This window comes from Helianthus annuus, chromosome 7, assembly GCF_002127325.2.
Source record: "Helianthus annuus cultivar XRQ/B chromosome 7, HanXRQr2.0-SUNRISE, whole genome shotgun sequence".
NCBI lineage: Eukaryota > Viridiplantae > Streptophyta > Magnoliopsida > Asterales > Asteraceae > Helianthus > Helianthus annuus.
In genome coordinates this window covers 129796933-129941111 of record NC_035439.2, presented here as the reverse complement: position 1 = coordinate 129941111, position 144179 = coordinate 129796933, and the positions used below count along the sequence as shown (strand labels likewise).

At 37.1% G+C, this 144179-nt stretch overlaps 5 protein-coding genes, 2 long non-coding RNA genes and 1 other non-coding gene across 9 annotated transcripts; 3 read left to right on the top strand and 5 right to left on the bottom strand.

The window, feature by feature from the left end:
- Window positions 1–47807: 47807 nt before the first annotated feature.
- LOC118480271 (dynamin-related protein 4C-like) lies at window positions 47808–49978 on the bottom strand. Its single transcript, XM_035975032.1, has 2 exons — window positions 49513–49978; window positions 47808–49425 (listed from the first exon to the last, which is right to left on the bottom strand). The coding sequence occupies exons 1-2, from the start codon at window positions 49976–49978 to the stop codon at window positions 47840–47842; spliced, it is 2052 nt and encodes a 683-aa protein (XP_035830925.1). The 3' UTR covers window positions 47808–47839.
- Window positions 49979–51229: 1251 nt separating this feature from the next.
- Window positions 51230–53411, bottom strand: LOC118480432. Its single transcript, XR_004862690.1, has 3 exons — window positions 53207–53411; window positions 52746–52812; window positions 51230–51484 (listed from the first exon to the last, which is right to left on the bottom strand). It is a non-coding gene; the product is annotated as an uncharacterized LOC118480432 (long non-coding RNA).
- A 1993-nt stretch (window positions 53412–55404) lies between these two features.
- On the bottom strand, window positions 55405–57164 carry LOC118480431 (putative H/ACA ribonucleoprotein complex subunit 1-like protein 1). Its single transcript, XM_035975276.1, has 3 exons — window positions 56888–57164; window positions 56681–56808; window positions 55405–55604 (listed from the first exon to the last, which is right to left on the bottom strand). Exons 1-3 carry the CDS (start codon window positions 56967–56969, stop codon window positions 55503–55505), a joined length of 312 nt encoding a protein of 103 aa, XP_035831169.1. The 5' UTR covers window positions 56970–57164; the 3' UTR covers window positions 55405–55502.
- Window positions 57165–63681: 6517 nt separating this feature from the next.
- On the bottom strand, window positions 63682–64294 carry LOC110874677. Its single transcript, XM_022123182.2, has one exon. It carries the CDS (start codon window positions 64245–64247, stop codon window positions 63810–63812), a length of 438 nt encoding a protein of 145 aa, XP_021978874.1. The 5' UTR covers window positions 64248–64294; the 3' UTR covers window positions 63682–63809.
- A 19677-nt stretch (window positions 64295–83971) lies between these two features.
- On the top strand, window positions 83972–88388 carry LOC110878699 (serine carboxypeptidase-like). The gene is made up of 9 exons (XM_022127052.2): window positions 83972–84294; window positions 84377–84545; window positions 85029–85148; window positions 85230–85373; window positions 85937–86087; window positions 87035–87120; window positions 87208–87463; window positions 87982–88115; window positions 88223–88388. Exons 1-9 carry the CDS (start codon window positions 83972–83974, stop codon window positions 88310–88312), a joined length of 1473 nt encoding a protein of 490 aa, XP_021982744.2. The 3' UTR covers window positions 88313–88388.
- Window positions 88336–89245, bottom strand: LOC110878700. Its single transcript, XM_022127053.2, has 2 exons — window positions 88928–89245; window positions 88336–88648 (listed from the first exon to the last, which is right to left on the bottom strand). Exons 1-2 carry the CDS (start codon window positions 89211–89213, stop codon window positions 88476–88478), a joined length of 459 nt encoding a protein of 152 aa, XP_021982745.1. The 5' UTR covers window positions 89214–89245; the 3' UTR covers window positions 88336–88475.
- Window positions 89246–89334: 89 nt separating this feature from the next.
- Window positions 89335–89407, top strand: TRNAF-GAA. The gene has a single exon. It is a non-coding gene; the product is annotated as a tRNA-Phe (tRNA).
- A 14603-nt stretch (window positions 89408–104010) lies between these two features.
- LOC110878698 lies at window positions 104011–107265 on the top strand. Of its 2 annotated transcripts, XR_002558159.2 has the most exons (7): window positions 104011–104444; window positions 104573–104655; window positions 105121–105393; window positions 105733–106001; window positions 106250–106351; window positions 106688–106859; window positions 106931–107265. It is a non-coding gene; the product is annotated as an uncharacterized LOC110878698 (long non-coding RNA). The 2 variants fall into 2 exon arrangements; XR_002558160.2 differs by lacking the exon at window positions 104573–104655.
- Window positions 107266–144179: the final 36914 nt, after the last annotated feature.

Here is a 144179-nt window from a genome sequence, read left to right as displayed (position 1 = left end):
AAGGATCAACCGAAAAATCACACGAAAGACAAACACCAAACCGGTCTCGAAAAATTATCTTTCGTAATTTGATACAAACGAAAGATGAACGTTTGTAGATTTTGGACTATTGATATCAAAAGCCCATGACGGTGCTCAATCAAAATTTCAAACTTTTATAATTCTTTATATTTATTTTCTTGTGGGCCGATTCCTTGGGCTGAGAACACCGACAACACACAACCAACCAATTTGTTTCACTTAAATGGTGCACACCAATCAACAAAAGCCCATGTGTTAACTTTATCCTCTTAGTGGACGGTGCCTTTGGCCTTGAATACCAACAGCAAACAAGTGAGTTTATTGGGTCGGTGGTCAACAGCCAACAAAAGCAAACAAGTGAGACTTGAGTGGTGACTTGGGCGGTGGTCAACAGCCAACAAAAGCAATTGTATTGGTCAAATGGGGCGGCACACACAAACCAACAAAATGTCTTTTAATTTCTTGATGGGCGGTGATAACTAATAACAAACAACCAAAAATTAGTGGATGTCTTGGGCGGTTGCACCTGATCAACAATTTTTTTTTTTAATTTAATTTGTTGGTCACTTGTACCGAGAACCACTCAACAAACAGGCAAAAGCTTAGTGGTCAATTGGGCGGTTGAAAACAAGAACCAACAAAAAAATAATTAATCACTTGGCGGTTCCTTGGGAGGTGATCACAACCAAAAGTCAACAAAGTTTATTTGTTTTCTTGGGCAGTGGAATGGTCAGTGAACCTTGGAAGGTGATAACTAATAACAAACAAGCAAACAATTATGAATGGTCACTTGGGGAGGTGACATGGGCCGAGACTACCAACAGCAAACAACAAGTGTCTTGGGCGGTGCACTTTAATTAATAAAGTATCCTTCGAAGTTGTTGGGGGTTTCGAGCACAGATCTTTCGGTCTCGAAAGATGATTCACAGATCAGTTTCTGTCTTTCGAACAGATTTGATCTTTCGAGGTTGTTGGATAATCCTTCGAGAAAAGAATGATCTTTCGAAGGTTGTGAAGTTGACTTTTCTGGCACATGTCAGATCTGGATCTGACACACATCAGCTGCTGTCAGAACTGATCTTTCAAAAATTTGACCCTTCGAAACAAGAATGATCTTTCGAATAATCAAAGGATGACCCTTCGAATTTCAGCCTGATCTTTCGAAATATGAAGATATCTTTCGAAGTATGAAGATATCAAGAACTTTATGAACACAGCAAGAACACGGTGACTGGTAGTTTTCCAGATCTGACGAAAACTAACCCAAAACTTGAACAAAAACCCGGTTTTAAACAAGGAAAAGAGCCTTAGCTCTGATACCACTTGTAGGTCCCTTTCCGGAGGATGACGAACCTCAAACCTTGTTATACAAACCCACTAGCGAGTGCGGAATCCAAGCTAGCAAGCAAACCGGGTTGAGACAAGCACAAACACAAACACACAAGGATTCACCGATTAACACCACTGTATTAATACGAATGAAGGTTCCGGTTACAAGCACAATGTTTACAAATCTAACTTGCAAACTCTCTAGTGTGTGTGTGTGTGTTTGGATAGATGCTCTCAAGCTCTCTCTATGTGTGCATCTATCTCACAAGTCTCTCAAGTCTCTATTTAAAACAACACACTACATGGGTATTTATACCCACACACAGCAGGTCTGGTCAAAGGATTAGACAGACTGTCCGAAGGACTATCTGTCGACCACAATTGCCATCGAAGGATCCATATATACTTCGAAGGATAGCATATCCTTCGAAGTCCATCAGTATCCTTCGTGGTTTATCTTTCGAGCCAATCGAAGGATAGACATAATCCTTCGATTGCTCATCCTTCGACTCAGACACTTCACATAATATATTTCTAACTGTTGAGCCAAGTCAAACCAGGAGGACGGTTGACTTGGTCAACTTACAGGACTGACAAAGACATCGTTTACATATAGACCGAATACAGACAAAGTACAGACACAAGTGCATCAACAAACTCCCCCTTGGCTGTAGCTTTGTCTTTATCTTCTATAGTTGTGAACTCATTTCGAACTTCGATGGTCTTTGGTCTTCGAGTTCTCGTTCCGTGAGTCGTGTCCACAAATATGTATCAACATTTTTGTTATTTTTTGATTTATGTTTTTTTGTGTTTGAGTCTTGCTGGAGGGATATGTATCCGATGAGTGGAGAACATGAAGAAACAAGGTTCCAAGTTAGTTATAGTTGAAAATTTGGCTTGATCTGGGTTTTGGAGGAAGTTGGAAGTGAATCAAGAAAAATTTCTAGGGCATGAAGAGTTGAAAAACCTGAAAACATGTCTCTCGCGTTGCGCGAGAGGTAGAGGTTTTTTATGTTGCGCAGCGCGACGTTCATTCAGTCAACAGAAGTCCAACCTTCTGTCGCATCATGTGAGAAGTAAAGAAGATCCCTGTCGCACGACGTAATGGGGGTGGTTTTTCAGGCAAGTTTTGTTGCCTTTTGGATGGTTTGGTCAGTCTCTAGCCCTTAGAACGATTACGGTATGTGTTTCCTTGTAATTGGAGTCATGTATTTTCTGTACCTTGAGTCTAAGTCATTAGTTTTGAATCAGCTTTTGTTTAGAGTCAGTATTGTTTGGGTTTTTGCTTTGCTTTGTTTATTAAGGTTTGGTTATTACCGTCCGTACTAAATCTCCATTCGGATGGGAATTTTCGAGCCAATATCTTGATGTAACCCAGTTTATTAGTCAACGATCGCGAATGGAATGTTATACGATCGCGTTGGATTAAAGACACGTACAGCTGGCACTGATGCGTATCCTAACCAGCTAAGTCTTTTCCAACTCTCTATGTTTATTAGTTTTAGATTTTTATTTCTTATTTATTTTTAGTTATTTTTCCATCCACATTGAGAACAATGTGTGATTTAAGTGTGGGGGTGGGAACTACGTTTTCTTTAGGTTAGTCTGAGTTAAAAATTAGAAAATCTTAAAAATCCAAATAAAAAAGATAAAATGTCCCTGCTTTTGAAGTTTACATAATAAAAATATGGAAAATGATAGGTGAAGTCAGGTGTCTGGTTTTCAGATATTATATATATTAGAAGATAATTGGTCGAAAATGTGTCTGACTTGAGATTGGTGAGTAGGCCCAGCCATTTAATAGGTTTCCTTTGAGCTATACGCTTAATAATGTTAGGATACCCTGTGGGTTCCCATCTAGGAGAATTTCCCTTGGAGATGGTGACTCTGATCGAAAATCTCACCAGGTTAAATTAGAAAAAAAAATGAGAATCTCATGTTGTCACCTCGGGGATGGTGACTGGGTTAGGTATAAATATGCCTAGTTGCTCATGAAAGAAAAAAAAAGGAAAAAAATTTGACGTTAAATTCTTTTTGATAGGTTTCCTTTGAGCTAATATGCTTAATAATGTTAGGATACCCTGTGGGTTCTCATCTAGGAGAAATAGGGAAACCGAAACCGTCAATAATATTTTAAGAAATGTCGTTATAAGTTAAAATGTTAGAAATTTTGACCAGGAAAGAAAAATTTTAAAATGAGCTAGATTGAATAAAAAGGAGGCCTACATAATTTCCCTTGGGGATGGTGACTCTGATCGAAAATCCCTCTTGGTTAAGTTAGAAAAAAATAAGAAAATTCCGAAGCTCATGTTGTTACTCTCGGGGATGGTGACTCTAGTTGAGACAACCTCTAGTTATGTATAAATATGTCTAGTTGCTGATGAAAGAAAAAAAAAGGAAAAAATTGATGTTAAATTCTTTTTGTTTTGATATAAAATGGTTAGGAAGAATCAATTGACTGTTCCTTTTGTATCATAAGCTTGAGGCGTGATTGTGATTAGGTTGAATTGTGGCTTCCTTAGTATGAGACCCTTGGTTGACTGGCCCATTTGAACTTAAATTAACATGATAAGGGGCTTGTAAAACTGGTGTTTGTGTTAAGTGGAAACGTATACCTACAATCGCAGTTAACATGTTATTCGATTTTAAAGTTAAGTAACGTCAATTTTGATACCAGATTTTAAGATTTTAACCTGACTATAATTCCATTGTAGAATTCTTTTTCAGTGACGAAAAAAAGGATATTTGATGTGGTGTGAAAAACACATCTATTCCCTTGAATTTTGTACATTATTTTAGTTCATTTGTATTCGTTTTTGTATGTTTTTTGCTAGTATGGTTTAACAGGTGTCCGTGTGCAAATGGAGTAAAAACGAGCTAAAACGTTAAAGAAACGAGCACACAAGGGGAATGTTTGGGCTTAGTGAAGGATTCTCATGTGATGGAAATAGATATTTAAGAATATGTGATGATAGAGAATTGAATTACGAAGACATAGGCGAAAACGGTGAAGAAAACAGAATTGAAATGAAGAAGTTATGACGTAAACAATTTTTTCAGAATCTTATGCGCGTCACGTCATGCGAGAAATTCACCTAAACCCTCTCGTACGACGCGAGGGGATGCCAGTTTAGTGTGAAAATAACCATATGTAAGCCCCCAAAAAACTCTAATACAAAAATAACTAATCCCAGACGAACCAAAGCATACTAGAGATGAATTTTGGAACATATGAAGGCTAAGGTTAAAGATTTGAAGCAACGGATTGAGATTTCTCGGGTGTTCATCATTCGGGTTTCAAGTTTCTTTGTTTTCCTTGATTCAAACTATGTGTGTTAAATTCGTTATGACTTGTGATTGTGTTTTAAAGATGATTATAGGCTAAATACTTTGCTACTACCTAGGTTTAGGATGAATATTTGTTGATACATGGTTTTCTTTTGGTTTAGGGTAAAAATTAGATGGATTAATACTTTATTACGTGTCTTGATCATGAAGTCGGATGTATCACATGCTTATTATTGATTCAAACTCTTTCATATGTTCTACTTGCGTTTTTGTTAATGTCTTTCATGTATGAATGCTAGTTAGGTCTCGCACTATGTGTTAGTGATTAGTTTACGATTATTTTCCGGAGATTTCCATAGGAACTATGATTGAGGTTTTAGAGGTTTAAAGTGTTCTTCCTAGTCCAATAGCTGTGAGGTGATGATTAGTTAAGTTTGTCTTCGTCTTTTGACGGTTTAGGGTTTGATTTCGTGTGAGCGGGTCTTCCTTCACTGTCTCTTGATTGGTGCATGCCTGAATCTAATGAATTGATTATAGATTACCACTTTACACTTTAGGGTGTATTGAGATTATCGCGCTGTGAGGTAGACCATCTTTTAGGGTAATTTAGTATTGCCGGATTCGCTGTGAGGCTATCTGATAAACCAGTGTGTTTATCAGCTTTTGGGGTTCTTTTAGTTGACATCTTTGAGAAGGGTTGAGGATACTCTAGGGTTCCTTATTAGTTTAGTATCATAGATCTCGGTCCCATCTAATTACCAATTCCGTTAGAAAGCCATGAGCCATGAATAGGTTTCCAAACTTAGGTAGTGCTTTCCATCATCTAATATCTTCTTTAGTAAAGTTTGTGTCTTAGTCAGGTTTAGTTAATTTTTTATTAACTGCACGTAGGTTGTTAGAAAACCCCCTCATAACATAAAAACAATTAAATTGAGTCAGTTTAGATAAGTAATCGAGTGTAGTGTACGTTTTCAATAGAGTCTCGTAGGTTCGATACTCGGACTTTTTAAGTTGGACTACATTGATCGGTACATTAGTCGGCTATGTAGTTTAGATTTAGAGAGTCTTAGATTATACATTTAAAACTTAAAGTATCTAAATTAGAGTTAATTTAGTTAATTTTAATTAAGGGGTAGGGGTCCCCTACATCTCACTCTTTCAAACATTTCTGATATTCTTGATATTAGTGAGAGTTACATAGTTCGATTATGTTGTTATAATATTGTTCAAAATTGAAAAATATTATTATAAATTTTGTCAAATTTAGAGTTGATCGCATGTGCCCTTTCATTGTCGTTATTGACTAGAAGGCACAACCTACACGTAGAGACAAATATTCCAAAAGAAATGGATTTCTCATCGAAGACCTTTTACTCATTTTTATACTGTTTTAGAATATTTGTCACAAAAAAAAAAAAAAAAAAAAAAAAAAAAAAATCACGAAAAACTGTAATTCAGATTTATATCTTAAAAATTGATATAATCACAATGATATCGTTTTGGTTAACATTTTTTCCCTCATATTTTATCATCCTCGGATAGCAAATTATATGCTTGATTTTCAGACAAATACTTACTAACCATGGAAGGAAATTGAAGGAAGGGTGGATTTAAGCATTGTAAGAATCGCTAGACGCTAGTCGGGCGGTGGGGTACCGACTAGCGATTAATCGAGATTAACAGGGATTACTCGGAATTAAGATTGAATTTTTCATATGTAGTTTTTAGTTGTATATATACACACACATGTAGTTTTTTAAAGTAGACATGCTTTAACCCCTCATTGACCCATTTTTTTAAGTTATTGGAAGAAATTTATATGGTTTGGCAGAAATTTGGCCGACGTCTGGCCAAAATTTGCCCAGAATAGGACTGCCATTGACTGCCTAGTGATTAATCGGCCTTTAATCGGTGAACCTCCTATTAGTGATTAATCGGCAATTAATCGGAGACTAGTCGGGATTTTTACAATCATGGATTTAAGATTATACGACCCATCAAATTTTCTAATAACCAAGGTCAACGTTTTAAAAAACGGTTCAAATCGGCCGGTTGTATCGGTTGAACCGTTCGGTAGAACCGGTTAAACCGCCCGATACACCCAGTTGAATCACCCGATACATCCGGTTAAACCGTTTCTAAGCCAAATCCAATACGGTATAAAAACCAGATTTTAAAACATTGATAACGTTATCACCATTTGTTTTAATTAATCGACACAAATTCTAATTTCATAATCAAGGGCGTAGCTTAAGAGGGGCCGGGAGGGGGCGCCCGACCCCCCGAACTTTTCGTTCGGTAGTGTTATTTATGTAGTTTTCGTATAGAAATTTTTGGGTATATACGTTTTCGACCCCTCGGTTCTATAGAAATTTTTGGGTTTATACGTTTTCGACCCCTCTATCTTTATTGTCAAGCTTCGCCACTGTTTATAATTGCTATTAAACATCCGTTTTTTATTTGGGGTAGGGGGGTGGGTTTGTTTCTATTTATATATTTATACAAGGATTATATTTGAACCTGATTAACACCTAGTTAAGCTTGCTTGAATAATTATAAATGATGAGCTCTTAAGTTAAAATATAAATATATAAATAACAACCAGTAGACTAACAATATAGTCAAATTCTGTCTACATGAGACAACTAAAAAAAATCACATCCCTATATTACAAGAAATGTTCTAGAGCATGTGACGAAAATAATTTTGTAAATCGATTTTGGTGTGTTAAAATTAAGATGTTGACATTAAGATATTATGTCCTGGATGTTTTTATTCGGTAAAAACATATTAGTGTCAGCATAGGATCTCAATAAGCATAATCTTGATGCAAAATCATGATCCATTTGAGCTTAATTGACTTCAGTTGTTGAATTAAAAAGTTATAAGTTGGTTAAGTATGTTTAAAATAAAATAAAAAAGGTACAAGAACCAAGTAAGTGGCCCTTATGAGTAACTATCATATAATATTTAACTTTAAAATGTTAGTGCTCTAAAATTTTAATGTAAAAATATTATTTAGTAGTTTAAATCCTTGTGAGTTGTATTGTAATGAGATGTATTGTACCATTCTACTATTTTTACACTAAACATTTTATAAGTAACTAGTGTTTTATATGAATTATAAAATATATAAAAAGTTGAAGAAAAACGATATTTGAGTATGTTATCTGTTTTTATTTTATCTTGAATATATAAAAATAAAAATGACCCTAAAAGTTCGGTAAAAATGACCCTAAAAGTTCGGTAAAACAAAGATATGGTTATGATGTGAACCTAACTTTTGCATTGATGTTTGGAAGGAATAAAATGGACCCCTCATGAACTACCAAATTATTTGTATGAAAAATAAAATTTTTTTATAACCAATTATAGTGTTGCTCAACCAATCTATATGAATAATATTTTTTTAAAAAAATTCTGTCTGAACTGAATTCAAAATGTAATTTTTTATGGCATCATATTATTTACCGATAATGAGATATTTTTTTTTTTTGAACGACAAATTTGGATCACTGACGAACATAGTGAAAAACAACTCTTAGATCAAGGAGTGAACCTAACTAAGATAAATTTGCTAATATTTTAAACCACTAAACATTGGGTATCATCTTTCTTCCCATAACTCTTTATATACATGCATATTTGAATGTTCTTACAAGTCCATTAAAAACCCCAAGTGATAAAGAAATAATGAAAAAACCTATCAACCCTAGTTTTATGATATGTCTCTTGGTATTGAATACAAGTTAGACATCAATTAAGTTTAGATCAACTTCTCCATTATCAAGGCTGACAGTCATTGGAAGATAGTTAGTTACGATTTTCCATTAAACGACGTTAACCTTTTTAGAAACCAAACAGCTCTATGAAGCATCTAAATCATCTAAAGATAAAAGAACATTATTTTCAATTAGAGCTTCTCCTTACTTTAATCAAGAATAATCTTGAATCATTTAGCATGCAAGCCCAATCAAGTTCAAAATCACAAATTAGAAACGACTCGTCGAGTTGCTCTAAGTTTGGGCAAATTATGTTAGATCTTTTCTAAACCCACTATAGTTTAGTCAATTTGGTGTTGTACACACCACACACATCTTTGATTCTAAGGAATAAAAGACCATGAAATGTTCTAGCTTACAATCAATCGTATCATCATGGTATTTGACGACATTATTAATGCTTGACAGTGAGTTTATTTTTAGGTGCACACGTCTAGTTGTCTACTTGTCTATGATTGTATAATCAACTTATATGTTTTGAGTTCATTTTTATAAAATAAAAATGTTATTCACAAGATGTCGCTAGAGTAATAACATTGGACACAAAGAAGAGATAAAAGAAGAAAAAAGTACCAATTAGTGGACACCAAAGTCAATGACAATATGATTAAAGATTATTTAAAGAGGGGTTAGAAAACTTTATAATGATGATTAACTAGAGTTGAATAAGGCTTTATTGTCACCTTTTTCTTTTAAACAAGACATAACTGTATACCTTCGAAGAAGGTGTCACATTATTCTTAAATATCTTGGTATGTCCATTTAAGTTTACGTTTTAATGTGTTACTGAATGCTTCATGGAATTAGTCACTCAAATTTATTAAAATCTTACTGACAACATATGTTAAAATATATAATATACACTTTATACACTTTATGTTCACTTTTGTTATTATATTAACACTTCTTATATTTTGTCTATACATGTGAGGCAATTGGGCTGGACGGACAGCTGGACGAATACACGAATGGCGAATTGGGCTGATGTATTGGGCTGCTGGACTTATGTGGAGGCTGGACTCGTGGAGGCTACTGGACTCATGTGGGCTCATTTGTTACTGCCGGGCCTCGCTGGAATAATAAAAGAGTTATATAACTCTCAGTTCGGTGACATAAAGAGAGTTAGTTCAGTCACTGTTCTTGATATTTTTCAGTCTTCTCTCTCGAAGTTTCTGTTTACGCTTTCTCTCACATAGGGTTTTGATCTAGTTTGTTCTTTGTGATCTCTAGTTGAGATCTTGTGTTCGTAGTTAGATCAGTGATTACAGATCATCGTGTTGATGATCTATACGTGAGTTGAGTGGTATTCAGTGTGTAAATCGTTGTCATATCTTCGTTTCTGTGTTATATCGAAGAATTCTGTTACAAATCCATGTTTTGACATGGTATCAGAGCAATAATAGCTCGTGGGATATTTGCTTCCGTTGTTCATCGTTCTGGTTGTTCATTATCGAAAACTAGGGTTTCTTGATTTGGGGTTTTCCATCTACTGTGGTTCTTGACGGTGTATATTCAAGAATCGTGTCTGTTCTGGTGAATCGTGACTGTCCTCTTCAGAGACAGTGAAGGAGGTGTGCTTGGAGTGTAGGAAAAGAACAGGAAGCTGCTGTTCTGTATTAGGGTTCAACTTTTAAAAGTTGTAAAATCCTAATCAGAATCGGAGAAACCCTTGCTAGGGTTTGCAATCTTGGTGAGATATTTCCTTGCTTTAATTTCAGTCTTTGTTATTTCTGTTCTTGCATTAGGCATTTTGTTTGCCGGACTAGTCGGGCCGGTGTTGATTGGGACACAGGAATGGTACATCCTGTTGCATTTTAGTTGTTATCTGTTTGTGATTTAATTCTTGAATATTCGTTGGTTGTGTTCTAGTTATCTTGTTGTCTAGGTCACAGTACTTGTGCAAAGGCTTGGGTAAGCACCTTTAGAGTGACGAACTTACCATCTGGTCCCTGGCACTTGTTTACTGTTTAGGTTTTTTTTTATGTGATTGTTTAATCCTTTGCCTGTTAATTGGCTATTTGTGTTGACATGGCTGAGTTTGTTAATGTGTTTGGTGAAACCTTGATTAGTAAGCTTGAACCTGATAATCCGTTGTATTTACATCCGAGTGATTCTGCAAATCTAAGTATAATTAGTGTTAAACTAAAAGGAACGGAAAATTACACAGTTTGGGCTAATGCTATGACACTTGCTTTAAGGGTTAAGAATAAACTTGGGTTTATTGATGGTTCTGTGGTTAAACTTGAAACTAGTGATATATTAGCTACTTAATGGGAAAGATGTAATTCGGTTGTGCTTACTTGGATTCTAAATTCTGTTTCAGAAGAGTTATATCTTGGTCATGTGTATTCTAAAACTGCGTCTGAGGTTTAGAAAGAGTAAAAAGAAACATATGACAAAGTTGATGGGTCTGTTGTGTTCGACTTATATCAGAAAATTAATTGTTTTTCCCAAAATGGTTTGTCTGTGGCTGAATATTATCATAGGTTAAACATTATGTGGAAACAGTTAGATCAAATTTTACAAATACCTGTCTGTACATGTAATGCTTCTAAACAGTATAATGATTTTAGTCACTTAATCAAGTTATTGCAGTTTTTGATGGGTCTTGACAGTGTTTATCAGTCTGTTAGAACTAATTTGTTGATTAAAGATCCTTTGCCTACTGTTAAACAAGCTTTTTCTATTGTATCCAGGGAGGAATCTCACAGAAATTCAAATGTTAGTTTGTCAAAAGAACAAAATGTTGGTTTTTTTGTCAAGACTAATTCCTCGGTTGATAATAGAAAGAAACCTAATAAGAGTCTAAATCAAAACTTAAAATGTTCACATTGTAACAAAATTGGACATAATGTTGACAAATGTTTTGAGATATTGGGTATCCTCCCTGGATGAAGAACAAGTTTGGTCAAGGGAAGAAACAAATTGTTAGTAATAATGTAGTTTGTGATTCATCTGAAGTTGATAAGAATACTGTTTCTAGTTTGACTGTTGATCAGGTGTCAAAGTTGTTGAGTCTGTTGAATCAAAAGTCGGGTGAAGGTTCGGTTAGCTGTAATATGTCAGGTAGGTGGTCTAGTTTGTATGGTTTTGCTAGTACTGTTAAAAATAGATATTGTTTTACGAGTTTAAAAGATTCTTTAAAATATATAAGTTGGATCTGTGATTCTGGTGCTAATCAGCATGTGGTAATGAGTGATAGATGTTTACCAAATCAATTAGACATTTCTGAATATAATGTGAAAGTTAATCATCCAAATGGTACGAGTGCTTTGGTTACAAAAATAGGGGATATTAAATTGAATTATAGGATCACTCTTTATGATGTGTTTGTAGTACCAGATTACTGTGTAAATCTGATTTCTGTGTATAAACTCGCAAAAGATAGCAACGTTTCCGTGTTGTTTGATGAAAATGCATGTTATCTCCAGGATTCGTTAACAAAGAAAATCCTGGTGACTGGTAGTCAACGTGATGGTTTGTATTTTTGTGGTGAGTCATCTGTGAATACTTGTTTTAGCTGTAATAGTGTCGATTTTACTAGTTTGTGGCATGCCAGACTTGGACATCCATCTGAAATTGTTTTAAAGGTCTTGAAGGATGATTTAAAATTGAAACAGTTTGATAAAACCATTCCTTGTGAAACATGTCATAAATCTAAACAACATAGAGATCCTTTTCCATTGAGTGACCATAAAACTAAACGATTAGGTGAAATTATTCATATGGATGTCTGGGGGGCCTTATAAAGTTAAAAGCAGAGAAGGGTACAAGTATTTCTTAACTGTTGTCGATGATTATACTAGGTCGTCTTGGGTCTATATGTTAAGATATAAAGATGAGGTGTTTGAAAATGTTAAATGTTTTGTTGAGATGATTAAAACTCAGTTTGAAAAGTCTGTGAAAATAATTAGAACCGATAATGGGACTGAGTTTACTAATAACATGTTAAAGGTTTTTTTTGCTAACAAGGGAATAATACATCAAACGACTTGTGTTTATACCCCTCAGCAAAATGGCATTGTTGAGAGGAAACACAGGCATTTGTTGAATGTTGCAAGAGCTTTGTTATTTCAAAGTAGTGTCCCTTTAAAGTTCTGGGCTGACTGTATTCTAACTGCTGTATATTTAATCAACAGGACTCCTTCTTCTGTGCTTAATGGTAAAACCCCTTATGAGCTTATGTTTGGTTTCAAACCCTCTTTAGATTAACTTAGAGTGTTTGGGTCACTTTGTTTTAGTACTATACTTAATAATTCAGATAAATTTTCAAGTCATGCTAATAAATGTGTTTTTATTGGTTATTCGGATGAAAAAAAGGGATATAAATTGTGGGATTTGGAACAGAAAATTGTGTTTTATTCCAGAGATGTTAGATTTTACGAAACTATATTTCCTTTTAAAGAAAATAAAAATTTAAACTCATTTGATGTTGGTTTACCTGAAAATATTAATACTTTAAATTTCTTTGACTTACATGAACAAAGTGAATCTCTATACTCTGAGGAAATAGGTAGTCCCGATGATGAGAAGGGGGTTGATCAACCTAAAGAATCTAATGGTCATGAGCCTCAGCAATCTGGTGAGGTTTCTGAGGCTGCTAAAGGAATGGCTGATCATCAGCAACCTAGTGAGTCTGAACCTGAACTAGGTAGGGCTGAGCATGATCAATTAGATGGTGAAGGTAATAACCTGTCTGAGGGAATCCATATGCCTAATGTTCCTACTAGTATTAGAAGGTCCACTAGGTCTTCGGTTTTGCCTAAAAGTCTAAATGATTTTGTAATAGAGGGAAAGGTTAAGTATGGTCTGGAAAGGGTGGTTAATTATTCTAACTTGTCATGTGATAATTTGTGTTTTGTATCTAGTCTAAATAAGTCGATAGAACCTAGGTTTTATTTTGAAGCTTGTAATGAACAGAATTGGATTAATGCTATGAATGATGAAATAGAGGCTTTAAACAGAAATAAGACATGGGATTTAGTTGATTTGCCTGTTGGGCGAAAACCCATTAGTTGTAAATGGGTGTATAAAATTAAATATAAGTCTAATGGTGAAATAGAAAGGTATAAGGCAAGGTTAGTTGCCAAAGGTTATAGTCAGAAAGTAGGCGTAGATTTTTATGAGACTTTCTCGCCTGTTGTAAAAATGATAACTGTTAGGTCTGTGTTGGCACTTGCTGTTAATAATGGTTGGTCCATATATCAACTTGACATCAATAATGCATTTTTATATGGTGATTTAGTTGAGGATGTGTATACGAAACTGCCTGAAGGTTATTTTTTGAAAAATGATACAAGAGTATGTAAGTTGAACAAGTCTTTATATGGGTTAAAACAAGCGCCCAGAATGTGGAATGAAAAACTGTTAAGTGTTTTGTTTGAGTTAGGTTTCACTCAAAGTAAATGTGATCATTCTATGTTTGTTAAAACTTCTGGGTCTGTGTTTGTCGTATTGCTTGTTTATGTTGATGATATAGTAATCACTGGAAACAGTGAACAGGAGATATTACGTGTTAAACTGTTTGTTAAATCCAAGTTTTTAATTAAAGACTTAGGCGTCCTGAAATATTTTTTGGGCATTGAGGTTCTTAAAATTAATAGTGGACTTTGTTTGTCTCAAAGGAAGTATTGCCATGAGTTACTTGCTGAATATGGAATGACTGGGTGTAAACCTGTTAGTAGTCCTATTGAACCAAATCATGTTGTAACAGCCTTATGTGAAAAAGAAAGTGAGAACTTAATAAACGTTATTGGTTATCAAAAGTTGGTGGGAAAATTAATATATTTATCTCATACTCGACCTGATATTGCATATTCGGTTCATGTCTTAAGTCAGTTTATGCATAAACCAACAAAAGCTCACTTTCTTTTAGCTATGAGGGTGTTACGATATCTCAAGGGTTCTCCTGGAAAGGGAATTCTACTTGAGAAAAGTTCTAAGTTTGAGTCATCTGCATATGCTGATTCAGTCTGGGCTAAATGTTTGGTTTCTAGAAAGTCTGTAACTGGTTATTGTATATTTCTAGGAGAGTCTTTAATTGCTTGGAAGAGTAAAAAGCAGTCCACGATATTTCGTTCTACAGCAGAAGCTGAGTATCGAGCGATGTGTACTGCGACATGTGAAATATTATGGCTTGTTAATTTGCTTGGTGAATTAAATGTTAATGTAAATTTACCCGTTTCTTTGTATTGTGACAATACTGCGGCAATATCTATTGCTGCGAATCCGGTTTTTCACGATAGAACAAAACATTCTGAACTGGATCTCTTTTTTTAAGGGAAAAGATTCAAAATGGTAGTATCAAAACTGTTGGTATTAAAACTAATAATCAGCTTGCGGATATATTTACTAAAGGTCTACTAGTTACACAACATAATGTGGTGTGTAACTGGCTTAATATGTGTGACGTGTTCAATAATAAAAGTGGGGGGGGGTGTTAAAATATATAATATACACTTTATATACTTTATGTTCACTTTTATTATTATATTAACACTTCTTATATTTTGTCTATACATGTGAGGCAATTGGGCTGGACGGACAGCTGGACGAATACACGAATGGCGAATTGGGCTGATGTATTGGGCTGCTGGACTTATGTGGAGGCTGCTGGACTCGTGGAGGCTACTGGACTCATGTGGGCTCATTTGTTACTGCTGGGCCTTGCTGGAATAATAAAAGAGTTATATAACCTCAGTTCGGTGACATAAAGAGAGTTAGTTCAGTCACTGTTCTTGATATTTTTCAGTCTTCTCTCTCGAAGTTTCTGTTTACGCTTTCTCTCACATAGGGTTTTGATCTAGTTTGTTCTTTGTGATCTCTAGTTGAGATCTTGTGTTCGTAGTTAGATCAGTGATTACAAATCATCGTGTTGATGATCTGTACGTGAGTTGAGTGGTATTCAGTGTGTAAATCGTTGTCATATCTTCGTTTCTGTGTTATATCGAAGAATTCTGTTACAACTCCATGTTTCGACAACATATATAATATTTAGCAAGTTAATACAATATCCTTCATTATCAAGAAAGCCAGCGACACAAGTGACTAGTGTAAATAAGGGCTTACACTGACCTAAGCTAGTGCAGTTTTGAGATTCATGCAAATAGAGAGCATTTTTAGTGTTTTGATTAAACCAGAACATCCACCTCTTATTTATACCAACAAGGGCCGGCTATATGATGGTGTGCGGGAAGGACTTCCGCACAAGACCCGTGATTTCGAGGGGCACGTGAATTTAAAAAAAATCGATATAACTTTCGCACAAGACCCATGATTTCGAGGGGCACGTGAATTTAAAAAAAAATCGATATATATGTTATTTTTTTTAAATGTAAACACATACCAATTCCAATATAGGCCCATTATCAAATACTTTTTAATGGTTTATAATTTAGCCCACTTTACATTAGGATTATTGGTCCAATACTAATATGATTTTAATAAAAATTATAACACACGACGGCAATTTCCTGGACTCCTGGAATATGAAAGGACGAGACGAACAAACTCATCAAAGTAACAAACAGTCGAACATCATCACTTCATCAGAACTTCGCTGAATCACTGGGCATGGGCTGCTGCGAACAGAAAATTCAGAGAAGCGAACAAGAACAACATCATCAGAGACGCGAACAAGAACAACATCGATCAAAAGATTCAGAACTCAAAAATTACAAGCGAAGGATGTTCATCATGAAATTGCTATTCAATAAATAAAAAATTGAGTAAATTACAAGTTTTGTCCTTTATGTTTACACCAAATTGCAGACGTTGTCCTTTAGCACGAACGTTGACAAGTTTTGTACTTAGTGTTCCAAAATCTTGCACGTTATGTCCTTTAGGCCAAGCCCAATTAGATTTTTTGGTTAAATCTGGTCATGTGCCTTGCACATGAGGGCATTGTTGTCTTTTCATCTCTTTAGGGACTATTATGTACAACAACTAATATTAAGGAGCTATTGTGTACAAAATAAAAACATATAATAAAAGAAGTTTGCACTCTCTCTCTCTCTCTTCCTCCCTCACTCTCTCTCGCTCTCTTCTCTCTCTCCTTTCTCTCTCCATTTGCAGATGGAACAGCTCTATGGCCAATTCTAAAGACTGATAAGTAGTCAATGATTAATGTTTGTCTCATGATCTGAACTAGTCAATGATTAATGTTTGTCTCATGATTCGAAAGAGAGTTCTGCGGAGGAGATGCAGTACTCCGGTGGAAGGGCAGGGGTACTCCGGTGGAGATGCAGTACTCAACAGCGGTACTCCGGTGGAAGGGCAGGGGTAGTGGTGTTCAATGACATTTGGTTGGTGTCAGAGGGGTGGTGGTGTCCGATGGCTTGCGGCGGAGAGGAGTGACAGAGGCAACAGTGCTGCCAACGACAGATCTAGGGTTTCGGTGGACTTTGGTGCTTGCTCCGTCGGATTGGTGGTGACCGCTAGCGGTGGAATTGATTTATAACCGCAAGCAATGGTGGCCAATGGTGGTTGTTGTCGAAGGGTGTTAGTGAACCTGATTTCAGATGATTGAGGATTTGATGATGAATGTAGCACCACCACCACCTGTTAGATCTTCTAATTTTATTTGGGGGGGGGGGGTTGATATTTTTGGTTTTGAGGATTTTGGGCGGTTTTTGATTTGGTATTTAGGTTTTTGATTTTTGAGGATTTCTGATGCAAGTAGCAGTGGAGGTGGAGGTGGAGGTGGAGGGTGGTGGTGGTGGTGAAGGGTGGTGGTGATGGAGGTTATATATATATATAGTTAAAATAATAATAATATTTTAAATTATTTTGTTTTATTTTTTAAATACTATTAAATAAATTGGGTAAAAAGACTAAAATGCCCTTGGGTGTAACATCCCTATTTTTATATAAGAATTATAGGTTTGGTTAAATTTATTAACCACTAGTAACTAGTAACTAGTCTATTTTTATAAATAAATATTCAACCCAAATAGTTTTAAACACTATTTTATATAGTTGGTTGAAATATTATTCTAAATAATTGGCCTGTATATGGTCGACCTTTCTAATAAAATAAAAGTATATGAAAAACTTATATTGTTAGACAAGTATATTACGGGTAAGTTAACTATTAGAAATATGAATTACCTAGTCGGACCCAGGAACTATTTAATAATTATACTATAAAAATACATTATATTTGAACCTACTCTATTTTTAAAGAAACTTGGTTCAAATTGTAGATAAAATTATTCTCATTCTAGTGATATATTCCTTATTTTATAAAACATTATATTTTAGAAGTTATACACATTAAATAAGTGAAGCATACCATCCATCAGGAGCTTTTTCATTCCTTCAAAGTTCCATTTTCTTCCGCCTACTCTCTCAATATATATATATAGATATATTTTTATTATCTACCCTAAATCCTACAGCCCCGTTTTAAGTATTTTAACTCCAGATCACCGTTACCCTTTCCGATTGATCTGAGCCCCATAACGCATGTCAAGGCTCTGCCTGACTAAGTTCGTTTGGGTTATGTCTCGGGACATCGGGACAAGGTTGATTTAGGGGTATTATACTTACCACGAGTGCATTATATATTTTTTTATATAGCTCAGAAGTTATACCAAAAATTTATACCAGGAGGTTTTCTAGTTGAACCGTCAAGTTACAAAGTGGGTCCATTCTCTTTTCTCACCGTTTTATTTCCTTTTTGTGATTTACCCAAAACTATTATTATTTTATTTCGTAAACAACTCTTATAAAAAGTCATATCTATTATTTTTACCCAATAGGAAATCCTAGTTGAAACACCCAAGTAGTTCTGCACAAACTCTAAAATTTTCATAACAATCAGAATCAGGATCAGGGCCCCTAAAACTCAAGGGGGGTATTCCCTACTTGACGGTTATCCATATAACTCGTTGGCAAAATCAAATTTAATTGTTCCATCGACTCAGCTGGGCTAGAAACACACGTGGCCAGCCTATAACCCTTTCGTGTCCCTTACGGACCGTAAGGTATAAGGCTTACGGTCCGTAAGCCAGATCAAATTCGTGTATAAATAGAGGGCAGTGGGACTTGATTTCTGGCTTCAGTTCGACGTTAAAACTCAAGTCATGCGCCAATATATCTTCTGTTTACTATAAACACACACATAGCTCAAATGCTGCTACGATACAGGGTATTAACTCGATCGCTATTACGATTCATTTTCCGACCGATCAATATATCCAATGGATGTTTAAGTGCCACCCACATTAGGGTTATACTTTGTCGTTCGTCGTTAAATCGATGGATGTTAAATTATCGCACTTTGTCGTTCGTTGTGAGAATTTGATCTCGTGAGTTATCGTAATTGTTGTATTAAGTTACCTACCTAGTTCGTGTGCACTAGGTTACAAGGCTAAATCAATAGGCTAAGCTCTGCCTGTATAATCTGCAATATATCAAACTTTGGCCGTATGAATCTGCATGATTATAATGTGAGTCATTCTCTTTTTATCAACTGTTTTACAATACTCCAAATTATTTTCAGAATTATAATTACAGTGATTAAGTTTATGTAATCACCAAATTACAGCCGGTATGTGGGGTATTGTGCACATTACTACTGTTTTAATCACATTAGGTGGGCGAACCTAAAAATAAGTGATATACGTCATTCATTGGGGCAGCCAATGGTGATATGACCACAGTCACAGATCCGGTCGAGTGACAAATACTGTGGGTAGTTGGTAGATATCAGAAACATATGTAAAAACTCTTAATACTGTAAATTATAATAAACGAGTCATTTTAATAAATAGAATGATTCACTCAGTATTTCCCGCTGACAAAACCTTTTTAAAACGCGTTTCAGGTAATTACAGTAGATTGGAGTAAGGATTGGATCCGACACTAAAAGACTTCAAGAAGTGGCTTATTTTATTAATTAAATCAAATTAAGAAATATTGTTTTTATTAAAAGCTACCTTTGTAACAATGGAATTTATTCCATCTATTTAAATAAAATCCGGTGTTTCTAAACTCTGATATTTTTTCTAACTCACAGTCCTGATGAAATTTCCACTACAATATTTTTTAAAAATAATCACCGGTACCACTGGACTGCTCGCGGCTTCCGATTCCGGCCAGGATGGGGTCGGGGGTCGTGACAGAAGGTGGTATCAGAGCCACTGCTTTAAGCCTATAAGTGTTGTGATAATAATACTTAAGCTTAAATAAAAAGAGTTAGGAGATTACTGTTAAATGGTAGCACAGCCGATAGCAGTTAGATTTGAACATAAGAAAAGATGCCTTAGTATAAGCTAAGCTACTTGTTTACGCAATTAGGTGTTATAATAATACCTAAGTTTAAACGGAAAATTAGAAGCTTAATATTATCTGATAGTACTCCGGATGATATTTAGACCTGAACTTAAGAATTTTGCCTTAAATAAACTTTAAAGTAAATTACTTATATAAAGTACAATGTAATGGATATTGGTATTCCATAAAAATGACGATTAGCAGGCAATAGCACGTAATTGCTTCTTGCTTATTGATATTATTTGGTCAAGAATAAGATATGTTATGGAAATACAAATTTCCTTGATTCTGGATAAAAGTCTTAATAAAAGAGGCACTTTTAAAAATCTTGAAAAGATACTATTTATGGGAAATAGAAAATTTTCTCTGGCAAAACTGGGTATAAAGTAGCAAACTCTCCAGCTTATCTGGATAGACTGAAGTTACCTCTCCGGCACGAACCGGATAAGACGGGGTAAATAATATGTCAAATCAGTGACAAGATTTCCCTAAATAAAATCATGACCAGATATTTGACTTGTTTTTGGAAATATGAATATGTTAAATACATTGACCTGATAAATGGTATGTTTATTTCAACATGTGAAATATATGATTATATAGATAGGTATATCTATAAGGAAATCCAAAAACCATAAGGATTAACAATTTGAAATAAAACACAAGCATCTGTGTCTAGATTTTTTTATCAGGAATCTCTTTTCCGATATCAAACATTATTTCGTTTGGTCATTTGTCTCGTAGCTCGTGTGACAAAATAATCAGTGAAAACTCTATAGGTTGGAACACCATCAAAAATATAAGAATTTCCAAATTAACGCAAGTAAGAAACATGTAAAGTTGTGCTAATGCACAAGAAAATACATGAAACTTAAAATTTTACGTCCACAAGACGTCAAAGTATATCACATACGACTTCCAAGGCAAGACCTTTGAAAAATATAAATTAGGCACGATGACACCTATGCTAATTCCGTCAGTAGAAAACTACTAATCAAAAAGAAGCACTTTGCCATATGATCCTACAACCGACATAAATCTCGCTGAGGTACGTTGTAACAAGATTTCACAATTATCGGTGCACAGTATAATCAGAGTCATAATTATCATCACTACAAAAGGAGTCATATACCTTTGCAAATTCCCTATTTTATTTTATTCAACATTCCCTGGTAATGTCACTTAACAACAATTATCACACGAAATTCCAGATAAAGTTTTTATATTTCTTTTCGTTGAAATTCTGACTTCTACACATAATAAGTTGACTTTCGCAAATTCTACTTCCTCTAATAATCATCATATCATGAGGATTTCTTTCATAGCAGCAAATATTGATCTATTTCAATTCTTAGTAAATCCACACGTTACGTATGCTCTGTTTGTTGCGAGTATGATTCGCTTGCTTTATGAAGACCACTGGAGGGCTTCATTCCAATTTATCAAAACTCAAATATCATTTCACTTTTTGCACTATGAATCGCATTATTATAAAACAGTGACTCTTTGATATCGAGTTAATGAATTTTATTAAACCATTGAGGTAAAGAATTTATATTTTATATATATAAAAATTATATTGAGATATACTCTCATTTAAGTTTATATTTAAGTTATTTATTTTTATTATTTAACAGAAGTGTTAGTATTATTTTTAAATACTAGAGTTATTATCAGGGGCATGTATTGAATAGCCTAGCCTTAGTTAGGCATGGACTGGCCACCTATGCTTAAACAAGGCAGCGCTAACCAATATCCGCCATGATAATGACTAGTTAATTAAGTCATCATACTTATGTAGTAAATCTTAATTATATATATAAATATTTTACTTTGTACTAAAAAGAGAAGACATATTTTCATAAAACAATACAAGAATTAGAGGAACGAATAAAATTATATAAATAATTATGTATCATATATTTTGTGGTAACTATGTACTATAACACTCTAGCAAGAAAATAACCATATAAGAATAATATAGTAGTCAGCGATTGCATTGGGTTAGAAGAACATTGTAATATATAAAGAATAGTCCCCGTTTTCACTTATTTACAACATTTGTAAAAACATTCACAACGTTTTATGGTTTCAAAATGAAAATAAGTAATCACATAGAATTAACCCATTAAGTGTTATATATTTACAAAATATTTTACAAATACTTTTGTACAATAAATATTTTACCCCTTTTATTCACAACTTTCATTTAACGTTATAAATAATAGTGATTCTTTTACAAAATCATAAGACTAAAATATTTTGTAAATGTAATAACTTCACTATGGTATTTTGTAATCTATATTACATAGTAAATATAAGTTATTTTACATAGTATAATAAAATACTAAAATAATATTTATTTGAAAGTGGTAACCATTTACATATAGTAAAAATGCGAAACAAATAATATATATATTACATTTGCTTTACAAATATAATATAATGGTTGGTCATGTCAAAACAACTTGTTTTTATTATATTTCCATCTCTAGGACATAGTATGAAAAATATAGTCACTAGTAGTGTACTATCCCATTGTTTCACAAATTAAAACAAGTTGGAACTCTAATACAGTAACTCTATGGTCTTTTTGTGTATCTTTGCAATTCACTCATCTCAGCACATTGATTTTCTCATATCATAAATAATTGACAAATCATTTTTCATGCTTCTATTTCATTTGAACCTGTCGATTCTAAATCTTCCTCAGTTGCCAATCAAAGTAAACTTTCCTTTGACGAAGAATTTTTTTAATTAATTCTAAAAGTCCTTCAAATTCATTTTAAGTATCTATTGGCTTGAACCTAGTCACCTTAGAAATTATATCATTTCATCTCATTCATTTGTCATCAATTTCTTGGACGAATTCATTTGAACCATTGAATCCTACTTATGATACAACCCGTATTCACAAAATTTGATATTTTAACTCTGTGTCATCTACCTTAATATTATTTTTATTAACTAAAATATGACATAGAAAAATCGTAACCCAAATCTCGAGGACGAGATTTAAAACAAGGTGGGGAGGATGTAACATCCCTATTTTTATATAAGAATTATAGGTTTGGTTAAATTTATTAACCACTAGTAACGAGTAACTAGTCTATTTTTATAAATAAATATTCAACCCAAATAGTTTTAAACACTATTTTATATAGTTGGTTGAAATATTATTCTAAATAATTGGCCTGTATATGGTCGACCTTTCTAATAAAATAAAAGTATATGAAAAACTTATATTGTTAGACAAGTATATTACGGGTAAGTTAACTATTAGAAATATGAAGTACCTAGTCGGACCCAGGAACTATTTAATAATTATACTATAAAAATACATTATATTTGAACCTACCCTATTTTTAAAGAAATTTGGTTCAAATCTATACTATATAATAAAAGAAACCTGTTTTGAGACACTTGTCATTCTCTCATTTAATTGATTAAAATTATTAATAATATACTAATAATAATAATATTTAATCTAATCTACTATAATATTTAATCTAATCTACTACAAATTCTTATTATTAATTTAATAACCTATTGTTAAACTAAAATTTCAATAGAATCTTAAATCCTAGCTAAACAAGTTTCGAAATTCATAATAATATTAATATCTAACTTATAATAAAAGACTCCAATTAATGCCACATGGCAATCTCTCCTTAATTTATTAAAAATATTCATAAATAAAAATAAATATCAAATTAATATATGATATCTAATTCTAATCCTTATTTTTTATTCTTAATCTTCCTAAATAAATATAAATATCAAATTAATATATGATACCTTATTCTAATCCTTAATTTTATTTGGTTGATAAATGAAAGGAAGTTACCGTCCGTCCAAATCGATTATGAAACAAAATATTTTAAATTGATAGGCAAAGTGGATAAATGTTTGAAATCTATAGAAGATCAAAATTTGATGATAATACTATAAATATATAAGAATAATATAATTACACTTTTAACTTAAAAGTATTTTGATTTTTTACTTTTAATCCCAAAGCTTTTTATATTTGTCAATTTAACCTAACAACTTTTTTACTTTCAACTTTGGTACTCTATACTTTTCATATTTCGCAAAAAATCGTTTTACGTTTTGTTTTAAATTTTTCGAGTTAACACGACGTAACGTTCATGTGTGGTTCAACGTTTTTACGTTTTGTTTTACGATTCGTTCTAAATTTTGTGAGTTAACATTACGCAACATGCGTGTGTGGTTCAACGTTTTTATGGTCGTCTATTTTTTCCCGTTTGATAGGTTCATCGTGACGCGGATCCTAAATCGACTTAGTTATTATTTTCTATGTTTTATGTTTCGGTCTACTTTCTCTGCATTAACACGTCGCAACTTCAGTGTTGGTGGTCGCTAGCGGTGCTGTGGTCTTAATGCTATTTGTCACGGTTTTACGCCCTCACCGCAACGCGGGGGGCTTAATACTAGTATTAGAATATAATCATATTTACATAACTAAAATACTATTATGACTCAATAAGGGGTTTCAGGCTTTTGAGGTTTGTGTCGGTTTCATTTCTCGTGTTCATATTAAACTTACAATTGAATTATTGAAAAAATTAAAGAATATTAAAAACAAAAAAAACCATAACTAGCACCCATATTAAATCTATCTATATCTATCTATACTATATAATAAAAAAACATGTTTTGAGACACTTGTCATTCTCTTATTTAATTGATTAAAGTTATTAATAATATACTAATAATAATAATAATATTTAATCTAATCTACTATAATATTTAATCTAATCTACTACAAATTCTTATTATTAATTCAATAACATATTCTTAAACTAAAACTTCAATAGAATCTTAAATCCTAGCTAAACAAGTTTGGAAATTCATAATAATATTAATATGTTAGACTAAATATATTATTGATATATATATAAAATATATTATTGATATATATAACTAAAATTATCATCAATAATATTAATAATAGGTTTAGAATCAAATACAAAGATTCAAAAAATAAGAAGTCGTACAAAGGGTATCAAATAAACTTTGATTGACCTCATTCAACCGATATTAAAGCCGTCTTATCGAACTCTACGACATTAATTAATATGTACGAGTGATATATATATATATATAATATATTATTGATATATATAACTAAAATTATTATGAATAATATTAATAATAGGTTTAGAATCAAATACAAAGATTCAAAAAATAAGAAGTCGTACAAAGGGTATCAAATAGACTTTGATTGACCTCATTCAACCGACATTAGAGCCGTCTTATCGAACTCTACGACATTAATTAATATGTACGAGTTGATGGGTTACATTTATATTGCATTTACAGGAAATATCTATACTGTATAATTTAAATTGTTTAACCCGTGTAACACACGGGGAACTAACCTAGTTGTAGATAAAATTATTCTCATTCTAGTGATATATTCCTTATTTTATAAAACGTTATATTTTAAAAGTTATACACGTTAAATAAGTGAAGCATGTAAAATTAATTATAAGAATAAAATAATAATAAAATTAACATTAACACTTGATTTGAGAATTGGGTACTTCTGGTCGAAATATTAAAAAAAAAGGAATAAAATAATATTAAAACTAAATATCAAATAAGATTGTATGCATGTACGTGTATTCAAATGATAACTCCCAATTAAATATTGTATACGTGTATGATTCCAAATCAATTCATGCATTTAGTGCAACTGTGTATGTAAACTATGATAACGTAACCTTCAACTAAATTTAGAGCTATAAATAAAAGAACCATTAGGAGCTTTTTCATTCCTTCAAAGTTCCATTTTCTTTCGCCTACTCTCTCAATATATATATAGATATATTTTTATTATCTACCCTAAATCCTATAGCCCCGTTTTAAGTATTTTAACTCTAGATCACCGCTACCCTTTCCGATTGATCTGAGCCCCATAACGCATGTCAAGGCTCTGCCTGACTAAGTTCGTTTGGGTTCTGTCTCGGGACATCGGGACAAGGTTGATTTAGGGGTATTATACTTACCACGAGTGCATTATATATTTTTTTATATAGCTCAGAAGTTATACCAGGAGGTTTTCTAGTTGAACACTCAAGTTACAAAGTGGGTCCATTCTCTTTTCTCACCGTTTTATTTCCTTTTTGTGATTTACCCAAAACTATTATTATTTTATTTCGTAAACAACTCTTATCAAAAGTCATATCTATTATTTTTACCCAATAGGAAATCCTAGTTGAGACACCCAAGTAGTTCTGCACAAACTCTAAAATTTTCATAACAATCAGAATCAGGATCAGGGCCCCTAAAACTCAAGGGGGGTATTCCCTACTTGATGGTTATCCATATAACTCGTTGGCAAAATCAAATTTAATTGTTCCATCGACTCAGCTGGGCTAGAAACACACGTGGCCAGCCTATAACCCTTTCGTGTCCCTTACGGACCGTAAGGTATAAGGCTTACGGTCCGTAAGCCAGATCAAATTCGTGTATAAATAGAGGGCAGTGGGACTTAATTTCTGGCTTCAGTTCGACGTTAAAACTCAAGTCATGCGCCAATATATCTTCTGTTTACTATAAACACACACATAGCTCAAATGCTGCTACGATACAGGGTATTAACTCGATCGCTATTACGATTCATTTTCCGACCGATCAATATATCCAATGGATGTTTAAGTGCCACCCACATTAGGGTTATACTTTGTCGTTCGTCGTTAAATCGATGGATGTTTAAGTATCGCACTTTGTCGTTCGTTGTGAGAATTTGATCTCGTGAGTTATCGTAATTGTTGTATTAAGTTACCTACCTAGTTCGTGTGCACTAGGTTACAAGGCTAAATCAATAGGCTAAGCTCTGCCTGTATAAATCTGCAATATATCAAACTTTGGCCGTATGAATCTGCATGATTATAATGTGAGTCATTCTCTTTTTATCAACTGTTTTACAATACTCCAAATTATTTTCAGAATTATAATTACAGTGATTAAGTTTATGTAATCACCAAATTACAGCCGGTATGTGGGGTATTGTGCACATTACTACTCCATTAGGTGGGCGAACCTAAAAATAAGTGATATACGTCATTCATTGGGGCAGCCAATGGTGATATGACCACAGTCACAGATCCGGTCGAGTGACAAATACTGTGGGTAGTTGGTAGATATCAGAAACATATGTAAAAACTCTTAATACTGTAAATTATAATAAACGAGTCATTTTAATAAATAGAATGATTCACTCAGTATTTCCCGCTGACAAAACCTTTTTAAAACGCGTTTCAGGTAATTACAGTAGATTGGAGTAAGGATTGGATCCGGCACTAAAAGACTTCAAGAAGTGGCTTATTTTATTAATTAAATCAAATTAAGAAATATTGTTTTTATTAAAAGCTACCTTTGTAACAATGGAATTTATTCCATCTATTTAAATAAAATCCGGTGTTTCTAAACTCTGATATTTTTCCTCACTCACGGTCCTGATGAAATTTCCGCTGCAATATTTTTTTAAAAATAATCACCGGTACCACTGGACTGCTCGCGGCTTCCGATTCCGGCCAGGATGGGGTCGGGGTGTCACACCCCGATTTCCACGTGTCTCACCGGTGGGCCCGGTGGGGGATTACCGTGACGATGTTGGCAACAATATAGTCAAACCACACAATTATATAATGCACAGCGGAAGCATAAAATAAATATATAAACTTCAACCTTTGATCGTAATATCAAAATGTATTACAAGGGTCGAATATATCCACAGCGGATCGTAAATAATTATAAAGTATTGTTCCATCAGATACTGCAATCAAGCTTGCGAGGCTTATCCCGACGCTAGGGAGCTAATACCAGCCAATTACGTTTAGGTACCTGCACTTAATCTTTTTGGGGAAAATACGTCAGTTTACACTGGTAAATACGTTCAACTGACACATTTGAAAATGTTTATTAAAATTGATTTGAATGCACAAGGCACAAACTCTTTTATAACTTGGGAAAATTCATAATGATCTTGTGAACGTTTTACATGTTCTTTTATGCGTTCAGTAGCCCGGGTCGTGCCGGGTTAAAGATTTATAGACACACCACGTTTGCGTAAAACCGTAGTATGAAAACCAACGGCTACGTCTTTTAGTTTTAATGTCGACACTTTATACCGGGTGTACGCCTACACCGGGATGTCGATGGTCGTGGCCATTTCGTAAAATGATGCCGAGGATATCCGGGACAACGGTCATTAAACCCCCCAAAGGCTTATAAGCAACAAAACTGTTTAAATGAGCCAATCATATTTAATCAATTAACCACCTAAGCGATGGAAGTATATAATGCTCAATCAAGCGGTATTAATATACCGTAACCCAAGCCCATATAGGGGAAATAAGTCAAAAGTATTTACCTTTGCAAGTATTAATCCTTAATTTAGATCAAGTCATCGATAGCTTTTACTGGGGCTCCTAATCTGGAACGAAGGTTTTAATTAACCTCTTAGAATCCTAACGGTCCTTAAAGTAGCCGTAGCTTAAACCGGTTGATTCCGATATATAGATATGGTTAATTCGCACGAAAAGGCGAAAACCGAGAATGGAGTATGATTTGGACCCAACAAGTTCAGAGACTTGTTTCATATGGGTTTATAGTTCATACTCTGGATTTTGGGGTTCAAATAGTATAATTTGACCCGTATCGGCTATTGCACGAAAACTAGTTTCATGAGCCGTACCGTGTGCGCAAATAGGCGAAACGGTTAACCATAAGAGTCGTACGCTTATTTCCTAAGTCAATATGCCTTAAAAGTATTCTGGTATCAGTAGGATACCTTCCGTAATGCCCGTAACGAGTTTAAGTTAATATTATGCCCCGTAGGGGCTTTTCGGTCATTTTAAAGACTTTAAAAGGGATTTTCGAGTTCTACAGGAAATCTGAGTTTCCCGAACAGTTTATAAAGCTTAAAATACTTTATTTATTATTTAAAATCAGTAGCAACTGGAATCGGGTCAAAAGACCTTGTAGAACTCCCGTTTTGGCCAAAAAGGGCATATTCGCTATTTACCGAACCGTAGCCATAACCGCAGGTTATGAGCAAGGTAAAAATTATTAAAAATCTTTAAAATTCCCAAAATATTATTTTACCACAGTGGGTAAAAGTTTTGGTGACGAAAACTTGGGTTAGATGGGCGTTATGCTAATTGCGCCGTTAATTACAAAACTTTCTTAAAAGTGCGCCTTTTAGCATAACTCTCATTCTAGGCCTCGGATTGACGTGAAACTTTAAGGACATGCTTATAATTTAACAAGCAAGGTTTTGGTCCGTTCATGTGTCCGAAATACTCGTTTTAATTTTAAAAGGCCGTTACGGTCAACTTTTAGGCGAATGACGGAAATACGTAAAAGACTTGGATAACTCATGAACCGACCACAGAGGCGTATACCAACATGTGACCTGGTCCTAAGAGAGTCCTATGGTATATTTATACCTCACTAAAACGGGTCAGAACTGAAGTCAAAGCAAAAGTCAAACTTTTGCGACATTCGGCTCCGAACCGGTTCTATACAGTAAATGATCGATTCAAACGAGCGCAAACAAGTTTATATACTTATTACCATGATTTATGATTGTCAAAACAGGTTCCATAACATATATATTACAGATTATGCTTAAATCGCTAAAATAGCTTTCTGTTGACTTTTTAACCGCACGTTTGACTCGATAATTGACATAGTTAGAGTGGTGATCAGAGGGAACCCTTTTTGGGGTTTATTACCCACATAAATACCAACTCAAAACTACTTTTGATTCGTCATAAGACTGAACCATTTGCAAGATATTGCAATGACAACCGTTAGTTACGACGGTTGCGTTTATGAGCTATAACTATGGAAATGTGAAACCAAAATGGTTATGAATGACTTACAGAAGCTAACTCTTGATGAGAGAACAGAAAAGAATGCTAGGGAGCTCTTGAATGATCAGATATAAGTGTTTTTGAGTTGTGTGAATTGTTATGCTTAAGGCATGCTATTTATAGCCAATGCCAAGCCTTATTGATCATTGCAAGCACTACTATCAGACCAGGGGTGATGGTAGGTGTCCCCTAAGTGTTATGGGTTGAGAATAGGGTGCCCATGCCCCATAATTATGTGCATGATCGTTCACAAGCTCCAAAAGTCAAGAAAACACAATTTTTCTGCATCTGGGCACTTTACGCGGCCCGCATGGGAGTTCCATGCCATTTTAACGCGTGTCGCCTAAAGTTCAAAAATCAGACGCGAAATAGAGGAGGCTCGCGGCCCGCCTCAACTTACGTTGAAACCTTACGCGGGTCGCCTAAGGTTATATTTTCTGAATTTTTAAATCTTTTTGTAATTATTACAGAATCTGGCCATTAATAACGAAATCTTTCGTAATGATTCGCCTGACCTTTCGGTTTTGAAGGGGTAACTTTGCGGTTTGGCCCTCGGTTATTTACCGATAGGGGCCTCGTGTTAATTACCCGCATTATTAAGTCCCCGGTTTATTTATTAATTATATTGGAAAGCCTTAACTTTCGCTGTTGACGCTTTTAACCCTTCTTCTACGAATTCGATCGTAACTTTCTCGTTTCATATCGAAACTTCGCGAAATTCATATATATTATTTTAGTGAGGGTATAATACCGTTACAAAGTCTTTGGAACGTTAAAGGGTCACTCAGAGGTATTATTAAACATGTTGACACAGTTAACCCCTGTAGTTTGTAATCTCTCACTTTCTTCCGCGTTTTATTTTTGTACGATCTATAATTTATTCGTTTGAAGGTTTAAGCATTATTTAGGGATACTATACAGTATATTTACCCTTGTTGACATTTATAACCCTCGAATTTATATACTTTCAAGGTTTGTCAAAATTAGTCCTTTATTTATTATAGATGCCACGTGTAATCAAATGACACGTGTTAACACATCATTGGACACAAAATTTCGAGGTGTTACATCCTCACCCCCTTAAAATAAATCTCGACCCGAGATTTACTCAAATAAATAGGGGTATTTTTCTTTCATTGTAGCTTCGACTTCCCACGTATATTCGGGACCTCTACGAGCATCCCATTTGACCTTTACAATCGGTACGTGCTTTCTGCGAAGCTTCTTCACCTGTCGATCTTCAATCGACAAGGGTTTTTCTATAAACTTTAAGCTCTCATCTATATGCACATCTGTGTGTGGAATCACCAACGACTCGTCGGCGAAGCACTTTTTGAGATTGCAGATGTGGAACACATTGTGAATTCCATTGAGCTCTTCAGGCAAGTTTAGTTTATAGGCAACTGATCCGACTCGTTCAATGACCTCAAAAGGCCCTATGTATCTCGGACTCAGCTTGCCCTTCTTGCCGAAACGCATCACCCCCTTCCAGGGTGACACCTTAAGTAATACCTTTTCACCTACTTCAAAGTGAAAATCCTTACGCTTTGGATCAGCGTAGCTCTTCTGCCTATCGCGGGCAGCCTTGAGACGTTCCCGGATCTGGACAATCTTGTCCGTCGTCTGGAAAACAATCTCTGGTCCCGATAATTGGACCTCTCCTACTTCCGCCCAACAAACAGGCGATCTGCATTTCCTACCATATAATGCCTCAAAAGGCGCAGCCTTTATGCTGGTGTGGTAGCTATTATTGTAGGAGAATTCGATCAGGGGTAGGTTTTTATCCCAGTTACCACCTAAATCGATCGCACATGCACGAAGCATGTCTTCTAGCGTTTGGATAGTACGCTCACTTTGACCGTCCGTCTGTGGATGGTAAGCCGTACTAAAATTTAAACGCGTGCCCAAAGATTGCTGGAAACTTTTCCAGAAGTGTGACGTGTATCTAGTATCCCTGTCGGAGATAATAGACACAGGTATGCCGTGTAAGGCTACAATCTTATCAACATATAGTTGGGCTAGCATATCGGAGCTATACGTCTCCTTAATGGGTAGAAAATGAGCTGATTTAGTCAGCCTATCGACTATGACCCATATTGTATCGTTTCCTTTCTTGGTTTTGGGTAACTTGGTTATGAAGTCCATAGTTACACATTCCCACTTCCACTCGGGAAGTTCAGGCTGTTGTAGCAAGCCAGACGGCTTTTGGTGCTCGGCTTTGACCTGAGCACAAGTCAAGCACCTTGCTACATGGGTGGCTACAGACTTTTTCAAGCCTATCCACCAATAATTTGCCTTTAAGTCTTGGTACATTTTATCAGCACCAGGATGGACTGAGTATTTGGAACTATGGGCTTCCTGGAGAACAACATCTCGTAGTCCTCCATATATCGGAACCCATATACGTCCGTTCAGTCTAAGAATTCCATCCTTGCTAAGAGTCAACTGCTCTTCAGTTACTCCCAGCTTTTCATTAGGATAATTAGCTTCCAACACAGCCTCACGCTGCGCAGCTAATATCCTTTCTATTAAATTATTCTTAACCTCAATGCTCTTGGCATTGATTCTAATGGGTTTTACCCTTTCTTTCCTGCTCAATGCATCGGCGACTACATTCGCCTTGCCGGGATGGTACCTGATTTCACAGTCATAATCATTCAGGGTTTCCATCCAACGGCGCTGTCTCATGTTCAACTCCTTCTGGTTGAACAGGTGCTGGAGGCTTTTGTGATCAGAATAAATCACAAATTTAATACCATAAAGGTAGTGCCTCCATAACTTCAGTGCAAATACAACGGCACCCAATTCCAAATCATGGGTGGTGTAATTCTTTTCATGCACCTTTAATTGCCTTGAAGCATAGGCAATCACCTTGCCCTTCTGCATAAGCACACACCCCATGCCTGTATGTGATGCATCGCAGTAAACCACGAATTCATCTGTACCTTCCGGTAAGGTTAACACAGGTGCGTTGCTTAGCTTTTGCTTCAGTATTTCAAAGGACTCTTGCTGCTTCGGGCCCCAAATGTACTTTTCTTTCTTCTTGGTCAAGGAAGTCAAGGGCGCAGCAATCCTTGAAAAATTTTCAATAAATCTCCGGTAGTATCCTGCTAATCCCAGGAAGCTACGAATTTCGGTAGGCGTCTTTGGCTCTTGCCAGTTCATGACTGCCTCTACCTTAGCGGGATCCACTTGGATACCACGCTCACTCACAACGTGTCCTAAAAATTGAACTTCTCGTAGCCAGAATTCACATTTCGAGAACTTGGCGTAGAGTTTCTCACGTTGTAGTAATTCGAGAATGCAACGAAGGTGCTTCTCGTGGTCATCTTGATTCTTGGAATAGATAAGGATATCGTCGATGAAGACTATGACGAATTTGTCCAAGTATGGCTTGCAAACGCGATTCATGAGATCCATGAATGCAGCCGGTGCATTTGTGAGCCCAAAAGGCATCACTAGGAACTCGTAATGACCATAGCGAGTCCTAAATGCAGTCTTGTGTATATCTTCATCTCTGACCCTTAGTTGATGATAGCCCGACCTTAAGTCGATCTTGGAGAAGTAGCTCGCTCCTTGCAGCTGATCGAATAAATCATCGATCCTTGGTAAAGGATATCTATTCTTTATGGTAACTTTATTCAGTTCTCTATAGTCGATGCACAACCGCATCGATCCGTCCTTCTTCTTTACAAATAGGACAGGAGCTCCCCAGGGAGATGAACTAGGTCTGATAAAACCTTTCGCCAGCAGTTCATCCAACTGGGTCCTTAGTTCTTTCATTTCCGTCGGAGCCAGCCTGTAGGGTGCTCTTGCTATCGGAGCTGCTCCAGGAATGATGTCAATTCTGAACTCCACTTGTCTATCTGGTGGCAACCCAGGTAGTTCTTCGGGAAAAACCTCGGGGTATTCAGAAATGACAGGAAGATCCTCGATCTTCGGCTTTGGTTCTTCAATTATTACCTGAGCCATGTAAATTACACAGCCTCTGTTCAAACACCTTGAAGCTTTCAGCATAGATACGTCTTCGGGCAATCCGTAGTGCGTATCCCCTCAAATGGTAAGAGATTCACCACTCGGAGTCTTTAAAACTATTTGCCTCTTGCCACAAATGATTTGGGCCTGGTTATGGGATAACCAGTCCATGCCTAGCACGATATCAAAACCCGCCAATTTGAAGGGAAGTAGAGATAAAGGAAAAGAATGGTTCCTAATGGATATTTCACATCCTTCTAGAACGGTAGAGACGGTTTCTATCGTTCCGTCTGCTAACTCTACTTCGTATTTCATGTCTAGGGTTTTGATTGGCATATTTAGTAGTTGGCAAAATTTCTGGTCTACAAAGGACTTGTCAGCGCCAGAATCGAACAGTACTCTTGCAAATATATTATTTACGAGAAAAGTACCTGTAAGCACAGTGTCGTCCTTGACCGCTTCCTTTGCATCCAAGCGAAAAACTCTCGCATTTGTCTTCTTAGTTTCTTCCGCCTTCTTGGCATACTTCGGGCAATTACTCTTTATGTGCCCCTTTTCATTGCAATTAAAGCAGGTTGCGTCCTTTATCTTTTTGCACTCCACTGTCTTATGCTCCTTGGACTTGCATAGCCCACAGGGTGGAGTCCTTTGTTGCGACTGTGAACCAGACGCAAACCTACACTTCCCGGAGTGAGGTTTCTTGCAGACCTTACAGTGAGGTCTTCCATCAGCTTGCCCCTCCTTTCTTGCCTCCGACCCTCTTTTGCCCTCACCGTTTCCACGTTGCTTTTTACCGGACTTTCGTGAGGTTTCATCCTCACGTTTTCGCTTTTCAGCCTCCTTGCTCCTTTGTGCCCTCAGACGGACAGCATCAAGTGTAAGAGACAAGGAGAGGTCAGTAACTGACCTGAAGGTCGTTGGCCTAGAAGCCTTTACGCTGGCCTTGATCGCCGGCTCTAAGCCCCCAATGAATCGGGCAATTCTTCGTGGTTCTGGTGTCACAAGATATGGCACCAGGCGTGACATAGTGTTAAAATTTGTCAGATATGCTTGACAATCCAGGTTTGTCATCACTAGTGAGACAAAATCTGCCTCAATCTTCTCAACCTCGTGCTGAGGGCAGTAGTTTTCTTTTATGAGGGTAATAAACTCCCCCCATGACATTTTGTACAAGGCAGACTTACCTGAAGCCTGCACCAGAGCTCTCCACCACGCCAGGGCCTCGCCCTTGAATGACTGGGACACAAACTTAACCACGTCCCTCTCAGCGCACCCGCTGATGTCCACAATCGTGTCCATCTCGTCCAGCCAGGTGATACAGTCAACCGCACCTTTCTCCCCTGTAAATTCACGGGGCTTACATGATACAAAGTATTTATAGGTGCAACCCTTAGCACTGGACGCATCAGTATATTCTCTCTCGCGATGAACGCTGTGCTTAGTAGACGAATGCTTGTCGTCATCTTTCTTGGGTTCAGAGGGTGGTTTGGAGTGTGTCTTTGGTTTAGAGGGTGGTTTTGACACAGATCTGCCTTGAGACTCAGTATGTTGACGATCAATAGCTGCCTGGACAGCATTGTTGATCAGAGCCTTTAGTTGTGCGCCTGTCAAATGTACTGACGCATTGTCATAGTCATCTTCATTCGTGTGGCTGTTCTCTCCATTGGGATCCGCCATTGTAACTTGAATCTGTTACAGAAGATAACAAAATTTTAATTTAGGAGATTATTATGTGATTGTCTTTTATGACAATTTGTCAACCATGGTACAGAGACCATATTCGGTTAACTTTTTATTTCATTAAATATTAGGATTTGAATATATCCTATTTCAACTATATAAATAGTATTGGCGGCATAAAGCCTAATCACGATGATGTTTTATAATATTAGCCGAGATTCCAGAGAATCAAAGGCATAGAGAGTTGAACCGTAGTCCTTTTATCTCTTTCTGACAGAGAGTCATAGACTACCACTGCCTTTTGTCTTATAAGACAATTATTATGGCCCATAGGCACTACACCTCTAATGGATGTCTTAATATGGTTGGCCCGTAGGCACTACATCACTAATGGATGTTTTGATAATATTGGCCCGTAGGCACTACATCACTAATGGATGTTTTAATAATACTGGCCCGTAGGCACTGCATCACTAATGGATGTTTTTATAATATTGGCCCGTAGGCACTGCATCACTAATGGATGTCTTTATAATACTGGCCCATAGGCATTGCATCACTAAATGGATGTCTTTATAGTACTGGCCCGTAGGCATTGCATCACTAAATGGATGTCTTTATAGTACTGGCCCGTAGGCATTGCATCACTAAATGGATGTCTTTATAGTACTGGCCCGTAGGCATTGCATCACTAAATGGATGTCTTTATAATACTGGCCCATAGGCATTGCATCACTAAATGGATGTCTTTATAGTACTGGCCCGTAGGCATTGCATCACTAAATGGATGTCTTTATAGTACTGGCCCGTAGGCATTGCATCACTAAATGGATGTCTTTATAGTACTGGCCCGTAGGCATTGCATCACTAAATGGATGTCTTTATAATATTGATCACCTTCATTGGTGATTTAACCCACGATTTATAAATCATTTAGTTGGGTTTTGAAATCCTTAAAGGATTATTGTGTAGGAATGACGTGCGTGATTATAACGAATCACATCTGCCATGAATGTTAACATGCGTACAGAGGTTAACAGGGAATCAGAATCCCTTTCAGTTAGGTCGTACCATCTTGACTAGATCTTAACAGACCCCAAGCTAGGTTTCACCTTAATTTAGGCAGATCAATATAAAAGGAATGGTTTTGATTTATTTTATATATATTAAAACAAAACTCATAACATACATTCCAAAATTTCAAACACAATTACATATTGCCCTAAACGGGTCTTTCAAATAGTACATACCTCCAGAGAGGTTTTAAAATAAGTGGCAAGTCCACGCAGGGACTAATACAAGATAGGTGTCCATGCAAGGACTAAATATAAGTCCACGTAGGGACTGAAATACGATAAGTTGTCCACACAGGGACTTATTTCAAAATAGAAATTACATTCGTACTACTATTAAGGGCTAGTGGTCACGTTTCTTCTTTTTGCCCTTTAGTAGATTCGCCAAGCCCTTGAGAAATCCTCGGTGGCTTTTCTTTTCTTCCTCGAACTCTCTCTCCACACGATCTAGTCGATGGAGTATTTCTTCCTGTTCAGGAGGAGAAAAACGTGGTTGCGGCGCTTGATGTGGAACTGGAGGTCTGGGAGGTATTGGATACCCATGAGCTGAGTAATCTGGTGGTCCCATGTTTCCATGTGCTCCGTCAGGGTAGCGCGCATTATATCTAGCCGACACCACATATGGGTCGCGCTCATAGCCGTAGTTGTATTGTGCTTGTGACGGTTCAAACGGGTTGTAAGCCGTTGGACCTGTGCAAGCTGGTATGGGTTGGTCATACCCAAATGGTGGCGAATTTCGTGCAGTAGGTGCGGAGTTCGCTTCCTGTATAGGGCTTGAAGGTCCTTCTTCATGTAGTGGCGGATAGTGGCTACTACTAGAATGTCGAGGAGTGCTGAAGTGGTTACCCCCTCCTCCTCGTGTAGACATACGAGCATTGGTCCTCCTACGCCTCGGCGGATCAGGTATAACTGGTTGTGCCGGTGGCGGAGGTGGTGGCGTAACTGCCTCAAAGCGTGAATCCTCAGAGGGATCCTGTGGATGTCTCGGTTGTTGTGTCTGATGAGATGGTGTGTTGTACCACTCATGTCGGTCAAACAAGGCCATAAAGCTGTCTGGGCCTTGATACTGCGGACCATGATATGAAGATCCATCAGATACTTCTATCGGATGCGTGGGCGTACCACGAGCTGGTTCAGTTGGATCCTCATCTTCCTCCATGGGATCTTCAGAAAAGTGGTCTTGTGGTCCTAGTGGAACAAAACCTGAAGGTTCCTGTATGTAGTCAGCCGGATTAAACTGAGCTACGTAGTATGGACTAGGGTCGTCGTAGTTTCGGTGCGAAACCGAACGTTGTAGAGGTATGAAGGAAGGTTGTGGGTTGTTGGGATTATTTTCTGAATCTGGCCCAAAGGAGTGCCGGTAGGATGGCGTCGAGCTGTGCGAAGTGGAATGCCTCGCGGGTTCGTAAAGATCTCTTCGTCGTTGTGGCTCTTCGCTCCGTGTCATCGAGGGATGTCTTGTACCAGATGGTCCAGCTTCTTGATCGTGATGTGTCACGATTTCTCCTCGGCCTCTACGTCCCCTTCCTCTTCCTCGGAATATAACAGGTGGCATTTTCCTGCTCCAAAACTTATTAAAAATCAAATCGAAAATAAAGACAAAAAGGAGTAATAATCCGAATTTGTCCTAAGTTATTGTCTAGACTCAAGTATGTGCAATTGTGTCACTGAGATTAAACACAATAGGGTAGTGTTTAATTCACTCAATGTTGGCTCTGATACCAACCTGTCACACCCCGATTTCCACGTGTCTCACCGGTGGGCCCGGTGGGGGATTACCGTGACGATGTTGGCAACAATATAGTCAAACCACACAATTATATAATGCACAGCGGAAGCATAAAATAAATATATAAACTTCATCCTTTGATCGTAATATCAAAATGTATTACAAGGGTCGAATATATCCACAGCGGATCGTAAATAATTATAAAGTATTGTTCCATCAGATACTGCAATCAAGCTTGCGAGGCTTATCCCGACGCTAGGGAGCTAATACCAGCCAATTACGTTTAGGTACCTGCACTTAATCTTTTTGGGGAAAATACGTCAGTTTACACTGGTAAATACGTTCAACTGACACATTTGAAAATGTTTATTAAAATTGATTTGAATGCACAAGGCACAAACTCTTTTATAACTTGGGAAAATTCATAATGATCTTGTGAACGTTTTACATGTTCTTTTATGCGTTCAGTAGCCCGGGTCGTGCCGGGTTAAAGATTTATAGACACACCACGTTTGCGTAAAACCGTAGTATGAAAACCAACGGCTACGTCTTTTAGTTTTAATGTCGACACTTTATACCGGGTGTACGCCTACACCGGGATGTCGATGGTCGTGGCCATTTCGTAAAATGATGCCGAGGATATCCGGGACAACGGTCATTAAACCCCCCAAAGGCTTATAAGCAACAAAACTGTTTAAATGAGCCAATCATATTTAATCAATTAACCACCTAAGCGATGGAAGTATATAATGCTCAATCAAGCGGTATTAATATACCGTAACCCAAGCCCATATAGGGGAAATAAGTCAAAAGTATTTACCTTTGCAAGTATTAATCCTTAATTTAGATCAAGTCATCGATAGCTTTTACTGGGGCTCCTAATCTGGAACGAAGGTTTTAATTAACCTCTTAGAATCCTAACGGTCCTTAAAGTAGCCGTAGCTTAAACCGGTTGATTCCGATATATAGATATGGTTAATTCGCACGAAAAGGCGAAAACCGAGAATGGAGTATGATTTGGACCCAACAAGTTCAGAGACTTGTTTCATATGGGTTTATAGTTCATACTCTGGATTTTGGGGTTCAAATAGTATAATTTGACCCGTATCGGCTATTGCACGAAAACTAGTTTCATGAGCCGTACCGTGTGCGCAAATAGGCGAAACGGTTAACCATAAGAGTCGTACGCTTATTTCCTAAGTCAATATGCCTTAAAAGTATTCTGGTATCAGTAGGATACCTTCCGTAATGCCCGTAACGAGTTTAAGTTAATATTATGCCCCGTAGGGGCTTTTCGGTCATTTTAAAGACTTTAAAAGGGATTTTCGAGTTCTACAGGAAATCTGAGTTTCCCGAACAGTTTATAAAGCTTAAAATACTTTATTTATTATTTAAAATCAGTAGCAACTGGAATCGGGTCAAAAGACCTTGTAGAACTCCCGTTTTGGCCAAAAAGGGCATATTCGCTATTTACCGAACCGTAGCCATAACCGCAGGTTATGAGCAAGGTAAAAATTATTAAAAATCTTTAAAATTCCCAAAATATTATTTTACCACAGTGGGTAAAAGTTTTGGTGACGAAAACTTGGGTTAGATGGGCGTTATGCTAATTGCGCCGTTAATTACAAAACTTTCTTAAAAGTGCGCCTTTTAGCATAACTCTCATTCTAGGCCTCGGATTGACGTGAAACTTTAAGGACATGCTTATAATTTAACAAGCAAGGTTTTGGTCCGTTCATGTGTCCGAAATACTCGTTTTAATTTTAAAAGGCCGTTACGGTCAACTTTTAGGCGAATGACGGAAATACGTAAAAGACTTGGATAACTCATGAACCGACCACAGAGGCGTATACCAACATGTGACCTGGTCCTAACAGAGTCCTATGGTATATTTATACCTCACTAAAACGGGTCAGAACTGAAGTCAAAGCAAAAGTCAAACTTTTGCGACATTCGGCTCCGAACCGGTTCTATACAGTAAATGATCGATTCAAACGAGCGCAAACAAGTTTATATACTTATTACCATGATTTATGATTGTCAAAACAGGTTCCATAACATATATATTACAGATTATGCTTAAATCGCTAAAATAGCTTTCTGTTGACTTTTTAACCGCACGTTTGACTCGATAATTGACATAGTTAGAGTGGTGATCAGAGGGAACCCTTTTTGGGGTTTATTACCCACATAAATACCAACTCAAAACTACTTTTGATTCGTCATAAGACTGAACCATTTGCAAGATATTGCAATGACAACCGTTAGTTACGACGGTTGCGTTTATGAGCTATAACTATGGAAATGTGAAACCAAAATGGTTATGAATGACTTACAGAAGCTAACTCTTGATGAGAGAACAGAAAAGAATGCTAGGGAGCTCTTGAATGATCAGATATAAGTGTTTTTGAGTTGTGTGAATTGTTATGCTTAAGGCATGCTATTTATAGCCAATGCCAAGCCTTATTGATCATTGCAAGCACTACTATCAGACCAGGGGTGATGGTAGGTGTCCCCTAAGTGTTATGGGTTGAGCATAGGGTGCCCATGCCCCATAATTATGTGCATGATCGTTCACAAGCTCCAAAAGTCAAGAAAACACAATTTTTCTGCATCTGGGCACTTTACGCGGCCCGCATGGGAGTTCCATGCCATTTTAACGCGGGTCGCCTAAAGTTCAAAAATCAGACGCGAAATAGAGGAGGCTCGCGGCCCGCCTCAACTTACGTTGAAACCTTACGCGGGTCGCCTAAGGTTATATTTTCTGAATTTTTAAATCTTTTTGTAATTATTACAGAATCTGGCCATTAATAACGAAATCTTTCGTAATGATTCGCCTGACCTTTCGGTTTTGAAGGGGTAACTTTGCGGTTTGGCCCTCGGTTATTTACCGATAGGGGCCTCGTGTTAATTACCCGCATTATTAAGTCCCCGGTTTATTTATTAATTATATTGGAAAGCCTTAACTTTCGCTGTTGACGCTTTTAACCCTTCTTCTACGAATTCGATCGTAACTTTCTCGTTTCATATCGAAACTTCGCGAAATTCATATATATTATTTTAGTGAGGGTATAATACCGTTACAAAGTCTTTGGAACGTTAAAGGGTCACTCAGAGGTATTATTAAACATGTTGACACAGTTAACCCCTGTAGTTTGTAATCTCTCACTTTCTTCCGCGTTTTATTTTTGTACGATCTATAATTTATTCGTTTGAAGGTTTAAGCATTATTTAGGGATACTATACAGTATATTTACCCATGTTGACATTTATAACCCTCGAATTTATATATACTTTCAAGGTTTGTCAAAATTAGTCCTTTATTTATTATAGATGCCACGTGTAATCAAATGACACGTGTTAACACATCATTGGACACAAAATTTCGAGGTGTTACACGGGGGTCGTGACATTGGGTGACCAGATTTAACCAAAAAAAATCTAACTGGGTTTGGGCTAAAGGACATAACGTACAAGATTTTAGAATATTAAGTACAAAGCTTGTCAACTTTTGCGCCAAAGGACCGCGGCTGCAATTTAGTATAAACATAAAGAACAAAACTTGTAATTTACTCTAAATAATTTGATTAAGTACTTTAAGGAGTATAGAGAAAAGGTTTTTCAAAAGCGATTGATGAAGCTAGAGAGATTGCAAGTGAAATGGATATTGATCCGTTATTTATACAAAAACGTATAATTAAAAGCAAAAAAAGAAAAGATGAGAGTTCAAGTAGTGAAGAAGTTGCATTTACAGTTGAATAGAATTTCAGAGTAAATTATTTCTTATATATTGTTGATCAAGCTATAGCTTCTTTAGAGAAACGATTTGACCAATTCAAATGGTATGAGGAGTTATTTGGTTTTTGTTTCTACATAAGTTGAGGAATATTAAAGATGAAGATCTTAAGTCGTCTTGTTATCGTCTTGAAGATGCACTCAAGTTTGAAGGGAGCTCATATATTGATGCTGATGCACTATATATGGAGCTTAAGTTATTTCGTGCATCACTAACCAATAAAAATAGCAAACCCTATAGATGTTTTGGAGTATATGAAAGAAGAGGATTATTTCCCAGAATCATGCATTGCATATAGAATATTGTTAACTAATCCAGTCACTGTGGCATTTGCAGAAAGAAGTTTTTCAAAGTTAAAGTTGTTAAAATCTTACTTACGATCTACAATGTCTCAAGATAGACTTAGTGGATTGGTGATGATAGCTATCGAGGACGAAGTCTTAGATAATATAAATTATGAAGAGTTGATCCAATAATTTGCTATGAAGAATGCAAGGAGGGCTGCACGAATCATTGGTTAGCTATTAACTTATTAATTATTACAATATATAACACATTAGAATACTATGATTTTATCATTATCATAATTGCATTGTTTATCAAATACTACAATTTTTGTCATTTTCGTAATTATATTATTGTTAAAGCATAATGACACATTTTTCGAACTCGAACAGGGTACGTAAATTCTCAGAGACGCCATTGATACCAACAGGAAAAAATGGTTTAAGAAAAACAAAAAATGGGTTGATCGAAAAGAGGTAAAATTTAAACACATCAACCCTTATAACCGTCATACCCCTGGGTATTAAAAAGAAACAATTTTATTGTAACCTGTTTCATGTTCAAGGCTAAAATAATATATTGTATGAAAAACCGACGAGTAGGCCCTGTTTTGAACCGGATACTAAGGTGGTGTTTATTTTTCTAAAAAAGATATGCGCAAGCTCTTTTGTCTGCGCCACAAAGACCACGCGCATACACTGCCATCTGCAAACTGTTTGTTTTTCCGAAGACGTTTCAATAAAAAACGTTTGTGCGAGCTCTTCTTGGTGTAGACTTGGCCCAACTACTTCTAAGATCTTCTAAGGTCTGCGGAGGGTTAAACACCACCACCCACAACCATCCATCATCACTACCACCGTCCACCGTTCACCACCCACCACCACCGTCCACGTCTACCACCAACCACCATCGTCCACCACCACAATCGTCCGTACACCACCGCCAGTTTATTTTAAAAGTCTACATGCGTTAAAAAACAAGTAGTCTTCTTCTTACAGACTGTAGAGGTTTGGTCCACCTCTTCTTCTACAGATGTCAGCAGATTCGGTCCGCAACAAACAACACCTAATAATCAGGTTTTTTTGTAAACCCTGGTTTATTATTATTATTTTTTTCAGGTCAAGTTCTATAGCTGATTTTTTGTTTTTTGGTTTCTTTTTTTTTCTATTTGTTTTTTTTTTCTTTTTTAATCCTTAGCTTACAATCTTACATGTTAAAAAAAATATACTTTGGTTAGAAACTAAAGGAACGAAAAGAAACATAGAGTTGCACAAAACACCTGGTTTTGTACCCCCTACTCGACGTATCTGGCCTGGAACCAGTTTCGGTTCCTATATAGTATGAAGAAGAACCGGTCCGGACCCTTTTAAATCGTTTCCTATCCAACCCGAACTGAAAAAACTCGGTTCCTACATTGCTGCTGGCAGGAACCGATTGTAGCCGTTTGGGATCGTTTTCCAACGGTTAGAATTGGGTTTTTACCCCAAAATCATGTATAAATAGTTGTGGGTTGTATTGGTTGAACACCAAACCCAAAAACGCATAAACGAATTCAATAAACGCAAAGAATACTCTCGGTTTGTTTACGTTTCACACTTACAAACTTTTACACTTTTTTTTCATTTCTTATACACTCTATGTGGAAAGCAAACCATCATCATCCGCTGTGTCAGTTCTTTATGTGCCCCGTTCATTGTTAGAATGTTAGGGTTCTTCTACATGATCGAAGCAAGGATATTTGATGCAATCGGGATTTGGTGGAGATAAGTGACGGTTTTACCAAGGCACGTTGCAAGTTTTGTGGAACTTTCTACTTTGAAAAAAAAAACATATTGTAAATAATTTTTGCAAGGCGTCAAAAGAAATTTTACAAGGCGGACAACCCGAATTGAGTAGTGATAACAATATATTTCGTTACAACTTGGATGCGGTTCGGGATAGATCACAATTGACATCCATGATTCGAGATGCTTCAACCTCGTTATTCTCATGTAGGTCGTAACAAACTTAGACATCATTGTTTAATATTGTGAAGTAAAGCAAAAAAAAATGATTTAACTATGTTTTTTGAAAATTTAAAAACCCATGTAAACTTAACTAGTGATGTTTGGTCGGGTCCACATGGTTTATCAGAATTGTACACTTGTGTCATCGGCCATTGGGTGGATCCCAATTCGTGGCAAATGATGAAACGTACGATTCCGTTTGATAGTTTTCTATCTCCATAAATTGCAAATAATTTAGCTATAGTTATAGGTAATATAATAATAACATATAATTTAAACAATAAATTATTGTCAATATCATTTGCTAGTGCCTTGAACAATATCGTGGCAACTGAAAATATTTAATTAAAACATAAACCGATTTGTGGAGTTAAATTTTTCCATACTCATTGTGTTGCGCATATTATTAATGTAAAAGTGCAATCCAGGCTAGAAAATAAACATGTTAATGAGTTATAAAAGCTTTTGGAATCGTGTTACAAGATGTTTTTAAAAGTGGAAGAAAAGGATATTAAACTTATATGAAACTTTGTGACGATGTCGGTGTCAAATATTTAGGTCCTAACTAGGGAGTACCGACTCGTAATTCAACTTGTCACATGTTTGAAAGTGTTTTGACTAAGTTGGCCCTTTAAAATGTTTTCATGATAGTCTTTGTGAAGTATATAAAATGGAACCGTTTCCGCCATCAGCTTATAATAATATTGAAAATCTCATCATTTTCTTGACATTTTCAAAACGGCACGGGTTTACTATCCCACAGGTTGTTTAGTTCTTTCGGAATTGTTTTTAATAACGGTAAACTTTACCAAATTTGAAAATAAAAATGCAATGTTTAAATTGATGATAAAACCAATGAAAGAAAAATTGAAAAACATTTCTTGGAACTATCACCCGTTTTTACTTGTGTCGTCACTTTAAAGCATTTTTTAAACGTTGCGGGGGTTGAAGCACTTATTGACCAAATATTTGACAATTTGAATATGCAAGAGAGGGGCCCAATTTTAAAAGTGAAAACTAAAGAAAAATTCAACAAAAGTTTCAATAAAATCTTTGATTGGTATTTAAATAAATATGGGCCGACAACACACATAAACGTGTCTCAAGAATCGAACTCAAGTGCTATCTGAGCTCATTACGGGACCCAATTATGGCTATGTTGAATGTTATTCAGGATGAGATAAATAAACGTCAAAGGGGTGACACCCTAACAAGTGAACTCGGTAGGTATAGTCATTCGAATTACGTAGGGATTATGTCTGCATAATGTTATCCCAACTTTTATATTTTGGCTTGGTGAAAAGGAAAAGGAATATCCGAATATATACACCATAGCCCGTGATTTAATAATTGTCCAAGCTTCTACGATAGCTTCGGAATATGCTTTTTCTCTTAGTGGCATGGTATTATCGATACGAAGAACAAGACTCTCCCCCGAGTCAATAAAGATGTGCATTTGTCTAATAGATCATTTGGATGTGGTGGATTATATATAAGATAAGACAAACCTCGAAGATGAACTACTACTTGAAGCAAGAGTACACAATGAAAAAGTGGAGGATGGGCTATCTTCGGGCGTATCCGACGAAGAACTCGTCGACGATTCAACGACTCGTAGAAAATAAAGTTGTAGTAAAAGAAAGGTGAAGTATTAACAATTAATAAAAATGATTTTTTTTTAGTTTTTTTGTTGTTGTGTTTGTTTTATTTATATAAAAATATATTAAACTTAAAACGTTAAAAAGACAAGTTTTTAAAGAAGAACCGGTTGTACCCGATTTTTGGGTAGGAACCAGTCCTAACACTACCTTAATCAGGTATATTGGGTATTCATTTAAACTTCTCGAACCGGGTCCGGTTTCTACACTGTTCCATGGAATACCCGAGTCCAGTTATATCCGATTGAGCCTTATCCGGTTTCTACCCAGTTTCAAGTATGGCCCAATAGTCACTATGTGCGCCCCTAAAGAAAGATAATGAAATGGGCTAAACAAATGGATACATGTACTTGTGAGTTATGATGGTAACATGAGCCTTCTTTCAGCCTATTTCTACTTTTCTATGATATAACTGAGGCCCACGGATTGAGTCTCATCTAACAGGCTAACACGTAACCGATTGATTTTGATTTAACCATTTTTTTTAATAGGAGAACTTCATTATCAACCGCAAACACCTCCTACTCTCCAATGCGGAGAGGAGAAGGCCGCAAAAAACATTACAAAAACATTACATTGGACCAACCTTTCCAATCCTATAAAAAAGCATCACATTAACCATTTGTTAACCGCATAGTTTGCTTACTGAAGACAGCCATGCTAATAATTGTAATAAAAGAATATTCTTGATACGTGTGATTTAATGGTTAATCTTCGTGTCATAATTTTTTAGTGGCTGTCATAATTTTAATTGATTAAGATAATATCAGTATTTATTTGATAGGAACTTATTTGGATAATGATCATATTTGTGGTAATATATTTTTTTTTATAAAAACTAGTATTAAGCACCCCGCATTGCGGCGGAGGCGAACACTAATGCCACACTACTGCCAACGACCACTAACACTGAAGTTGCGGCGGTTTAATGTGAAGAAATTAAACCGAAATGTAAAACATAAAATATAATAAGTAAGTTGATCTATGACTCGCGTGTTATGATAAATCCACGTCTATTTTTTCCTGTTTAACTGATTCATCGTAATCTATATATAATACATATCATTACCACTATACAATATCTCTATATCATTACCACTATACAAACCATAATAAATACATTACAACAACCATTGTATCAATATGTTGCAAATTATACAACTATACAAACCATAATTCATGCGTTACAATAACGCAAAACAAAATAAAATATGAGATAAGGAAATGTAGCTATGACCTATGGGTACAACCAATTATGCATAACATACAACAAAATATGAGATAAGTAAATGTGGCTATGGGTACAACCAATTATGCATAACATACCATCCTCAATGCACATATATATTGCAAGTTTATAGTATATAATATAATTTATAGTATATAATAAATGGTTTTATAATTAATAATAAGGAGCTTAAATGCAAAAATTAACACCTATTGGCTAGAAGTGAGAAGTATTTTTTTTTTTTTTTTGAAAAACTCCCAATACTTTAAGTACAAGTCCACAAAGCTTCAAGATGTTAGTAATTTATAATATGAAAATTCTAATGTTTCATGTTATTACATGTAACAAATGTTGTTTTGGTAACCGTCGTTTGTGACATTTGCCGGACTAACCCTATTTCTTTGCAAATTAAAAACTCACCACCTGATGCCCTATAAAAATCAAGAACATTGCCTCATTGACCCAAAAGTCAAAACCCCTACTTAGCATTAAATCATCTTTAATAATAATAAAATACCAAAAACGTTACAAATAGCACCAGAATTTGTACTAGCACTTCTATTTTACGAGTAAAACGTATATATTAATTTAAAAATGTTGTAGATAAAGTTTCCATCATATGATTGTTAACAAAAAAAAAAAAAAACCCCTTTTGTAAATAACATAATATAAATTATAGATGTTTCCAATCATAAGTAAACTTTGAGATAAATCATCATAGGCTTCAAACTTAACAAGATGAAACATAAACAAAAAACAAAAACACACGAAACAAAAACCATATCAAATGTTCAAAACCACCTAATCCCCATATGTAGCTACCTGATCCATCATGGTAGTCACACTATCCTTTGACTCCCTTAGCAACTTAACACTCCGGTTCAGCTTCTCCCGCTTTCCGGCCACCACCGGAGACTCCTCCAGCATCCGCTCAATCCCGCCACCATGAGGAACCATCATCTCGTTAACAATCTCACTCTCCATATCCTTGTTAACTAGATTTTGTATACTAAAAAGCATATGCAAAGCCATGCAGTCCACCATCCTTCTCAAGACAATCTTCCAATAAGCTGCCATCCTCATCTTCATATCAAACGCTTGTTTTACAACATCATGATCATAGCTTCTCAGATGCGCGATATCCACATTAAACCACTCGAACCCAATCACAACCGGTTTAGAATGATCAGTTACAGCCTCCATGAAAGCTGGTTGATGTTGCATGAGCTTGTTCCATATCACATTATATTCCGGATTACAAGTGTAATCAGTTATAGTTTCCATTTCCACCATTTCCATCACTCGTGTGAGCGAAACATCTTTCATTTTCGCAATCAAATTGTGACCAGCTCGTCTCATTGAAGCTTGAAGTGGAGGAAAATTATCCGAATGACGCATCAACACACTAAGCACAACCTCTTCTATGTACCGCCACAAGTTTCCAACAAACTCAACTGGCATACCGGATATCCCATTCACCTTCTTGTTAAGAACCGTTAGAAAAGCGGTTCGAGGCAAGAAGTTGGGTAACGCGATCGCTTTTGCTTCCTCCAAAACCCTAATTTCTTCAACAAGAAAGAGCCCCTTTTGTTCGCCTTCAGCGGTCAGCTGCAGCTTGACAGAATAATCATTCAACATTTCTGATAGCCGAGCGGTGCAGTGCATGGATTTAACATCTGGGTACTCTTCAAACTCGCCTCGGATAAAAATCTTCCTCAATGACTCTTTAACCAAACCGTTGATTCTCATGAAAACTGTCATTGCTTCGGCAACAGATGTCATCTTTCGCGGTAACTTGTTAAGTTCACCAACATAACCGGTGAGCTTATCATTGATCTTCTTCACAATGTCAGGAAGACACTTGGATATGATCATTGATTGAATCTCAACCAACTTATCAGCCAAAACCGGTATCCCAACCATTGATTTATCAACCAACCGAAGAAGCGGGTGCGATTGAAACAACTTGGCTTCTTTAACTCTAGCTTCCTCATAGCTTTCTTTACCAACTCTATTCCTCACACAAATGTAACCAAGACCAATGTGCACATCATCAGCAGTCACCTTCTCTAGCAAACCTTCAGGGTTTTTATCCGCTTTTGTTACAACCGCTAGCGTTCTTTGCCCGGTTACATCAACACGTTGTGACATCCGAATGGACTCACATGTCGAAAAATCAACTGAAGCAGAAAGAACATTTAAAATGATGCTTTCTTCGGGTGTTATGTACTCGTTGATAATCGCAGCTATCTGCTCATATATGTCCTCTGGTTGACCGTGTACCGGAACTCTAGTGATTCCGGGGAGATCAACCATTGTGAGGTCCGGAACACCTTTCTTTTTCACAACCAAAGTTAGGGGAGTGTGAGATATCCCCTTACCCATTCCTGCAATTAGACCAGGTAATCGTATTAGATTGTAAATCAAAGTCGGTCCTTAGAATTCATGTGCCATGTATGAGGAAAATAATATACCTGCAATCTCATCAGTAGCAGAAATAATATCCTCTTCAATCCGACTTTCATCGGTAACAACCGTCTTATCATGGTACTCCAGGTGAAGTTGTGGGTGTGGGTCTTGGTGGTGCTGAAGCCGCATGATGAGTGGGACGCGGGTGCAAATGCCTTGAGCCCGCGGGAGGCTGATTTGGGCCAGTGATTCGAGGACGCTTGATTTACCAGAAGACTGGTCGCCTACGACGACAATTGTGGGGAGTTGGATGCCTTCTTGCATGACTTTGAGCTGGCGGAGCTTGTCAATGCAGTTGAGTAAGGGGCGGATGCGGTCGTTGTATGTGGATATTAGTGGTGCATTGTGGTGGTCTGGGGCAGCGGCATCAGATTCGCCGACTAGTGATGAGTAGTCGTCGCTGTCGGATGAGCTGTGGCGGCTGTGGGTGGCTCTTTTTGATGCACTGCCCTTGGTGTCTACTAGAGCCATGTTAGAGATTGAGGGTTGGTTTTGTTTAAGAATGTGAATGTGGATTGCATATTTATAGGTTGAAAGTAGCCGTTGCAAGTGAATGAGGCTAACATCAAGAGTCGCTTCATAATGTCATATCAATGGTATTGAATTATTAGTTAATGTTTACAAGGGCAGTTTTCAGTTATATAGTATGAGAATAGGATCCGGAGAGTTACTCAGGGTATTTGAAAGATCACATACCATTTTTTTGTATGTTTAGCCTTTGTATTATATCATGTTTGGTATATGAGGTATCCGGCCAGTAGTCGAACTGGCGGATTTGGGCAAATTTACAGTTCAAGCTTTTTTATTCCATTAGGTAATTTAATATTTTAATATCTAAATAAAATAATAAATACAGTTCGGCTCGTTACGCCTAACGCCCACTGTGGTTGAACCTTTTGCTTAATATAAAGTATTAATTTTTGCTTCAAACGAAATTCGAACCCAAACCCATAACCTCCACTTTGAATGATCATGAGAGTGCCAAAGCACGGATTTTCATTGTCATTTAAATAAGTACTTATCTCACAGGACAAGTAGAGGTGGACAAAACAACGGGTTTTTTTAACCGGAACCGAAACCGATTAATAACCGTTAGTGGTTAATTATAATCGCCGGTTAGTAATCAGTTATAGGGATTTAGCATTGAAGGTTCTTAAAACCGGTTAACCAAAGAATTAAAAAAGAAAAAAAAAACAGAAGAACCCGGTTAGTTAACCGAAAATAATGGTTAATTAACCAAAAATAACCTGTTATTAACTGAATCAGTTAAAGTAACAATCGTATAAAACAACAACCGGTTAAAGCAAAAAAAACATAATTGAAATTAACCGTCTAAATCGATTAACCAGATCGGTTATGAAAATTAACCAGGTTGTGCATACCGTGCTCACAAATTTAAAGTTTCAACTAAACCCAACCCAAATATTTGAAGTTTAAACTAGGCCCACAATTTTAACAAACGGATGTCCAATAAACAAAAACTGCAAATGTCAAAAAATATATACTATGTTATAAGCCAGACATTTTAGGCCTAACCCATTACTTATGGGCTTTAGGGTTTATGGTTATGTTTATCTCTATATATTGTAATGTTGAATATTGTGAAGTATTGAATTAAGTTTATCTCTATTTCTCTTTAGTTTTTATCACGTTATCAGCACGAAGTGCTGTAAGACCCTTATATATCGTTTGAGAATTTATTTGATATTTATAATAGTCAAAGTGCTGTATTTACAAAACGACATTCATATAAGTTTTCAAACCCTTCAAAATACGTTCACTAACGTTTCAAAACATATTATTAGAACACAACCTACTTGACTTTCAAACCATACAACCCATATGTACAAAAGTATGATAAGATAACTCTAAAGCTGTTATAACAAAAGTCTTGATTTGGTTGCGGAAGCTTTGATTTAAGTGTGTATTCGGTTCATTCCTACGCTTGAAAGCCATCCGTTTATTTCATACGGTTACCTACAATCAAAAACACCCAAAATGGTTAGTTTATGATAGTTAAGACTTGATTTACTAGGTTCATGAGGTCAAAATGCATAACAGCAAAAATTTTCAGCGATTTAGCCCCATCGCGTGACGCGACGGGAGGTGCTATTTGATGTCGCGCGACGCGACAATGGTTGCGGGCCGCGACGGCCAAACACGTTTAGCGTCGCGTGACGCGAGCAATCGTTTTCAGCAGCAAGTTTGTTTAAAAATCCTCCACATTCCCAGCTCAACTAACCTTTGCTAAAACGGACATAACTTGTCCGTTATTGATCCGAATTAGGTCCCGTTTCTTCCTACGTGACCGTAATTCGATATTCTATAATATGGAATCAGAATCCAACATCTGAATGAACAAATTTCTTAAATTTAAGCGATCGTCTTATAACAATTTCAAGTTATTTTGACCCGTTATGTTTTTAAACATCAATTTAGTCAAAATAACTATCCATTTTATACTAGTATCACAACCTCAAATGTTTACTAATACTAGGGCTTTAACCATGAGGTTTATGCGCCCGTTATATTTATATATGCGTCGTTTATTCGACCCGTTTAACTATAACTAATTAAACGAAATTAACCCAATCCTATATTTGGAGTTCATGCTTCTTTTAGTCATACTCATAACTGAGTTTATGACTTATATTCAACGTTACCATTCTCGGCTAACAACTATAATGTTTATTAATTAAAATCCGGCGTTATTTCGACAACTTTAAACGTGCAACCGTTCTGGTTTGCGTCAAGACATCATTTGTCCCGTTTATCTTATGTTAGCGAAATCCTTCGCTTCATTTCACCAAAGATTCATTACCTTGGTCGTTTTGACCCATTTGGTTTCATTAGGGACATCCATCGCTTTATATTACCAAACTCTCTTTGATTGAGTCAATTTGACCCATTCGCCTATTATAGTGAAATCCACACTTTATATATTTCTTCTAACTTGTAGTTAGAATTTAAGCAACCCGTTTAGTTTCGTCGACGAACTCTATCGCTTTCACAAAACCAAACACGTATGATTCGGATCACTTTGACTCGTTTAACTCTTAAAGTGGAATCCACCACTTCCATGTTTTTATTTAACACTATACATTAGTTATTTCAACCGGTTAATACAAACGGAAATCCTCCGTTTTAGTAATAACCAAACTTCATAACGATAATTCTATCATTTAATATAATAGAACATAACAAAATAACAAAATTTACGAAGCGTTTAGCCACGTACCTTTAAAGCTTTCCTTTCAACCGACTATCCGTTTCGCCTTGACTACTTGACGAACCACCCAATTTGCCTATAGAATTCCATTCAAACATATTGTTTAGAATTCATAATTCTATATTCAACATCATGTTCATGGTTAATCATTTAACCTTGCTAAATCATTATTTTCATACTCATATGTCTAGTATGAAATAGACAACACTTAAACTTACATTATAAAATCAGATAACACCAATTATCACTATAATTCAAGTGTTCGTCACAAAACCCATATAATAACACATATATGATAATTCTTTAATTCACTAGATTATGACATGAAATCATTAAATTCTCATCTAGGGTTTGTTCCTAGACTTGTAATCATCATAATTTAACCATAACATCAATGAATTCTTCATAAATTTCAGTTTTGAAACTTCAAGAATCATTAAAACATCTTTGAATCTAAAGATTTAACATACCTTGTGTTCTACTAAGCATAAGGGTGAACGGGGCGTCTTCGGTGAGTGGTTGCGGTGATAGGTTTCCCCGATCGGGAACACCGCCGCCATCAAAGCGGGGTCCCGATTCGGGGTGTATATTGGGCGTGGGTTCACCGATGGAGGAGAGGGGAAAGGTGTGGGGCCAGGCCAGTTTCAACCAATCAAAGATTTTCTTTGTTTTTTTTTTTTGAATAAAAAAATAAGGGGAGTTAAGAGGGGAGTGGCGCCATCAAATGGGGGTGTTAGGGGAGTTTAAGAGGGGAGTTGACGTGGCACACGGGGATTGGTTTGGCGTAAGAGAGGGGACTCACCTATTAGGTGAGCACCCCCTTCACCCTAAGGATCACAATTCAGCCTTGAATCACCTTCAATTTGGTTTTGGTTCTTTGATTTTTCAGTGGATTTAGATGAGTTAGGGTTTTGAAGAACCTTGGGGTCGCTCCTGGGTTTTGATCGAACATGATACACACATCAATTGTGTGTCCTAAGGTTTATCTAGTATTTTTAGAAAATCAACTTTCAATTATGACACAATTTGCCCCTCAAGTTTCTAAACTTTTATAAAAGGGTTAAAATATTTTGATTTCCCCTCTTTTCTAATTAGATTTTAACTAGGTTAGTTATCCCTAGTTTTGATTCTCACTATTTTATTATATATATCATAACTTATATATGTATATCAACATATATAGTTTAATAATTTAGGGGTGTTGCAAGTGCTCATACAAAAACTCTTGCATCTATTGTTTCACCATCTTCGAATTTAATCATGATCCATGTGTCAAAGCCGTGATTGCCTTGCTAAGACCGGTATTCTAACAATTCCAAATGCAAGTCGTTGCAACCCAACAACTATCGGTGATTCCAAACGCAAGACGGTGCGGTTTATCGGAGCACCCACAATCCCGCACAGGTCTGATTTCAACTTTTGTTTCGTCTTTCGTCCATCCAGGTAACATCGCACACCTTTGATTTTACATAAGTATTATTAGTTGAATACATAGATCAGAACAATCGTTGTGGCGGCTGTGCGTAAAAAAAGAAGGGAGGTAAACTTCTTTTGCAAGCTTTATTTTCTTTTACGTCCACATTCTGATTAATCTCAAAATCAAGAACCCTAGATGTGCTAATGTTTGGTGAATTCTAGATAAAATCGGCTTATATCCATGCATCATCTTTCGATTTGTGTAGTTGCATGTCATTATTTTGTAGATGTGATACAGAATTATAGTTATATATATGTGCATTTTGGCTATTATAGAAGTATGTTAGGTTTATATGAATGACATTGACCTGTACACATGATCAACGCCCTAACTGTTAACTATTTAAAATAGATTGTTTTGCTACACATAATCCTTTTTTTAAGTAAACATATTATAGTTAATTTATGATTCGCATAATACAGATTCAAAATACAATAGGTTTTTCTATCTAGATTTTTAGAACACACAATAGGGTTTTCCGATCTACACTCACAGACATCAATGAATTTCATAGGAGTTTTATTGTATGGACTTTAGAACAACATAGGATTTCCCTATCAAAGAACAATTTTTTTCTTTCCCTGACAATCAAGCGGTCACTGCCGCCGTAAACAACGGAAAAAAAAAACATACTTCCAACATCCTGCGGTCACTTCCGCCAAGATATCCTTACTCCAGCGACACCGCCAACCGGCGGGGCGGCGACCTTCAAACGATGTAGCGACGGCCGTGATTTGTTCAAGAATTCATCAAACAATTTCTTCAAGGTTCTGTTTCTTGAACGAATTTATTTCATCAGTTTTACAAAATGTACATATGGATAATGAAAACCCACAGACCCAATTCACAAGATTGGGTAACAAGCAAAACCCATAAGTTTGATAGATGAATTTTGATCAGAAACTTGTGTTTGAGATGCAAGCGTTTGTCGATTTTCTCTCTCTAGAAATAGTTGTTTTTATGTCTAGAAATATTTGAAAAGATGAAGAATGAGAGTTGAGAGATGAGGATGAAAGACAACCCTGTGATTAATTATTTCTCCCCATCTGGGTTTCTGCCGGAGTTCATATCTACTAGTAATTAGACCCGCGCGCGTTGCGGCGCGGGTACATTGCAAATATCGAACGATTTTGTCCAAGCCTTGTGTGATGTGTACACCATATGAATACGCGCGTTTTAACATATTCGAGCTAGTACAATCACCATTATCTATATACAGAGAATGGGATAGATTCATTAAGTGTACAACCCCTTTTTCAAGAAGTAAACGTAGTTAACAAAGAAGTTGCCTAATAAACTAACACAATAGTGAATAGACAACTAAACAGAACAACAAAGAAAATACAAAACACATTTCGGACTAACCTAAGTGGATGATAGCAGCTAAAAACCTGAAACGTCAATGTAAAAACCATTAGTATAGAGCGTTCAGCAGATGTTTATACCCAGAATCGTAAGACAAGTATAAAATGACGAAATGAAAGACAAAGACTCAACCGCTGTATTAGTGATCACATTATGAGTTTTACCTAACCATTGGCTTTGACATGGTAGGACCCGAAGTTGTATCCCATGTTGGATTTCAGTTAAGAGTTATGTTATACATTGGATGATCGATGCGGTAATAGCAAGTTATGTTATACACTGGATGATCGATGCGGTAATAGCAACAGTGTTAAGCAGATCAAAACACCATAACCAAGTTATTAAATTAATACTACAATGACAAAGTTTTTTAATCAGTTTACACCATCAAGCAAAATATGTATTTCACCATGTTCTTGATACACATGTAACATATCACTCAAGAGGAGGGGAGGGGCGGACTTACTTGAGAGCCTGGGTGGGCGGGCAAATAAACGAAAACTGGCTTAAACGGGTCAACCCGTAAACCCGTCGGATTGAAACAAACAGGACCCGTTTGAACTAAAAGTGTTTACGGATCCGACTGGAAACTCAAACCGGTAAAAACTAAACCCAAACTCACAAATTCCATACATAATAACATCTTCTATCAGATCAGATTAGTGATGCAATTCTGACCGCAAAATATGTAATCATTTCAATTAACAATTGTTCATACAAAACCAAATGATTACCTTCGTGTCTCCATCAATAGAATTAGCTCTCGACAATCTTGCATAAATATCTTTTTTACACAAATTTGATCCAAATTTATCATCATCATATCATCAAACACCCTGGATATATTTATATCCATATAATTTTCGATATCAAGTCCAACTTTGTTAGGTTCTTACTGTTTTGCAATCACAAAAAGTGATTTCTTCCAAAAAGTATCTCTCTTTTGTATCGTTTCAATAATTTTTCAGATTATGTTTTTTATGTGATAAAACATTTTAACAGAAAAGAACTACAAAATTTGAACAGCAAACATAAAACACGCACATCAGCAGAAAGCCCTAATTCATAAAATCACACCACAAAATAAACAAAATATACTCACAGATTCATTAATTGGACCAAATATCTCATCAACTTTACCGATCTGAGTCTTATTCTGAAGATAAATCAGAGCATTAGTGAGCTTCGTAACTACATCTCCCTCACACGCATGAACAAAAGATGAAACCTCTGCATAATTAACAATCAAGTTGTGTTTGAATGTGTAAGTTAGGGTTTTGGCACGCATGAACAAATGATGAATACGAACCTACAACTCGCTCCGGTGGACCTTCATTGAACCGGTCGCCGCCAAAGCGGCCACCTCCGCCGCGTCCGCCACGCTCCGCCATCCCTCCCGACCCTGAAATAGCCGCCTCCGCGACCTCTGCTACCAAATCCGCCGGCTGTATTGCGGTGGTGAAAGCACATCAATGGTAAGGGTGAAAGTATAAAATAGCAAGTAAAAAAGACGGCTGTATTGAATCAAAGAATAAGGGAGTGTTGTCGGTGGCAAAGGCGACCGACTTTGTACTTTAAGATATATGATAATTACTACATAAATGGGATAATGGAAATAGGATTACCTTTTTCTTTTCTTTCAATGATATTTATCTCTTAGGTGCATGACATCCGTCCTCCACAAAGTAATTAATATCTTCTAAATTTATTGTAGTACATATATGTTATTATAATACCATAATTTTTTTTTACAATACAAAATCATACAAGAGTTTCTAAATTCCTACTCTATTATTAAAACGACGTAAACCTTCAGTTCTATTTACAGAGAACCTAAAGTTCTCCTATAATATATATTTTATATTGCGGCTCAATTTTAAATCCTTAATTCTTTCATTTGTAGATAAAATGTCGAATTTATCAAAGCTTGAATTCACCCCACTTGACATCTCAGGTAACAACTACCTCCCATGGACTCTTGATGCTAAAATCCATTTGATGGCAAATAATTTGGGGGAGACAATTAATGTTAATAATCAGACCTCACCTCAAAATAAAGCGAAAGTTATGATATTCCTCCGCCATCATCTTCACGAAGATCTAAAGCGGGAATATCTAATTGTTGAGGACCCCCTTAAATTATGGACAAATATCAAAGAATGTTTTGACCACCAGAAGTTGGTCTTACTCCCCAAAGCCCCTAATGAATGGCTTCATTTACGACTACAGGATTTTAAGACCGTTAGTGAGTATAATTCTGCCCTGTTCCGCATTACCTCTGAACTTAAACTATGTGGTGAGAAAATTACCGATGAAGACATGCTTGAAAAAACTTTCTCAACGTTCCATGCCTCAAATATGCTCTTGTCGCAACAATACAGGGAACGTCAATTTACTAAGTATTCTGAATTGATATCATGTCTTCTAGTCGTGGAGCAAAACAACAAGCTCCTACTACAAAACCATCAATCGCGACCCGCCGGTGCAAGCCCATTCCCTAAAGCGAATGTGGCCAATTATCAAAGCGGACGGGGTAGAGGTAGAGGCCGCGACCCCAGCAGAGGTCGTGTTCGTGGTCGAGGACAGGGATATACATGGCGTCGGGAGTCCCAGAACACTAAAAATAGCGGTGGTGAATCGAGTCGACATAATACGGGGCGACCTTCAAAAGGGAAAAATAGCGGGAACCAAAGCAACATTTGTTATAAATGTGGGATGTCAAATCATTGGTCCCGCACATGTCGCACCCCTAAACACCTCATTGAGGCATCTCAACGCATAATAAAAAAAGGAAAGAATGCTAAAACTAATCTGATTGAGAATAATGTACATTTTCTCTGAGTTGTCTCCGGCAGAGACACCGATTAGTACTATATCTGGCGTCAGTAACCTTATCGAAGGCTCCAGCAGAGCACACATAACATTATCTTCGGGTACCAAATTAACTATTGATAATTCATTATATTCTAGTAAATCCAGAAGAAATTTACTTAGCTTTAAAGATATTCGAAAAAACAGTTACCACCTAAAAACAATATCTGAAAATAAAATTGAATATCTTCAAATTACTTCAAACAAAAATGGCCAAGAAACAATTGTTGAACAATTAGAAGCCTTATCCTCTGGATTATATTGTACTAATATCAATCCTATCGAATCATACATGGTGAGTAACCAAAAGCTATTAGATAAAGATACACTCAATATATGGCATGACCGTCTAGGTCACCCTGGTAGCATAATAATGAGACGAATAATCAAAAGTGCAATCGGGCACCCTCTTAAAAAACTTAAAAGTTTTGCTATCACAAGACTTATCATGTGCAGCATGCTCTCTGGGCAAAAAGGTGGTCACATGTGAGCCTTTTAGCTACTCGAAATGTAGCATTTGCCCTACTTTTAGCTCAAATCATACAATTGAGAGCCAATTTCCCCGATAATCAAATTAAATACATCCGGATGGATAATGCGGGAGAGTTCACATCTCAAGATTTTATTGACTATCGTATGTCAATTGGGATCAATGTTGAGCATTCAGTACCTCATGTTCACACATAAAACGGATTAGCTGAACCTCTGATTAAACGATTACAAATAATCGCTAGACCACTCTTAATGAGATGTAAATTATCATCTTCTGCATGGGGTCATGCTATTTTGCATGCCGCTGCACTGATTAGATTGAGACCAACTGCTGATCACGAATACTCCCCATTGCAACTGGTCTCCGAACGAGAACCAAGTTTGTCCCACCTTAGAATTTTTGGTTGTGCGGTATACGTACCAATAGCGCCACCACAACGTACTACAATGGGACCCCAAAGAAGACTGGGTATTTATATTGGTTTTAACTCCCCGTCCATAATTAAATATTTAGAACCAATGACGGGAGACATGTTTACAGCACGGTATGCTGACTGTCATTTTGATGAAACAGTGTTCCCAGTCTTAGGGGGAGATAAGGACAAAAAAAGACCGGTAACACAAGAAATAACGTGGAATGCATCATCGCTATCAAATCTCGACCCCCGAAGTGGCCAATGTGAATATGAAGTCCAAAAGATTATACATTTGCAAAGAATAGCGAATGAATTACCAGATGCATTCACAGACACGAATAGAGTGATAAAGTCACATGTACCAGCATCAATGCACCTGCTCGAATTGAAGTAATCCCAAAAGCGATTACTATACAACGAAAGCGTGGGAGACCAATTGGTTCCAAAGACAAAAACCCACGGAAACGAAAAGAGCAAAGTAACGCAGTTGGTGAAAACTCACAAAAGATTATAAGTGAAACCCCGGTAGAGGTAAATGTCCCAGAAGAGACAACTATGAATCCAGAGGAAAATGAAGTTTCAGAAGAAACACCGGTACCGAACGAAAATGAGATCTCTATTAATTATGTACAAGATAGTACAATGTGGAATCGGAATAAAACACGTGTTGATGATATATTCGCATATGCTATAGCAACGGATGTAACCAATGAAAATGATTACGTACCTAAAACTTTAGAAGAGTGTATGCACAGAAATGATTGGCCAAGATGGCAAGAAGCCATAAATGCCGAACTAAATCCGTTCGAAAAGCGACATGTTTTCAGACCTGTAGTTCGAACTCCCATAGACGTCAAACCAGTAGGTTATAAATGGGTGTTTGCAATTAAGAGAAATGAAAAGAATGAGATTGTATGATATAAGGCTCGACTTGTAGCACAAGGGTTTTCTCAAATCCCAGGAGTTGATTATGAGGAAACGTATTCCCCTGTAGTGGATACGATAACCCTTAGCTTCCTAATCGGCCTCACAATCTCTGAAGAACTTCATATGAGACTAATGGTTGTCGTCACCGCATACTTATACGGAACACTTGAAAATGTCATCTACATGAAAATCCCTAAAGGATTAAAATTGCCTGAAGCATTAAAATCAACAGCTCGAGATATGTGTTCTATAAAGCTCCAGAGATCTTTATATGGTCTCAAACAATCTGGTCGTATGTGGTACAATCGACTTAGTGAATATCTCGAAAAGGAAGGATACAAGTCTGATGTAATCAGTCCATGTGTCTTTATAAAACGATCATTCTCAAATTTCACTATAATAGCAGTCTATGTTGATGATATCAACATCATCGGATCTCCTGAAGAGAAAGCTGCTCAGTTGTTAAAGAAGGAATTTGAAATGAAAGATCTTGGTATGACGAAATTATGCATCGGACTACAATTTGAGTATCTGTGCAATGGCACATTTATCCATCAATCAAACTACATCCAGAAGATGTTAGTACGTTTCAATATGGATAAAGCACATTCGTTTAGCGTACCTATGGTTATCCGACCGCTAGATCCACACAAGGATCCTTATCGCCCTCAAGAAGAAGGCGAAGAAGTACTTGGTCCAGAAGTACCGTACTTAAGCGCGATTGGTGCCCTTATGTATCTCGCAAATAACACAAGACCTGACATTGCATTTGCAGTACATGTACTAGCGAGATACAGTTCGAATCCAACACGTAGACACTGGAATGGTGTGAAACATATATTCCGGTATATTTGAGGGACACAAGACTTAGGTCTTTTCTATCAGAAAGATCAAAAGTCTCAGCTTGTTGGGTATGCTGATGCCGGATAACTATCAGATCCTCACAAAGCAAAATCTCAGGCAGGTTATGCATTCATATATAGTGGCACAACAATTTCTTGGAAGTCAACTAAGCAAACACTTACAGCAACATCATCAAACCATGCCGAATTAATAGCACTATATGATGTTGGTCGAGAATGTGTGTGGTTGAGATCAATGAGAAGCATGCGGATTAGAACAGACCAAGAAGGAGACGACGATTATTTATGAAGATAATGCTGCTTGCATAGCTCAGATCAGAGAAGGTTACATTAAAGGTGATCGAACAAAGCACATCTCACCAAAGTTCTTCTCGACATATGACTTGCAAAAAGAAGGGGAAACGCCAGATTAGGTCAAGTGAAAATCTAGCTGACCTGTTCACGAAATCTTTACCTAGAAGCAGTTTCGAGCAGCTATCACACAAGATAGGTCTTCGTAGATTGAAAGATGTTTGTTGAATTCAGGGGGAGAATTATACACGCTGTACTCTTTTTCCCTTAACTAAGTTTTGTCCTACTGGGTTTTCTTAGTAAGGTTTTTAATGAGGCAGCATAGCTGATCCAGTAGTATCAGTTTATATATTTAGGTCCTGAAGTACCTATTTAACATCATCCTGAAGTATGTTGTTAAACTGTGTATAATTCTAAATGTCTGAGGGGGGATGTTATAAACCAGACATTTTAAGCCCAACCCATTACTTATGGGCTTTAAGGTTTATGGTTATGTTTATCTCTATATATTGTAATGTTGAATATCGTGAAGTATTGAATTAAGTTTATCTCTATTTCTCTTTAGTTTTTATCAATACACATTAACTCTATTACATTTTACATTTTACATTTTACATTTTACATTTAGGAAGATGGATGAACAATGCAATATTATTATTTATTTATTTTTTTGGCTTTTTGACTTTTTTGTCTTTTTTAGGCCAAACCAATTTACGATTTTGTCTCACTTTAAAATTACGATTTTGTCATCAGTTTAAAATTATGTTTTTATCTCCTCTTCAAATAAAATTATGCTTTTGCCCCCGTTGAAAAATTACAATTTTGCCCTCGGCTCAAAATTACGAATTTACACCGTTTAAATCTACAATTTCACCATTAGTTTTGTTTTCTTCCTCTCAGGTAAATATGATTTTACCCTTACCCGGTGAAAAATTACAATTTTGCCCTCGGTTTAAAATTACGAATTTACACCGTATAAATTTACAGTTTCGTCATTAGTTTTGTTTTCTTCCTCTCAGGTAAATTACGATTTTACCCTTGATTAAAATTTACATTTTTGTCATCGTTTTTGTTTGCTTTCCCAGACAAATTACGCTTTTGCCTCCAGTGTATAACTACAGACACAAGATGGAGGAGTAGTGCCAAGCAGTTGCTTGGAACTACCCCATTGGCCCAACCAATTTACGATTTTATCACCGCTTTAAAATTACGATTTTGACATCAGTTAAAAATTACATTTTTACCCCAGTTCAAAATAAAATTATGCTTTTGCCCACAAAAATAAATTACAATTTTGCCCTCGGTTAAAAATTACGCTTTTTACCCTTTTAAATTTACATTTTTTTGTCATTTTCCGCTTTCTGTATATATTATAGTTATTATTGCGCAAAACTTTCGCAATTCAGTTGATTGTATGAACATTCAAATATAATGAGTCTCTCGGGTTTGAAGCCCTTCATGAGAAAGAAAATTTTGTATTACTTGCTGTCAAATCTTTTAAAACAAAAACCTTTTGAACATACCTTCTTCTTCCTACAGTATAGCGCAGATTAGGGATGAACAATTGGTACGGGGTACCGAACCGGTACCAAACCGTACCGGGTATATTCGTTACCGGTACCGGTTCCCGTTGTTCCTGTTTTTCAGTACCGGTAGGGTACCGGTATTTACAGGTAAAACACCGGTAAGTACCTATACCGTATTAGTACCGGTAACGGTACCGAACCGGTGTATTCGGTACCAGTACCACTTTCCCCCTTTTTCGGTACCGGTGCTTTCGGTATGTGCCGTGCTCATCCCGTTACATAACACAAACGAATCGATAACGTTCGAATTCCCTGCCGCGTAGCGCGGGGAATTAATTTTTATAGCCAACCGGTACGGTACCGCTATTTACGAGTAAAACACCGGTAAGTACCGATACCGTTTCGGTACCGGTACCGAACCGGTGTATTCGCTACGGTACCACTTTTCCCCGTTTTTCGTTACCGGTACTTTCGATACCGGTTCGGTACCGAACGAGTACCGAACAGATACCGTGCTCATCCCGTTTCAAAACGGGACGAGTCGATAACGTTGAATCCCGCCGCGTATGGCGGGAAATTTCACTAGTATATTCCATTTTGTAGCAAACATATAACTCTCATTTTGGGCGTTTGGAAAGTGTTATTAGTTTATGCATATCTCTAAACCGTACCGGAAAAGAGAGTTCAATAATGTTGTACAAAGGCCACTTTGGACCATTATGAAAATACACCTTTCATTCATTCAACATCGTTAGATATTTCAAAAGTACAACAGAAATTCAATACACATACCACATAACTCATAGTCACAAAACAAATACTCAAAACGACCAACCATTAATCTATCAAGCAAGTTTCAAGTGAGGATCCACCTCCACCCTACCAACCCCTTGCTCCACCACTTTCGCCACCTCAACCTCCCCAACCACCACCCCATCCACCTCTCTCGCCACCTTCTCCTCCTCCTCTTCACTAACATAATTCGGGTCCTTCTCATCCACCGCGGCCGGAGCTGGGTCTAGTTCGTCCTCAACCATCCCACCCGGCCCGTCCCACGTATACTTCCCTCCCCGCCCCCCTTTCGGCTGCTTCTCGAGCGGTATCCCGTCCCGCGGGTGCCGCTCGAGGCGGTGCAACCCTTTATCCACCAACTTCTTTTCAATATGTTTCAAAGTGTCGATGTTGTGAGTATTCACCTCCACTTTCTCCACTTGTTTCCGGCCTTCTTCGTTGGCACTTACTGCTCGAAACGTCACCTTTTCTTGCTTGTCGTCGATCTGCATGATTGTTGATGTTATCTTGTTGCCTGCTTGAAACTTGTGATATGTTTCATAGATTTTATAGTGATTTTATAGTGTGTCCCATAAGGTGCTAGAATGTTCGGGCACGTGTTAGATTTTTGACACGTCTTTTTCTAAAGGATAGTACCGGTATATTAGATTCTACGTTTCTGAAGAGCTTTCTGGATGTATTCTAATTTTTTTAATATGTAATTTTATTTTATTTTATTTTAATTTAATGTAATATAATGAAAACAGTTTTTACGCTAAAATAAAATACTAAAGTAAAAAGGGTTGGATAACTTGAAGTTGTTTTTATCGAAAGGCGTTGTGTTAAAAGATCTAATTGGTGACTCACGTTGAGAATTTGAGGCCACGTTCCTCTAGCAGATTAGTCACCATTTTTATTATTATTTTCTATAAAACGTGTATCTTATACATGTCAAATAAAGTAGATATTAAACAATATTTGATGTTTGCAGAAAACAATATTTGAACCTTTTCTTTTGGAAAAGAAATAAAGAACTATATTGAGTTTAGAAAGGATATTTGAACCTTTTTTTGTAAGGTATTTATTAGGTATGTAGAATATTTATAACCAAAGTTTAGATTATAAAAAATTTAATCAGCAATAAGTTTTAACAATATTTTATTTGGTAATAAATCATTAAAATAAAATTATATTATATTATAATGACTAAGGTTTTAAATTTGTGTAAACTCGATTTGTATTATTTAATACCAATTAAATATCTATATCGATCAATTAGTTAAAAAATATACTTCCATATTTTTTATTTTTTTATTTTTTTGAACATCAAATTATTTCCCCCTTAATTAAATTAAACTTATAGAAGCTAATAATATAACACATAACCGTAAACAAAATTTTCTAAAAGTTTAAATCGACTTAAACTCAAAGAACTTATATATAAAAACAATTTACATAGATAAAATACTGTAAGAGAAAATAATAGTTAGTGAATGAATTTAGAAGTCATAAATCATGAAGAACAATTTAAATCAAATGTTTTTATATATTTGTCATTTCCAGTTTCTACCTTTTATTTATCTCTGTGTACCTTTAAAAATCTTTTACGTTTTTCACGTATTCTTGTCATCAAACTTCATTGCCAGGAAAAGAATTTCTTGTTGGTGATTATATGTAGGAGAGTAGGAAAAAGGTAACAACTACAAATCTTTAAGTTTTCTGTCCACTTCATTATTTGGTTAAAGAGTTTTACTTTGGTACTTTGTAATATGGCATTCTTTAGTCCAAAGAGTTAAGGAAAATGCTTACGAAACTCTAGAAAAAAAAATCAGATTTTGCCTTGGCGGATTAAGAGTTCGCCAGATGGTTTATGGTCATCCGTGTTTCTTTTTTAACCAACCCCTATGCCCTGCGTCTATGCTACTCGACACATCTCTCCACGTGACAAGTACAAGAAGGACAACTACGTAACTTATAAAGGTCATTCTTCCTTCAGCGGCCATCTTTTCTTCTGGCCAACCAACGTGTGGTTAACTTTCACTAACTGAACCACTACCATCCAAATCTCCACGGACATGCGGGGTAAAAGTCCTTGTTACTATCGTTATTGTGTATAAGAGGGATGAAACTCTATTTATCAGCCAGAATATTTTAACCACATTAGTGATTTGACTAGGAGTGCAAGATAATAAATAATTTTGGACTGAGCATGCAAGAAAAAAAAATACTTGAATAAACTGCTAATATGAGCCCTTGACAAACACAAAATATCCGATCATACAGTCAAGGGACTACATGCCACCACGAAAGAAAAGTTCAAAGATAACTCACTACAAAGTACAAATACTCTCCCATCGGTTATGAGTAAAGGGTTGGCAATTATCTAGACTCACGCTCTCTCAATTTAGATGTGGACACAGTTTTAACTTTTGAAGTCAACCCTGTCCTTAAAAGTCAAAGTATCTCTCTTTTTGTTTCTTGAACTGTTTTCACAAAATTTAGTTTCCCTTGACCATTCACAACAGCTGAAAAGAATTGACTTTATTGCAAGTCAGTGGTTAACCATAAAGGATCGGGTCAGCCCGGCCAGTGAAAGCGTTTACACGATTTTCAGAGATATCCAAGTTTTCATGAATCCCAAATCAAACACTACGTTTTTTCTGGTGTCCGCTGCTAGTAAATATTTCATGAGTCTGTAGAACGTTTTTTTTTTATTTGAGGCAAATGAGTAGAAAATTGTAAGAACCATATAAAGACATATACCTCTGCAATATAATGGTTACTAGTCTCTCAACAATGTTGGCCCGAAATGGATCTTGATCTCTAGAACGAGCGTGAATAACAAACTTGAATGTAATAACCGAATGTATGTACAATCGAATTGAGAGTAAGTGATTACAAATGAAAACAATCTATCCTATTTATAGTTTTCTACGGGTACGAGTGAAGAGTTGTGTCTCTTCGTGAATAGACACGTCTCTTGAATGTGTGGTTGTGATTAATCCTTGAAGAAGTATGTTGATTCATGTCCATTCGATCAACCGGTGCCTTTTCTTCTTGTCTTTCCCTTTGTGCCGATCGGAATAGGTGTGAGAGAAGGGACACACCTTTTCGGTAATGATGGTAGTTACCATCTTTCATTTTGACAACATTAGTCCTTGTAGTTCATAACCGCTATGTAATAATCTATTCTAACTATCTAACTAAGTGTGTGATGTTAAGAGATTAACCGGGTTTCATTCACCCCTCTAATCTCGAACATCCATAAATTGCTTCAAATCTTGAATTCCGAGCAGTTCCCTCATTGTAGCAAACTTGATCCTTGCTAGTGCCTTTGTTAGTATATCTGCCCGTTGTAGTTCTCCACTTATGTGTTCCACAGTGATATCTTCGTTTTCCACACATTCTCTTATGAAATGATAACGTGTGTCAATGTGCTTGCTTCTTCCATGAAAGACTGGATTTCTCATGAGTGCTATTGCTGAAACATTATCTACTCTGAGTGTTATCTTTTCTTCCTTCCAGCATGTGATTTCACTTAACAATCTTTTAAGCCATAGTGCTTGGCATGCTGCTGCAGTGGCTGCCATGAATTCTGATTCACATGATGATAGTGCCACTGTCTATTGCTTCTGTGTACACCAGGTTATAGGTGATTCTCCGAAGTAGAATACCAGACCAGTTGTTCCTCTTCCTTTGTCTATATTAACTCCAAAACTACTATCACTATAACCTGTGATCTTACATCCTCCTTGCTTCTTGTAGATGATTCCATGCTCTTTAGTTCCTTTGATGTAACGTAGTATTTGCTTTACTGCTTTCAGGTGTTGTTCTTTTGGTTCTTGCATGAATCTACTAAGTAGACTGACTGGGTAACAGAGATCTGGCCTTGTATGCAATAAGTACCTGAGAGAACCTATCAGGCTTCTGTAATGTGTTGCATTTACTAGATCTCCTTCTTCAGTCTTTGTTAATTGAGTTCCTGGAGTCATGGGAGTCTTTGTGTCATTGCAGGATAACATATCGGCGTCTTTGAGTATCTTGTTGATATATCCTGTCTGCTTGATGCCTATCTCACTCCCTGTTTGAATTACTTCTATTCCCAGATAGTATGCTAGCAATCCTAGATCGCTCATGTCAAATTTGTTCTTCATCTGAGATTTGAAGATGTCTATCTCCTTTTTTTATGTTCCAGTGACTATCAAGTCATCAACATAGACTCCAACTATTAGCGTAGAAGTTTCACTTGTCCTTGTATAGATTGCATTCTCTAAAGTGCACTTCTTGAAGTTAAGTGACTTTAGGGTTTGATCTAACTTCGTATTCCAAGCTCTTGGTGCTTGTCTCAATCCATACAGAGCTTTAGATAGTCTATAAACCTTTCCTTCATTTCCTGGCTTTACAAATCCTTCTGGTTGTGATACATAGACTTCCTCCTTGAGGTCTCCGTGCAAGAATGCAGATTTCACATCTAAATGATGTACCTCCCAACCTTGATATGCTGCCAAAGCCAACATTAGTCGAACTGTCTCCATACGTGCTACTGGTGCAAAGACTTCGTCAAAGTCTATTCCATGTTGCTGAACATATCCTTTTGCAACCAGCCTTGCCTTGTGTCTGACAATGTTTCCGTTTGCATCTTTCTTAGTCTTGAATACCCATTTTAAACCCATTGCCTTGTGATCTCTTGGCAACTCTGTCAAACTCCAAGTGTTATTCTTGTTTATTGAGTCTAACTCAGCCTTCATTGCTTCAATCCATTTTCTGTCACCAGATGCTTCCTTGTAATTCCTTGGTTCTTCTTCAGCAAGTAGTAATTCCTGTGGATCTACTTGAATTTCTTCTGTCTCTTCATACAGATCTTCGAGACTTCTCAGTCTTACTGGAGTGTCACTAATACTTTCTGTTGTGCTTTCAGAGGTGGATGGACCTCCACTTGATAAACTGCTTGAACTTCCTGCTGAGTTCTGATTGTACGAATGTGCTGGCGGGGTTACATAGGAGTCATGTTCTTCTGTCTGATCTACTCCTGAATCGTCATGATGTGGCCCGCTACTACTAGGACTACTTGGTTCATTTTCCTCTAACTCTGGTGGGTTGTCATCTTCTTGAATGACAAAGTTTGTCCATTCGGGATTCCCTGAATCTACCGTTTCCATATAACTATTCCAGTTCCATGGTTGACCTTCCATGAACTTTACATCTCTACTGACACATATCTTGTTCTTTGCCGGATCATATAATCTGTATGCCTTTGATCCTTCTTCTATTCCAAGGTAAACCATAGGTGCACTTCTATCATCTAACTTCTTTTGTTGAAGTGGTAGTACCTTAGCGTAAGCAGTACAACCAAAGACCTTCAAGTGTTCCAGATTTGGCTTCCTTCCTTTCAGTGCTTCATATGGTGTCTTGTTTACCAGGGCTTTTGTTGGAACCCTATTTAGTACATATATCGTGTGTCGTATTGCTTCACCCCAAAAGTTCTGTGGCATGTTCATTGCCTTTAGCATACTGCGAGTAGTGGATAACATCGTCCTGTTTTGCCTTTCTACTACTCCATTTTGTTGTGGGGAATATGGTGCTGTGAGCTGTCTTGCTATGCCGTTGGTTTTGCAATACTTGTTGAATTCAGCCGATGTGAATTCACCTCCTCTATCCGTCCTTAGCATTTTCAACTTGGTCTGTGCTTCCTTTTCCACCTTTTCTTTGAACTCCTTAAATGTTTCGAATGCTTGATCCTTGGAAGTTAGTAAATATGCCCACATGTAGCGAGTACAGTCGTCTACAAGTAAGAATATATACTTCTTCCCAGCATGTGTTGGTGGGGATATAGGACCACACAAATCTCCATAGACTAAGTCCAGAGGTTTTAAAGATCTGAACTTTGCCTGATTTGGAAATGGTGCCCTACTATGCTTTCCTAATAAGCATGCGTCACAGATTTGACTTGCATGACTTATTTGAGGAACTCCATGTACCAAGTTCTTACAAGTCATTTCCTTAATAGCATCGAAGTGTAAATGGCCTAACCTTGCGTGCCATAACCATGCTATGTCTTCGGTCTTTGAGAGTAGGCAGATTGGTTTTCCAGTCTTCAGCTTGACTTTGTACAGCCTGTTCTTCATTCTCTTGACTCGCATTAGTAGCTTTCTATTTCGATCTCGGATAGTCAGTAGATCTCCGTCCATGACAATTTTGCAACCGATTTCTGTAAGTTGTCCGAGGCTCAGTATGTTGCTTTTCAGACTTGGAATGTAGTATACTTGTGAAACAATCTTTTGTTCTTGGTTCAGACATTCCAGTAGTATTGAACCTTTGCCTTTAATTTCTACGTGCGACCCGTCACCGAACCGTACTTGCCCTGTCACCGTTTCATCTAACTCTCTGAAGTGACTTCGCACTCCTGTCATGTGGTTGCTGGCCCCGTTGTCTAAGTACCATAGATTTTCATCTTCTGTGGCGTAACTTGTTGGTTTTATATGTTCCTCGTTTAGCAGAGCCCTTTCTTGAGCAACATTTTCTTCTTGTATTGCCATTAGCAATACGGGGGCTTCGTCTTCGTCGACGAGGTTTGAATGTTCTTGTGCTTCGTCTTTCTCAGAACAGTCCTTCTTGAAGTGTCCAAACTTCTGACACTTAAAACATTGGATCTTACTTAGGTCGGTTCTTGCAAACTTCCTCCAATTTCTAGAATTTCCATTTCTAGGTCTAGATGTAGATCCTTCGTTTTTGGGACTTTGCCTATTTCCGTTGTTTCGCCAATTTCCACGTGTTTGGTTAAACCTACCACGTCCGCGGTTTCCAGATTGTCTTCCTCTGGTGTTATCATGATGTGTGAACATAAGCCTATCTTGGCTTTCTCCTTGATTTCCTTTCTTTAACCTGAGCCGTTCTTCATACGTCTTTAATCTTCCGACTGCTTCTTCTAGCGTCATGGTTTCTAGATCGGAGTATTGTTCCATGGAGGCAACGATTTGAGTAAACTTATCCGGTACGCCATTTAGGAGTTTGCGTACTAGAGTCGGTTGACTCAATGTCGTTCCTACTTCAGTTGCCCGTGTAACGATACTATTAATCTTTGCGGTAAATGAATCAATAGTGTCGTCATCCTTCATTTGCAATAATTCAAATTCTGATAATAGTGTGTGCATACGCGCCTTTTGTACCCGATCAACACCAACGTGTCTAACCTTTAGATTATCCCAAATTTCTTTTGCAGTCTTACAACTTTCAACTTTCAACTTGCAATACAACATCTTCTGGTATTGCTTGAAACAGATATGCAATTGCAGACTTATCTTTCTTAGTGTCTACCGTTGCATTTTCTGTCGGTTCAATCGTTTCCCACAAACCATTCGCTTCAAGAATCGTCTTGATACGAATAGCCCAAACCGTATAGTTTGTTGGTTTCAGAATCGGACACTGAAACTAGGAAAGAGAATTTCCTTCTTTCTGTATTATTATCGGATTTTGTCCGGATGTTCCTGACATGTCTTCTTGTCAAACAATCTTCACTTTTACTATGCTTTTACTTTCTTAGTTTCAATAGATCTCAACAACCCACGATTACCCGAATCGTGTAATAATCAAACAACCAAATAATCTAATTCGCACTAAACCCCGGAATCAAACAAACCCTAGATTCCTAACCAACCCTTCGGTTCAACCGATTATCCTAGAACCGAAAATAAAAAAAATTCTGAATTGAACTTGCGAATTGAAACCTGATCGCGAATTCCCTGCGATGCCTTGCGATTCCCACGCCTAGAGCCTGATGCTCTGATACCAATTTGTTGGCCCGAAATGGATCTTGATCTCTAGAACGAGCGTGAATAACAAACTTGAATAACAATAACTTGAATGTAATAACCGAATGTATGTACAATCGAATTGAGAGTAAGTGATTACAAATGAAAACAATCTATCCTATTTATAGTTTTCTACGGGTACGAGTGAAGAGTTGTGTCTCTTCGTGAATAGACACGTCTCTTGAATGTGTGGTTGTGATTAATCCTTGAAGAGGTATGTTGATTCATGTCCATTCGATCAACCGGTGCCTTTTCTTCTTGTCTTTCCCTTTGTGCCGATCGGAATAGGTGTGAGAGAAGGGACACACCTTTTCGGTAATGATGGTAGTTACCATCTTTCATTTTGACAACATTAGTCCTTGTAGTTCATAACCGTTATGTAATAATCTATTCTAACTATCTAACTAAGTGTGTGATGTTAAGAGATTAACCGGGTTTCAAACAACCGATGGAAATTCAAGTTAATAATGATTATCTTCAACTTAATTGGCGAATGTTTACATAAGCACAATGAAAAATGGAACAAAAGACTTGCAGTCAAATCAATACCTGAAATGCTGTTCCCAAGACAAATGAGCTTGAAATTTGAGTATTTCCATTTCAAACCGTAGCACCTGGATGATCAAGCAGTAATAGTGTTTCCACAAAAAATGAGAACTCCATTCCATCAATCCCAACACCATCCATTTTTTTGAGCATGGCTCATAAACAACAAGTTTGTAAGCTCAAACACCATCTTCAAAAATTTCAATTATCGGATCACCCCTCTTTCTAAATGCCGTTACATATGCACGTGGCGTGTTAACATCAACAGTGAATAGCTTTGTAAACGATTTAGAAACACCATCCTTCATCATCCATACAACATCATTGCCTTCAATGCGTTCAAGCACCACAAGAGAGTCCCTTATCTTAGACATTGACAAATGTTGAATAGGAAGTTGAGTTAAACTGTCCAGGAGGTTTACTTTGCTAAATTCTTCGGTTTACATTTACGAGGAAGGTTGCCATTGACATTGCCATTGCGGTTTCGATATGGACTTCTCCAAGTCCCTGTGCTTAACGCAAAAACCTCAACTTGCCAAGGGATGCAACTTACACTTTCTATATCGTTTCACCTATTAACCTTTTGAGTGGTGGTGACGGTAGTTGTAGGTCCCTGTTTCGCGGAGGATAACGAACCTAAACCTTGTTATACAAACCTACTAGCGAGTGCGGAATCCAAGCTAGCAAGCAAACCGAGTTAGTAGCAAGTAGAGAAACAAACACACAAGTTCACCGATTAACACAACTTGTATTAATGCAATGAGGGTTCGGTTACAAGCTCAATGTTTACAGAAATGTTCTATAAACTCTCTAAGTGTGTGTGAGTGTTTCGGACAGAATGCTCTCTGTTCTTGTCTGTGTGCATCTATCTGAACTCAACACATTGCATGGGTATATATACCCAAACACAGCAGGTCTGCTCGAAGGATTCGATAGATGGTCCGAAGGATCATCTATCGATCACAACATGTTCGAAAGATGAGCATTGACCTCGAAGGATGATCCTTCGAGGTCTAATATTCGAAGCATATCTTTCGAGGTGATCGAAGGATCTACATTATCCTTCGATCACTCATCCTTCGAGCCAGACAACTTACAACAAGTTTACTTACTGTTGACTGAGTCAAACCAGGAGGAAGGTTGACTTGGTCAACTTACATGACTTACAAGGACATCGTTTACATCGTGACCGAATACAGACAAAGTACAGACACAAGTGCACCAACAAACTCCCCCTTGGCTGTAGCTTTGTCTTTATCTTCTATGGTTGTAGACTCGTCTCGAACTTCGACGGTCTTGGGTCTTCGAGTTACTAAAACTCTGATGTCCTTTCAAGTCTTCAAAGTTGGAGGATCTTCAAAGTCTTCACGTCTTGAAAGCAGAGAGTGTATCAACAAACTACCCGTATCATGTAGGAAGTGTGTTGACAAACTCCCCCTTAACATAAGCTCCCCCTTGAGTTATGCTCGTGAAAAGACTTTATCTTTATGAAGTGAGATCCTTGTGGTGTTGATGATGGCCAGCGGCAACTCGATCATCTTCATCTTTTGAGCGCCTTCTCGTGGTGTCTTCATTCCAAAGCTTGTCATCGACCATGTTCTCCTAGCCTTTAGAATCTGCACATGCAAGAAATCTAAACGCGTAATGAGAACAACTGCTTGGAATATAACATAAACAAATGACACACGAATGACCATGTCACAATCAAACACCGTCCGACAGTTTGAAAGTTTAATAAATTTATCAATTTTAAAGTCTAACTTTCAAAACTTGCAAATTTTGACCGTTTATGAAGATTTAGTCAGTTCGGTTTTCATTCAGGTTTCAGGTAACGAAGACTCGAGCTCCAACATCGTACGATCGAAAATAAAGCAGAAATAAAATCTTTTTGGCTTTTAAGAAGTTTATATTAAAACACACCTAAAATCTTTTTGGTATTTTTGAAAGTAAAAGACAACAATTTAAAATCCTTTGAGTGTTATCAAACGACATCACCGCTAATGTCGTGCTGATATGCACCAAACGACGAAACTGTTTTAAAAGAAAAATAATAAAAGTTAAGCAGTAAATAAATAAATATATACACACATTCTTTTTGCGAGTTTCGAGGGTAAGAGAATCATATCAGTGTACGGTCATGCCAAAACACTCTTGTTGTTCAGTTAGTTAACATTAAGATAAGCATCCTATAACAATTATCGGTATTGTTGTCCCCTTAAGCTCAACTTATCAGATGTAATCATGGCGAGGGGATACGTTAAGGTATGATTTATACTTACCGACCGGTGTTCATCCACATCATGACACATTCCCGTATCAAGGTATGCACGAGAGTTCATCTTACCGGTGAGTATACCGATTATCATCTGTTTGACCGTATAAATTGTGAGATACTCACTTATTTTGATTTGAAAACAAGCCCTATGTGATATAATCACTTATTGATGAGGAACTTGATTTTCATAAGCATGAGGGCACAGGTGCAAGTCCGTGAACAGGTCAGTACTTCCGTACAGCAGAGAGACGAACTTGACACCCGGATAAATGTGATATATTATCACTTATTTGATTTGGACATGTGATTGTTTATCACTTATTGAGGTCGAATGCAGTATGTAATATATACACGTATGTATAGTATCATGGAAGATCTAGACTTGCGTCCCCGTAATTTTTCGGTAAAAGATACAACCATGATACCCAGATGATAAGCAGCATAAAGACCGAATATCTCAGAACCTCGGCAATCTATCAAACGAAATTTCGGTACTAAGACCATATGCCAATGAATGGTTCCCACCTAGTCTTTAGTCGATTAAGATTTATATCACCCTGCACACTTTAAAATGATTGTGAGCCTACCGATACATCTTATATAGAGCTGCTTATCGTTTTGCATTTAAGGTTTAAAGAGGTTTGGATAGACCACTGATGTACTATCATTTTCTCTTTTGCTCGCCAGGAAACTCATTTTTGTTTTTCTATTGTTTTTGTGTTTTTGAAATTTTTCGATGTTTTTGGATTTTCAGATTTCGGATTTACTCCCCCTAAATTCAATAAACTAAGATAAATTTAAAAACACACAAAGATATTTACAAAAATGATTTTCCGATGTTGGTTTACTCTTGTGCTTGACCTTAATGCCGTTTACCAAAATTAAGATTTATCCGAAAAGATTTAACAAATTTTTGAAAAATGAGTTGGCATGTCGGTAAGCGGTGCGGACCATGACAGCATTGATGAGTTTCATATTGAAACAATCACGTGTGAGGTGATATCCGAGATCAACGTGTCAGGTCAAAGAGTGCTGTTCGAGATAATAATTCACAAAGTAGCTTAAATATCGACAAGTATAGGAGAGATTAAGAATTTAAAGGCGTATCCTGCAACTGTTCCGTGCATTGCAAGGAATCTAAGCACTCCCCCAGCTTAATATTCACCCGGTGTGAACTTCAAGGTCGAATGTGCAGCTACTGAGAAATCTCTTGACAGCAAAAAGGTCGTAAACCTCCGGGTCCGGCTGGTCTTCCACATTGTACCAGCGAAGGTCTTGACTTTCTCTTTCAGAAATGGTGTGCGGATGTTCAATCCATGCAAGGGCATCGACACACATTTCACTTCATTCGTTCCTGTGGACCCGATTAAAACCAGAATGACCAAATTTTCGGCACGTTCTTCATTTGGTCGAATTTTGCATCTTCATACAGCCACATTTTCTTTTTCTTTCCTCTTTCTCCATCAAAGGCAACAATTTCTTCTGTCGCCTATCTTGTGCAAGGACATTCCACTATCAACAATCCTAAGACTATCAATAGTTCCTCCTGGAACTTCCTGCACACTCATTCAGAGATTAGTTGGAGAGAGGGACCCAAGCCATTGTGGTCTTGGGTCTTCCATTTTCATCAATGACAATAACTTCTCGTCTTTGATGGTTTGTAAATTGTGATGGTCCCCCTGATTCAGTAACCGATTTAGGTTTCCATGTCTGTTTTGTTTTATCAGTGTCATTCTTTAAAATTTTAACTTCATTACAGTTTGAAGTTTTTGAATTTGTTGATTTTACAGAAACAGATTGTTTTTGAACCACATCGGTTTTAATTGCCTTTTCAATCCTTTTGACCTGTTGGCGTTTCTGCTTCTTCTCCCTTTCTTTTACAAGTCGGGGATCTTGTTTTGTTGAAACAGATGGCTTACGGTCATTGTGATCACGGGGAGCATCAACCTTTTCTTTTTGCTTATGAAGATAAGGGCAATTCCGAATTATATGCCCAATAGTTCCACACTCAAAACATGATCTTCGTTCAACATACCTCGAAGAATCATGTGTTCTCTTAGCCGATGATGTTGAACTTTGTGAACCCGAGGTACTAGGCTGTGAACTGTTTTGTTCATTTCTTTTCAAAACAGTAGCTCTCTTGACAAAATCTAAGTTAGATTTATTTTCAAACGTTTCAATTTTGTCCGTTCCCGTCGATTTCACAAAGTTAACATTTTTCTTCTTCTTTTGATTCGGCTTCTTCTGGACTTGAGCCGGTGCCTTTCCTTTGGGCTTGGTGTGATTTTGCTGTTTTGGCATTGCTGGTAATTTCTTGTTGCCAAATTGTTTTCGAACTTCAGCCTTTGGGATTGGAGGACACTATGTAACTGTAACATGTGGTCCTTTCTTCCCCAAAAACTTACTTGTCGAATTTTCAAAGACTTTATCGATTAAGGATTGATTAACGTTCTTAATCGGAAAATCTTTGTCTGAGTAAATTTTATCATCACCAACCAAAGTGTACAGCAAGGTCACACTCTCCGACTCCTTCTCAGACGAGGACTCAGTTGCAACAGTCTTAGCGGGTGTGGCAGGGGGATCACATAGAATGTGATTCTCAAGAGGTATGTCCTCATTTTTGACTACCGCATCAGACTTTGCTGGAGCAGCATCATCAGATTCATCATCTGAAGAATCAGCATCCTCAACCTCAACTGGAGGATCCTGTTTCTGTTCAGCAGTTACAGATGTATCTGCTGACACATCCGAATCTGAGGATACTTCTTTCTGGTATCCGAGTCCTGCTGCAAACTCCTTCACATCAAGAGGAACAGATGGTTCGAAGAACACTCTATCCTCCTCATCAGGCATGGCATCATAATTGTGTCTGACTGGTGGTGGACATTTTTTGTAACCTATGCATGTGACATCCCGTTTTTCTTTCTGAACGTCAATGATGTGATCCAACACATAGCTAGAGCTTAAATAGCTGTCTAGCTTAAGCTGGATCGCATCACTCTCTGTTTTGACACAAGCCATTTCCTTTTGCATCATCTCAAGGCGAGATATATACAAATTAATGTCCGTTTGTTTTCTTGAAACCATTTTAGTCAATTCAGTTTTATCTTTCTTTAATGTCTCAATCATTGACTTAAATTCTTTTTCATGGTTTTCATAAAACATATTGGCTTCTGTGCATTTTGAAAGATCCACAGTCAACTTCTGATTGTGGATGAATGTCACATCATATTTTTCTTGCAAAGCCTCGTGTTTGCTTTGCAATGCACACCACTCATCATTCAAGGAACCATGTTTGTCTTGCAAGTCAAACAAACTAGCTTGTAAAGCATCATGTTTGGCTTGCAACTCAGACATGTTTGCCTCTAACTTAACACATTTAGCCTGCAAGCTATCACAGTTTACAGCAATGGGTTCATCGACACATACCTGACTTGAAGAACTGTCGACATTAGCCATAAAGGCTGAATGGAGAGAAGACGAAGTACAAGCAGCTTGATCCATCAGAACAGATCTTCTTTGAGTTTCTGCTGCAGCTTCCTCCAAAAGTTCATCAATATTAGCATCAACAGAGATACCAGATGTCTCACCCATGTTCTCATCGCCTGACCTAGATGAATCTTCATCAACACTCCTGCTGTACCCAGAAGAGTCTTCATCTTTAGAAGATTCACCACCACTGGCGGAAGATTCTCCACCACTGGTGTTAACTACATCCTTCACAACTTGAGCAAAGCAAGCTGTACCATTAGGAGCATCACCACCAAACTGGATTGACCAGTCGCAACCTTCATCCATCTGAACTACAAGTGCCCGGTTGGCTTGATTGTTGACAGGCACTAATGTACGTTCATTATTTCTGTTCTGGTTCTGCTGGTTGCCCTGGTTTCTGAAGGGGTTCTGGTTTCCATGCTGTGCTGGCTTTGCACATTCCCGTTTAAAGTGACCCCGTTCACCACAGTTGAAGCACTTTACAGCTTGCTTGTCGAACCCATACTTGGTGTCTCGCTTACTTTTCAAGCTGGTTCTGCCAGTACTTTCCATCCAATCCTTTGCTCTTCTCACAGCACTAGCAAAGGCCCACTTGATATCCATCAAGTCCATCTCTTCTTTATCAATCTGCCTGTAATCTTCTTGTGTCAGATTAATGTTGCCAATCTGACCTTCAATTAACCCACAGTACGCGCTCACTATAGTGTTAAGTAGCTCCATGTGTTCCTTGGCTACTTCTACACTGACTTTTGAGAAGCTTGAAGTGTCGAGCTGTACTGTATTTGGCTTTGATTGTTGACCAGCAGATGATGTTCCTCCATAACATGCACGTTGTTGTTGAGCAGGAGGCGGAGGAGGAGGTGGTTGGATTGGATTTCCAAATATGTCTGTGGTGGGAGGCGGCTTAACAGGAACTTGTATTGGATTGCCAAAACAATCTGTACTTGTGACAAACGCCGTTTGAATTGGAGCATGTGAACCAGTTCTTGCAGACGAAGAGCTAGAAGTTCCATAATACATTTCTGGATTCTGTGGCAATGGAACTCTCTTCGCCTTCAATGTTTCCTCCTGATCCTTGTTTTCCAAAAGCTGCACGAAGTCGTTAAAACTTGTAGTTCTCAACGCTCCGTTATACTTAAGGATTTCCAAGAAACTACTCCATTGCGGAGGTAAGGCATCAGCAAACTTCTTTACTACCTCTGCTTGAGTTGTTGTAACTCCAAAATTGTTCAACTCAGTAAGCAGGTGATAGAAACGACTTGTCATGTCTCCCAGAGACTCCTTATCCATGCAAGCGAAGCTATCAAATTCTTTCTTGAGTAGATCATGACGCAGCTGACGTGTTGCTTCATTCCCTACTCCTCTTGTTTTCAACCCGTCCCACAACTTCTTAGTTGTCTTGAAGCTGACAAACTGGTGATAAATATCCTTGCTCAAAGCCTGGGTGAGAATGGCGTATGCTTTCTTTTCCAGATCATACGTTTTCTTTTTATCTTCAGGAAGATCAGCAAATGACGCAGTCTCTGAAGCAGCAACCTCTATGGCTTGATCGAAATCTGTGGTGAAACGTATCCACAGTTCCGTATTTTGACCAAGAACATATGTTTTAAACCTCTCAGCCCATCCTGGATATTCATTCAAACTCATCAGTTTTGGGGGTCGATTCAAACTTCCTGTTTCGCTTTCGCTTAATAAGATACTTTGTACACTCGGAGTTTGACCCGTTACTAATGCCCATTGATTTGATGGTAAAGCATTTGCTTGTGAAGATGTAGATACTGGAGATTCGGCCCATGATGGTGATAGACTTGTACACGTGTATTTTCCACTATCAGGAGCCGGTGTACCCCACCATGAAGGAGTAACTCCTGAACTTGTATATTTACCACTATCTGGAGCAGGATTCCACCAACTCGGATTCATGATTGATAAGCAAAAAAAAAAAGCTAAGTGAATAATCCGAGAGATCACACAGCCGAACGATCCTGTTCGAAAGATCTGAAATCACAGAAACTTGTTAACAATAAACGGACCACAATCGAAAGATCAACTATTGTTCGAAGGATCAACAGTATTCGAAAGATTACTGTTGAGTCTTAAACAATAATTTCGAAAGATTCAAGAACCCGAAGGATTCCCTTTTGAAAGATCCTTATCTTTCGAGTCAAATCCCTATCTTTCGGACACTTATCTTTCGAATAGCTAACTTCCGAAGGATCACACTTGTTCGAATGATCAACAGTGTTCGAAGGATCACTGTTGACTTTCGAGCACTGGCTTCGAAAGACTCAAAATCTCGAAAGATCCACACTTGAAAGATCCTTATCTTTCGAGATAAAACAACTATCTTTCGAAAAGATTCCCTGATCGAAAGATATGTTTCGAACTTCGTAGGACTACTCGAAAGATGTTTATCTATCGAGCTGTCACTGATCGAAGGATGGTCACTGATCGAAGGATGGTCTTTCGATGACGAAGGATATCTTTCGATGTCGAAGGATATCTTTCGAATGTGCACTAACACACTGACACCGATGTGATAGGTTGGTGAAAAGGTGATTGGTTGGTAAGTCAACTTTCGGCAAAAGGGTATGGCAGGCTGACAACTATCTTACCAACCAAGATTTGAAATAAACTATGCCAAAAATGGATAACCTTATCCACACAGTCCGGTGACCGGAAACACACCGGAAATTGGCCGGAAAACACAAAGTTTCTTAAAAACCAATTTCCAAGTTACCCAACCCAACTTTAAACACTCCCGGTTAGTTTAGACACGTTTTTACTCAAAGAAAATGCAAGAAAACAAGTAAAAACAGGTGCAAAACCAAGTGTTTCAACACACCAAAACTTGTAAAAACCCGGTTTTAAACAAGGTAAAGAGCGAGGCTCTGATACCACTTGTAGGTCCCTGTTTCGCGGAGGATAACGAACCTAAACCTTGTTATACAAACCTACTAGCGAGTGCGGAATCCAAGCTAGCAAGCAAACCGAGTTAGTAGCAAGTAGAGAAACAAACACACAAGTTCACCGATTAACACAACTTGTATTAATGCAATGAGGGTTCGGTTACAAGCTCAATGTTTACAGAAATGTTCTATAAACTCTCTAAGTGTGTGTGAGTGTTTCGGACAGAATGCTCTCTGTTCTTGTCTGTGTGCATCTATCTGAACTCAACACATTGCATGGGTATATATACCCAAACACAGCAGGTCTGCTCGAAGGATTCGATAGATGGTCCGAAGGATCATCTATCGATCACAACATGTTCGAAAGATGAGCATTGACCTCGAAGGATGATCCTTCGAGGTCTAATATTCGAAGCATATCTTTCGAGGTGATCGAAGGATCTACATTATCCTTCGATCACTCATCCTTCGAGCCAGACAACTTACAACAAGTTTACTTACTGTTGACTGAGTCAAACCAGGAGGAAGGTTGACTTGGTCAACTTACATGACTTACAAGGACATCGTTTACATCGTGACCGAATACAGACAAAGTACAGACACAAGTGCACCAACAGTAGTTGTGGTGGTGGCCAGCGGGAGTAGGTGGGGGTTGTGGCATGTGGATGGTGGTTGCAGGTGGGGTGTGATGGCAGGTGGGTGTTGGTGACGGTGGTTGTGGCAGGGATGTGGGGGTGGAGGTGTGGAAGAAGACCTCTGTGCCAAGAAGACGTTAATGTCTGTGCCAAGAAGACTTGGGTCATTGCCTGCATGGTGAAGAGGTCTCGCAGACCTTTTTTAATGAAAGGTCTGCGGAAAAACAAACAAGCTGCAGCATCCAAACGTCTGCGCGCGTCTGCGCGGCGCAGACATAAGTGGCCAGAAGTGCTACTGGCCAAAAAACAAACACCACCTAAGTAATCTTGACAATCTTAGGGTCGGAGGTCTCACGACAAACCCCAAAACCTATAACACTTTCATATATCCCAATACCCATTTTAGGCACAACAATGGCAACCGCTTTTCTAATTGAAATATTCCAAACAACAGCCGTACCAGTCCCAGGGAGGGGGTCTCCACCGCCCTCGGGATAAAGGGTGTACAAACACAACAAGCCATGAGAGGTGCCGATCGGGATATAATTTCTAAGCATGTTAACCAATAGGGGAACAGTTACGGAAACTTGCTTTTTGGGGAAAGTATTATTGTCATCAAGTGAAACATACTTTTTTTCAGATTTATATAGATACCTTACAAGCAGATGTGAGTGTTGGCTGCTATAAGTAGTAATGAATTCAGAGGTATCGATCATTTTCTACTTACCTTTGTGAGTGAGAGATGAGTGTATATGTATGTTTTATATTAATAAAATGGTTAAAATCATTTTCTACTTACCTTTGTATTTAAGGGTTAATAGTAAAACTACCCACGCGTTGCCGTAGCATTTCATTCGTTATTTTATTGATTCGGTTAATTATGGTATCAATACGATACTGCCACTTAGTATAAAGATCGAAAGAGAAAACCAAGACATAATGAGTATGAAAGAGAAAACCAAGACATAATGAGTATGAGAGAAGTCAATCATGGTCGTTGTTTAGTCGTTTATCGCGTAGAGCATCCACAATGTGCAAAACCACCCAACCCAAATAAACCGTTATTTCAGTGTCATATCAAATTTACAAACCTCCATCAAAACCTCTCACTTTTCCCACAATGTATAAATCGCTACAAACTTCACTTCACTATTCACATCATCACACACTTTTACAATTAGTTATTATATTTCAATATAGTTTTACGTAATTTATATTTATTTTTTCGTTAATAAAATAAATAATAAAACATCATCACACACTTTTACAATTAGTTATTATATTTCAATATAGTTTTACGTAATTTATATTTATTTTTTCATTAATAAAATAAATAATAAAACATAATGAAGTTAAAATTATAGTAAATTAAACAAATAAAAAATTAACTCTAAAATTTGGAACATTACAAACATACATAACACTTCCCTGATATTGAGCATCTTGAACTTGTACATAACCTCCTTGTACATATTGATGAAAATTTAAGTTTTGTTTCGGTTGCGCTTGATTGGGGTAGGTTTGGTTCAGGCATGTTTTATTTGTGGCATCGTTTAACAAATCTTGAAAACGGATATTATTAATTTGAATAATATCCGTTATGTCTAAACTATTAAGAGTCGATATAATGCTTAACCGTTATGTCTGACCAATTTAGATTAGAGGTCTTAACAATTTAAACTCAGTATAATACTTAACCATTCAGAGGCAAATGTCTGAACCATTCAGACATCTGCTCGCGAAACAAACAGTCCGAACCATTAAGTGTTGAACCAGTAAAAAGTCTAAACCATTAAAAGCTAAACAAACAGCCCCTAACTTGTATTCTTCGCTTCACTAAAGATCATTATTATTACTAGGGTCTACAACATTTGTTACTCCATTTGTATTTCATTTCAAAGGATTAGGTACCTTTGAGTTATTTTATGACGATACAAAACGATAAATGTCTTTTTAACTCTTCTACCCGTGCCAAAAATAGGTTCATCCTTACATGCTTCCGAACCCACCCAATTTGCAACATTTAGGATATTAAGTTCTAAAAAACTAGTTCTTGCACTAGTAACAAATCTTCTTTTGGAAGGCACCAGTAACAGAGGTTAACTATAATCAATTTAGTAATGAGATATTTGTGAAATATAAAAGAAAGGCCCTTTTCTGGCAACATTCTTTAAATTAGAACAAACTTAGCTTCCCAATAAAAGGAAAAAACATTGATTCAAGCCTTAGAAGTATACCCTCTTAGATGAACAAATACAAAATTTTCATCAGATCTACTCAATTGTTCATCGAGAACGACACGTAACAAAACTTCAGACTATTTCTAGCATTTTACCATTTGCTCGGGTTACTTGTATAACAGCAAGTTCTATTTGGTAGTGCCGAAAATGTCACCTTCGTACAGAAGTTGTAGTACTAATTAATACAAGAATATTAACTATAAACAAATTTCCATCACTTTGGTTAGATACTAACATCGTCACGTTTTCTGTAAAAAAATGTACTTAAACCGCCTATAAATCCCTAAAAAAACCCAAAACCAAAAATAAAAAAAAAAAAACACTTAAAACAATGGCACCAGTTACAAGTTACATGTTTCTCCTTGTCCTCATTGGTCATTGGCCCTTCGCGTTTGCTAAATCCCGAATGCATGATCCTGCTTCAACTTCACAGCATACAGAAACAGGATTTGGATTCGTTAAGGAATTAAACCTACACCCGAAACTAGATGTTAACATATATAAGCCAAACATGTCTGATTCCGGCAGCATTACAAATTCCAGAATCGTTGAAAAACCGCTAAGACTTCCAGTTCTTGGTGACTCAAGTGCTTCTATTCAAGATCTTGCTCATTTTGCTGGATATGTTCGAATTAATCACACTATAGGCGCAAGGTATTTATAGTTATCACCACAATATGTAGAGATTGCTAATTAAACAAATCAAATAGTAACTATATTATAACTATGTTTGCAGGATGTTTTACTACTTTTTTCAATCAAGAAACAGCAAGGATGATCCTGTGGTTATATGGTTGACTGGAGGACCGGGTGGTAGCGGTGCAATAGCGCTTTTTAAAGAAAACGGTCCGTTCCATTTGACGAAGAATTTGTCCCTAGTCTGGAATGACTACGGTTGGGATCAGGTATGTTATACTAATTTTGTTTGGAAACGAGTCGGGGTTAATTATATAATGTTTTATTTTTATGTGGACGTTTTGAGTTGGATTACGTTTTGACGTAAATTTTGTTTGGGAACAAATCAGGTCAAATATAATACGTTTTCATTTGACATATAAATTTGAGTTAATATACATTTTGACGTAACTAAATTCGGAAACGAGTCGGGTCGATTGTAGTCTATATTTTATCACGCTGTGTACGACGCCAACGCGTGTGTTTATTTTATGTACGTTTTGAGTTTGTCTTCGTTTCAACGTAGATTTTGTTTGGAAACAAGTTGTGTCAAATATAATACATTTTCATTCAACGGTATGAATTCAGATTACTCTACGTTTCAACGTAAACTTACTTCTGAAACCAGTGGGGTTGATTGTAGTCTATAATTTATCACACCGCGTACAGCTAATATCATATGAAGTATGAACATTGAATGATCGGTATGACAGGTTTCCAACATCATATACATTGACCAACCTATTGGAACCGGTTTCAGTTACAGTACTAGTGAACAAGACATTCGACATGATGAAAAGGGCGTGAGTGATGATCTTTATGACTTCTTGCAGGTATGCAAACTGAGATTACTTAAAATGGGTCAAAATCACAAACTTAAGAATGTATTTTTGAAACCGTGTGATGAATGACAGGGATTCTTCGAGCTACACCCTGAATATGTGAAAAACGACCTCTATATAACCGGAGAATCATACGGAGGGCACTACATTCCAGCTTTTGCTGCGCGTATAAACCAGGGGAACATGAACAAAGATGGCGTTCGTATAAACTTGAAGGTGGAGTTAAATTTTTTGTAACCCTTTTGAAATTTCCAGTTCCCTAACAGTCGGGCTGCAAACAAACCGAACGTTCAACGAACAGTTCGTGAACCGTTTGGTGGGAAGTTCGTTTGTGTTCGTTTATTTAATAAATGAATGAACACGAATAAGAAAAGTCGTTCGTTTCGTTAAATGTACAAACATGAACAGAGGTCGCGTTTGTTCATTTATGTTCATGAATGTTCGGTAACGCGTTCGTTTGTGTTCGTTTGTGTTCGATAGTTCATTACTGTTTTAAATTTTAATTAAATACTTCAAAATTCCGACAAATAAAATTATTTGATAATCATCATTGAACACAGTTTGTATTCTTTTGTGTTCATGAACGTTCGTTACCTAAAATTAACAAACGAACACAACCACAAACAAGTTCATTTCCTTAAAGAACAAATGCAAACAAAAAATCTCGTTCTGTAAGTGTTCATTGACAGTTCGTGAACACTTACATTTCCTTAACGAATTGTTCGTGTTCGTTCGGTTTGTTTGAAGCCCTAGCTAACAGAACTATGATAAATGAATAGGGATTTGCAATTGGCAATGGACTCACTGAAGCAGGAATTCAGTTCAAGTCATGTCCTGATTTTGCTCTTCTGAATAATTTAATCACCTGGGAAGATTACGTCAGAATAATTCAGATGGTCCCAGAGTGCGAAAACGCAGCAAAGAAATGTGGTAAACGAATCGAAGCGAACACGAACATATAATTGAACACATTTTTTTTTGTTCATGTTCGTTTATTAAGAAAATGGGCATGTTCGTGTTCATTTAAAACCTAAACGAACAGTTCAAGAACGTAAATGAACATAATTGAACAAACGCTAAACAACACATATGAACATAATTGAAGAAACATAAATGAACTCAAATGAACATATTTTACTAAAAACATAAATGAACATAAAGTATTTTTTTTATATAAATTAGTGAGTAATTACGATAAATTCCATTGGAAAATCCAGTTCTATTACTAGAAAGCCCAATTACCAATTAGTTATATTTATATAAGTAGTTAGAAAGTTTCTTTTATTTTTAGTATTGATATAGATATAATTGCTTATGATATAAATAAACGACCATAAACGAACACAAATGAACGAACATAAACGGACATTCACGAACATAGGTGAATGAACAAAACGCGTGTTCATGTTCGTTCATTTAATTAATTTAATTAACTGAACCAAAAAAGCGAGGGACGGTTAATCATGCATCATGTGGTGTCGTTGATAGCCGAAAGACAAGGGGGTACATGAACTAATCGGCTTTTGTCCCAATTGCTGAGTATTATGTGCCTTATGTCCAAGGCTTGATGCAAAACTACTACCGAGCCCGGGGGTCTCACTGGAAGCAGCCTCTCTATTCCTACGGGGTAGAGATAAGGCTGTCTACATCTTACCCTCCTCAGACCTTACCTTACCTTAGTTTTGCTATTGGTGGGATATACTGAGTATGATGATGATGATGATGAACTGAACAAAAAATTATGTTCATGGTCGTTCGTTTACTAAGTAAATGAACTTCCTGCCGAAAAAGTTCACAAACAGTTCATAATGTTCGGTTCATTTACAGGCCTACCCGAATCAAGATACAATCATGTGTTGTTTACATTTTATTTCTAGGGACTAATGGCCATAACAGCTGCCTTGAAGCCCAGCATATATGCAGTCAGATTCATAAACAGATTTTGAGCATCAGCCATATATGTGTAAGCACTCAAATATCGTACAAGGCTACAACCATAATTCACAATGCTATTCATCTGAATTCGAAACAATTTTGTGTTATGTGACAGGGTTATGATATTAGGATTAGGAGGCAACAATGTTATAACAACTCCGAAATCGAAGAGTTCTTGAACATGGCATCAGTGAAAAAAGCATTAGGGGTACCAGGGGATATCGATTTTGTGTCGATTAGTAGTGTGGTGTATAATGCACTGATGGAAGACATCATGAGAAACCTTGAAGTTGGCCTTCCGGAGCTTTTGGAAGATGGTTTTAAGATGCTTGTATATGTCGGAGAATATGATTATTTTTGTAACTGGATTGGTAAGACTCTTTCATGCTAAGGGCTCGAGCTCGAGCTCGAATTTAAACGAGCGAGCCAGCATGGCATGACTTGCTTATTTTTTCAAGCTGAAAAGTCGAGCTTGAGCTCGGCTTGTAAAAACTTCGAGCCAGCTCAAGCCCAATCGAGCTGGCTCGTTAAATTTTTTTTTATTTTTTAATAATTTATTTTTCAAAAATATTGGTAACATAAAACAAAAATAAAAAAATAAGACACATTTATTAAAAAAATATACATATATATACACACACATACATATGAGCCATAAAGTCCAGCCACGAGTCAAGCCATTGAGTCAAGCCACGAGCCGAGCCATCGAGCCAAGCCATCGAGCCGAGTACCCTGTCTCGAGCTCGGCTCAAAAACAAAACGAGCTTTTTCAAGCGAGCCTCGAGTTGCGAGCTTTTTAAACACCCCTATCATGCTGAACTTAAAAAACAAAATAGAATAATGTTTCTTTCTGAATTATTTAAAATGGACATGGATTTTAAACATACAGGGAACTATAGATGGGTTGAGGCCATGAAATGGTCCGGTCGAAAAGAATTTGAAGAATCAACGATTGTCAAATTTGAAGTAGATGGCAAAGAAGCGGGAGAGTTAAAGAACCATGGTCCACTCACTTTCCTTACGGTTCGTGTGTGTGTGTGTGTGTGTGAATATTAACTCCCTGTCAAATTATTAAAGAAGCGTTCATAGTTTCAAAAATTGACGGTTTGTGTCAACAACTGTCATAACAGGTGCATGATGCTGGACATATGGTTCCGATGGATCAACCAAAGGCTTCATTGCAGATGCTAAAGATGTGGATGGATGGAACACTTAACTAAAAGAGACTGTTTTCTATGTGTAATTGACAGATCAACATAAAGCATTATGAATATATAATAAACATATAATCTTATAGAACCTTGTCTATATGTAATTAACCATCATCAAACAATGGCGGCACAAACGAATAAAAACGAACAACTAAACCGAAAAAATCAACAATTAACGGTCAGATCTTACTCCATATAGCTCACTTAAACTATCAATCACAGGACGAAAACCGGATCTCAAAGGAATAACCGAAACAACACGCAGATGTTGTGCATTGCCATTCCTAGGGTTCGAAAGTGTCACTCTCAACATCTCTCCCTCCAGAATCCTACTTACAGTCTCACCTATTCCATCAATTAAGACACAATGATAAGAAATTAAACAATACATCTCTGATAGTTTCTCTACAAATACAAACGAACCGAACGATCAGCAAACATTTCGTGTTTGTGTTCAATTGTTTAATAAATGAACCAACACGAACAAAAAATTCCGTTCGTTTAGTTAACTGGACGAACATGATCAAAGGCCGCGTTCGTTCATTTATGTTAGTGAACATTCGATAACGTTCCCCAAAATGTGCATATATACCAATAAATTAATAATTGAAAATTACTACTGACCAGAGAAAGGATGAGTGTTGGTGAAATTGAAGAAATCATGAGCAGAACAACCGAAGAGAACCCTAGCAGCACGGTCAAACAGGACCACCACGAACACGTTGGTGTCGGTGGCTACAGACATGAGGACTCGAAAGAGGCGTTTAGATGTAGAACCGGGGCAGTGGTTGCAGCGAGTTAAGGAGTCCGGGAGAGTTCGTTCGCAGAGAGAGCAGACTGTGTAGTGTAGGTCGGTGTGGTCAATGGAGACGACTGTGCATATTGTGGTGGTCGGTTTTTCCGGTTCCATTGCCCATTGGAAGTGAGAGAGTGAGTGGTGGGGGTTGATTGATTTTGATGTTTTGGAGGCTAGGAGGTTTAAGTGAAGATAGTAAAGTTAAGTTTTAATATCTGGGAAAAAAGAACATCAAGCGGGGATAGCTCAGTTGGGAGAGCGTCAGACTGAAGATCTGAAGGTCACGTGTTCGATCCACGTTCACCGCAAACAATTTTTAAGTTTTAACAGTTAGTATAGGAAAGTTTTATCTTTGTTTTGTGAATCGGGTTCCAAGGTGGTGTTTTTCGTATTTTGTCTAGAGTTGTTACCCAAGTTCTTTTGGATATAAACTTGTGCCTATCTATACTTCTCGTAATTATGATGTTACATGAAAGAGGAATATTTATCACTTAATCGTTAGAAGCTTTCGTGGATTAAAAACTTGGGTCTTACCGACTAAGTCTTTTTTACATATAACTAGGGGTAAATTACGCTTTTCGTCCTTTATGTTTGTATTAGGTTGCAATGGATAGCCTTTATCTTCAATAATTACAATTACAATCCTTTATTTGTAAAACTCATTACACCCTAGGTCCTTTAGCACTAACCCAGTTAAAATTTTCAGTTAAGTTATTTAACATAGGGGTAATTTAGTCATTTAACCTATTAAATTAAATTAAAAATAGTTTAATAAAAAACAATAAACTAATATATATATATATAGAGGCCGGTTAACGTACAATACCTCTTATCATACATTATGTACGCGATGCCCTCAGCCGTACGATCTTCAATCGATCAAACGCGAGCGAAACTAATTTAAATGATTAAATTAATCATTTTAATATATCTAAATCATACCAGGAAGGTTAAACGTCATTGCGAGGTAATAAATCTCTGTAATTAACCGATGATAGTTTAAAATCAAACCCTAAATCAAATTCAAAAACCTGAAAATCTTCTTCCCCAACCTCCTTTCGTTCCTTTTAGTGCGATATCGATAATAAGAACTACTAATTTGGGAGTTGTAAGGGTCAAACGAAAGAAGACTGACAATGATCGACCAACAATCGAAGAAGATGAACAGTAACACACACAGAGATTTTTCACATGCGATATTCAATTTTCCACATGCGATTCTACACACCCCATGCCATTTTTCACATTACCCCATGCTAGCCATTTTTCACATGCGATATTCAATTTTCCACATGCGATTCTACACACCCGATGCCATTTTTCACATTACCCCATGCTAGCCATTTTTTCACATGCGATATTCAATTTTCCACATGCGATTCTACACACCCCATGCCATTTTTCACATTACCCCATGCCATTTTTTCACATGCGATATTCAATTTTCCACATGCGATTCTACACACCCCATGCTATTTTTCACATTACCCCATGCTAGCCATTTTTCACATGCGATATTCAATCTTCCACATGCGATTCTACACACCCAATGCCATTTTTCACATTACCCCATGCCATTTTTTCACATGCGATATTCAAATCTTCCACATGCGATTTTGTCATCTACACACCCCATGCCATTTTTCACACTACCCCATGCTAACCATTTTTTCACATGCGATATGTATTGAATTCGCACCAGATCTGCACCTGATCGAACGGCTGGGATGATCGCGTACGTATCGTACGATAAGCGCATTTGTATTTTACTCTTTACCTATATATATATATATATATATATATATATATATATATATATATATATAGAGAGAGAGAGAGAGAGAGAGTAAGGTTAACATACAAAAAGCCTTATCATACATCACGTAGGAGACAATGGTAACCGTTGGATCAGGGGTATAATCAGGGGTGGACCCACATTGGTGCCATCGGGGTCCCCGGACCCCAATCTTTTTTAAAAAAATAGTAGATTCGGTATATTAAATTGTATATGGACCTCATAAATACAATTAGGTGGACACCATAGAAATAAAAAGAAAGTTGGTGTAGTGGTAAATCTCCATCTTTTCCACCAAAAGGTCATGGGTTCAATCCTTGATAAGCCCATTTTTCTTATTTTTTTTTTAAATCTAGTTCAAACCTCACTTTAACTCGACCCGAACAAGGACCGACCCGAAAATGGACCCCATTGAAATAAAATCCTAGGTCCGCCACTGGGTATAATCACGCATGTGACCACATAATCACGCATGGGACCACATAATCGCGCATGGGACTATAATCACGCACGTTCTATGATAATAACGCACGTTATATTTTTTGTCATGTATGTTAATGTAGGTTAAGCCTTGAAGTACATTATACTTTCTCTCTCTCTCTCTATATATATATATATATATATATATATATAACACGTCAGATTGAGGTCTCTCTTTATCTCCCCCTCTCTCTCTCTCAACCCTTTCTTCCCCAACCAAACCCACCACCACCTGCCACCTCATATCACAACCTCCTCACTGTCGTCTTTCCGTCGCCACGTCTCTCTGCTCATCTTACAATCTCCACCCATTTCCTCCCACTCCCACCTTCAATATTCAAACCCCTAAACCCTAAACCCCCTTTATCTTTCCCCATTTCATCCAAACCCCATCTCTCCAAATCTCACCGTCTGATCAATCCCCACCACCAAACCCTCTTCCCCTGACCCAAGTCTTCATTATTCGAGCAACCAAAATATCATCTTTGAACAACTCCTACAAAACCTTCAACAAATCATCAAACTTTTTCAATCCGTACAAGACCCAAAAGCCAAATACGAACAACTCTTATTCTACGGCAAAAACCTTAACCCCCGAACCCCAGTTCAAAACAGACGTAAACAAAGTCAAAGGTTGTGTATCTCAGGTCTGGTTAAGGGCTTATTTTGATGATTCGGATAAGAAAGTTGTCATCTTTGAAGCTGATTCTGATGCTTTGATTACCAAAGGGTTAGCTGCTTTACTTGTTGAGGTCTTTCAGGTTGTTCTGTTGAAGAAATTGTTAAGATTTCCCCTGAGTTTATTGTGTTGTTGGGTTTGCAACAGAGGTTGTCTCCTTCTAGAAACAATGGGTTCTTGAATATGTTTCAGTTGATACAGAAAAAGGCCTTGATGTTGTTTGTTGAAGCTGAGAAAGGGAGTTTGTCTCCTAGAAACAATGGGTTCCTGATGTTGTTTGTTGATGGACAGAGATAAAGATGTGATATATATTTTACTTTATTGTTTTTATTAAACTATTTTTATTTTAATTTAATAAGTTAAAAGACTAAATTACCCTTATGTGATAAAACTTAACTGAAAATTTTAATTGGGTTAGTGCTAAAGGACCTAAGGTGTAATGAGTTTTGCAAATAAAGGATTGTAACTGTAATTATTGAAGTTAAAGGCTATCCTTTGCAATTCGATACAAACATAAAGGACGAAAAGTGTAATTTACCCTATAACTAGCTTATAACCCTATGTATTATTACATAGGTTAAATAAATGAATTTTTTAAACTAACTAATAAAACAATATATTTTTATAAAACCTCTTTTATTGCACGGGTTGAATAAATGTAATTTTATATATTAAATAAATAGGGGAGGATAATCTTGAGAACGCTAAATATTGCGAGAACCGTGAGAACGAATGAAAAAATCAATCAAAACCGAATATTTTTAATACAAACCTCATTGTAATTAAAATACAACATCAAAAAAGGATTTACAGCCTCAAATAATTCATTTCTCCTCTCAAAATCACTCTTTCTAGATTTTTACACATGTGTAAATATAACAAATTTACACATGTGTAAATGACAAACTTAGACATGTGTAAATTTTCTTTATTTACGAATTCACGTAAATTTGAACGTGTAAATTTAATTTCTAACATTGTAATCGAATAATAATGATAAGTGTAAAAAAGAAATTTTGAATTTGAAATGTTTTTGACCAAGTTCTCGTGGTTTTTTCATTCCTTCTCATGGTTCTCACGATATTTAGCGTTCTCATTTAAGTCATCCTCTAAATAATAAAGGTTATATCTATAAGAACATATGTATTGTACAAGTTGAATAAAAGTAATTTTATATACCAAATAATAAAGGCAAATTGGATTTAAACAATGCCAACTTTCTCAATTTTACCGATAATAATCCCAACTCAGTTATTGGCCGATAATAATCCGAACTGGTCCACTTTTGGCCGATAATAGTCTACGTTAAATATAGCTTAACGGGATTAAGTTTTTTTTTTTCGAATTACAAACTGATATTTTAGGGCTTTTGATTAGAACGAGGATACGAGTTGATTGATGCCAAATTTACCTCGAAATACTGCCCCAAATGACAAAAAGGGTGCTTCAATTCAGGTGTTTAAATTTCCAACTAACAAAAATCAAGTCGTTTGAAGCATCGTTTCGAGGTAAGTTTTACATAAATTGACTCGTATCCTCGTTCTGATAAAAATCCATAAAACATCAGTCTGTAATTCAGAAAAAAAAGCTTAACTCTGTTAAGCTATTTTTAACGGTGGACTATGATGGGTTGGTAAATTTCCAAAGCTTAACGTGTTTAATTTTACCGATTTATGTGAAATTGAGTTTTAGAATACACTACTTTGAGATGGTTTGTATTTTGCAGGCCTTGACATGTTTAAGGTGTATTTTAGAAGCTTAATGGAGCTTGGGAATGAAGTTAGGAAGAACGGGAGCGAAAAACGGAGCTAAACGGGGAAAACCGGACAAAGACTTCTGATACCGGCGTCCCAGACGCCCAGACCAGCGTCCCAGACGCTGGTCCCCAGCGTGATTTGGGGAAAACTTTAGTTAAAACCCAATTTCGAATACCTAGCTAGGGGAACTCCATTCTGGACTTCCAGAGGCGATTTGGAGACATTTTTGAGGGTTCCATTTGATCCACTATCATATTCCATCAAGTTTTGAAGATTAATCATCAACCATGAGTACCTAATTTCTTCAAGATCATCCCCGGGTGAAAGGTTGTGAGTTTCTAGGGTTTGTTTTTCATGTTTTGGTTTGATACAAACATTTGTTAATCTTTGATTGAAATTGTGTGAATCATTTGTTAATATTGCTTTGAACTCGAAATTGTTAAGTTTTCTTGCAACATTGACGTTGAGAGATGATTGCTACCATTAAGTTGTGATTTATGCTAGGGTTTGGTTTTTGTTCTTGATTAATAAAGCATACTATTGTCTCATATTGTGATAGTTATGTTGCACCGGTTGCGTATGATAGACAATTGTTGATGTCTAAGATTAGGATTCAAATTAACAAACTCAAGAAGTCATTAGTGTTCATAAAATAATCAAACCATTCATGTTAAATAACTCTAGATACTTATTAATCCGAAACCCGGGCGTGATTCGTTTTCTCATTTAGTATTTTTAACTAATCAATTAAGTTTTGCAATTTTAGTTAATAAGTAGTAATATCAATTTGTCGGTTCACTCCGATTTCTTTTCAAAATCAAACACACTTATAAAAATTAGCAAACTTCATAATTACTTTGTACATTTTTGTAAATAGTATAACTAATCGAACAGGTCGTGCAATACTGACCACATGCTCTTCGTGGATACGATACCTGACTTACCCTAGCTACCTAGGTTAATTGGGTTTTTGACTGATCGGGACGACACAGTCACGTCAAAATGGCGCCGTTTCCGGGGAGCTAGTGCGCTTAGTATTTCATTGCTTGTTCGATTTTAGTTTAGCTTATTTTCTTTCCTTTTTCTTGTATATTTGTGATTTTACTTCGGTGGTTGAGCTTGTTTGTGCAGGTACATGTTTTGCAGGTACAGTCTTTCAATATGAATTGGGTAGATGATGATCCGTGCGAGTGTTGCGGAAGCGGAGAGCATTATTTAGAAGATTGCTCTGTTTTTCACGAAAAAGTTCAAGCCAACAAGGAACGGGAAGACTACCTCAGCGGATTGTTTGAATATAGGAGGGCGGACTATGAAGATTTCAATTGTCCATCCTCATATTATCCATACGGTAATCCACCACCACCACAGTATCAAGAGTACTACTATGAACCCAAATTGCCACATTTCTCAAGTTACCGGGAGGTGTATGATGATTATTATAATGAATACCCTCAACCGGCATACGAGGAACCTCATGACTCGATAAATTTGAAATTTGATGCCATCATGAATGCTGTGAGTAATCTTACCAACTCACAACAAGTTCTTACCAATTCACATCAAGCTCTTACTAATTCATATCAAGAGTTCAAAGCCGAAATAAAGAAAGAGTTTGAAGTAACAGATAAAGCTCATGAAGACTTGGCAAAGAAAGTGGGTCATCTCGCCGAAGAATTGGCTCAATTTACACGAGACCAAGAGGTGTTGGCTAGTGGTACAATGGTGGATGGTGATGTGGTGGACGAGGTTATAGAACTTCCGGAGCAAGAAAATGAATGTTTGAACCAAGATGAAGACATAATACCGCGAGACGGGTCAAAGCCAAAAGAAGCCCACGTTCATATCGATCCCTCTCCCATACTTATCACTCCAACCAACAAAGTTGGGGATGAAGGTGTGGGTACAAGGATTCGAAGGGTGGCCTTGCAAGACATTGGACAATTCGTCCCCAAAGTAGTTTAATACGCATGCCGCGTAAAATAAAAAGAGAATGGATCCCGCATGCCAACTACTGAGCGTATGTTGGAAACTCGGTAGGCAAATGTGCATTTCGACCACCATGAGAGGCAAATCAGGTATGATTGTTGTAGAGTTTGTATTATTTTTGTTTGATTAATTTTTTTCCTAGTTAAATGAACGTTGTGGGTGTGTTCCCTATATAACCCTCACGAGACCTACTCGTCCTCTCGAGCTATCGGGTGGTTTAAAAGGGCTTGTTGCATAAGCTAAATGCAACCGTGATTCCTACGAAAGTGAGTTAGGTTTGTTGTTATTGTAAATTATTTTTCCACATAAATCAAAGTGAATTAACGTATGACTTGGTAATATTTTCATAAAAGTGGTAGAACTAGGTAGCTAATAAATTTTAATGGTTGTGAGAAGCATGCTTCTACACAAGGGTTAAGATTTGTAGGTACATTATGTTCGTGGGACGACCGCTTTCTTGAAGAGAAGAAGAGCACACGACGAATGAGTTCCAAAAATCAGGTGCATATGTTCCCTTTTTACTTTTGATTTTTTTAGTTCGCAAATAAGTGGATTGTAAATTGTATTTTATTTTCCGGGGTGAAACTTTGGGGAGATTAGCCATGTCACAACTCTTGTGCGTTTTAAAACTCTAGTTCTTACACATTGAGGACAATGTTTGCCTCAAGTGTGGGGATGGGGGAGTTAGTAAAAGTTTTTGATTTTTGACCCGTTCATTTAAACACTACACATTGAGGACAATGTTTACCTCAAGTGTGGGGATGTGGGGGAAAAATTTCAAAAAATTTTCAAAATTTTTCAAAAATGTCTTTGTTTGAAGCGATCTAAAAAGCACAAGTAACTAAGTCAACGAGGGATGGCACAACCCATTTGGTCTTTTGTCATGGTTAAGTTCGAATTAATAGCATGACGGGTATTTAACGGGTGGTTATTTGGGAATAATTCGCCTAAGAAACTAGTACATTATGCATATCACATACCATACCCTTATACGTGAGGTTTTGAGCCACTTTTATATCATAGATTTACATATACATGTTTCTTTGTTTGAGTGGACCATTGATCGCGTATTGTAGAACTTGCAACTTTTGATACGTTCGAGACCATAAACCGAATACAAGCACGAGAATGATTAAGGCGTTAGGTAAACCTTTTTCTTTTACACCATTTATCCATCCTTACCCAAATAAATCCCCTAGTCGCCCACTTTGAGCCTAATCCTTTCGTTTGACCAACCCGTTTAGCCCATAACCGTTAAACCTTTTCTTTTAAACCCGTGTGATGAAAATTCGATTGTAGGATTATTTGTTTGTATAGTTGTGCTTGCAAAAAAAAAAATCAATCAGAAAATGTTGCGAAAAAAAAAGAAGAGGAAAATTGTTGAGAAAGATACAAAAATATGAAGTTAGTAGTTGTTGAATAAAAGGCTAAAGTTTTTGCCTTGTATTTGATGTTTATAATTTAGTTTAGTTTAGAGTAGTCGTTTGTAATAAAAATCAAATTTTTCATCACCTTAGCCATTTAAAAAAAAACATCCTATTCCATACCCTTAACCTAGCCCCGTTACAACCCTCCAAAGACCTTTTGACTTGTGCTTAGTATTCGTGTTCGGTGGTGGAGAATGATTGAGTTGCAAGCCTATGCGGGTACGTGTTCTAATCGGTTTGAGTGATTATTTCAAAAGCGCTAATGCATCAATTATTAGCCAATTTTAAACCGAGTGGAGAGAACATTGTGAGGGATGTGCATGATTTATTGGTTTCGAGGGCGGGTTAATCTTGGATAACCATTTTATATGTGATTATTTACTTTACCGTTAGATATTTTATAAATTGTAAAAAGTTTGAACCGGGTATGACTTTACACCTTAACCTTAGTCTCGGATATGGACGTGTGTTTCTCGTTCGACCCACGTGAAAGTGAAAAGCAGATTTGCTTGAGGGCAAGCAAATGACAAGTGTGGGGATGTGATGGGTTGGTAAATTTCCAAAGCTTAACGTGTTTAATTTTACCGATTTATGTGAAATTGAGTTTTAGAATACACTACTTTGAGATGGTTTGTATTTTGCAGGCCTTGACATGTTTAAGGTGTATTTTAGAAGCTTAATGGAGCTTGGGAATGAAGTTAGGAAGAACGGGAGCGAAAAACGGAGCTAAACGGTGAAAACCGGACAAAGACTTCTGATACCGGCGTCCCAGACGCCCAGACCAGCGTCCCAGACGCTGGTCCCCAGCGTGATTTGGGGAAAACTTTAGTTAAAACCCAATTTCGAATACCTAGCTAGGGGAACTCCATTCTGGACTTCCAGAGGGGATTTGGAGACATTTTTGAAGGTTCCATTTGATCCACTATCATATTCCATCAAGTTTTGAAGATTAATCATCAACCATGAGTACCTAATTTCTTCAAGATCATCCCCGGGTGAAAGGTTGTGAGTTTCTAGGGTTTGTTTTTCATGTTTTGGTTTGATACAAACATTTGTTAATCTTTGATTGAAATTTTGTGAATCATTTGTTAGTATTGCTTTGAACTCGAAATTGTTAAGTTTTCTTGCAACATTGACGTTGAGAGATGATTGCTACCATTAAGTTGTGATTTATGCTAGGGTTTGGTTTTTGTTCTTGATTAATAAAGCATACTATTGTCTCATATTGTGATAGTTATCTTGCACCGGTTGCGTATGATAGACGATTGTTGATGTCTAAGATTAGGATTCAAATTAACAAACTCAAGAAGTCATTGGTGTTCATAAAATAATCAAACCATTCATGTTAAATAACTCTAGATACTTATTAATCCGAAACCCGGGCGTGATTCGTTTTCTCATTTAGTATTTTTAACTAATCAATTAAGTTTTGCAATTTTAGTTAATAAGTAGTAATATCAATTTGTCGGTTCACTCCGATTTCTTTTCAAAATCAAACACACTTATAAAAATTAGCAAACTTCATAATTACTTTGTACATTTTTGTAAATAGTATAACTAATCGAACAGGTCATGCAATACTGACCACATGCTCTTCGTGGATACGATACCCGACTTACCCTAGCTACCTAGGTTAATTGGGTTTTTGACTGATCGGGACGACACGGTCACGTCAGACTATCATCGGCCAAAAGTGGACCAGTTTGGATTATTATCGGCCAATAGCTGAGTTGGGATTATTATCGGCCAAATTGAGAAAGTTAGGATATTTAATAAAAAAAGTTATATATTTAAAACCAAATGTATTACACGGGTTGAATAAATGTAATATTGTTTACCAAATAATAAATTAAGTTATATCTTTAAAAACTCACGTGTATTATAGAGGTTGAATAAATATGATTTTATAGACCAAATAATAAAAAAATTATATTTAAAAAAACTAACAGATACATTCGGTACGTGATAGATATGGTGATTGCGGAGATGATTATCGAAAAGAAGATATAATGGTCAAACATGTTATTTAAGAAGCAAATAAGCATCCATTTGAGTGACAAAATATAAATTATATTTAAAAAACCCGTAATAAATCTAATTTTATATATGAAGTAATATTGAAAGTTATATACAATTTGTTTTAAAAAAAAATATGTAGTAAAACCGATATAATAATTTATTTAATAATGAAATTAAAAATAAATAATATATTAATACAAAATTTGGTTTTGGTGATAAATAATTTGGTTATTTAAAAATATCTTAAATTCACAATTCAAATTTAAGGATAATATTTTATTAGAAATAATAGAAGCATTCTATTCGACATTTAAAGTAGGATAAGATTTAATATTAATTTTTAAATATTTGGGAGGTTGTATGATGATAAATTGGTTAATTGTATTATAATGTTGATAGAAGGGTAAATAAGTGTGTTTTAACATGTGTAAATATAAGGTTTTAAGTGTTTATTATCATAAAACATGGTTACTTTGAGTGTGTTTCCATTTGTAGGTACCCAAAGCTAACGGATGGATTTTGAAGCTAAACGGGAGGTTTTCGGGAAGATTTCGGGAGGTTTTCGGGATCTGGTCATTAGATATTTATATAGTGTGTTATGATGTTCAGGGACCATAACTAGCTTGGTAATGTTAAAACAGTGCTTCTAGTGCAAATTTGGTGTTTCAGGTAGTGTCCGGTTGTTCGGTTGGTTACCGGTTCGTTAAGGTGCTAAACTATGCAGTTTAGTGTGCTTTATGTACCTTTTTATGACAGTTTTGATTCCCGACACTTAGGAAAGTATTCAGGACCATTTAACCATATTTCTGCATGATTTTAGTGTGTTTAAATGCTGAATTTGCTGATTTTCTGCAGAATTCTGCAGTTTATGTGAGTTTTAGGCACTTTCCGGCACTTAAACTATCACTAGGAAGGCAGTTTTGTGATCCTTACTTTCCTACACACTATACTAGTATAATACTTGGTTTCTGGCTCATTCTGTGCCTCAACACATTGTCTGTCTATGTACTGAACTCTGTCAGCACTTTTAAGCAATAAAGTTCTCATGCAATAATGACATGACATTAAGCAATATATGATGCACATGTATGTATATGGTAATAATCAGAAAGCAATTCAAGTAATTAATTGTAATTTAGCACAGTCATTAAGCACTAATCATTATTTAATAATTGTACTGATGCATGCAAATTTGACAGTTGTCACACAAAGTTCCCACTCCCATTTCATACAATCTAAACTACCTATCATCCTGGGGAGACCATGATATTCAGTGTGATGTTCCAAAATTTGTTGCATATCACCAAACGTCGGTTTTTTTCAAGTATCTTTTCATATATACTTCAATGATACACGCACAAATTGTGAAGACTTTCCCTAGCCACTCGTGCTGACATTTTTAAATAGTCGTCCATTATGTCGGAACTATTGTCGTAAGCCAATTGTCTTAGGGCGGCCGTAACCTTTTGCCACGTGGTAAATCCTAAATTACCACGCACATCGGGTTTTTGTCAGAAAAAAACATAATTATCCTCTAAATCCTTTGATATTCTTAAAAATATTTTTTTACTGTTACGAAAATGACGTCTAAACATTCTTTGATCATACGTTGGTTCGGTGAGAATTAATCGCTTACCAGCAAATCGTTTGCGGTTTCGCGTTACGAACAATATACTTTCTCCGTTTGGATTGGGGTTGGGAAGTCCCTTCATCTGAATCTTCAACAATAGCTTTCATGACCATCGCGACTATTGATAATAATATTTCCGCCCCGTCATCGGATGAGGATGACAAAACAGATCTATTACACGAATCGCTTGAACTTGAAGAATCCATTGTATATATTTTTTTGAAGGCTGGTAATGGTTTTTGAAGAGTTACTTCCATAAAGACATCGTAGGATGTTCTCCAGAGTTGGGTGTCAGATAAAAGTTTTGATGTGTGAGAGGATGATGAGAGGACTTAATAGTGGAAGCACAAAAGATTATTTTTTATTAAAAATAACACTCTTTATTCTTTAATTGAAATGAAATAATTAGTAAACAACGCACTATCTATAAAGAAAATATGAACTTGGATTATTGGTGAAATCTTAGGAAATAGAAATTCACTAATTAAATACAAAATTAGATAATTAAATAAACACGTTATTAACTACATTCACGTGTTTTTACAAAGGAAGTGAAACCAGGTTATATTTTTGGAGAAATCGGCAAAATCAAATTCAATGCTCCAAACAGAGAAATTGGGTCCGAGGGTGGGTGGGTTGTCAGTATATCCAGTCAGCCACACCGTTTCGTTTATAAAACCAGTCAGCCACACCGTTTCGTTTATAATTTACACATCGTGTAACTCCAAACAATTCAAAAGTTATATTCATTTTAATTAGGACTTTTTCTAACCCATTTGCTTATATTAGTTGCTCTAATATGAATATGTCAACTCATGATTAACTTCGCATCACTAGGACAATTAGTAGAGTGGAAGAGAGAGGGACGAGACCAACTCCAAACGGTTCAAAAGTTATGTTTATTTTAGACTGCGGGGTATGGTGGGGCTTGGGTTGGGCGTGGGTTGGGGCAATTGCTGACACGTGGATGTTAACCCAAACCCAAGTTTTAATGGGGTATGGTGGGGCTTGGGTTGGGCGTGGGTTGGGCCGGCGTGGCCTAGCCACATCATCATTTTTTTTAATATATATTTAAATTAATTAAAAACATAAAAAAAACATATTTTTTTAAATACATAAACAAACATAATAATTATTAAAATAAAAAACAATCATTCTTCGTCGTCTTCGTCGGTTTCGAACCCAGGAATCGTTGAAACATGTTCTACCAAATCAGATCGAAGGTTGTGATGTATATCCCTTGACTTGATCCAAAATTCATTAACCGCTTTATCTTGGTCTGTTACGTTACCTGATTCTTGTCCAATAGTCGACAAGGCATTTGTAATATTCGCCCCTTTTCTTCAAAACACCGAATGCTCGCTCGATGTCTTTACGTGCAGCCATCTGTACCCTGTTAAACTTTAATCTCTTTGGATCTGTCGTACCGTGTTTTGTGAATGATTTTACAAAAACCCCCCACTCTGGGTAAATTCCATCAACTATGTAGTACCCATACACGTACTCAACCTCGTTTACAAAGAAAGTTCCTTTGGGTCCTATACCATTTATTCGATCATTGAAAAGGGGCGAGTGGTTTATGATGGTAATATCATTATGTGAACCTGGCATACCGAAGAACGCATGCCATATCCAAAGATCTTGGGACGCAACCGCTTCAAGCATGATGGCTGGACTCCCGTGAAATCCACTCGTGTGAGCGCCTTGCCATTGGGTAGGACAAAGTTCCCAAGCCCATTTCATACAATCTAAACTACCTAGCATCCCGGGTAGCCCATGATAATCTGCGTGATGTTCCAATAATTGTTGCATGTCACTGAACGAGGGCTTTCTCAAATATCTTTTCCTATAGAGTTCTAGAATACACGAACAAAAGTTGTGAAGACTTTCTCTAGCTACATGTGCAGACCTTTTTAAATAGTCATCCATAATGTCCGAACTATTGTCGTACGCTAACTGCCTAAGTGCGGTCGTGACCTTTTGCCACGTAGTAAATCCTAATTGTCCGGTTACATCGGGTTTTTGTTGAAAATAAACATACTTCTCTTCAAGATCTCTAGATATCCTTAAAAATAAGTTTCTACTCATACGAAAACGACGCCTAAACATTTTTTCATCATACTTAGATTCAGCTGAGAAGTAATCGCTTACCAACAAATCGTTAGCGGTAACCCATTCACGAGCGATGTACCTTCTTCTGCGTTTAGGTTGTTGACTCTCTTCCTCCTCCTCTTCGTTTTCAACGATAACTTTCACCACCGTCGCGATCGTTTGTAGAAATATTTCCGCCCCATCGTCAGATGATGCTGACGATTCAGTATAACTTGAAGAACTCATGGCGAGATTGTGTTTTATGTGTTTGATTTTGTGTGAGAAAAATGATAAATATTGTAAAGTATTTATAAAGGAAGAATTTTTTTTTTTTAAAATAGCCCAACGGCTAGCCCAACGGCTAGCCTAGTTTGGCCATTCACAACCCGCCATGTCAGCTTGGCTAGACCGCCCCACGCTCGGCTTGAAACCCACGAAAAAGGGGCCACGCCCAAACCCATGCCCACCCGGGGTGGTGGCTTGGGCGTTTTCAGCCCACCCACGCCCAAACCCCCGCCCCATACCCCGCAGTCTTAACTTCAACTTTCTCCTAGCTCATTTACTTATATCACATGCTCTGAGATTCCAAATCATGATCAACTTCGCATCAATAGGACAAGTGTAAGGGAGAGGGATGGTGGAGTTAACCGGATTCTTGAGGCGGCACATATGGTCACTCGAGTGCAGAGAGCGTGGTGTATGCTTGTTTTATCCTCAGTCTTAATTACACTTTTGTTCATGATGAGAATATGAAAAAAAAAAAAAAAGAAAATACATACAATAATAGTTTACGTCAAATGTAACATATTTTTGTACTGTTAACGCTTACCAAAAACCTTTAATTTATATTAGTATCATGTAATTAGTCATATTAAGGTAATTATATATTATAATTTTGCAACACAATTAGGCTTATAGTGGTTGTACCATTTGCAAAAAAAGGAGTTTTTTGCTCATCTAGGTTGTACGTTTGCTTCCATTGTTGGTACAGTGATATTAAATAGCTGTGTCATTACTTCAAGTTTACACCTGTCCTTTTGAGTTGTTGCCCTTTTGCTACGTGTCCTGGGTTATTTCTTCCCTTTTCCTTTTCACATTCGCAGAAATAGAGAGTAAATCTAGGGTTAATGAGAGAGGGACCTGGAGATAATCGCCGGCCACCAGATAAACTACCCGGCGACCATCTGTTACCGACGATACGGCGATGCAGGTGATTTTCTCGACATCTTCTTTGGTGTTGTTGTTTAACAGGCATGTATTCTTGCTTCTATATTCTGTTATTGCTTTCGATTTTTTTTTTGTATTCGGCGAGGATGATGCGCTGTTATCTCTATGGAACTACCTGGGGTTTGTGTTGTGGGTGTGATGTGAGTCTTGGTTTACTCTATTTTGGAAGTTGAGTGGCCATTGATGTCGGTGAGAAGTCGAAATGGAGAATGAAATTGATACCTTGAGGAGGTGTAAATGGTTTGGGATTGTGGGTACGTCTGTCTTCACCCCTATTATTCTGTTTTCTTTGGTGTTTAGCTTTGGAGTTTTGCAATGTAAACAAAAATATTATGAGTATTTCGAAAGTGATGTTCTAATTTCTGGAGTGTAACCTTTTTAGGCTTTTGGACTTATAAACCTCCACCTCCATCACCATCGTCGTCTCTTCTATTCAATCACGCCCTGTAAACGAACCTTCTTCAGGTAGTAATACATAATTACATAATCTTGAATAATAACCCATGTTCATCTTCCAAGATTAAAGCTTTCATATTGTTTTCCTTTTCAAATCCTTGATATACTCTTAGGTTTTAACTTTTAATTAATTGTTTTCTATGCTACTTTGTTGTTTCCATTTGTTTGTATGCTATTTCTTGGACCACGATTGATTTTGCAGCTAATGTACGAAATTTATTCTTTAATTTATGGACATTATTATTATGCACTTTGGGTTCACAGATCTGTAATTTTTTATTTATGGAAATTTGGAACGTCATTTTGCATTATGCTTCTGTTAAATTTAGGATGCATATGTAGGTTTAGTGAAAGTTTTAACTTAAGAATTGACGGGGTATCTTGGTATACATGGCATAGCGGAGAAGGATTATTGCTGAAATAGAAATCGATTAATTTATTGCTGTACGTCGATTGTGTTAATTGATATTGCAGGAGTTTAAAGCACCGTTATGGATTCCGTTGTTTCTTTTGATTATAAACGGGTGGTCTCCGCTGATTTATCAAACTTAGCTCACCACCGGCAGCCATCATAAAAATGAACTGGGGTGGCTGCTTTGGAAAAAAATATCAATTTGTTTTGGGTCTTCATGGTGGTTGACATGAGAGATAGGCGGAGCAGTGACCTATGGTTTCGATAAAGGGATTAAAGCAATGGCTGAGCAATTATCTAGGGTTCTGACCAAGGAGTTCAAGTGATATTTTCAGGTAAATGATAAATAGTGAAATATATATTTAGGAATGTCTGAGACATTATGTTTTCCTAGGTGTCATGTTATAATTTAGGAATGTACATGTCACCTTACATGACTAAGGACCATAACTTTCCTATCAAGTGTACTAAGAATGTACAAGTCACCAAGACACCAACTCACAACCAAGACTTAATTTTCTTATCAAGAATGTAGAATCCACGAATACATAACACGACCCACTAAAGGGCTTGTAGCCTAGGAGTATCAAAGAGTACATTGGTGTAGATCAAGAAGATGTGTGAGTTAATCGTTTTAAAAATAAATAACTTATCCTTAACCTTATTATTTTCAGGAATGGGCCACAAGACGGAAGAAACTCAATGTAGGATGGTACTTATGGTAAAACTTGCCCGATCCCACTGGGCAACAATTTTACATACATGCTTCAAGCGAAGGATCAGATTGGTAGCTTCTTCTGCTTCCTGTGACCTGGCCTTCAAAAGGCCGCCAGAGGCTATGGCGGCACGAAAATCTACAGCCGCCCTCGGATCCGGTCCTCTTTCCTTTCCCTGCCAGAGATCAAACTGTTCTTGCTGGTGATTGGTAAAAAAAGGCCACCAGGTAAGCTCAAAAGTGAAAACCTTACGCGCTGACCTTTGTGGTCAACCTTTAATATTACTTTTTCAAATCAAAACATAAATTAATGTCCTTAAAATGAATTTAGCATGTGGATTTTATTATGTGTATTTGTGTAAAACTGAAAGTTATGGATCAAATGTTTTGGATATTTGTAGGACTAATTTAAAATTGAAAATAATGAGTTTGACTTGGAAAGTCTAAGCATGTAAACATTTGTTTGGTATCTGTAGAGACCAAGACACACATAGGGCATGGGTGAAAGCTTTCTTCTTCTTATGGACTTGTCATCAATGGGCGTGGCTCGAATGGTTACACATTCGAAGTCGAACAAGGTAGTTAGAATTTTTTTATATTTGTACAATGTTTTCAGACTTGGCCACATAGTCGGTCCGGTTGAGTCTATTTGAACCAGCCGGAAACCGTCCAGAGCGCTTGAACCGGCAAACCACACCGGTGGCCAAACCGATTTTTTTTTGTTTTAAGTATTTTTTTTAATGGGGACCTGATTTGTGTCACTTTTTGTTGGTCATCATACGAGCTGTTACCCGTTAAAATAAGAAAAAAAGGGGAAGCTATTCTATAATAGTATACACAGATTTGACGATTGTCTAGATACATACATCAATATGATTATTGATCTATCCAACATTTGCTTTGTCCTTATTAAGTTAAAAATACAAGACTTCTGGTTCAAGTAGGGCAACAAAGCTATCCAAATTTCGCTTCTTTAGGTGTCAACATTCTTCAACAGCTAGCATCCAAGATTGCACTAGACTCCCTCATCACTGCCTAATCAAAGCCGACACGTGGTTCGCACCAAATATCACTCACACGACTAAGGTGTGTACATTTTTTTGAACAACGACCAAGGCGCGTGTCTATTTAAACAACTACATTTTGTTCTCAAACAGAGACTGATAGAAAGAGACTGATGAAGGAAATTAAGTGGCAGGCACCCAACATAGATTAGAGATTCTAATACCTGAGAATCAATTAATTGTAAGGTAGTTTTACTTGGGATGCATATCTATTACACGTAGTTTCTTTTTGTGGACCCTTGAAGAACATGCAATTTTGGTGGGTTTGTTTGGCATCCATGATGTATGTTTTTTTTTTTTTTTTTTTTCAGCAGGGTTTGATGTCTAATAATATGTAACTAAATTGTTCTCTCTACATGTAACCTATTGGAGTGGGAAGCAGTTTCTCTTTTATTTGATAAATAGAAACAAATAGAATTGTTGTGTTACAGAGGGAGGGCAAAAACAAAATTTGAGGGGTGTGTCGGGGTTAAATGATCGGGTGATTGTGGTGGAATCCGCGGCGCAACGCGTGCGGGATAAAATCTAGTTCTAAATAATTACTATTTTTAGTTTTGACTTTTAGAATTAAAGAAAGTTAGGGCAATGATTGAATATTATAGCTCCTATGTGTAGGGAGACGAAACAAAATTTATTTGTAGATGTGATGACAATTATAGAAAATTCAATGACCATATACACACAATGTTGAAATTTGATTCAGACCTCCCTGTCTTGACTATCGACACCCTCCTTGCTTGTGCCTTTTAATCTTGATGAATAAAATGACGTGCTCATCACACTAACTCATCATCTTTTGAAACTATTGGTTAATTGGTTTGTCGGCAATAGAATTTCGTTTGGTTTTGATTGGCACTTTCTAATATTCACATGACATTAAATATAGACAACCTTAGTTGATCACCCAACTTTAATTCTCAAAAAAAAAAAAAAAAGGATCTGGTGATGTTTTCTAATGGACTTAACAACACAAATGCTATTTCTAATGTTAGAGTTAATTACATAGATGATGGACCCTATGGTTTATAGCTAGTTTCATCTTTGGGTACTAACTTTTTTTATCAGGTTTAGGTTTTATGGTTTCAATTTTGTAACACCTTTGGGTACTAACACCAAAATTATCAATATAATGACTAAAATACCCTTTCATTTTTTTTAATTTTATCAATATAACACCTTTGGGTACTAACACCTAATTTTATTTAAATTTAAATCAATTTTATAAAGAATTTTAAATTAAAATTATTTTTGTCTATAACAATTTTAAAAAAATTGAATGCCACTTCAGTTACCGTGTAACAATTTTTGTCTAATTGATAGCCGAAAGACAACGGAGTACATTCACTAATTGGTCTTTGTCTTAATTGTCAAGTGTTATGTGCCTTATGTCCAAGGTTTGATACAAAACTACCATCGAGCCAGAGGTCTCACTGGAAGCAGCCTCTCTATTCCAAGCAGCCTCTCTATTCCTACGGGGTAGAGGTAAGGTTGTCTACATCTTACCCTCCTCAGACCCTACCTTAGTTTTGCTATTGGTAGGATTTACTAGGATTTACTGAATATGATGATGATGATTTACAAATGCAACATAAGTGTTAGAATGTAGATATTACAATGAATTTCACAAACACCATTTATGTTGCAAATATAGAATCTCCTTAATTTTTATATTTTTCAAGGCCAAGGGGTCAAAGTCAATGAGGTTACCTACATAATATACGGTAAATGCTTCTTTCTATAGTAAGAAAAGTGTAAAGGTCAATCTATACATTGCCTTTGACCGTGCAATTAATCGTGGGAACTCTGTTTCTTCGTTCTTTGAATATTATCATTGTTGAACTCTATATCAGAGCATGCCACAATAGATGCTACGGTTTGATTGATATTGACCGTAGATCTTGATTGTATGGCTCAATTATTTGAGTGCCATTTCATGTTATTGAACATCTTTTTGTATCAACATATAGAATAACTCTATTTGATATTAGTAATACATGCTCATACGATTGTTTATCCAAATTTTGAATAGTTTAAGTTGGATTACATCAAACAATGATTTTTAAATTGTAAACGATTATGAGAAAATAATTTGAAAATTAAAACCGCCACCAAGGCCGGACTTAGCTTTCAACATCGTGACACTGGTAAAAAGAAAAAGAAAGTTCTATGTATTAAATTTCTATACAATTATCAAGTGACACCTATAAGGGTGTACGGGGTGGAAGCGGCAAGGGGTGTGGCAAGCCTTTTTGCCGCAAGGGGAACACCGCCGCCACCTTTTTATGCGGCATGGCAAGCTTCTAAATCGGGGACTGTATGCCGCATGCTGGGAAGGGAGAAAGTGAAAGTTGGGCATGAACGTTGTGGCAACGGCTATATGACCGTTTTCTTAAAAAAAACAAGTATCTACCACAATTTTTTTCATTACCATAAGGTCGATGGCAAGAAAAAAGTTTCGGGTTCTAGTTTGAATGCGAGGGGGCACGGCTCGCAAAGTAGACGAGGCGGATCGAGTGTGTACCAACCCAACTTTCCACCACAATTTTTTCCACAAACGGGTTTTTACAACACCCAACCCCAACCCAACTATCTACCACAATTTTTTTTCATTACCACAAGGTCCCACGATGGTTGCATCGGGTGTGTACGAGTATCCTACGGAAGCCCAAAACGCTTTTGACCCGTTTGCTTAACGGAGTCCACCGACTCAATCTCCAAGAGATAATGTTGAACACATGCTTCCCATATACAATGACAACGAAGATGAAGAATTTGTACACGAGACTCAAAACTTAGATGAAGACGAAGAAGTCAACGAAGAGGAATATCTTGAAGGTGAAGAAGCCGAACATGAAGGGAATGAAAAAGGGGTAGGGCGGATCCGCAAAGATGGACGAAGAAACAAGAAGAGGCTTTAGCGATGGAGTATGTGCATTATAGTCTTAACAAGAAAAAAAGAAATGCCCAAAAATCTGAAGGGTTTTTTGAAGAAAGTTCTTGCACACTACAATGCAACCGTTGGAGGAAGCTCACGGACCGTTCATCAAGTCCGTCCGAAATTGAAAGCTATGCAAGCAAAGTTGAACTTATTCAACGGTTTTTGGCATCAAGCGGTATATTTTTTTACGTTTATATACTTTTATTTTTACCCTAATATATTCTTATTTTTTACATTTATAAAATTAATATTTTTATTATAGGATCGTTTACATCCTAGCAGGAGTGACGATGCTCATGTTATGAAACAAGCTTTAAAAGATTACCAAAAACAACATTCGGGTGGCTTTCCTCATATTGAGGCGTGGGAGGTGGTTAGAAAGTATGAGGAATGGGTCCCGGTACCATTGGTGGGTGAGGATAGTGGTAGTTCGGGGCAATAAAGAAAGTCATCGGATTCGGGTAACTACCAAACAGGTAGTGATATACCCAACATAAATGTAGACCCATCTCCAACAAAGCAAAAAAAGAAAGAGAAAAAGGATAAAGGACCCGCAACGTCGAGCGAAAGGTCAGTTGGTATGTCCGACAAGTTCCAAGAATACAAATTTATGAAACAAGAGTTGGTGGAAATTAAAAAGAAACGAGAGGAAAAATATATCGAGTTGGCGGATTAACATCGAGAGACGTTGAGATCGATTAGCTTTGATAAGGATCTAGAGACGTTTAACATGCCACACGACAATGTTCCACCGGAGATATTGGAAATCACACTAGCCCGAAAGCGCGAGATTACAAAAAAATATTGATGGCCATGTAATTTCTAAATTTTTTATGCTTTTATATTTTTAGTATGTTTAACTGTATGTAATGTTTTTTTTTTACTTTAGTTAATGTAAGTTTAGTTAGTTTATTTTAATGTAATATTTATATACTATCAATTTGAAATAATTATATGCATGTTTGGTTGTAAGTTGTGCTTAGGTGGTAATATCTTAATCAAATATTAGTTGTAAGTTGTGCTTAAGTGATTGTACCTTAATCAAATAATGGTTTCATTACCTTACCAAATTCAATCTGTTTTGTATGCATGTATAATTGTAAATTGTGCTTAAGTGGTTGTACCATAATCAAATAATGGTTTCATTATCTTACCATATTCAATCGGTTTGATCCATTCAAAGTTGTGTTGTTTTATTTGTAAATTATTATTATTTTTAATAATCTAATTAATTTAGCAAAAATCTTGTATAAATATAATTTGCAACATATTGATGCAATGGCTGTTGTCATGTATGCATTATGGTTTGTATATTAGTAATGATATATATATTACATATAGATTACGATGAACCTGTCAAACGGGAAAAAATAGATGCGGGTTCATCGTAACGCGCGAGTCCTAGATCAACTTAGTTATTTTATTCTATGTTTTACGTTTCGGTTTAATTTCTTCGCATTAACACCGCAACTTCAGTGTCGGTGGTCCTTGGCAGTAGTGTGGCATTAGTGTTCGCCCCCGCCGCAACGTGGGGGGGTGCTTAATACTAATTCTTTTTTTTTAATTTAATGTACTTTTATTTTGTTAAAATTATGTTTTATTTTTAATTAGGTAGTTTAAAAAAAGAAAAAAAAATTAGTTTACCCCATGGCATGAAGGGAAACCACCCTTTGTGATTTTTGGACAAGAGAGGAAATAACATAATACATTATGATTGGATGGGTGGAAATTTCCTCACATATCATAAGGGGTGCACCCCTCACCCCTTAGAGCATTCACATCCATTTCATCAATTTTCACCCTAAAATATACTGAAAAACACTACATATTCTCTCTTCTTTTCAATTAAATTATATTCTTTTATATCTTTATCATTACATTTTCTCTATCCTCCACTCACAATTTCTTTCAAAATATATTAAAAAATTATAGGGGGTGAAAAGTGTCCCCTCAAATATACAGATGAAGAGTAAGATTTTCTCTCTCCTACACTCACAACCACTTTTTATACAAAACTCCACTCACAAATTTTAGTAGGTTGGATGTGAATGCTCTTACACCCTAAATTTGGACAATGACACTATATTTTAAATTACTTTCTTCTTTTTCTCATGTTTTTTTTTAAACAAGAACTTCATTAAAAACGCCCAAGCATGAAAACCGAACCGGGCCAACAAACCAAAACACACTACATAATTACAAATTTATACCAATCCGACCAAGAGATAGGATTGCACTTAGATCTATGCTTATACCATAAAAACCCCAGGGATTTGACTTCGCGAAAAACGTCTTCCGCCTTAACTTAAGTCGCCGAGAACACCGCCTTGTTTTGAGCCTTCCACAAGCACCAAAACTAAACAGAAATAATGCCTTGGACAACAGCCTTCTCCGCAGCCCCGATATGCCCAAAGTTGTCATATTTTCAGCTTTCAGGTGATGACACATGGGAAGTTGTCATAGTTTCTCATCGAGATATTGTTGATTTAATTACCATTGTTTATTTTTATTGATCCGGAACATTATTATGGGATTTTGCCATTTTGGCTAATTTTGGTGACTAAAAAATTTATTGGACATTTGAATTTTGAAATATGATATCGGTAAAAAAGATTGGGTCCGCTGCTATATAATGCGTATATATAAAGAAATATTCCATGCATTTGGAAAGCATAAATCATAAATATTCCATGCATTTGGAGAATATAAATAATAAACCATGATTAAAATAAATAATAATTATTTATCTATTTTCAGACAAGAATGGAAAAGGTTATCAATAGTAACCAAGTTTTTAAACTATTTCACAAAAGTTACTCAATGTTTCTTTTTTCTTTAAACTTAGTCAACTTTTTTTTTTTAATTTAAGGGAGACAAATCTATATATATTAATAAATGAGATGATGTGGGCTATGTGTCCTTGAATGGTGAAGCCATTTTGATGATGTGTCATCCATTTGTTTATTAGAGTTTGATTTTAGGAGGGAATCATTCTAAAATACACACTCTTTTTTTTGCACTCGGGATCCGAACTAGATTTGGGTGACCCATAAGTAAAAAACGGATCCTATATATTGTTTTTAACAAACCACAATACTTCATAACCTCATTTCTCTAAACCCTAGGTATCAGCCACCATGTTCCTCCTTCTTCCTTACGATTCAATTCAAAATGTTCCTCCTTCTTCTTCATTGTTGTTCTACGATTCAAACTCTACAATCGATCGGTATGTATTAATCATTTTGATATCTGTTATTTTGATTGTTAATTTCATCCATCTTTGTTGGTTTATCCCGTCTTTATTATTAATGTTGTTTATATGGTTTTTTCACATATAATCGGCGATTCCTTTATTGTTCTGATTCCAAGTGTAAATCAGGTTAGTATTATTTGTTATTCCAATTGTTAATTTGTTATATATTTGATCGTTCTTTCCCATTTGTAACGTGAATGTTTATATAATTTTTCACATGTAATCAGAGGGCGATTCTTTCCGGTTCTTATTCCATATGTAAATCATTTCAGTATTATTTGTGATTCCGATTGTTAATTTTGTATATCTTTCATTCTTATGTGGCTAGATTTATATGTCATGCCAATTTTTTGGGGAAAAGTAATCGAAACCTTGCTGAGTGCAGACCTGACATTTATCATCAGGTTAGAAATAAAAAAATAGTATCTTTGCATTATAGTTTCCCTTTAATTTCTTTGTTGATTATATGTGGTTTAAGATTAAAACTTAATCACCATCGTTGTTTCTTTGTTTTTTTGACCTCCATCTGCTACTAAAATGTTTTTTTAATTGAAATAGGTATGAAACTTCTATTTATTTATGGCTGACCTTCATCTCTCTCTACCTACCGACTTGGATCTGCATATTCAATCAAGAATCTTTAAAAAGATCTAAGGTAAAACTACATGATGATGGTTAAATACTGTTTGTTTATGTTGTTCGATCTTCAATTTATTCAAGAAAAGTTAAGTTTTTATGTTGAAAACCGTTTCGGCAGTTGGTAATGTTTGTTGTTGTTCTTCTTTTTTGTAGATCATTAGACATATAGAGAAGGTATGTAAACAATATTAGATTGTTATGTGTTTTAAGTATTTTATCTCAATTTTAAAGACATTCCTGTATTTTTTTGCGTTGTTTATGATTTACATTATCCGATTTGAATGTTATGAGGGGATTATGTTTTGTTGATGTCTTTATTGAGTGATGTTGTTACTGATTCTTTTGTTTGGTTTTAATTTTTTCATTTTGATATCTGTTATTTTGATTGTTAATTTCATCCATCTTTGTTGGTTTATCCCGTCTTTATTATTAATGTTGTTTATATGGTTTTTTCACATATAATCGGCGATTCCTTTATTGTTCTGATTCCAAGTGTAAATCAGGTTAGTATTATTTGTTATTCCAATTGTTAATTTGTTATATATTTGATCGTTCTTTCCCATTTGTAACGTGAATGTTTATATAATTTTTCACATGTAATCAGAGGGCGATTCTTTCCGGTTCTTATTCCATATGTAAATCATTTCAGTATTATTTGTGATTCCGATTGTTAATTTTGTATATCTTTCATTCTTATGTGGCTAGATTTATATGTCATGCCAATTTTTTGGGGAAAAGTAATCGAAACCTTGCTGAGTGCAGACCTGACATTTATCATCAGGTTAGAAATAAAAAAATAGTATCTTTGCATTATAGTTTCCCTTTAATTTCTTTGTTGATTATATGTGGTTTAAGATTAAAACTTAATCACCATCGTTGTTTCTTTGTTTTTTTGACCTCCATCTGCTACTAAAATGTTTTTTAATTGAAATAGGTATGAAACTTCTATTTATTTATGGCTGACCTTCATCTCTCTCTACCTACCGACTTGGATCTGCATATTCAATCAAGAATCTTTAAAAAGATCTAAGGTAAAACTACATGATGATGGTTAAATACTGTTTGTTTATGTTGTTCGATCTTCAATTTATTCAAGAAAAGTTAAGTTTTTATGTTGAAAACCGTTTCGGCAGTTGGTAATGTTTGTTGTTGTTCTTCTTTTTTGTAGATCATTAGACATATAGAGAAGGTATGTAAACAATATTAGATTGTTATGTGTTTTAAGTATTTTATCTCAATTTTAAAGACATTCCTGTATTTTTTTGCGTTGTTTATGATTTACATTATCCGATTTGAATGTTATGAGGGGATTATGTTTTGTTGATGTCTTTATTGAGTGATGTTGTTACTGATTCTTTTGTTTGGTTTTAATTTTTTCATGAATAACCCTAAATGTTATGCCACTGCCGGACTATCAATCTTCGTCGAACATGTTACAGGTAATTTTCTTTTGATAGTTTTTTTTCCTAATTTTTGATCCCTTATAATTTTAGGTTTCATCGTTTATGCTCGGTTTTTTTACTGTCTTTTTTGTTAGTAATAAATTTTGTATTGTATTAATTATCAATCCATTAAAGAATTTGTATATTTTTAGTGTCTGATATGTTTTTCCGGAATATTGATTGTGTTTCTAAAAATAAATATTTTTTTAAAATTTTTTGAAACCATTCCTTTTTTTAGATGGATCTGGACAAATATTTGATACCGAAGAATAAATCCCATGTATACCTGCTTACTTATAAATCGGAATATTTTTTGATCATTTATATGTATTTTTTGTGTTGTTGATGATTATTTAAGTTTGTCCGATTATAATGTTTATGAATGGATCTATTCTTTGATGTCTTCAAAAGTGATGTTCATACTGATTTCTACTATTTGGTTTTTGTTTTTTAATGATAAACCCTAAAAAAAATTTCAACTGCAGGAGTCTGAATCTTCCTCGAAGAGCAAGAGGTGAGTATAACTATGATATTTTTTAAAATTTGAATATTTGGGTTGTTTCTGATAAATTTTGTACTGTTTTAATATGTATTAATTACAATCCATCAAAGATTTCGTTATTTCCTTAAATTTTAGTATTATATGGTTTTCCTAAATTAAGGTATCTCTTTCTATAAATAAATGGTGGAGCAATTTTGTTTGGCAAGGTTAGACTTTCCTAATAAATTTGCTTAATTTACGAGATTGGATGTTAGTGATTTGATTTTCAGAATTTAAATTTTAAATTTTAAATTTTAAATTTTGAAGTCAATCATTATTTTAAATTTAAATTTTGAAGTCAATCATTATTGTAAATCTTCCATTTTTTTGTTGTTCAAGATGTTTAATTCGGTTAGAATTAAAATGGTTTGGAAATAAAAAGGTTTGGAGTTTAGGTTTTCAGTTTAGATCTACGTTAATTAAAAGATTCTACCTTTTTTTGCAATAGATGTTTTGCTTTCTTTAAAGTAAATTATTCAGTTGAGGTATCACTTGGATATAAATCTTTCATCTATTTTTTTTATCTTTCTTGAAAGCAAATGGGATGTTGTAACTGGACTTTTTTTGTTTTTTTTTGTTCAGTCAGGTATTTTTTATTTGTTTATTATTTTTTTTATTCTTTTTTGCAAGTAAACACGACCAGAGGCAAACTAATAGTGTTTCGGTAAGCTTATAAATTTTCCATAGAGAAGAAACGAATGGAGAAGCATTCTTAGAGGTATGCTTATGAACACCGTTTGATTCTTGGTCATATGTATCACTCTTGGCTTTAGGACACTTCTGATATCGTCTCGAGAAAAGACAAATGGTATATATTTAAACTAAGTTCCTTTTGGTAACATTTGTGTTCCTTTGCATATCTCATGTATGGTATATCCGACTGATTACACAATTTGTTTTACCAAAAGGGATGGACTTTGATTTATATGCTCAAATCTTGAATATTAGTTTGTAATTGCTGGTGTCAAAAGAGTGTAGAATGGCCACTTTTTATTATTGTTTTCAAATGATGCATTTTATTGATGCAAATAACTTATCTCTTACAAAAACATTTCTGTCAAAAAGTGCAGTTTCTGGTGCATTTTCTTGCTGTCAAAAGATGCAATTCTTTATGGTTTTAATGGTTGTCAAACTTTCCGCAAACTTAGACCATTCCTCAGGCCAGAAAAGACAACTTTCCAGGTCCACAGGTATGCTACAACACTATACACAATAGTCTTATGTTATCCTAAATTTGAATCCGTACAATGACTTTACTGCCGGAATGCAAGGACCGTGACTTAATATCTTGCATCTATAGATGACCAGCCCTACAGATCCGATCATATATGGTTTTCTATTAATTACGGGCCCTTTTTGTTATCTTAAAGGGTATTAGCTACTTCTTTATTGTAACAACTCTCCGTGAATATATTTTTGTAAAATATATATACATTTATATAATAAAATTTAAATATCCTACCCGTGAATATTCACGGGTGATAACCTATAATCATATATTTAAAATTAATGCACGATCAATATAAATAATAATGTCATACTTTATCGTCAGTTATGAACTTCTAAAATTAACTTCTATATATTTAGTACTTATATTGTATTGACAATTTTTTCAAAACTTCCTAATTAATTGTTAATAGAATTAATGTGAACTCTAAGGTGGTTAAATCCAAAATATTTAATTAGGAAACTTTTGACAATTGTAATACATAATATACCGTGTATTATATTTTTTTTTTAAATTTCATTTTCTTAAATCAACATTTTGTATACTTTCCTTTATTACTTCACTAAAAATAAAAAATACGTAATATATTTTAGCAAGTATGATGTTAAAAAAACATTTAGTCAACCTTCATATTAATTTATTTGTATCTCATTCTTTATTTCCGCTTTTTATTGTTGACATAATACTTATTCATATCTGGAGAAATAGCTATATATTCTTAAAATAAATTTCCCTCCATTTTAATGTATATTAGATGTTCCTTTTCCAGTCACCTACATTACTTCATTTTCACAAACCAGTTTACAAATTGCTTTTTTTACATAATATACATCGTTTATTTTTTCTATTAGCATTTCGTTAATTGTATTTTGTTAATGACACTTCCTTCAAGTTTTATCCCATCTTTCATATAACTACTTCTTTGTTGCAGAAGTTTTGGTCGAGTGCAATTTCGCAAGATCAGTCTGGTGGATAGTTGAAAAGAAGCAACGTCTCGGGCCTCAGCATGGAGCATGGAGAAATGCAGAAGTATGATGTTTTACGTAATGTTGTTAATCTTAAATTATTTTCTTATATGCTGTTGTAGAGATGTTCAGGTTGATTTAACTCTTTGGGATGATTATGCTAAGGACATGTGTTCTTACATGGTTAGTAAAGATCGTGAAGCGCATGTTGTCATTGCTGTCCATTTTGGTGTTGTTAAGACCTACAAAGGCATCTTATTAATTCTACGATTTACTTTATACAATACATATATATATATATATGTTATTTTTTATACAAGAATTTTTCTGTTTTTTGATATATGATTTGTTGTTTATTTATGTTACCTAAAAATAGGTAAATGAGGGATTTCTAATAATTTTGATGGTTCACGGCTTTTCATTAACGACAATTTTGATCAGATGCTAACGTTCAAGAAAAAGTGAGAAAAATTATTTATTTTTATTTTTGTAATTGTATCAACTATATTTTTTCTTTGTAAATTTTTGTTCATTTCACATTATGGTTTCCTCAAATAAATTTTTGTAGGTTTCTTGCAAAACTTGCTGCTTCAACTGAGTCAAGTAGCCATGTTAGGTCATATGTGATATGTTCTGTTGAAGATGAATTTTTGAACAATGATGTTTTTTCACCAATTGCTTATCTTGGCTCAATCATACAGGTTCTTTAAAACATTTTTATATTTTAACTACTAACAAAATTTTAATAAGCTTTCATTTCTTTAATTATTTAAACAACCAAAAAAAGTTGTTATTGTTGGAACTATTGTAGCAATCGATTCTGATAAGATGTGGTATTATGATGGGTGTAACCATTACAAGTCCAAAGTTGAGCAAAAGTTTGAAACTTATGATAAGAAGGATGGAACAAGTGATGTTAAAGATGAGAAGGTGTATCAATGTTCGAACAAGGATTGTCAAGGAAAAGATGTTTTCCCGTTGTCCAGGTAAAGTATTTGTTATTCATAATTCTATTATTGTTGATTCAACAAGTAACGTTGTTTGTATTATCTATTTGTCTATGTTTCTTAACTATGTAAATACGCTTTTAAGGTTTAAAATACCAATTCGGGTTCAAGATTCAACCGGTACGGTGACACTTATATTGTTTGGTCATGAGGCGTTGAAGTTTGTTGGGAAAACTGCAAAGGAACTTTTATAAATTCAGGACGAGGTAAATATAATAGTATGTTATAGTTAATTAAATTAGATTTTTATATATAGATTCTGACCACACATGAGATATTGTCAATATATATACTCAAGACAAGTGAGGTTCCCAGAGAATATCCGAATATCCTATTGAATTTGAGACGTTGGTTAACCTCAAGTGTGCTTTCGTGATTAGAGTAACATACTTTAATATTGTCAATGCTGTTGAGAATTATGGAATATCAGTTGTTACCAATGATGTTGACATATTGGACGAGCTAAACAAAAAATGGAAAATTGATCAAGTAAGGGATTGTTATATTAAATATTTTCACTTATTTATTCCTTTAAATGAGGCTTATACAAAGTGTCTTATGATTTCGAATTTTTTACAGCTTGATGTCTCTGATTCATTTGCTATGAGTCATTCTGATTTCCAATCTGTTGGTGGTGAAAGTGCAAAGGTTTGACCTTTAAAAACTATAATGATAGAGACTTAAAAATTCTTTAGTTTTCATTTTTTGTTCTTTTTAAAGGATGGTGTTTCTAACATCGGTGATAACTCTACACCTGTTTCAAAGGATTATGTGGCTGACTTGAAGCAATCATCGGCCGATCTGAAGCGTAACCTTAGTGATTTGTATGCGATTGAAGAGGGACTGGGGTCGTCAGCAAGTAAACCTCGCATAAGTGTTGATAGCATTTGTCTTGATGAATATGTTGCCAATAATTCATAAACGAGAGAAGTGATTGTTACAATAAAAAAAACATTTGGTTTGTTATTGGAGTGTTTCCTTTGAGTTTTTTATTTTATCTTTAAAACATTTATATGGTTTTCCTATTTAATATGACATTTTGAGTTATCTATTTTGGCGTTTGGTTCGAAATGATGTTTACTTATGTTTCTTATTTTATGAGATTACATTTTTTATTTACTAATCTAATCATACGATAAAAAAACGAAAATTACAAATTTCATATTACTCTTATCCTTAGTTACTTTTCATGAAAGTAACACTAATCATTTATTTTAAATTCTTTGTACAAATAAGTTACAATTTTATATTTACTTTATAAAATATCATGATTATATAAATTAGATTGTAGTATTGACTAATTTATAAAATTTCGTAATCTTTCTAAATTTAACATCCTTTCTATAATTAAGCTCATTAATTTGATTGTAATTGATTTGTAATGATGTCATTATTTATTCCTTAAATAGGTTATATCTATAAATAGAAAAAAATTACATACTTCTCCATTTCATTTTCAAGTTTCTTTGAATCTTGATTCTGACTTCTTCTACGTTGTCATATTTTTTCCATCACTCTTTAAATTTCCAGTAACTTTTCATGTATTGTACTATCATTTCTACGTATTTTCATGTTTTCCATTGATGATAAACCTATGTTAGTTTTAATTATTTTTTAGAAGATAAAAGTTTTCATTCTATAATTATAACCGTGTGTTATGATGTTTTATTTTAGCTTTCTGCTGGTGTTTAGAAAATGCATAATGCGTTCAAACAACTATATTTATCTTCTTTTGAACTTTCAATGAATGTCGTCGCTAATGATTGTTCCTTTGCTTCTTATTTTGTTTTATCATATATTATTGTTTAAAACATTGAAGAGACTAATGAAATTCTTTTTTCCCAAAATCTTTCAGATTTCAGATGTTGGTTCTCTTACGTTATGAAAGATAATTCAATATTGTTCTCAATTTTACATGTATTCTTACGTTTTAAAACTGAATCTATATTGATTTTTATTTTTTTGTTACTCCTTACTTTACCTCTTTAATTTTTTTTTTGGAATTGAGTTAGAACTTATATAATAATGCAAAACACATATAAACAACCACATCTTAATTTCTAAATATATATATTTGAACATCGATAATCAACAAGCATTTAGATTCGATACCACTGTTAGATATATTCAAAAATATGGTATCTGTCATGATGATATACCACTAATTGTCTTTAAGCTTAAACTACCAACGACCAAAATAAAACATGATAAGAAGAGAACTTGCATGTCCAAGAAAAAGATACATAAAAGCAGTAGCACAAAAGAGTCATGATTTCGTCTTGACAAACACCTTCTACATTATCTTATAAGATTAACTGTTAACCTACATTAACTGCATCCACATGTGATAAGATCAGGAGATTTCCTGAACTTACAAATGTGAAATGCATTGTGTCGCCCGAACGAAGGCCATTCTCCTTTATGAACATCGGCCAACCTTCGATTGCATCCCTTACAGCATCTCCATTCTTCTGTCGCCTAAGATTCATATTGATGGTTTTTCCATTCATGTTCTTCACTTTCAACTCATGCACTTTATTTTTGAATCCGACAATTCTTACAACATCAGCAGGCATTTTCTGCATGTATACCACAATTAACAACTAAATCAGCCTTATGATTGTTATACTATTACTGTTTATGAATGAGTAGTGTAAAAAATCATACCATGCGGTATCTGTCTTTAAATAACTTTGTCTTATAAATATAGATAATACCTAAACAATCTTCATCCAATTCAAACTTTGATTATCAGTCAAGATGCTTAACTGTTTTTTACGTTTGATATCAAACAACAAGATGAATTCTTGGGTATGTTGATGTTATAATCATTTTTGTTTCTTTATTATATGTTTGTATTAATTCTTACTTTGCATACAGATTTTACCGATGAGTTACCACAATTGGGTAGCTGATTTCAAGTTAGCTCCCGATTGTATGGTTCGAATCATTACGATGGATGGAAGAACTTTTACTGTCAAAATTAGGAAAGTAGGTTCTTCGTACTTTTTCCACGACGGATGGTCCAATATGATTGACTCACTAATATTACCAAAAAATTCATTGCTTTTGTTTCAATACGAAGGTAGTCTAACTCTTAGATTGATATACTTTTATCAAGATTTGTCATTGCTCAAGGTGATTTCTTATACTGCCAAACCTCTCGGTTCTCTGAACATAGAGATCATTTGGTAATTATTTTATTTGTTATTTTTAAGTTCCTTCTATAGTAGTATTTGACAAATTTTATAAAACTTTCTTTAATCTAAAATAATTTTTTTTGTACTTGCAGCTTATCGATAGATTTTTTGTTCATCCTAAGTTGAAGAACATACTACCTACGAAACATGTTGCTATAACCGCTTTTCCTAACCGTACATGGTTGGTTGTTAGGGAAAAACATGGTCTAAATTTTTATATGACTACTGGACGGAATCAAATTAAAGAAGACATGAAAATTGAAGATGAACACTTTATTATCTTCGACATAATTTCGGAGTCAAAATTTGATATGATGGTTTTTAGATGCACAGAAGATTTGGTCCGTATTCCTGAATGACGTCTTGCACGTGTTAAAGTAGAAGTTAATGAAGAAGTTGCTGCTTAAAGTGTTTAGTATTAAGGTTTATAAATGTTTTTCTCAGTAATACATTTTATAAATGTTTACTTCTACAGACGTTCGTATCATTGATTAATCTACCCTATTCATCATGAAATTTTCATTTATTCATATGTATGTATATATATATTTTTTAGAAACATAGATTAACAACCCGGGAGTATTCCCGGGTTATAACCTAATGAAATATATATGAATCTTGATTACTGATTAATAAGTGATTATTTTTCTTCAAATAACTTGCGTGATATAGGAGGTAACAATAAAAAGGAAAATTCATTAAATAACACCCAAGTTTTATCATTGTCAAATTTAAACCAAATTAGAAAAATTAAATTACCAAAAACTAATTAAGATTCATATATGGTTCGTTACCCCACTTAACTTCAGCATCTGTAGAAACAAATTACATAGAATCAGAACAATAAATGAAAGTTGAATAATTTCAGAAAGAAACAAAAAGACTTTGAGAGTTTGAGTTTGTGTGGTTTTATTTAAACACTTGAGAGAACTTGGTTAGTATTATGAAAAGTTACCTTTTAAGAGGTAGTATATTTTATTTCTTGTTACTTGAAGAAACTATTTAGTATGATACTATCATACATAATGGTTAATGCACGCTAAGGAGCATTTTTGGCCACATCAACGTTATAACGCCCTTTAAAAATATGTGTAATAGTTAACCCCTTTAATGCCCTCATTCCATCATTAATTTTCAATTTTGTTATTCTCATTGGACAATATACTAGAAATGTCTCTTCCTCTTCATGCATATATAAAGTCCACAGGGGTGGTGTTGGGGACATTATCAAACCACTTCACGCTGGTCTATTACTTATTTTTTCATGTAATTTTGATTACCAATCAAATACGTAAAATATTAGAACACCCTTAAACAACTCATGATAATTTTGAAACTTAAATAACTTTAAATCATAAGCATATTTTAGTGATCGACATTTGTGATTTGATTAAGTTAATATTTACAGAAAAGCAAAATTGTAGTTCGAAGGACAAGGCATATAGTTTGACAAAGAGTCCGTTTTGTTAAAACTTTGTCAAAGCTATTTAATGAGATTGTTCTCAAGTTTAATTGAACGTGTTTTCATGATTCGTTTCTCAAATAATAAGAGACCCCTACTGAAGTTAATAATGTCCAGGGAGGATAACGTAATGGAAATAGCAAAGAACTAGGTGGGTTGAATTGACCGACTTGGATTATCCAAACAATTCTAAACACATAGGCTATATACCTATACAATCATTGGGCTGTAGCCCATAGGTATGGCAGTGATGGTGACAAACCTACCGAGGGGGGTTTGATCCTGAACCATACCCCGGTTTTCATCCGGCTATTACTTCAGCGAGGAAACTCGTGTGGAGGCAGTACGGTTTCCGAGGAACGTCTTAACCAAGTCTGACCAACCCAGCGCGAACTCGGTTAAGATAACGTAAGTCTGGGCATATCCTGGCTAGGGCCGCCGATTAGACGGTGTGACAATGGGTCACTCATAAAGAAAGTCACCGTTCAAAAAAAAAAAAAAATATATACCTATACACCTTTTATATCAAGAAAAAAAAAGTTAACAGATAGAATATGAACCAAAAAGGGCTTTGATTTAACGGTATAAAGGTGTGTCAAATAAGGTTTTTTTTTTCTTCAGACGTCAGAGAGTTTGCACCTCATGACAAACAATTGTGTCCAAGTGGAATTCTCCCACGCTTCGCGGCGGGCTTTCAGTCATTGTGGGTTCGGTTCATTACAGCACTAGTATGATACCGACACTCACCATAGCAATTAACATCGACACGTGTTTTACATCGATTGAAAACCAAAAGTAACAAAACCCTACCGGTATCGGTGTTGGTCAACATCGATTCAGTTTGTTACGACACCACCATACCAATATCGTACAGAAACTCGTGTATAATTAAAGTAGATTACGTCAATGTTTAAAGAGAAAATAAAAGTAAATAGAACATCAAAACCTCCACGTCTGTAATTAATTGCATATCCAAGTTTGACTTGCATTTTTCTTGAACCGAAGGGTTTGAGTCTATGGCAAAACCATGTTTTTTTAAAATGTCCAAACATGGAGTCCAATGAAAAGAAAACATGAATCTAATACTAATAAAAGAGTCTACTTAATGCAATACCACATGACATTCTCATACAAATAAAAGAGTCCACATAATGCTACATGACATTATTTGTCACACCCCCAAAATCTACACGCGGAGTACCACCGCTTGGGAGGCGTGACTAACCAGGATCAAGCCACCAATCATATTGAACATAACAAGTAATAAGTAAAATTCAACCATACAATATGAAAGGTGTTTAAAATCAAAAACATAGTTAAGTGTTTAGCGGAAGCATAATTGTAAAACCCAATGTAAGTATTAAGTACGAAATAAAGTAATGTTTTTAGCATGGCACACACTGCCATGTCCCACAACGATCGGCCTCCCTGTGCAAGCTTACCTAGCGACCTGCAAGGCATGTAACAGAGAGTCAACAACAAAGTTGAGCGAGTTCACAGTTGTTTGTTTGGTTATAGTATTCGTTTCGTAAATCATGTATTCGTTTTGTAAACCATGTATCGTATTAATTCGTATCGCGGTCTCCCAGACATGTGTGCGAAGATTAGTGGGGGCTTCCCATGTGTTACTAGACCGAGTGTATCGACTACTACGAAAATGTAAGAGGTGCCCTAAGTCAATGTCTATCAGCATTGACCCTTTGCCCATAGTCCATTAGTACACGACCGTTCGAACGACACGGTGTGAGGTTTGTTAAACCTAATAGCGCTATTAACTAATGACCCGCTCGCCATAGGCCTCAGCGATTAAGTCGATATAATGAGGGACTTCAATGATAGAGGTTTGGTCCAGTGTGTATGCTTGGCATCCTACTCCCAGAGGATGGTTGTAATCACCGTTTAGTTCATTTACCCATTCCCAACCCTTGGGAATCCCATGCCTTGGAAGGAGTGTGAACTCATCTTGGTTTTCTCGGTATGCTAAAGTATGTGCTCACAAATAATCAGTGAAGTCCTAATGTACGCACGTGTACATAATCAGTTTATATTCACGAAGTTCACATATAAGTACAATCACGGTGGATATTAAATCAGTGATCACCAAATAGCACAAAACACGTATTCAAGTCCATACGAGTCATGCTTATCATCTAACAGCAGTTAGTTAATCTAGTTAACTCTTAACAGAGTTAAATTAAGTTACTGTGCAAATTTCCCACTCGACGAAACATACTTGTTTCGTCGTGTAACCCTTTGACGAAACACCCTTCGTTTCGTCATGATCCCTTCGGCGAAACACCCTTAGTTTCGTCATAACTACTCTCGGTGAAACACCCCCTGTTTCCCCGTGTCTGATTCGTGGTGACCAATGTTGACGAAACACATCAGCGTTTCGTCGACATCAGCGTTTCGTCAGAAGCATCAGTTACATCGTAATGCAGTTATTTACCCAGAAACCCTAACTATCATTCTCAGCCGTTACATGCTATCATCAAGCATCATCATACAACAATCATCATACAGAAATCATACGATATTCGTTAAATCACAACAGAACCACACATTTTAATCTTAAACAGTCTATTCATGTGATGACCAAGTTCACAGATTTACAATATTTATCAATCTATATCATTGAACAATGCCCCATTCAAATTAACAGCAAGAACCCTATGTGCTAACAGATTCAGCCTTTTTGTCATTACCATCCGAACCGTGTTTACCAGTTTCATTATCGTTCATAATGATCATCATCACAATCAACAGGGAAATCAAACATAAGGTCAAGCATTACATAACATCAATGAATCATGTTTTCGGTTAACAGTTAGCAAAGATAACAATCTAATGATCATGCAAGGATTAAACGCTAACCATTATAGATGGAGCAATAACTCGATTGATCTATAGGGCTTCAAGGATTCAAGGTTGCCGTCGCACAGAGAGTTCTAGGGTTTCTGATTGCCAAACGTGTGGCGAATGAAACAGAATGCCCAGTATATAGTCACGTAACGTATTGGGCCCTTAATGGGCTTCGGCGAAACTGGGCTCGGCGAAACACCCTGTTTCATCGAGATAGGGATGACGAAACAAACTCCTGTTTCGTCGTGATTGGTTATGGCGAAGCACTTTGTTTCGTCGGGCCTTTTCATGGTTCAAATAGTTTAAGTTTTTCAACAGGTTTCTTGTTATATCACCAAACACATATACATGCAACAATCACAATACGTTTTATCATATCATAACGTGTATAGTTACAAAGCAAACAAGTCGTGTAAGTAAACAACTAAACAGTTAACGTGCAATAAATGCGAATAAGGAATCTTGGAAACTCGAGTTGTCACATTATCCCCAACTTGAAAGGAATTTTGTCCCGAAATTTAGCATGCGGTTACTAAGGAAGCTAGTTGTATTGTGTAGTTTACTGGTTATCCTGGGGTGTCACATCATCCCCCTGTTGATTTGGAATTTTGTCCCGAAATTCTGTAGTAGCTTCAGCCTCAGTAGTAGTTGCATTGTTTCCGAATAACTGGGGATACTTGAGTTTCATTTGGTCTTCTCGTTCCCAGGTGAACTCTGGGCCACGACGGGAGTTCCAACGAACTAGAGCAAGAGGTATTCTGGTGTGCTTGAGGACCTTAACATCCCGGTCCGTGATTTCAACAGGTTCCTCGACGAATCGCAACTGCTCGTCGATAGTGAGCTCCTTCAAAGGAACTATGAGGGTCTCATCTGACAGACACTTCTTCAGATTTGACACGTGATAAACGTTGTGAACTCCACCGAGTTCTGCTGGTAGGTTCAGTTTGTAGGCCACCTTGCCTATTTTCTCGATGATTTCGAACCGTCCGACATATCGCGGGTTGAGCTTGCCTCGCTTGCCAAAACGAACAACACCTTTCCAAGGTGAGACTTTGAGTAGCACTCGATCCCCAACCTGGAACTCGAGTGGTTTCCTGCGCTTATCAGCGTAGCTTTTCTGACGGTCACGAGCTGCCGCCATGCGTTGTCGTATCTGAGCAATTCTTTCCATTGTGTCTACTACAAGTTCTGGACCCGTGATCTGACTATCACCCACCTCTGCCCAGCAAAGAGGTGATCGGCATTTACGCCCGTACAATGCGTCAAATGGAGCAGCTTGAATGCTGGTGTGGTAACTGTTGTTATACGAAAACTCCACTAACGGGAGATGTTTTTCCCTGCCGTTGCCGAAGTCGATAACACATGCCCGAAGCATGTCTTCTAGAGTCTGGATAGTGCGCTCAGACTGCCCATCCGTCTGAGGGTGATAAGCTGTGCTCATGTCTAATCGAGAGCCAAAAGATTTGTGCATCGCTTGCCACAGTTCTGAAGTGAATCGTGCATCACGATCCGAAATAATGGAGGTTGGCACCCCGTGCCTCGAAACCACTTCTTTCAAGTAGATGTCTGCTAAGGTAGAGAACTTGTCTGTTTCCTTGATAGCCAAGAAGTGTGCAGACTTTGTGAGTCGGTCCGCCATCACCCAAATAGTATCGTTTCCATGCTGAGATCTAGGCAAGCCAGTAACAAAATCCATGGAAATTTCCTCCCATTTCCATTGTGGTATCTTTGGTTGCTGGAGTAGGCCCGATGGTTTCTGATATTTTGTCTTGACTCTCGCATAAGTCAAACATTTGCCGACGTAAGTTGCTATGTGGGCTTTCATGCTAGGCCACCAATACGTAGTTCTGATATCGTGGTACATCTTTTCTGAACCCGGATGTACTGAGTAGCGAGACTTATGTGCTTCATCCATCACCAGCTCGCGCAAGTTTCCATAATGTGGGACCCAAATGCGCCCTGTTACATAGTAGGTGCTGTCTTCTTTTTGTTCCCACCGTTGCCTTGAGCCGCATAAGGCTTCAGCCTTGACGTTTTCTGGTTTCAATGCTTCTACCTGAGCATCTCGTATCTATGCAGAAAGATCAGACTGAATGGTAAGTTGTAGTGCTCGTACGCGTCTAGGTGCAGTATCTTTTCGACTGAGGGCGTCGGTGTCACACCCCAACCGATGGCGGAATCATCGGGGCGCGGCACTAGGCGAATCAGATTGCTCAAGAGAATCCATAACAACTATATTGCGATAATATTTATTACATTTGTCATCCCATACTAACAAACAATACAATCACATAAGTTATCACAGATTTCTTGTCCTCTCGAACAATTCAAATCCGACAACCTATAATTTAGATGAGTTTCTAGACTTCCTAGCTTGATTTGATGTAAACTTCGGCTAAACCTGCAACATACGTTAAAACTTTGTCAATACAAAAGTATTGGCGAGTATACAGGTTTGGTATGTGTAGTATGATAGATTAAAAGTGCTGCGAATTTCCACATGCATAAACGTAATACACAACATATATACTCACAAAACTGATACTACCAGCTAAGTCCTCGATGCTCGACTCTTGATGGCATAACTAGACCCCGTCGGGCGAAATAGTACTATACTAGTCTTGGTGGGACGTCACGAGTATAAGTCCTAGCATACATGTACTAGCATCACGTATATCTATGCAAACAGTTATTCGCAAGTGATAAATAGTCCAATTAAATCATTCGTTTGATAAGTTTGGTTTTTATGGAACGTATGTTACACCCAAAATTCGATAAAAGGGGTCAAGTATACTCACAGCGCGTTTTCGGTTAGGTTTGCGGAACCGGTGCCGGAGAATATCCTGATTTCAGATAATTTATGTGAGTGATAGATTACTATGCGTTAAACGGTATCGATTTGCGTGAAATCGGGTGAAATTGGATTAAAATCGGACAAAATGGTGAAATTGGGCTGAAAATTGTAATTGGGCTGGCCCAGTCGAACAGGCCACTCGATCGAGTGGGCCTGGTCGGTCGGATGGGCTTGGTTGGTCGGATGGCATGATCGATCGAATGGCTGTTCGATCGTCCAGCTGTTCGATCGACCAGCTGTTCGATCGACCAGCTGTTCGATCGATCAGCTGTTCGATCGACCAGCTGTTCGATCGACCAGCTGTTCGATCGACCAGCTGTTCGATCGACTAGCTGTTCGATCGACCAGCTGTTCGATCGACTAGCTGTTCGATCGACTAGCTGCTCGATTGGCCATCCTGTTCGGCTGTTTTCGATGATTTTTCGAGCGTTTTTCGGCGTTTTGGGTCGAGACGTTATGATGAGGTGTTAAGCAACTGAAATCCCGTCAATTCCAACCTGTTTCATCGTCCGGGAATCACCCCGTTCGTCGGAACTGGTCGTTTTTGTCGGTTTTTCAGTGTTTAACTCGAAATCGATCATTTTATCACTAGAAATGTGTAGGAGATTGGTCTAAGTTCTGGTTTTACCATTTTTATGTATAGACCTGATGTAAAAACCTTGATTTTACTTAGGAAATGCCCTAGATCTAAGTTGTTCTTGATGATATGAGGTCATCACCTTGAAGTTCATAGGAACTTGTGATGAAATCAGTCAGAACATCTCAGATCCATGACCATCTTGATAGGAAAACACTGATTTGGTTGAGATTCATGAAAAATCGTATGTAAATCATCCGAATCTGAGTTGTTCTTCATGGGATGACATCACCTTTGAAGAACTTTGTGGTGACATCACCTTAGAACACCCCAAATCCGTTGATTTCACGGTTAAAAATTGGGATTTGAAAGATAGAAAGATGAAGGATTGCATTTGGATCAAGAAAGTACAAGATTCGGGTTGAAAACTTACAAGAATCGGAAGAAATCGAGAGATTTGAGGGCTGGAACGTCTTGGTCGGTTAGGAGCAGCAACACAAGTGTTTGGGAGTGAATGGAGGGGTATTTATAGGCAAGGAAGGGGAAAGGAAGGCAAAACAGCGACTGGATCGGCTGGCCCAGTCGATCGGCTGGCCCAGTCGATCGGTTGGCCCAGTCGATCGGCTGGCCCAGTCGATCGGTTGGCCCAGTCGATCGGCTGGCCCAGTCGATCGGTTGGCCCAGTCGATCGGCTGGTCCATCCGATCGGCTGGTCCATCCGATCGGACTGGCCCATCCGATCGGACTGGCCTATCTGATTGGGCCGGTCTGACCAATTGGACTAGTCTGATCGAATTGATCCGTTCGGAAGCCTTTTGATCCCGTTTTTGGTGCGATTTCGACGGTTTAAGCCATATTTTTATATATTTATATAATTATTAATTTATTTATTATAATTAATCACAAAAGGGCCGTATATACGTATTTATGTATCCAATTCTCAGTGCGGTGATCGAGTTACGCGTGCCTTCGAGTGCGTTCTTCGATGTGATGTGCCACAATGATTATCGGGGCACCACTTACTCATATTGCCATCATCGTCATGACGGTTAGAGTCATAGTACTCACCCGATAACCCTCGTTAGCGTTGATTACTCACATTTTGACACCTCACGCTCATCGAGAAGGGTAGTTTAGGCCCATATTCGACATCATCGTGAGTGTTATGCGAAATAGGTTTGTAATAGCGATAGAATATGCATAATTATTCGATTGTACTTCGATTTAGCGATATAATTGATATGGTTACATTATGATCCGAATCTCCGGTGCTAGGCGTAACGAGTGTATCGAGTAGTAACAACGCACGAAAGTGCGGGTTGTTACAGTATCCCCTCCTTTAGGAAATTTCGTCCCGAAATTAATCCAATAGTAGGGTCCTAAGGGTTGATGCGATTGAGAGTAGAGATTATTAGCGTCTAGATAACGAGCGATCGATTACGATTTGGCGAGTGAAAATAGAGAGAGCATACGATTCGATTACTTAGAAGCGGTAACGCATACCAAAAAGCAATTTTATAGCGTTTTAAACTTACCAATACTCGATTAATTTCCGAAGTTAATTAAGAAAAATTTCCTCATGGCGCGGCGTTGACTGTATCGATGTCCACCCCAGCGCTATGGGAAGGGTTTTTTGTTAGTTGATAATAGGTTTTGAGTTTTTACATTTTAAAAGAATCAGGTGGCAAAATAAGTTTTAAGAAAACTTTCCTACAACGTGGGTTCGAGCGGAACTCGACTGCCGAACCCTCGTTCTCGGGAAGATTCCTGTCGGTCATTGCAAAGGTTTTTTTTTTTTTTTTTTTTTTTAAGAAAAGAATTGGACTTATGAAATTTTCATTGGGCACGGAGCCAAACTGATTCAATGTTTTCTCCATGTTGTAAGGAATTTCATTTGTCCAACGGTTTTAGTGAAAATTTTATAAAAATAGGTTTTCCTTAATACTATGGAAAAATAACTTACATCGGGCCCCACGTGGCACCTTCCCACAAAAGTTCGTTAAAATGGTTAAAACACTTATATATAGGAAGTACCAGCGGCGTATCCACCATGCTTTACCCATATTAACTCTGTTTCATGAGGCAGTGTCATGCGTGCCGATAAGACACAGATAGAATTTTGATTCCCTTGATCCTAGCGATGAGGTGCTAGACCGAGTTTTGAATAGAAATAAGTTGGATGCAAACCAAGCGTAGGCAGCGGGTGCGAGTAGTCCGGTCGCACAACGCTGATATGGTATGCTTGGTTGGGCAACGAATGACACGATTTTGATTCGGGTAAATGAGATTTCGATTTGATTCCACACGAAGTTCGCATGGCACGTTTCCACAAGACTTGCTAATATGACAAACACCATGTTTCCATATTAGTTTTATCTTGTGAAGCAATGTCATGCACCCTAACATCACACCACCTGCGATGACTTCCAAGTAACACTCGAACATCGATAGACAATAGATCTCAACAGATTGATAAGCGACGATTGTTGCGTTGCGAGTGATAGACGATTGATTGAACTGATTACACCCCAATTAGTACTAATGCTAGCCCACACGGCCTTTTTCCACAAAAGTCAACTAATATGGTCAAAACATCACCATGTTTCAACCTTATCAGTTTCATCTCGTGAAGCGAGGTCTTGCGTGCTAACATGACACGTAGAAGGCATGCATCGATAAGTAGTAGCGAACCGCGATAAGAGTATTGAGTTGATGGATTAGGTGCAAGGCGCGTTAAGAGTGGAAGGCGGCGAGTGATTCTCGATACTCGTCTAGCGAATCCACAATAGGCGATCCACACCAGCTGATAGAGGTTCACACAATTGACAATAACTAGCGTTAGAGATTTCGAGACAAACACATGATACGATTGCGATTCCGAGCCATATATCGATTGATTTGATTGCGAGATTGATTCGGCAAAACTGCGATTAAGTTGCGTTCTAGACTTTACGACCAGTCTCGCGTTGCTCCAATTGCTCTTCGGGGTGAACTTACCTAAGTTCATCGATGTGGCAATTTGTATACGCGGACTTACGAGAAGCCTCGCAGTGATGCGGTTTAGCTTTGTTACGCCTTGTGATTGATGGTAGAGTGTCAAATTAACCATAATAGTATAATAGGTCTAAATAACGTCCAACTCCACATGGCACTTTCTTCACGAAGTTTCGGTAGTATGGTAAAGCGTACCCCCGCGTCACCCCTACTACTTATGCCCCGTGCTTTGGTGTCACACTTTGTTGACACGACCAAGACCCTTGACCGTGCTTTGAAACGTTATGGCACTTTCTTCACGAAGTTTCGGTAGTATGGTAAAGCGTACCCCCGCGTCACCCCTACTACTTATGCCCCGTGCTTTGGTGTCACACTTTGTTGACACGACCAAGACCCTTGACCGTGCTTTTAGACGTTATGGCACCATTAGAACTTTACTACGATCTCCGTGCACTGACCAAGGTAATCCCGTGTGCACCCGTGATTAGTTGTCCCTTGCACGTATACCGCACCTCATTCTAAGAGTGTTATAGGGATAAAATACATAATATAGTACATAGTGCTAGCGTCTAGATAGTGCTCGATTGTAAGAGAAATAGAATCCACACACGATGATATATGAAATAAGTTCCAGAAATGGTAGCGATAAGTCTTATTATTACAACAACATTAGGATCAAAATAACGTTGTTGTGGATACTTGCGGAGATGGCGGTTGCTGATGACTTCCTTCCAGGTTACGGTCTTGTACGGCACTGCGACGTATAATGCCCATACCAGTTGCAATTTGCGCAATAACGACATTTTGCTTCTAGCGGGTGATGATACGTGCATGTGAAACACAGGGGATGAGATCCATTGTAAGCGCGTTGTGACTGAACTGGGACTGATCGGAGAGGTTCGGGTTGCGGCAGTCCAGTTGTTGAAGAGTCTGGGCTCACGGTCCTTCGTTTGCGGCTCGGTTGGGCTTCTTGAGTTGATGCAGTATCGTCATCGGATTCGCCTGATGATTTGGCGGAGACGTTGTCGGAGCAATCCTTAGAAGAATCCTCCGAGGAGCTGTCAGATGATCCATCGACCGATTCTCCAGAGGAATCGTCGGACGAGTTGATGATGATTGCTTGATGAGCTCGTTTGACAGGCTTCTTGGAGAAGAATCCGTCCACGACTCGTTTGTTGTTGAGCTCCGCGGCTAGATGGTAGGCCTCTTCGATGGTAGTAGGTTTTGCAGCTTCGACAAAATCACCCACACACTCTGGTAAGCCACGAATATACTTCGCGATAGCTTTCTTTGGAGTGTCGACTTGACTTGGGCAGATTATGCTAAGCTGTTTGAACCTTGCTGTATAGCTCGCATTGTCACCTTCGGTTTGCTTGATTTCCCAAAATTCGTTCTCTAGCTTCTGGACTTCGTGAGGGGGACAATATTCTTCCTTCATGAGTTCCTTCAGCTCACCCCATGAGAGGGCGTAAGCTGCGGAGATCCCACGTTTGTTGCGTTCGGCGGTCCACCAATCGAGTGCTCGGGATTGGAATACTCCGGTGGCGCAAGTAGTTTGAAGGTCCTCGGGGCACCCACTCTGACGAAGGGTAACCTCGATGGCATCGAACCACTGGAGTAATTGAGAAACATCTCCTTCACCCGTGAAAGGCATCGGATCACAGGCTTTGAAGTGTTTGTAGAGGAATGCAGATTCCGTCTTGACGTCTTCCGGGGCTCGAGAGTGGCTCTGAGAGTGCACTTGCGCGACAATTTGAGGAATGAGCTTGACCACTTCCTTGGTCACAATTGAGGCAATCCTCTTATCGGCGCGTCGTTGGGCTCTTCTCCTAGCTACTCGTCTCGAGATCGAGTTGTTGGAAGGCATCTAGACAGAAGGATTCGGAATGAGATTCGATCATAATGATTTTTGAACTTTTGATGCGATTTGATTCGATCAAAACTCGTTATAGAATTTAATTAAACACATAGGAGCCACATAGGAAAATTCTAGGTTCCTAAACTCTCACATAATTGATTCGTTTTGTATTTAATACGTATAGATATAGTTGTAGGCTACACATAGATATTGGTTCAGAATTCGCGAGGACGCGACGAGAGAAATGGCGTAAGCGAATTCGAGTACTTAGGCGTTTGTTTTGTTGCGATCATTCGGTCTTTGGTTTAGATTGCGATGGCTGTGCAAGTTGTGCGCGTTGTAAATCTAGGATCGTAAATCCGATAAGTCGAGAAATCGATAAATCGTAAAGTTTAAATTTGAAAACTCATAGACGTAATTGATACCACATACGTAATAGTTTAGATAGAATGCCTTGGGTGTTTAGGCGTTGACTACCCAAGTAACCCGACTATACCCAACAAGTTCGGGCATACGCGTTGACCTAGGGGACTCATGCTTCCACTGGGATGCAGCTCCTGACATTCGTCTCTCTAGTCTTCGCGTAGCCTGAGTCGTTGTTATGGTCGTGTCCTTGGTGAGAGCTTTTGTAAACCATTTTATAGAGTGGGACAGTTGATTAAGGTATGGGTTTCACCCCTGGCTTAACAACTTTGTTCCCATTTGTGGTTGTGCTCATCGAATAAATCCGAGAGTTCCACCAGAATTTCGAAATGGAGACCTTTTGTCGAGATGTAGATGTCACTCCTAGCTCAACAAAGAGTTCTCGTGCTAGAAAAATACGCTGAGTGAGTGATCCTATCGAGAGTTATTGGTTTTCACACCTGGTCTCGACTAGATCACTCGGTTTTGTTATGCGAGTAGTTTTGAAATCATGTGTATTGTGTCAGCCTTAGGAAAGGCTAAGTAACCTTCTAGCCTTAGGAAAGGCTCTTTGCGTGAAGCTGTAGTATGCGATGTTCACACAATAGTTGTAACTTTCAACAAATTCGATCGAGAGTAGCAAGTTGGCCCAAACAAACCCTAACGAGTTCGATCGAGTGGCTGGTACTTAGACTATAGACTAGGTCACTTTCATAAGACATCGACCCGGACTAGGTCGAGTCTCAAACTTTGCCTAATTCCCTATAGTTATGGCTCTGATACCAATCTGTCACACCCCAACCGATGGCGGAATCATCGGGGCGCGGCACTAGGCGAATCAGATTGCTCAAGAGAATCCATAACAACTATATTGCGATAATATTTATTACATTTGTCATCCCATACTAACAAACAATACAATCACATAAGTTATCACAGATTTCTTGTCCTCTCGAACAATTCAAATCCGACAACCTATAATTTAGATGAGTTTCTAGACTTCCTAGCTTGATTTGATGTAAACTTCGGCTAAACCTGCAACATACGTTAAAACTTTGTCAATACAAAAGTATTGGCGAGTATACAGGTTTGGTATGTGTAGTATGATAGATTAAAAGTGCTGCGAATTTCCACATGCATAAACGTAATACACAACATATATACTCACAAAACTGATACTACCAGCTAAGTCCTCGATGCTCGACTCTTGATGGCATAACTAGACCCCGTCGGGCGAAATAGTACTATACTAGTCTTGGTGGGACGTCACGAGTATAAGTCCTAGCATACATGTACTAGCATCACGTATATCTATGCAAACAGTTATTCGCAAGTGATAAATAGTCCAATTAAATCATTCGTTTGATAAGTTTGGTTTTTATGGAACGTATGTTACACCCAAAATTCGATAAAAGGGGTCAAGTATACTCACAGCGCGTTTTCGGTTAGGTTTGCGGAACCGGTGCCGGAGAATATCCTGATTTCAGATAATTTATGTGAGTGATAGATTACTATGCGTTAAACGGTATCGATTTGCGTGAAATCGGGCGAAATTGGATTAAAATCGGACAAAATGGTGAAATTGGGCTGAAAATTGTAATTGGGCTGGCCCAGTCGAACAGGCCACTCGATCGAGTGGGCCTGGTCGGTCGGATGGGCTTGGTTGGTCGGATGGCATGATCGATCGAATGGCTGTTCGATCGTCCAGCTGTTCGATCGACCAGCTGTTCGATCGACCAGCTGTTCGATCGATCAGCTGTTCGATCGACCAGCTGTTCGATCGACCAGCTGTTCGATCGACCAGCTGTTCGATCGACTAGCTGTTCGATCGACCAGCTGTTCGATCGACTAGCTGTTCGATCGACTAGCTGCTCGATTGGCCATCCTGTTCGGCTGTTTTCGATGATTTTTCGAGCGTTTTTCGGCGTTTTGGGTCGAGACGTTATGATGAGGTGTTAAGCAACTGAAATCCCGTCAATTCCAACCTGTTTCATCGTCCGGGAATCACCCCGTTCGTCGGAACTGGTCGTTTTTGTCGGTTTTTCAGTGTTTAACTCGAAATCGATCATTTTATCACTAGAAATGTGTAGGAGATTGGTCTAAGTTCTGGTTTTACCATTTTTATGTATAGACCTGATGTAAAAACCTTGATTTTACTTAGGAAATGCCCTAGATCTAAGTTGTTCTTGATGATATGAGGTCATCACCTTGAAGTTCATAGGAACTTGTGATGAAATCAGTCAGAACATCTCAGATCCATGACCATCTTGATAGGAAAACACTGATTTGGTTGAGATTCATGAAAAATCGTATGTAAATCATCCGAATCTGAGTTGTTCTTCATGGGATGACATCACCTTTGAAGAACTTTGTGGTGACATCACCTTAGAACACCCCAAATCCGTTGATTTCACGGTTAAAAATTGGGATTTGAAAGATAGAAAGATGAAGGATTGCATTTGGATCAAGAAAGTACAAGATTCGGGTTGAAAACTTACAAGAATCGGAAGAAATCGAGAGATTTGAGGGCTGGAGCGTCTTGGTCGGTTAGGAGCAGCAACACAAGTGTTTGGGAGTGAATGGAGGGGTATTTATAGGCAAGGAAGGGGAAAGGAAGGCAAAACAGCGACTGGATCGGCTGGCCCAGTCGATCGGCTGGCCCAGTCGATCGGTTGGCCCAGTCGATCGGCTGGCCCAGTCGATCGGTTGGCCCAGTCGATCGGCTGGTCCATCCGATCGGCTGGTCCATCCGATCGGACTGGCCCATCCGATCGGACTGGCCTATCTGATTGGGCCGGTCTGACCAATTGGACTAGTCTGATCGAATTGATCCGTTCGGAAGCCTTTTGATCCCGTTTTTGGTGCGATTTCGACGGTTTAAGCCATATTTTTATATATTTATATAATTATTAATTTATTTATTATAATTAATCACAAAAGGGCCGTATATACGTATTTATGTATCCAATTCTCAGTGCGGTGATCGAGTTACGCGTGCCTTCGAGTGCGTTCTTCGATGTGATGTGCCACAATGATTATCGGGGCACCACTTACTCATATTGCCATCATCGTCATGACGGTTAGAGTCATAGTACTCACCCGATAACCCTCGTTAGCGTTGATTACTCACATTTTGACACCTCACGCTCATCGAGAAGGGTAGTTTAGGCCCATATTCGACATCATCGTGAGTGTTATGCGAAATAGGTTTGTAATAGCGATAGAATATGCATAATTATTCGATTGTACTTCGATTTAGCGATATAATTGATATGGTTACATTATGATCCGAATCTCCGGTGCTAGGCGTAACGAGTGTATCGAGTAGTAACAACGCACGAAAGTGCGGGTTGTTACAGTCGGCCACAACATTGGCTTTGCCCGGATGGTACTTGATGGCACATTCGTAATCGTTCAGTAACTCGACCCATCATCGTTGATGCATGTTCAATTCCTTTTGCTTGAAGATATGCTCGAGACTCCTGTGATCGGTGTAGATGGTGCACTTGGTACCGTACAGGTAATGTCTCCATATCTTAAGCGCGAAAACAACAGCTCCCAGCTCTAGATCATGTGTAGTGTAGTTCCTTTCATGGATCTTAAGTTGGCGTGAAGCGTAAGCAATGACTTTATCCCGTTGCATCAATACACAACCAAGACCCTGAATTGATGCGTCACAATAAACCAAAAAGTCGTCTGTGCCCTCTGGCAATGAAAGAATAGGTGCATTGCAAAGTCTATCCTTTAAGCTGAAAAGCGGTTTCCTGTGTATTACCCCAGTGATAAGTGACACCCTTCTGTGTCAGTAGTGTAAGCGGCTGTGTAATCTTTGAGAAGTCCTTCATGAACCTTCTGTAGTAACCTAACAAACCCAAGAATTGGCGAATTTCTGTTGGTGTACGCGGTGCAGACCAGTTCTTAATCGAGTCTACCTTGGATGGATCAACATGAATCCCATCCTTGTTTACCACGTGGCCTAGAAAGTGGACTTCACGAAGCCAGAAGTCGCATTTCGAAAACTTGGCGTATAACTGTTCTGTTCGAAGGAGTTTCAAAATGAGTCGTAAATGCTGCTCGTGTTCCTCCTGACTCTTGGAGTAGATCAGAATGTCGTCGATAAATACAATCACAAACTTGTCCAAGTAAGGCTTGCACACTCTGTTCATAAGATCCATGAAGACTGCAGGCGTGTTTGTTAACCCGAATGGCATGACCAGAAACTCGTTGTGGCCGTAGCGAGTTCCGAATGCTGTTTTGGAGACGTCCTCGTCCCGGACTCTCAGTTGGTGGTAACCAGACCTCAGATCAATCTTGGAGTAGTAGCTCGACCCTTGTAGCTGATCGAACAAGTCATCAATGCGGGGAAGTGGATAGCGATTCTTCGCGGTCACCTTGTTGAGCTCGTGGTAGTCTATGCACATACGGAAAGTACCGTCTTTCTTCTTCACAAACAATACTGGAGCTCCCCAGGGCGAAAAGCGAGGACGAATGAAACCCTTATCCAAGATTTCTTGCAGTTGTTTGGATAGTTCTTCCAATTCTGATGGTGCTAAGCGATAAGGTGCTCGAGCCATGGGCGCTGCTCCAGGAGCTAGCTCGATCTGGAATTCGACCTGGCGATGAGGCGGTAGCCCAGGTAAATCCTCTGGAAACACTTGAGGAAAGTCACGTACTACAGGAATATCCTCTAATCTCTTCTCTTTCGTTGACGCGTCAGTGACAAGTGCCAAGATAGCGGTGTGACCCTTTCGCAAACACTTCTGGGCCTTAAGAAAGGAGATGATGCCTACCACAGCACCACTCTTGTCGCCTTGAATTTCGAGAGGTTCTTTACCAAAACGGGGAATACGAACCATCTTCTCTTTGCATAGGATCTCTGCTTGCTGTTGGGATAACCAATCCATCCCAATGATGATATTGAAACTACCCAAAACTATAGGAATGAGATCGATAGAGAAAGTCTAACCAGCCAAAACGATGTTACAACCCTTGACTATGTGTGTGGCCTTTAAACTTTTACCATTTGCTAACTCTACGACATGTTTGGTGTTCAAAAGTGTTGGTGTGCGCTTTAACATTTGACTAACTTTCAGAGACATATAACTGGTATCCGCACCCGAATCAAATAAAACATTAACATAAAAGTCATCGAGAAGGAACTTACCCATCACCACATTAGGATCATTCCTTGCTTCACCCTACCCCAGTACGAACGCACGACCCCTAGCGCCGTTGTCATTATTGTTTCCCCCGTTGTTTCCATTGCCCTGGTTATTGTTGTTGTTGTTCTGATTCTGGTTTAACTGGGGGCAGTCCCGCTTGAAGTGGCCTTCAGCACCACACTGAAAGCATCCCTGTTGCCTCGCTACTGTCGTTGCTGCTGGTTCTGTGGAGCTGGTGGTTGTTATTGCTGGTTCTGATTCACAGGTCGTGAACTCCTGCAATCCTTAGCTTCATGACCCATCTTGAGATACCTCTGACAACGACCCTTGTTGCACCGACCATTGTGGTGCCTGTTGCATGTATTGCACTTTGGAAGGTTTCCTCGATATCCACCCTGCCTTTGACTACCCGAAGATTGCTGACTAGGACTCTGGTAGTTATCAACCTTTCGCTGCTGTGCCTGGGACTGAACTGTAGTCGAACCCTTGTTGGAATCCTTAGCCCATTTTCTCTTGTTGTCACTGGGGGTAGCAGAAGTAGTAGTAGTAGCACTGATACGCTTAGGCAATCTGTTCTGTTCCACTACCTGGTCTGTGAGACGATGAGCAAGACGGGTAACATCCTCAATTGTAGCAAGGTTGGCAGACGTCACATGGCTTTGAATCTCTGGTACTAAGCCTCCGAGGTACAACTCAATGCGCTTGATAGGAGGGTCCACCATAGTTGGACACAAGATGGCCAGCTCGTTTGATCGCTTCGTATACGCTTCTATTTCTGACCCAGTCATCTTCAAATTAAAGAACTCCACCTCCAACTTGTGGATGTCATCATGGCTACAGTATTCTCGCTTAATTAGTTCCTTAAAGTCGTTCCATGGGGTGGCATTAGCAGCTGCCAACCCCAGCATCTGAACTTGCGCATTCCACCAAGTCAGCGCAATGCCTTCAAGAGTACCAGTGGCATACTTCACCCTGCGAGCCTCAGGGCATTCACACATTTCAAAGATGGACTCGAGCTTTTCAAACCAATGGAGGAGTTCAACAGCTCCTTCAGTGCCACTGAATGTGCTAGGACGACAGTCCATGAAAGTCTTGAAGGTGCAAACAGGTAGCTGAGCGTGTTGACCTGTTGTGTATAAGAACAGGACAAGGTTAAACACAAGAGTTGGTTTATGAGGGTAGGATCTAAAGATCCTAGAGGGAGTTTGCGACTGCAGGGTATACCTCTTGCTTGAGCGGCTGCAAGTGCCGCAGCAACTTGTTCGTTGATCAAAGCCGTCAGCTGGGCTTGAGTCATGTTAACGCGTCCACTCATGATCTTCATACCAAAAGGAAACATGAGTGAGTGAGGTTCGCGAAAGTGCGATGACAGAAGAGAGTAAGCACACAAGTGTTCTCATGCAATAGTTGTTATGTTAATCTAAGTATACCATGAGCGAAGTTCTATGTAATTAACAAGTAGGCAATAAAACATAAACCATATCACCTATAGTGTTGAGTCTTGCACGTGGAGCGAAGCGTCGTTGTGGATCGTTGAGCACTGTTCTGGTTATAGTCTGGTTTTAACAAAAACTTTTTCCCCTTATTAAAACCAAGTTCTCTATAACCAATGGCTCTGATACCAATCTGTCACACCCCCAAAATCCACACGCGGAGTACCACCGCTTGGGAGGCGTGACTAACCAGGATCAAGCCACCAATCATATTGAACATAACAAGTAATAAGTAAAATTCAACCATACAATATGAAAGGTGTTTAAAATCAAAAACATAGTTAAGTGTTTAGCGGAAGCATAATTGTAAAACCCAATGTAAGTATTAAGTACGAAATAAAGTAATGTTTTTAGCATGGCACACACTGCCATGTCCCACAACGATCGGCCTCCCTGTGCAAGCTTACCTAGCGACCTGCAAGGCATGTAACAGAGAGTCAACAACAAAGTTGAGCGAGTTCACAGTTGTTTGTTTGGTTATAGTATTCGTTTCGTAAATCATGTATTCGTTTTGTAAACCATGTATCGTATTAATTCGTATCGCGGTCTCCCAGACATGTGTGCGAAGATTAGTGGGGGCTTCCCATGTGTTACTAGACCGAGTGTATCGACTACTACGAAAATGTAAGAGGTGCCCTAAGTCAATGTCTATCAGCATTGACCCTTTGCCCATAGTCCATTAGTACACGCCCGTTCGAACGACACGGTGTGAGGTTTGTTAAACCTAATAGCGCTATTAACTAATGACCCGCTCGCCATAGGCCTCGGCGATTAAGTCGATATAATGAGGGACTTCAATGACAGAGGTTTGGTCCAGTGTCTATGCTTGGCATCCTACTCCCAGAGGATGGTTGTAATCACCGTTTAGTTCATTTACCCATTCCCAACCCTTGGGAATCCCATGCCTTGGAAGGAGTGTGAACTCATCTTGGTTTGCTCGGTATGCTAAAGTATGTGCTCACAAATAATCAGTCAAGTCCTAAAGTACGCACGTGTACATAATCAGTTTATATTCATGAAGTTCACATATAAGTACAATCACGGTGGATATTAAATCAGGGATCACCAAATAGCACAAAACACGTATTCAAGTCCATACGAGTCATGCTTATCATCTAACAGCAGTTAGTTAATCTAGTTAACTCTTAACAGAGTTAAATTAAGTTACTGTGCAAATTTCCCACTCGACGAAACATACTTGTTTCGTCGTGTAACCCCTTGACGAAACACCCTTCATTTCGTCATGATCCCATCGGCGAAACACCCTTAGTTTCGTCATAACTACTCTCGGCGAAACACCCCCTGTTTCCCCGTGTCTGATTCGTGGTGACCAATGTTGACGAAACACATCAGGGTTTCGTCGACATCAGCGTTTCGTCAGAAGCATCAGTTACGTCGTAATGCAGTTAATTACCCAGAAACCCTAACTATCATTCTCAGCCGTTACATGCTATCATCAAGCATCATCATACAGCAATCATCATACAGAAATCATACGGTATTCGTTAAATCACAACAGAACCACACATGTTAATCTTAAACAGTCTATTCATGTGATGATCAAGTTCACAGATTTACAATATTTATCAATCTATATCATTGAACAATACCCCATTCAAATTAACAGCAAGAACCCTATGTGCTAACAGATTCAGCCTTTTTGTCATTACCATCCGAACCGTGTTTACCAGTTTCATTATCGTTCATAATGATCATCATCACAATCAACAGGGAAATCAAACATAAGGTCAAGCATTACATAACATCAATGAATCATGTTTTCGGTTAACAGTTAGCAAAGATAACAATCTAATGATCATGCAAGGATTAAACGCTAACCGTAATAGATGGAGCAATAACTCGATTGATCTAGAGGGCTTCAAGGATTCAAGGTTGCCGTCGCACAGAGAGTTCTAGGGTTTCTGATTGCCAAACGTGTGGCGAATGAAACAGAATGCCCAGTATATAGTCACGTAACGTATTGGGCCCTTAATGGGCTTCGGCGAAACTGGGCTCGGCGAAACACCCTGTTTCGTCAAGATAGGGATGACGAAACAAACTCCTGTTTCGTCGTGATTGGTTATGGCGAAGCACTTTGTTTCGTCGGGCCTTTTCATGGTTCAAATAGTTTAAGTTTTTCAACAGGTTTCATGTTATATCACCAAACACATATACATGCAACAATCACAATACGTTTTATCATATCCCAACGTGTATAGTTACAAAGCAAACAAGTCGTGTAAGTAAACAACTAAACAGTTAACATGCAATAAATGCGAATAAGGAATCTTGGAAACTCGAGTTGTCACATTATCCCCAACTTGAAAGGAATTTCGTCCCGAAATTTAGCATGCGGTTACTGAGGAAGCTAGTTGTGTTGTGTAGTTTACTGGTTATCCTGGGGTGTCACATTATTCTCTCCTTCAATTTACTAATATTATTATTATTGATTAATTAATACAAAA

Bases quoted from the DNA above. Each gene is read 5' to 3' on its own strand.
- LOC110878699 (XM_022127052.2), top strand. From the start codon at position 83,972: ATGGCACCAGTTACAAGTTACATGTTTCTCCTTGTCCTCATTGGTCAT. The intron at 84,295-84,376 runs GTATTTATAGTT...CTATGTTTGCAG, and splicing joins AATCACACTATAGGCGCAAG to GATGTTTTACTACTTTTTTC. The intron at 85,149-85,229 runs GTATGCAAACTG...GATGAATGACAG, and splicing joins ATCTTTATGACTTCTTGCAG to GGATTCTTCGAGCTACACCC.
- LOC118480431 (XM_035975276.1), bottom strand. From the start codon at position 56,969: ATGGCGGAGCGTGGCGGACGCGGCGGAGGTGGCCGCTTTGGCGGCGAC. The intron at 56,809-56,887 runs GTTCGTATTCAT...TTAATTATGCAG, and splicing joins TCCACCGGAGCGAGTTGTAG to AGGTTTCATCTTTTGTTCAT. The intron at 55,605-56,680 runs GTGAGTATATTT...TTGACGTTTCAG, and splicing joins TTGGTCCAATTAATGAATCT to GTTTTTAGCTGCTATCATCC.
- LOC118480271 (XM_035975032.1), bottom strand. From the start codon at position 49,978: ATGGCTCTAGTAGACACCAAGGGCAGTGCATCAAAAAGAGCCACCCAC. The intron at 49,426-49,512 runs GTATATTATTTT...GTCTAATTGCAG, and splicing joins TGCTACTGATGAGATTGCAG to GAATGGGTAAGGGGATATCT.
- LOC110878700 (XM_022127053.2), bottom strand. From the start codon at position 89,213: ATGGAACCGGAAAAACCGACCACCACAATATGCACAGTCGTCTCCATT. The intron at 88,649-88,927 runs GTCAGTAGTAAT...TTGATGGAATAG, and splicing joins CAACACTCATCCTTTCTCTG to GTGAGACTGTAAGTAGGATT.
- LOC110874677 (XM_022123182.2), bottom strand. From the start codon at position 64,247: ATGCAGATCGACGACAAGCAAGAAAAGGTGACGTTTCGAGCAGTAAGT.